General features: G+C 53.5%; 8 protein-coding genes across 16 annotated transcripts in view; 6 read left to right on the top strand and 2 right to left on the bottom strand.

Annotated features, from left to right (window-relative positions):
- Window positions 5,578-8,888, top strand: GPBAR1 (G protein-coupled bile acid receptor 1). Of its 2 annotated transcripts, none has more exons than XM_013984487.2 (2): window positions 5,578-6,063; window positions 7,709-8,888. In XM_013984487.2, exon 2 carries the CDS (start codon window positions 7,753-7,755, stop codon window positions 8,740-8,742), a length of 990 nt encoding a protein of 329 aa, XP_013839941.2. In that variant the 5' UTR covers window positions 5,578-6,063; window positions 7,709-7,752; the 3' UTR covers window positions 8,743-8,888. The 2 variants fall into 2 exon arrangements, with proteins under 2 accessions (XP_013839941.2, XP_020931860.1); XM_021076201.1 differs by lacking the exon at window positions 5,578-6,063 and adding an exon at window positions 6,085-6,617.
- On the bottom strand, window positions 9,147-14,833 carry AAMP (angio associated migratory cell protein). The gene is given in 12 exon segments (XM_021076200.1): window positions 9,147-9,633; window positions 10,053-10,207; window positions 10,385-10,475; window positions 10,602-10,705; window positions 10,860-10,975; window positions 11,342-11,425; window positions 11,688-11,832; window positions 12,087-12,226; window positions 12,668-12,787; window positions 13,797-13,949; window positions 14,408-14,491; window positions 14,494-14,833. Coding segments are annotated over 12 exon segments (1,302 nt in total). The 5' UTR covers window positions 14,528-14,833; the 3' UTR covers window positions 9,147-9,557.
- Window positions 14,923-81,030, top strand: PNKD (paroxysmal nonkinesigenic dyskinesia). 5 transcript variants are annotated; one of them, XM_021076197.1, is made up of 11 exons: window positions 14,952-15,042; window positions 15,474-15,641; window positions 15,798-15,966; window positions 73,622-73,737; window positions 73,874-73,986; window positions 74,891-74,949; window positions 75,620-75,712; window positions 76,339-76,502; window positions 77,482-77,568; window positions 78,764-78,879; window positions 79,117-81,030. In XM_021076197.1, exons 3-11 carry the CDS (start codon window positions 15,944-15,946, stop codon window positions 79,288-79,290), a joined length of 945 nt encoding a protein of 314 aa, XP_020931856.1. In that variant the 5' UTR covers window positions 14,952-15,042; window positions 15,474-15,641; window positions 15,798-15,943; the 3' UTR covers window positions 79,291-81,030. The 5 variants fall into 5 exon arrangements, with proteins under 5 accessions (XP_020931854.1, XP_003361313.3, XP_020931856.1 ...); XM_021076198.1 differs by having other exon boundaries at window positions 14,961-15,042; window positions 15,490-15,641; XM_021076195.1 differs by lacking the exon at window positions 15,474-15,641 and having other exon boundaries at window positions 14,923-15,042.
- Window positions 18,122-34,437, bottom strand: TMBIM1 (transmembrane BAX inhibitor motif containing 1). The gene is made up of 12 exons (XM_021076202.1): window positions 34,317-34,437; window positions 25,334-25,561; window positions 23,828-23,928; window positions 23,055-23,119; window positions 22,803-22,856; window positions 22,302-22,352; window positions 21,795-21,834; window positions 21,500-21,537; window positions 21,234-21,321; window positions 20,862-20,957; window positions 19,827-19,880; window positions 18,122-19,463 (listed from the first exon to the last, which is right to left on the bottom strand). Exons 2-12 carry the CDS (start codon window positions 25,521-25,523, stop codon window positions 19,317-19,319), a joined length of 924 nt encoding a protein of 307 aa, XP_020931861.1. The 5' UTR covers window positions 25,524-25,561; window positions 34,317-34,437; the 3' UTR covers window positions 18,122-19,316.
- CATIP (ciliogenesis associated TTC17 interacting protein) lies at window positions 88,855-94,823 on the top strand. The gene is given in 10 exon segments (NM_001190220.1): window positions 88,855-88,919; window positions 89,104-89,196; window positions 89,555-89,755; window positions 90,020-90,075; window positions 91,034-91,120; window positions 91,311-91,478; window positions 92,713-92,837; window positions 93,682-93,758; window positions 94,094-94,182; window positions 94,412-94,823. Coding segments are annotated over 10 exon segments (1,197 nt in total). The 5' UTR covers window positions 88,855-88,894; the 3' UTR covers window positions 94,688-94,823.
- On the top strand, window positions 103,482-115,778 carry SLC11A1 (solute carrier family 11 member 1). Its single transcript, NM_213821.2, is given in 15 exon segments — window positions 103,482-103,495; window positions 104,019-104,152; window positions 104,997-105,119; window positions 105,423-105,542; window positions 107,758-107,864; window positions 108,217-108,287; window positions 108,621-108,688; window positions 108,880-109,035; window positions 110,187-110,345; window positions 112,895-112,984; window positions 113,100-113,219; window positions 113,619-113,768; window positions 114,489-114,562; window positions 114,954-115,107; window positions 115,249-115,778. Coding segments are annotated over 15 exon segments (1,617 nt in total). The 5' UTR covers window positions 103,482-103,488; the 3' UTR covers window positions 115,333-115,778.
- On the top strand, window positions 120,031-126,256 carry CTDSP1 (CTD small phosphatase 1). 4 transcript variants are annotated; one of them, XM_021076470.1, is made up of 7 exons: window positions 120,036-120,444; window positions 121,801-121,949; window positions 122,280-122,384; window positions 122,510-122,566; window positions 123,419-123,511; window positions 123,631-123,816; window positions 124,565-126,256. In XM_021076470.1, exons 1-7 carry the CDS (start codon window positions 120,378-120,380, stop codon window positions 124,691-124,693), a joined length of 786 nt encoding a protein of 261 aa, XP_020932129.1. In that variant the 5' UTR covers window positions 120,036-120,377; the 3' UTR covers window positions 124,694-126,256. The 4 variants fall into 4 exon arrangements, with proteins under 4 accessions (XP_020932132.1, XP_020932129.1, XP_020932133.1 ...); XM_021076472.1 differs by having other exon boundaries at window positions 120,047-120,444; window positions 122,283-122,384; XM_021076473.1 differs by lacking the exon at window positions 122,510-122,566 and having other exon boundaries at window positions 120,031-120,444.
- The window catches only part of VIL1 (villin 1), a 31,303-nt gene continuing 26,025 nt past the window's right edge, over window positions 132,852-138,129 (top strand). Inside the window, 1 exon segment of the mRNA XM_001925167.6 lies at window positions 132,852-132,992. The gene's annotated coding sequence lies outside the window, so the exon portion shown is untranslated.

A 138,129-nucleotide genomic window follows, 5' to 3' on the forward strand; every position in this document is an offset into this window, starting at 1 on the left:
CTGGCCTCGCTCAGTGGGTTAAGGATCTGGCATTGCTGTGAGCTGTGGTGTAGGTCGCAGAGGAGACCCAGATCTGGTGTGGCTGTGGCGTAGGTCCTCTAAGCCTGGGAACCTCCATGTGCTGTGCGGCCCTAAAAAGGCAAAAAACAGAAAAGAAAATATGAAGTTAGAAAACAAAGAGGCACTATGTATTTTTTGCAGCAGTAACTCGTAAGGAATTGTCTTAATTCCAAGATGACGTAAAAACCCATGCTGGTGAAATGCCCCCTCCAGACATGCTCCTTTGTCCGTGCCTTTTCCCGGGCCCACTTAGCTCTCATCTCAAGGACTCTCCATCCCCTTTCTGGACAAAGACCCACACTAACTTCAGCCAGAGTCCATAGAATTGCAGGAGGAAGTCTCAACATGAGGGTCAGCACCCTGAGGGGCTGAGGGCTGTGGAAAGGGGGATCTGGTCTTAATCGCTGCTAATTGGCTCCCTGCCCTAAGGTTCATGTCTGAGAGGTAGAGGTGTCCTTGGATACACTCTGGAGAGGTTTAATCAGAGCTCCAATGGCCTTGTCTTCATTTGGAGATGCCACCACCTATCTCACAGGGCTCTTAGGATACAGAGCAGATAAGTACGCGCCTGTCATATTGTAGACATTTATAATGCCTATAATTATAATTGATAATGCCATCTAATAAATCTTAGTTACATTCCTACACTCTTGAGGGGATCGGAAGTGGCAGGACTGCTGAGGAAGCCAAGTCCAGCATAAACCAAGGTCATTGTGTCTTGGAGTCTTCTGGGTCCTCCCCCAAAAGAGCTGGTGTTTTTCACTGCTTAATGGCCCGCAAACTGCAGGGGATTGGAGAGGGAAGGCTGGTGTTGAAGGGATTCTCCAAGTTTGGATAAAGCGGGACCTGGGCGAGTTAAGAACGAGGAGCTCAGTGGGAATGCAGACCATAGCAGGAAGTGGGAGTGGGCCCAGGGGGCGGGAAGTTGAAGCTGGGAAATGGAAGTCACATTAGCTGCTCCTCAGCCCTCCTGCCCAGAGTTGATGCTCAGCAACTCCCTTCCGCCTCATTGGGAATGGTGCAGCAGGTTGAGAATCTGGCTGTGGCCATAAAAAAGATAAAAATAAAATCTACTTTAAAAAACAAACAAAGTAGTCCTGATGGACCCTCTTCCCAGCATTTACAGAGGCGCCTGGATTGGCGCCTGGGGCTATTTTGAGTTCAAGCAATGCTGCCCCCTTCTGGGGATGGCTAAAAGCACCACAATTTCTGGGACTCCTGGGGAGACCTGGACAATCTGTGTTTCTTTCTTTATTTATTTATTTATTATCTTTTTGCCTTTTCTCAAGCCGCTCCTGCAGCATATGGAGGTTCCCAGGCTAGGGGTCTAATCGGACATGTAGCCACCGGCCTACCCCAGAGCCACAGCAACGCAGGATCCAAGCTGCATCTGCAACCCACACCACAGCTCATGGCAATGCCAGATCCCCAACCCACTGAGCAAGGCCAGGGATCAAACCCGCAACCTCATGGTTCCTAGTCGGATTCATTAACCACTGCGCCACGACAGGAACTCCGACAATCTGTGGTTTAACAGGAAGGACCAGGGTTTCTTCTGCCCATATAACTGACTTAGGACTTCCTGAAGCCAGGACCCTGGCCAGGATGGTCACAGGATTTTGTCCAGAGCCCTTCAGAGGCTCCCAAAGGCTCATCTGCTGTTGCCTAGGGGGGAACATTGAACAGCTCAAGGAGGCCACCCAGGATTTAGGAAGAGCCATCGCACCTTTGCCTCTGCTCATCCAGTCAGCGAGTGCCCCCAGCCCTCACATACCACCCAGCCCCAGACACCCAGAGTCAGCAGAGAAATTAAATATCCAAGAAGGAGTTCCCTAGTGGTTCAGCAGATTAAGGATCTGGCACTGCCACTGTTGTGGCATGGGTTTGACTTCTGGCCCGGGAGTGCCTGTATGCCACAGGCACATCTTCCCCCCCCCCAAATTAATTTAATTAATAAGTATCCAAGAGAATGGAGTGGACAAAGGAGGTCCAGGTGGATTCCCTGCCACAGTCTGGATTGGGCACCGTGGTGCAGGCTCTACGAATAGGGACTGGAGTGGGGACTCCAGGGTCTGCAGGATCAGCGGGATGGAGCATCTGAAATGGGCAAAGGGGAGAAGGCTGAGTCGGTACCAGGGATCGATGAGACACAGAGGAACTGGATGATCTAGTAAGGAGGAAACAGGGCCAAGCAGCGGACGGAACCAGGCTCCCCGGCTCCTGCTCCCTTAGTTGTCCTCTTTACATGTCATCCCACACGCAGTGTTTAGACAGAGCTGTGAAGAAGAAACACAGACATCCTGGATCCTGCCATGGAGAGGCCAGGGCTGGGAACAAGAGGAGGTCTGTTTATTCCTGGCGATCTGATATCCAAGGAGGCCCACTCCCACTTCTGCCAGACCCCAGGCTGAACTCTCCCAGAGCCTCTGACTTCTGCCCGACCAGATAGCATGGGCCGAGGGCCGTCTGCTGGAACACAGCACCCTCCCGCCCACCAGCTCCCTGGAGGATGGGCTGGAGGCTGGATGCTTTCCTCTTTCCACTGTTTGGCCCAACAGAGGTCCTTGTCTCCAGGAGCCCTGACTGCTGTGCAGGGTTGGCAGAGCTGGGCCTCTCAGGCCTCCAGCCCTCAGGCCTGGGTCTCCCCCAGCGAGCACAGAAGTCCCGTTGCTTTGCCTCTTGGACCAGGAGGTTTTTCTTAATGTCTCACCTCCAGGTTTCTTGCTGCAGTTTGAAACTGTTCCCTCTCTTTTCAGGCCTCAAGGGCGTGTAACTGCTTCTCTCCCTCACCCCAGAGCCAAACTTGATACAAGATGGAATCAGGGGAGTTCCCGTCGTGGCGCAGTGGTTAACGAATCCGACTAGGAACCATGAGGTTGCGGGTTCGGTCCCTGCCCTCGCTCAGTGGGTTAACGATCCGGCGTTGCCGTGAGCTGTGGTGTAGGTTGCAGACGCGGCTCGGATCCTGCGTTGCTGTGGCTCTGGCGTAGGCCGGTGGCTACAGCTCCGATTCAACCCCTAGCCTGGGAACCTCCATATGCCGCGGGAGCGGCCCAAGAAATAGCAACAACAACAACAACAACAATAATGCCGAGGGAGCGGCCCAAGAAATAGCAACAACAACAACAATAACAACAACAATAAAAAAGAAAAAAATATATATAAGAAATAAAACTCATCCATTAAAAAAAAAAAAAAAAAAAAAAAAGATGGAATCAGGGCTTCATAGCCTTGAACTTGCCCTTCCTCTCACTCTATCTGGTTTCCTTCCTTTCCCTGTGCAAAATGTCATTCCCCTCTTGCTTTTCACAGCCTCTCCATCTGCCTTTCTCAATGGAATTCTTAGAGGGGGCAGGTGACTGGAAGGAAGGGACATGCAGAGAAGGCTGGAAACCCCTGTTTCTTACCTGCCAAGCCCTGACCCAAGTCCTCATCATACATTTTCTCATTTAGTCTCACAATAGGTGAGTACAGTACAAGCCCCATTTCACAGATGAGGAAACTAAGGCAAGAGAATTTTAATAGGACTTCCCATCGTGGCTTAGTGGTTAACGAATCCAACTAGCATCCATGAGAACGCAGGTTCCATCCTTGGCCTTGCTCAGCGGGTTAAGGATCCGGCGTTGCTGTGAGCTGTGGTGTAGGTCCCAGACGAGGCTCGGATCCCACGTTGCTGTGGCTGTGGCATAGGCTGGCAGCTGCAGCTCCGATTCAACCCCTAGCCTGGGAACCTCCATGTGCTGCTGATGCGGTCCTAGAAAGACAAAGACAGAAAAAAAAAATAAGAGAGAGAGAACTTTAATAATTGACCTAAGTTTTGGAGTTCCCATCGTGGCGCAATGGTTAACGAATCTGACTAGGAACCATGAGGTTGCGGGTTCAATCCCTGCCCTTGCTCAATGGGTTAAGGATCCGGCGTTGCCGTGAGCTGTGATGTAGGTCGCAGAAGCAGCTCGGATCCCACGTTGCTGTGGCTGTGGTGTAGGCTGGCAGCTACAGCTCCGATTAGACCCCTAGCCTGGGAACCTCCATATGCCATGGGAGCAGCCCAAGAAATGGCAAAAAGACAAAAAATAAAATAAAATAAATAATTGACCTAAGTTTACCCAGCCAAATAAATAGGATCCAACCAGGATTCTGTGATTCAAACCCGGTCCTTCTGACTCCAGTACTGGCTCATGCCTCTTTATCACCATGGAGGAGGAAGGAAAGGAGTCACTTGTTGAGACCCCTCCCCCCACTAGGTGTCAAGCACTGGGATAAATGCAGTTACATATGTTACCCCATGATATCCCCACAACCACCCTGACAGGGTGGTTTTCTTCATTCCCATTTTACAGGTGAGAAAATTGAGGTCCAGAGGTAGCTTGCTCAAAGTCACACCCCCCAGAGCCATTTGTGTCTCATGGCCCAGAAGTTGACTCACAAAATAGTTGAGGAGGAGTCCCCATCGCAGCTCAGTGGTTAACCAATCCGACTAGGAACCATGAGGTTGCGGGTTCCATCCCTGGCCTCCCTCAGTGGGTTAAGGATCCAGCATTGCCGTGAGCTGTGGTGTAGGTCGCAGACAAGGCTCAGATCCCGCGTTGCTGTGGCTGTGGCATAGGCCGGTGGCTACAGCTCTGATTGGACCCCTGGCCTGGGAACCTCCATATGCTGCAGGTTCGGCCCTAAAAAGACCAAAAAAAAAAAAAAGAAAGAGGAGTTCCCGTTGTGGCGCAGTGGTTAACGAATCTGACTAGGAACCATGAGGTTGCGGGTTCGGTCCCTGCCCTCGCTCAGTGGGTTAACGATCCGGCGTTGCCGTGAGCTGTGGTGTAGGTTGCAGACGCGGCTCGGATCCTGCGTTGCTGTGGCTCTGGCGTAGGCCAGTGGCTACAGCTCCGATTCAACCCCTAGCCTGGGAATCTCCATATGCCTCGGGAGTGGCCCAAGAAATAGCAGCAACAACAACAAAAGACAAAAGACAAAAAAAAAAAAAGAAAGAAAAAAAAGAAAATAGTTGAGAAAAGTGTGGGATGACCCCAGATTGTGGAAGGTAAGACTGGCTTTATAAGCCGCAAGTCCCTACCAGGTAATAGGAAGGGCGGGTGTAAAGATGCTCAGCTTTCAGGAGTTCCGCTCGTGGCTCAGCGGTTAGTGAACCTGATTAGCATTCATGAGGATGCGGGTTAGATCCCTGGCCTCACTCAGTGGGTTAAAGATCTGGCGTTTCTGTGAGCTGTGGTGTAGGTCGAAGATGCGGCTTGGATCCCGAGTTGCTGTGGCTCTGGCGTAGGCCGGCAGCTATAGCTCCAATTAGACCCCCAGCCTGGGAACCTCCATATGCAGCCCTAAAAAGACAGAAATACAAAAATAAAATAAAATAAATAAAATAAAAGTATGTTTAGCTTCCAAACACCAACCCCCCCACTGCCATCATCAGACACACATTCCTCCTCAGCAGCCCAGCAGAATTAGCTGGCTGGCCACCCCATGGGTTTAAGGCTCATAAAACATAAATATATTAGCTGGGGCAGGAAGTACGGAGGGTAGAATAAATCATTATAGTGTTCATTAACTGCAAAGCATTTCTCAGATTAGCTGAGCGGTAGCAGGCCAGAGGGCTCCAAGCTGGGTGACCTGCCACCTTGATGGCAAGCCATGGACAGTGGCTGGAGATGGAGACCCTGGTCCGGGAGGACAAGGAGGGGGCCCTGGAGAAAGGGGGAGGAAGCCCTCCCAGGACTGCCGCTCAGGGTGTGCCAGGTCCCACCCCCAGAGGCGGGGCCAGGCTGAGCCCCGCCAGCCTCAGCTCCATCCCTCCAGGAACCCAGGCGAGGGCAGAGCCTGGGCAGCGAAGAATCCCGGCCCTGCTGTCCCCGCAGAGTGGAGGCACCATGCCCTCACCCATCAGGACACCAGACATCATCGCCAGACGACCTGCAGCAATGGCTGTGGCCACCCCCTGACCCCCAGAGGAAAAGCCCAGGCTGGGCGAGCCAGACCTGCCCCCACAGCCATGTGAGTAGCCCTTCCCCTTCCCTTGCCCCACCCAGCCCCGGCCACACCTGGACACCTCCACCCCAGCTCCTGAAGAGGTCGTGCCACCCAACCCGAGCCACCAGAGCCTCTGGGGTGTGCGGGTCCCACAGCCAGTGCACCCATAACACCACGAGGAAGTGGCCCCCGGGGGCCATCCCTGCCTTTTGTGCGGCTCTGATGGAAGTGGGCTGGGAGACTCACTCCAGCGGAGGGCTGCGAGCTCCAGCCCATGGCCCCAGAGTCCAAGTCTGAAGTAACAGACCCTGAGGTCTCCTGGGGTTTAATAAAGTTGACAGTGCGAGGATGAAGGGGAACAGAAACTGAAGGGCTGCTGGAGAGAGCGAGATGAACGAGTGGAGGGCCCTGGGGAGACAGGAAGAGGAAACAGGCCGAGGGAGGGGAAAGGGGTGCAGCGGCTTGGCAACTGGCTTGGGGGGCCTGGGGAAGGCTGGGGATCTCTAGAAGGGGCAGCACCTCCGGTGGACAAGGTGGCCATGGGGCCATCTGATCCTCTGACCTGGATGGGGGTGCAGGTAGGAATCCTTTCCTTGTTGACTTTAATCCTAGCAACAGCAGCTGCTTTCCTGTTGACAGAAGCAGGAGTTCCCACAGGGCCCAGGACCCCTCCCCCGTCCCCATCCCCCATCCCTGTCCCCATAATGCTGGAAGGACTCGGGGAGAGCAGAGCCAGGCCCTGCCCAGCGGCCCCTCCTCCCTCCCTGGGCTCACTTCAGCCCTCCTTGCCACTGGCATCTCCGGTCACTACCAACCCTCCCCCTCTCCCTCCCTGGCAACTCTCCCCCCCCACCACCCGCCGGTTCCCAGGAAAGGCCCTGTTGCTAGTGTGGTGCGGATGTGTCAAGTTTATGGGCTGGAAGTCCTACCCGGAGGCTGCTCACTGAGCTGTAACCAGGGACAAGGCAGATGGAGGGAAGGTGCAGGGCACAGGGCACCCCCTCGCTGCCACCCGTTTCCCTGGCATCAGCACTAACCACTAATGCAAGTGCTCCACGAGCCCTGCCTCAGATGGACGCCAGCTCCCCCCCCCAGTCTTAGCAAACCACCATCTCTTCCCACACTGGTGCCAACTTCTTCATTTATTGCCCATCCCAACCCCTGGTCCAGCCCCGCCAGCCTGAAGGGGGCCGTCAACTATTGGCTGGCCAGAGACCTACACACCAGCCAGACCCTATCCTATCCTTTGAGCTTAAATTTGGAGGCCTTGCCCGGTGTAGGCAGGAAGGCATGGCCAAAATGCTTTGGGGCTGAGTGGATCCACTTTTCAGTCTAAACAAAGACATAAACCCAGCTGCCCAGAACAGGCCAGGCAGATAAGAGAAATGGACCGAGTGGCTGAGGGGGGACTGTGGGGAGCCATCTGAAGGCAGCCACCGCTCAGCTCCAGGTGGTTGCTACCGTACAGGACCTGATCTCTCAAAAACCAAAAATAGGAATGTTTATGTCGCTTTAAATTGGCAATTCACCAGGGGGACGATGTGTATCAGCAAACAAGATACAGCCCCTAGTCCGCTGGTCGGCAACCTCTGGATTAACACGCAGACATGCCAGGAAGACAGTGACCTGTGGCCCCACCCTAACTCTGGCCGCCCCATCTTCCATCCAGGCACCCCTGTTGCTGCTCCAAACCTCCCCTGATCCCAGCCCAAGATGACACCCAACAGCACCAGGGAGGTGGCCAGCCCTGTTCCTTCAGGGACCCTGGGCCTCTCCCTGGCCCTGGCGAGCCTCATCGTTGCTGCCAACCTGCTCCTGGCCCTGGGCATCGCTGGGGACCGCCGCCTGCGCAGCCCGCCTGCCGGCTGCTTCTTCCTGAGTCTGCTCCTGGCTGGACTGCTCACTGGGCTGGCACTGCCCACGCTGCCGGGCCTATGGAACCAGAGCCGCCGGGGCTACTGGTCCTGCCTCTTCCTCTACCTGGGTCCCAACTTCTCCTTCCTCTCCCTGCTCGCCAACCTCCTGCTGGTGCACGGGGAGCGCTACATGGCAGTGCTGCGGCCTCTGCGACCCCGCGGGAGCACTCGGCTGGCCCTCATCCTCACCTGGGCCGGGCCCCTGCTCTTCGCCAGCCTGCCCGCTCTGGGCTGGAACCACTGGGTCCCGGGTGCCAACTGCAGCTCCCGGACTGTCTTCCCAGCCCCCTACCTCTACCTCGAAGTCTATGGCCTCCTGCTGCCCGCCGTGGGCGCTGCCGCCCTCCTCTCGGCCCGTGTGCTGGTCACCGCCCACCGCCAGCTGCAGGACATCCGCCGGCTGGAGCGGGCCGTGTGCCGCGGTGCGCCCTCGGCCCTGGCCCGGGCCCTCACCTGGAGGCAGGCCAGGGCACAGGCCGGAGCCACACTGCTCTTCGGGCTGTGCTGGGGGCCCTACGTGGTCACCCTGCTCCTCTCCGTCCTGGCCTATGAGCAGCGCCCACCGCTGGGGCCGGGAACTCTGCTGTCCCTCATCTCACTGGGCAGCGCCAGTGCGGCGGCCGTGCCCGTGGCCATGGGGCTGGGTGATCATCGCTACACAGCCCCCTGGAGGGCGGCCGCCCGGAGGTGGCTCAGGGTGCTGCGGGTGAGATCCCAGGGCAGTCCTGGCCCTGGCACCTCCTACCACACCAGCTGCCAAAGCAGCGTGGACCTTGACTTGAACTAGAGGAGGGGCTGCTGCTCCACTTACTAGAAGCATCCATCCATCTCAACCGCCAAGCCCACCTCCACTGGTCCCCATGCCTCTGGATCAGAGACCCTACCAAACCTCTCTGACCCCACACTGACTGAATAAAGCTCCCCCCGCCAGTGTATGGGTATCTCATTCCGGATCTCAGCAAGAGCAGGGCAGGTGACCAGCTGCGGTAAGAACCTAGAGCCAGCAGGACCCAGGGAGATTCCGACTCCAGACAGGCAGGCAGCTGTAGGTGAGAATGGCCCTGCCTCAGGGAGGCGAGCTCAGGCTCCTTGAAATCCAGCAGACTGGAGGGGGCGGGAGCCTCAGCCTGACAGGCCCCGCACGGGTTCCTCGTCCCTCGTGTCCAGCACCACAAAATCCACACAGACTTGTCTCTGGGAAGTATATTTTATTTACATTTTTAAAATCTGTGAACTAGTATCTCTTCCTCCTTTCCACCCCCATAGACTTGGGAAGGGAAAGAACGGGAACTTCAAGGACCTACTCCCCACATACAAATACGCACCCCCGTGGCTCACACCAGCAAAGGAAGTGAAAGAGAAAGAGGGCTAAACCTCCCTTCCGAGGGATCCGCCAGGTCTGGGCGAGGGCGGGGGAAGGAAGGGCCCCCGGGGCGGGTCTCTTAAGAGAAGAAAGGGCCAGAGAGCGGGCAAGTCACTTCGAAGGGGTTGGAAAGTTGTCCGAGGCCCCTCCCCTCCTCCTCCCTCCTCCCCTACCGCCTCGGTCGCTGGGGGTCTCCCGGCGCCCCCTCCACACCAGACACAGAGCAGAGGCTGCGGCCACTAGCGGTCAGGTCTCTGGACACAAAATACTTTCGCTTTGTGGTCTCCTGACGTGGTCACCACCAAGGAGGCATCTCTGTGGACAGAAAGCACGGGTGGAAGCGACTGGAGGACAGAAGGTCCACCCCAAGCCCACCACCCCGGGGCCCTCGGGTGGCCTCCTCCAGCATATCCTCAAGCCGAGAGCCCTGGGGCCTGGGGCTGGGCTGACCTACCCGCAGGCAGGGAACATGGGAAGCCAGCAACCCACGAGGGGCTGGATGGGGAAGCAATCCCAGCCCGAGCCCAGGAATGAGACGTGAGGCCACAGAAGTGAACGTCTGCTCCCTCAGGCTTCCCCGTGCTCCGGCCTCCCCGGCAAGCCCAGGCCTTGGGTCCCACCTTCCCTGAGGAATCTCCTCACTCACCCCAAGTGCCCTGTGGCCCATGCCCCATGTGCCAGCCTCACCATCCGAATACGCACAGGGGACCCCGGCCCTTGCCCAACTCACTTACTTGCTGAGGGCAAAGTCTAGGATCTCAGCCGTGTGGCCCCGGTAGTCAGTAAGCAGGCGGCCGGTCCGAGCATCCCAGAGGCGCACGATGCCGTCCAGGCTGCAAGTGTAAACCACGGCGGTGCCTGCCTCCCACAGCAGCTGCACGATGCCCGACTGCAACAGGGTACGAGAGGGAGGCGGGGTCAGGGGCGGGAGAGCTGATGGGCACCTGCTCCCAGCTCTCATGGAAGGAGGGAGGGAGGGAGGGATGATGGGCCTGAGGGAAGGACCAGACGGGAGCCAGGCCTGGCCATCCCCACGGCCATGACCATGGCTCCAGGCTGCCAGTACCTGGTGCTGACACTGGTGCCTGAGGGTCTGCGTAGACAGGTCATAGATGGCCAAGGTCCCATCCAGGTAGCCGACAGCTGCCAGAGGCATCCTGGGCAGAGGAGAGCATCACGACGGCTCACGGAGCGTCCTTGGGTCCTCCCCGGTCCCCTGGCCCAGGCCGCCTCCCCCAAGCCGCCTGCTCTTGCCTCCAGGCCGAGACCCTGCTCACACTCACACACTGCAGAAGCCCAAGGACTCCACGGAGTTGGACTCGCTCTCCTCCCCTTCTCCCAGGTTGGGCTGGGAGGCCACGGTCTCGGGTCTGAAAACACCCACCACCTACAAGCCAGAAGAGGGGATCAGAGAAGGGCCTGGAAACAGTCCTCTACAGAGCAGAAAGGCGGTGGGGCAGGGAGGCGAGTGAAGGAAGAGAGGAAGGGGAGGAAACGTGAGGAACACGAGGCCCTAAAGCCAGGCTCCAGGTCCCGCTTACCTTGCCGGTGGTGGCACTGACCAACTTGGCCTGGCAGTCCACAGAGCCCGTCAGGATCAGGCTGCCATCCTGGTTGGTGGCCACACAGGTCAGAGGGCCCTGGTGACCCTCAGTCCCTAAGATGAAGCAGGGGGACAAGTCAGACTTCACCCTGTCCCAGGTCTCAGCCTCTTCCCCACAAAAGCCTAGGTTAACACTTCCCCCACCAGAGACCCTTATTTATTTATTTTTTGTCTTTTCAGGGCCACACCCATGGCATATGGAAGTTCCCAGGCTAGGGGTCCAATTGCAGCTGTAGCTTCAGGCCTACACCACAGCCATGGCAACAAAGGATCAGAGCTGTGTCCGCGACCTACATCACAGCTCACAGCAATACTGGATCCTTAACCCACTGAACAAGGCCAGGGATCGAATTCGCGTCCTCGTGGATTCTAGCCAGGTTTGTTACTGCTGAGCCACGACAGCAACTCCAAACCCAATACCTTTTAGTACATATATCGCGTTTCCTTGCTTCAGGTCCCAAATCCTGATGGTGCCGTCTTCATAGCCGACCACAGCTCGCTTCCCTAAAGGGCCAGAGATGCAGATGGAGAGAAGGGCAGACAATACACTCAGACCCATCAGGCAAGGCAATAGGGGTGGGGTAACAACAAAGGGGGCAGGGGACAGACATGGCCCCAAGATGGGAAGAGGGGAGCTGTCTGCTCTGGGCCCTGGAAGCCAGGGCTCCTAAGGGCAGCCTGCAGGGTGCCAGAGGTGGCCCAGGAGGGAGCCAGGGAAGCGTGCGGCAGGGACCTTCCCCTCTTCGCTCAGGAGAGCTGCTCTCACCATCAGGGAGGACTCGGCCACAGGTGGCTGGGCAGTTGGGGCCCTGGAAGGTCTTGCAGTCACCATTCGGGACCTTCCACATCCAGGTGTTGCCGTCAGCCGTGCCCGCCAGCAGGACAGGTGCCCGCGGGTGCCACTCCATCCACTGGGCAGAAAGAAGGGTTCAGCAAGGAGGCCCCGCATGCTATCTCACCTACAAGTGGGCCCCCGGAGCCGCACTGAGCTTTCCCTGCTCAGAGTCAGCAAGGATGCCCCAGGGAGCAGGCCTGGCACTCCTGCTGTACATCGGGAGCGCCCTGGCTCAGAGCTGGCCGAGCCGGCTCAAGGCAGCCGGGACTCCCCAAGCTCTCACCCCCGCCCCCGGCCCCACGGAGCGGAATCCCACTCTGAAGATCTCACCTCCAGATCTCCCGCTTCAAAAGACCAGACCTCCTCCTTGGTGTCCACCTGCCATACTTTCAAGAGGCCACTCATGTCCCCTGTGGCCACAAGGGTAGAGTCGTGGCTGAAACCGGCACAAGTCACAGAGTCTTTATGGCCTGCAGGGAAGAGTGAGCAGAGAGAAGAGAACGTCAGGGTCTGGTGCCAGAGACACGGGACCCAGGCATCTGGCCCCCAGAAGGGACCAACTGGGATTTAAAAAAAAAAAAAGGATGGGTCCCAGCTGAACCGGTAACCAAACACACAGCTGCTTTAGGAGCCAGCACTCCCCGGTCTCCCACTCAAACAGGCCTGCGTGTTCCCCATTCTGTCCATTCCACATCTCCACCCGAAACACGCACCCACTCCTTTCTGGCCCAATACGCCTTCACCAGTGTCGCCTCCTCCTAGACTCCCTTGGCCCATCTGTGCCTCCCTCTCCTAGACCCACAGGGCTCTGTTCTTTGGGGCCCTTGGGCCAAATGGAGATCAACAAATGGCTGCTGGATGCACAACGGCAGCGGGCCAGCCCCCTAAGCCCCTCCCCCGAACCCCCGCACCTGCACACTCAAAGAGCAGTTCCCCATCGCTGAGCCGCCACACGAAGGCTTTGTCATCCTCGCCCCCTGTCACTGCCAAGGTGTTGGTCTTGGGGTCCAGGCTCACGCAAAACACAGATGCTGTCCCAAGAGATACTCCATGAGTAAGGGGACTGGACTCCCACCTAGGGTTCTGTCCTCTGGGACCTTTGGGAAGCCACCCCCTTCCACCCAGAGCAACACGTCTTTCCTCCTGGAAAAGAAGGGTGCCTCCAAGTTCTTCTCAGCTTCAGGCCTCAGGTTGTTGGAGAAATCCCTCCCCAAGCTTGCCAAACTTGCCAGTCCTCCAGGGCAGAACCCTCCTCTGCTCCCTTGACCACCCCACACTGAGGCCATGGACAAGAGGAGGGTACGTGTCCTGGGCTTACATTTCTCAGCATGGGATGCCACCAAGCTAGGGACTGCGTGAGGAGGGCACTGTGTCACCAATTCCTCACTGAGAACCCCCTAGTGTTGAGGTTCCCATCGTGGCTCCATGGTTAACAAACCCAATTAGTATCCATGAGGTTGAAGGTTTGATCCTTGGCCTTGCTCAGTGGGTTAAGGATCCAGAGTTGCCATGAGCTGTGATGTAGATCGCAACACAGCTCAGATCCCACGTTGCTGTGGCTGCGGGGTAGGACGGAGGCTACAGCTCCGATTCGACCCCTGGCCTTGGAACTTCCCTATGCCGTGGACAAGGCCCTAAGAAGCAAAAAAAAAAAAAAAAAAAAAAAAAAAAAGAGAGAGCTAATGTTTTAAGAGGACTACCAAAAACATGCTCCAAAAGGTACTATTACCTCTAATTCACACTAAAGTAACTTTCACCAATGACAACTGTCGAAAAAAGAAACTAAAACGCAGCGGTGTTGATAAAGATCATACACAGGCAAGCAACAGGGATAGGATTTGAACCCAAGTGTCTCAACTGACTCCAAGAGCCAAGCTCTCCTCCATGCCATCGCACTGCCCCCCTACCCGTGAGCTCCTCCAGGGCAGGGCCAGCATTTTCCCACCTCTGTGTCCCTCATAACGTGCCCTACACAGGGGACGCCTGATGCTCAAGTGCCCACCTGGACCGAGTTTATGACGGACCTCCTCAGGCACCTACCTGAGTGCAATGCAAAGGTGACCTCGCTATCGTCTGGGCCCTCCATGCTGCCGACCACCCCTTCCTGGGGTTCCAGAACCCAGCCCTCCTCATTGCCCTCTTCTTCTTCCTCTTCCTCAAAGTCCACATCTTCCATCTCCTGAGCCAGGTCGTCTGCTTTGGGGAGAGGGTTAAAAGACGAGGCTCGACAGGCGGTAAGTGGGATGCGAAGCGTGGGGAGGCCCGAGGCTGGGGTGGGTCATGTGGCAAGAGAGCAAGGTGAGGTCAGACAGAAGGGGTGAAGAGGCGGCAGGGAGGAGGGGGGGCGTGTGGGACGGAGGACAGGAGAGGTCTGAGGACCTGGGGTTGGCCAGCGACCGTGTGGGAAGGGAGGACCGAGGGGATGATGGGAAGGGGGTGTGTGAGGGGAAGGGCCAGAGGAGGCGTCAGGGGAACCCCCACCCCGGCCAGGCCTGAGAACTAAGTGTGGGGTTGGGGGAGAGAGGAAGGGCGAAGGAGGTCAGTGGGACTGACCGGTGGGGTGGGGGGAGAAGGGGAGGGAGGGGAAGCAAGGGTCAAAGGCCAGGGGTGAGCGCCTCCTGTCCCATGGCCTGAGGATCAGCAGCTCTCACCCGGGTCCGGCGGACCGGGATCCAGTTCTACCACCTCGATAATCTCTTCATCACCATGGAAGCTTAGGGTCTCCAGTGGGGGGTGTCAGCGGCAGCCCCGCTTTCCGATTCAGACTCCATGCGGCGCAAGCGGCGGATCCACTTCTCTGGGCCCAAACGCCTCCCAGAGTCAGCTCTGCGCGACGACGCGGAACTCGAGCCCCTCCTCCCGGGAGGAAGTAGGAGTAGGCGACCACCCGGCAGAGAGAGCGACGGCCTCTCGACCAATAGCGAAGGGGGTGGACTCGCTGAACCACCAATCACAGGGCAGAGTTGGGAGAAGAGCCCGGGGCGTGGTCGGGGGAACCCAAACTCCGCCCGGCCTGACTCCGCCCCCAACAGGAGAGAAACAAGCGAGCGTGCGCGCCTCCGGGGTCTCCTGGGAAGAGTAGTTCTCCTGGGTCCGCTCCGCAGGCTTCTGGGAAATGTAGTTTCTGATCTGTAGGACAGACGGAAGGAGCGGGGGAGGCCCCTTACGCAAACTACAATTCCCGGCGGGGAGCGCGGTGAAGGGGGGTGGGATCTGAACATGGCGGCGGTGGTAGCTGCTACGGCGCTGAAGGGCCGGGGGGCGAGAAATGCCCGCGTCCTCCGGGGTAAGGAGAGGGACCCTGGGGAGGGTAGGACTGCAGGGGATCCCTTTTTTTTCACATCTCGCTCAGTGATAGCGGAAGGTCAGGGTGTTGTTTGCTGCCTGCACCCCTCTGCAGGATCTTAAAGAGTCAGGGGGCTAAAAGATGCTGTCTAGAGGTCACCCACTCCATCCCCTCAGCCTTCCGGTTACACCGTAACTCTGGAGTCTTGGAGCGAAAGGGAGCCCCGAGGAAGCCTTCTAGACTCCCGCGTTCTAGATGTTTCACACTCACCGCAGTGCAGAGGAAAGAGCCCTGGGCTTCTGAAGGCTTGGGTTCTAGCCACGGATAATTAGCAGTTTGACCTTGGGCGAAGCAGTTCGTCTCTCGGGGCGTCAGTTTCCTCTTCTATAAAATGAGGGGATGGAGTAGACTACCTTTACGCTCCCTTCCAGTACTAACATTCTGCAGTTTGGAAACCTTTTCTCGGATTTCCTTCATACGCCTCTTGTGAGCCCCACTGCAGTCCTTCACATCCTGCCGTCTGAAATGAAGAACAGCGAAGCTCGCTCTCCTGGCACCGGGGTGATGAGCCCGCAGTGACGTGGAAGTGGCTTTCAAAGGTGCCACCTCGATGGCAATTTTCCCATTTCCCTCTGGACTCTCCCTGGCACTTGTTACTCCAGACCGCAGTCACTCCCCTTCCTCAGATCACAACCACTCCTCCCCGGGATTCCTTCTCATCCTCTCTCACTGACTTTCCTTGCCTCCATCCACAGGGATTCTCTCAGGAGCCACAGCTAACAAGGCTTCCCAGAACAGGACCCGGGCACTGCAAAGCCAGAGCTCCCCAGAGTGCAAGGAGGAGCCTGAACCCCTACCCCCTGAGCTGGAATACATTCCCAGAAAGAGGGGCAAGAACCCCATGAAAGCTGTGGGACTAGCCTGGTGAGTTTTAACCCTTTGCCCACCAATGGGGAGTGGCACCAGGGGAGGGTGGGACCCAGAAACTTCTCCAAGTTTCAGGTGGTGAGCTGAATCCAAGGTTGTGGAGACAGAATTGCTGGATGTGAGCATGGGCCTCTCAGAGGACTGGGGCAGGGGAGGTGGGAAAGTATGTGGAATTGGAGAGACAAGTAGGTTTTGTGTGGCGTAAATTGAGCTAATTTGATTGAGATTTGGGTCCCTGGCCTCATCCTCTCTTTGGGGAGCTTGGGGTGAGAGCCAGTTGAGCTCTTTGAGAAAATCGAACTCCCACGAGATTATGTTAGTTGTATAGTAGCAGCACCTACAAGGTGTTCAGTGCATTGTTATTTGGATCTGACGCTGATTTTAGTACGTATTATTGACTAATGTTAAAAGAAAAGGAGGGGGAAATTAACATTTTTTCCAGCACCTGAGGTGTGCCAATACTTTACAGTGTAATGTTTTAGTCTTTCCAAAATAAGTGTGACATCCCCATTTCACAGATGAGGGAACTGAGGCTCAGAGCTGGATTCTCACCAGATCTTGTGACTCCTTGCCTTTAACCTGCACAGAAGTACCTCCCACGTAGCGGTTACTCAGGTTAAAAATGGGAGTCTGGGAGCGGGTGTGGGGCGGTTCAGGCAGAGGGAATCTTTGCCAAGACCTGGAGAGGGGAAGAGGATGGGCTACCTGAGGAACCCTACACAGTCCCGAGGGCAGGGTGGCAGGGCTTATGCTGGGGAGTGTCAGGCTCAAGAGGAGAGAAATGACAAGGTAGACAGAGACCCAGCCACATTAGGCCTTTTGTGCTATGCCTAGGAATGCGAATTTGGCCAGGAAGTGATGGAGAGCTGTTAATAGGGTTTTGAGCAGGGCAGTGGTAGGATCCGAATCAAGCGGGGCCCTCCAGCAGCCAGCACAGAGGCTGAGTAGACACATGTGATATATTGCAGTGTTTGTGCAAGCTGAGGATTCTCCCCAGCTCCTCTGGCTCAGGCTTGGCCCCTCCCCCAATCCCATGCACATCTCCCCACCCCTAGGGCCATCGGCTTCCCCTGTGGTATCCTCCTCTTCATCCTCACCAAGCGGGAAGTGGACAAGGACCGTTTGAAGCAGATGAAGGCTCGGCAGAACATGCGGGCATCCAACACGGGCGAGTATGAGAGTCAGAGGTTCAGGGCCTCCTCCCATCATGCCCCGTCTCCTGAAGCTGTGTCCGGGGTGCAGTCGTGAGGAACACTGCAACCCTCCCCTAGACTGTGGCCTCCCAACTGTCAAGTCCTTTGGCTTTGGCCATGATTCTGGTCCTTGCCTCTGAGGCCCACCAGAGGGCGCATGAAGCCCAGGCTGCTGCCGGCCCTACCCTTCCCCTCCCTAGAAACCAGCCGAAGGCAAATAAAGTTACTGAGTGTTTGAGTGGAAAGGAACCAGGTTTGGGTTTGTGAGTCCCTTGGGATGGGAGGGGCAGAGGGTGGGGTTGGTTACTCACGTGTGCTCCCTCTCACAGAAGCCTCAGTGTTCCCAGCTGACTGGCTGGGGAAACCGCAGAGACTTAAGCACAACAAGCCTAGGCTCAGGCCCTGGGGACCAAGCCCTCCAGTTGCTGGCCAGGAGGGCGGGGTCCCGCTCAACCTTCTCTTTACTGTTTAAAGAGAATCAAAGAGGGTGTTCAGGGTGTGGAGGTAAAAAAAGCACTGACTCCTTTTGGCTGAGTCCAAATGACTCAACCACTCTGGGCCTCAGTTTCCTTGTTTATAAGAGGGATGGGACAGGGATTGCTAAGGCAGGAGTTTTAAACCTGAACCTTGTGGTCCATCCCCGCCCCCACATGCAAAGTTGTGTGTATACACATACAGCTCTGTGAGGAAGAGAGGTCATAGCTCCCCCGCGCATCTGCAAAGGGTCCATGATGCGGAAAGGTCATGCACTATGGCTCTGAGCAGTCCCTGCTCGACCTGGTATTGAGCCACCCATCCCCAGGAAGCACTGGGGCCAAGTGTATTTGGTGATTGTAGAAAAGGTAGAAGATACCAGCCAGAAAGCAAAGGTAGGATGTGGTTGCTTTGGGCAGGGCCAGACTGATTCTGCCAGAGCTGACACCTTAAAGGGAAGAAAACCAGAGCCCAACAGGGTTTTACCTTCTAAACATAAAACTTTATTACATTTCTAGTTATGTCCTTTTGTGGGATATAGGTAGGACCAAGTACTTAATAAAGAAGTCCTAACTATACCCTTGGGCTGATCTGGTTTCCACCCCCACCCCCACAGAGTGGCCCTTGTCCCCCTCCCCCATTCCAGCTTGAGGCACTTGGTGTCAAGAAGAAAACGGTAGTTGGCTGGAGAGATGGGGCCGAAGTCTTACATCCCGCAAGCGAGGGGCATCTCGTTCCTCTCAGGGCCCTCCCCGAGTTCGCAGAACGCAAGAACCATGGGTGCCACCATAGGTTTCCATGGCTCTCAGACAGGGTAGGGGACCCCAGTCTCTCTTCACCCTGGTTACTTCCTGGCCACGCTGTCAGGAAGCAGTGACCCTACACACCACCTGACCTTTGTCCCTCACTTTCTGCTCTGAGCAGCCAGAAGCACCAGGGGGGCCCCAGGCACCTTTGGAGAATGGGGACCAGATGGCTGCAGGCGGGCCTGCTCTCCACCACCACAAGCCAGAGGGACGCCCCGGGCAGATGCTAATCTCGTATTGACCTCCGCACCTGACTTGGCTCACTCTCCTCTCCCTCCCCGACCCTAGCCCAGAAAATCAGTATATATATACACATATATATATATGCTATTGAGAGAAGGGGTGAAGCAGGGGAGACCCATAGGCACAAACCCTGTCTACCTTCCTGAGCGGGAAGGCCAAGGGCTACCAAAGGAGTACAGGGTAGTGGCTGGCTGTGAGTCCAGGGGGCTGGGGACAGCACTGTCTGGCTTTGTTAGGGTTTGAGGGAGGAAACAGCTCCAGCCAGTGGCAGAAGTGGGAGGGGAAACCTCGTCACCACAAAGTCACTTCTGCCTCTCATATTCCATTTTAGCTCTTTTCATCCCTCCCCACTCGAACCCCAGCTGTTAAGGATTTGGTGGGCAGAGGAAGAAGGCACACCTTTGGCCCAGTCCCTGTGAGTCCACCAAGAGCAGGGGTGAGTCCCCAGTTCCTACAACCCCACCAGGTACCTACGCATCCATAGCCAGAGAGGCGACCCATCCCTGGAGAGAAAGGGAAATGGGCTATTACTTGAGAGGAAGGAAAGAAGTCTGAGGGCCAGCCCCAGCCCCAGGTCCAGCTCTCTGTGGCAGGGAAGGCCCGGGGCAGAGGGCAAAACAGGAGGCGCTCCTTAATTCCGGCTCCCCAGGAGCTGCAGCACAAAGGTGAAGATGTAGACGATGTCGGTGTAGATCTGCAGGGCGCCGGTGATGTAGTCCTCGGGGCTGATGGTGTGCTTCCGGTTCCCCAGGACCAGCTGCGTGTCGTAAGCCAGGAACTGCAGGGACAGGGGAGCCACACGTGAGGACCCAGGGGCTCGGGGGTCAGCAGACCTGTCCTGGGAGCCTCCGGGCCATGAGGTGTGCTTAGGGAACACATTAATGAACAGGATAAGGCACGGTCTCTGCCCTCAAGCAGGTCACCTTCTAGAAAAGGGGACAGACACACCGTAATACGGCCTGCTGAGTGTTCTCAAAGCTGGTGGCGTGGACCAGAGATGGCGGGAGTGCCCGGAAAAATCAGTGGACGCTCCGGACAGCAGGAGAAGGGCAGGGCAGCTGGGCCCCACCCCGGCCTCCCAAGTAGCCCACATTCACCATCCCCAGGTCCGCCCCTTCCTCCGGGAGGCGGGGTTACTCACCAAAGTGAAGCAAATGGCACCCAGGGCAGCATAGACCATGTGCAGCCAGTAAATCTGGGGAGAAGGAACAGGGCTGACATTGGAAATCTGGGCAGCGCTTGGACCAAGGCAGAACCTCAGGACCATCTGCCCCCACCGCCACCCCTCCGGGATTCTGGCCAAGTGGGAAGATCCAGAGAGCTAGCTACATGAAAGGAGTGCTTCTGCCTTCTGATAGGGGAAGAAATTAAGAAGGGTAACATATTCGGCAGAAAAAACAGGCCATCGTCCAGTGGCCACATAAAACCAATCGGAGCATCTTTTGGCCAATCCCATCTCCAAAAGTTAGTCAAGGTATGAAGGAGTCCACTGTGCTTCTGGAAGAAAGGTGGCTGGGAGGGGCAGACCCAGGCATGCGCTGCTTGAGGAGCCCATCATCTCCCCTAGTTCTGACCACCCTCCTGCAGCCCAGCCCGGGAGGGATAAACTAAAGAGGGCTGGGAGGGAAGCCCCCCAACCACCCTGATGAAACAGCAGAGGCAGGGAGCACCCCCAGGGCAGCCCAAGGTCAAGTGGGCAGGCAGCCCTCCCGTTCACATCCTTCCCCTTTCAGCCCATCCTCCCCTCCCCACCATGAATCTCTCCTCAGCCTGGAGGCCTGACACTCTCCCCACCCCCACCCCCACCCCCACTGACTGCAATAAAAGAGGGGTCAGATACAGCGATGCCTAAGGTCCCTTCCAGCCAGGCACATCTTCCCGGTCTTCTGGATTTTTCTGCCACCCTGCCTCCCAGAACCTGGTCTCAGCTGTCCGGCAGCCCTAACCCACCACTTCCCATAGGAAGCCCACCATGGTGTCCAGGGCCTCAGCTGCTATGGCTCCCAGGGCCGGCTGTCTCTACCCTAACCCAAAGGGGGTGCCTTTGCTAGCCAGCCCAGAGGTTCTGGAAGCCAGAGCCTGCCCAAGGCCTGTGGGGCCCGCCACACCACACAAGATATGGAAAATCTGTCCTGAGCACTGGGTTCCCTGACCCCAGCTCTCCCGGGACACTCACATATTTGAAGGACAGCACAATGGCAGTGACAATCCCAGTCACCATCATCACAATTCCCAGGACACAGAAGAGACCTGTGCAGGAGGTGAAGTCCACCTGCCCGGAAGAGAGTGTCAGACAGGCCACGACCAGCAGCCGAGTCAGAGGGCCCCTGCCTCCTCCTCCAGGGCGTCCCAGGGCTGCCTCCTGGGAGTGACCGTGACATTCTAGGGACGGACACAGGAAGCAGCTTTGTGGGTGCAGATGCGAGGGGAAGGGGATTGGGGTCTCAGGAAGTCCCTGGCATAGGGGCCTGGGCCCTCCCGGGCCCGCTCAAGTGCCCGGTCCGGAAGGGGGACGGGGCAGCCAGGGGAGGGCCCTCCATGCCCCCACCTTGGTCTGGAAGCAGAAGATGGTGACTGAAATGGACACCACGGCAGTGATGATCATCGCGAGGATGACGGCCTTGGTGTCATACACGCTGCGGGAGGGAGCGAGCGGTGAGGGGAGGTCGGGGGTATAAGCCACGGACGCATGACTTCAAAACCCCTTCTCCAAGGATCCGGCCCAGCGCCACCCATGCAGGTGGCCGCCAGCCCAGGGATGCCCCACTCCCCTATAAAACACCCCCCTGTGTAGTGCTCTGTCCTGGAACGTACCTGGAGATGGTGCCGGTCATGAAGCCCATGGCCAGAGTCTGAGGGAAGGACAGAGACAAGAGTGAGACACTGCAGAAGAGAGGTGGGGCCCTGGAGGCACGGCCAGGGTGGCCAGCCAGGGCTGGGGTATGCGTGACCGAGGTGGAAAGCGGCCACCACAAGGAGACCGAGGGCGGGGCCAGGGTAAGGCCAAGGAGAGAGCCAGGGCCATCTGCCACCGTGGTGTCCCGTCCCTTCCCCAGGTCCTGCCCTCCCTGACCATCTCCAGCCCCTCCCCCGGCCCTTTCAGACTCACAAAGAGGGTCAGCAGGATGATGTTCCATGGGAAGCGGCGTCTGAAGGGAAAGAAACCATGATTAAGTGGCGTGGGGCTGGCCACGTCTCAGAGGCTCCTTTAGCAGAAGGAAGTCCGTGGCTTGTGCGCCTTGAGAACTAGGCCTTGACCTGCAGGTGGGGAGGCTGGCACAGCCCCGGGTACCTACTCAGGGGTTCTGTGCAACAGGGACAGTAGGACAGGCCTGAGCTGTGGAGCCCCAAAGACCTGGATTCGTCTGCAGCTCTGAGACTGACCACCTGCATGAGAGAAGGTTCCCCGGCCTCTCTGAGCCTAGGGCTCTCCCTATGTGTTAAGTGGTTAAGATGCTACGTGCTTGCCGGGGTGCTGTCAGAATAAGAACGAGGTAGCTAAACAGATCCTCCCACACCAGGTGGTTTGTACGCAGCTCAGCAGTAGCCACTGCCATCACCAGCCCCACTCCCACCTCCGGCATCCCTTGTCAGAGTCTCAGTCTCTGGGACTCACCTGGGTCCCTGGCAGCAGATGAGGGTCAGGTAGGTGGCCAGGAAGACAGCACTGGGGAGAAAGAGACAGGGCCGTAGTCTCCAGGCCCACTCCGGCCTGGCAGCACTCGCCAGACTGGCAGCTGGGAGGCGCAGGGGACTGTCTAGAAGTCTGAGGGGAGGCTGCCTGCCCAGTAGGACAAGCCCACCCCAGCCATGGGCACCAAGGTGCTCTGTAAGAGGGGGTCTGGCCAAGCAGGAGGTCACAGGAGGCCCCAAGCAGAGAGGCTGCCAAAACATGGGACCATTCTGCAGTATGCATGTCACCACCAGTTCCACCCCCACCCCCCCCGCGGCACCGCTCCGCTCTCAGGAGCCCTGTGACCCTATACTTGGTGGCACATGCCCATACTGCCCGGCATGGCTGGCAACCGGGAGGGTCCCTCTCCAAAAGGATTTTGACCCCTGGCCAAGTGTCGCCCCTCCTCCCCTTGTCCCCGAGCAGAGGGGAGCACAGACTCACTAGGATGCGTAGTAGACAGCCAGGTTTGCCCTCACGAAATTGCTGACCGGCTTCCTGTGGAGCAGGGGAGGACAAGAGAGGGGTCACAGCACGGCTCGTCTACCTCCCTGCAGAGGCCCTGCCCCATTTTCTCCAATCGCCCCCCTCCAAACTCTTCTTCCAGTCCCTCGGGGTCGAGGGCCCACCCCAAGCCAGGCTCCCAGCAGGTGACTCAGAGCTGGGAAGGGCGGGCCGAGAGGCCTAGAGACTCACACGAAGGTGAAGATAGCGATGATGGCCACCGTGATGAGCAGCTGGACCGAGATGATGGCGTAAACCTGGAACACAGGTGGCGGGGCCAGCTCAGGGCACCACCCTCCACTCCCGCCTCTCCCAGGAGGCAGCCGGCCCCCAGACCAGGGAGCCCGAGGGCCTCACCATCTCCCCCTCCCCCACCTCTCAGAGGCAGCAAGGAGGTTCCTCAACTGTGAAGGATCTCCTCTTACTTGGCTCGCACTCAAGAGCCCCCCGGCTACAGCCCGGCAGAGGCCACCTGCAGGGAGGAGTCTGGCTCAGACACTGCCCCCAGCCTGAGGACTGACTCCCAGCCCCTGCTGCTCCCTGGCACCTCCCCTGCCCTGCCCTACACCTGCCCTCCACTGACCACTCGCTGCCTTCGCCTCGCCACACTGCCAGGTACCTGCAGCAGTTCAGCGTGACACTGGTCAGGTATCTGTCTACTCTGAGCAGGGGCTGAGCTCAGAGATGGGGGGCAAGGGGCTGCGAGCAAGTGCCATGAGTTCTGGCTTCAAGCCACTATGGTCTAGCAGGAGAAAGAAGTTTGCCGAGGGCAAAACACTTCAGCAGAGCCTGCCCAGACTGTATGTGCCCCTCAAAACAAGGTCAAGGCGAGAGAAGGCCAGGACCCCCTTCGAGGAGGTGCAGGGCTAGAGAGGACCTAGCAGCACATGTGTGTGGGAGTGGGTGCCTCCCAAGCCCACAGCTCCAGGGGCCCAGGTCCACCCGCCTCCCAGCCCATATCTCACCTTTCGGATGAAGGCATGTCGGACTTTCCTGTCACTCCACTCTCCAGACCCGAAGTTGTCACTCACCGCTCTCTCCTCCCCACCATAGCCATGGCCTGGGCCTAGGGACAGATCACATATGACCAAGAAGGGCCCCGGGACATGTGGCCTCGATCCCCAGGCCTCCACGACACTCTCCCCAAGTCTCAGGTACCCCAGCCAAAAGACGTGTGATAACCCAAGAGCTCCTTGGCCCAGCCAAGTCCCCACGATGCCCCCCGAGGGACCAGAACTGGCCCGGGGGCTTAGGTGTAAGTACTCCAGCAGCAAGCATTGACCGAGGGAGGGGATACCCACGGTCCCTGCTGCTAAGAGGTCACCATCTCGTGAGGAAGCCAGGCAGGCACAGGACAGGAGCTAGCAGGGTCAGAGCAGGGACTCAGGGATGGAAGGAGGAAAAGGAAGGCAGAAACACTGCACGCCTGTGTGCAGCGTGGGGAACAAAGTGGTGTGACTGACACCAGGCACACGTGAGGGTGAGGACGCAGGGGCTAAGTGCTCAGGACGAGGCATGACCGTAAACGTGGCTGATGTGCCAGTACTCGCACCAGAACACGTATGGCCAGACGAGAGCTGGCCATGCTCCCGGATTCCAGAGATGCTGCAGGGGCTCAAAGCATTCCTTGAATGCCTCCTTGGGAACTGCTCTCAAAATCCACATGTGAACCACAGCACAAGTCTCAGCGCATTCTAATCTCACCTCATTTCTGACCAAACTGACCTGCCACTACGTTCAAACATCCAAATGACTTTTGGATATTTCCAAAAATCAGACGTTTCCTTAAAGGATGAGGCTTGGTCGGCACCAAGAATATTAAAAATGAAGAAGCGGGGGGGGGGGGGAGTCCCCGTCGTTGCACAGCGGAAACAAATCTGACTAGGAACCTTGAGGTTGCGGGTTCGATCCCTGGCCTCGCTCAGTGGGTTAAGGATCGAGCATTGCCCTGAGCTGTGGTGTAGGTTGCAGATGCCGCTCAGATCCCGCGTTGCTATGGCTGTGGTGTAGGCAGGCAGCTGTAGCTCTAGCTGGACCCCTAGCCTGCGAACCTCCATATGCTGCGGGTGTGGCCCTAAAAAAGGAAGGGGCGAGAGGGCTTCGGGTTCCAAAGGCGGTTGCTGAGGAAGAGCAAAGTGTGGGTGAGGTGGCAAGTGCCTAGCTGGGAAACGGAAATGGCTTCTTGAGTCATGGCTCTAAAGTTATCTCCCAGCCACTTTCTCATCCGATGTAAGTTCTGGTGTATATTGTACAGACGCTGTCTCCTTGCTGAATAAAAGGGCTGGCAGGTGGTCAAGGGGGCTAAGAACAGCAAAAAGCAGGGAGGTAACAAAGATGGGGAAACAGAAGGAAGGAGCTAAAGAGAAGACGAAAAAGCGATCGAGGAAGTTGAAAAAGGAGCAAAGGAAGTGGCCTCACATGATACACGTGTCCCCTCCTCCCCCAGCCCCAACTGCCCTTCAGGGACTTACCATAGCTCATGGGCGGGTGGATGGGGGGCATAGGCTGTGGGTAGCCAGCAGGGTGACCATAGCCAGGCTGTGGGTAGGCAGGGTACCCGCCAGGCAGGACAGTAGGCTGCCCATAGCCCCCTGGGGGCGGAGGGCCAGGGTACAGAGGGTTGCGGTCCTCATATGGAGGCGGGGCACTGGGTTGGGACATGGCCACTCGAGGGCTGAGAGGAGACCCAGTTGCTGGACCTGGAATAAAGACAAGAGCAGTTGTGAGTGCCTAGGCCCGGCTCCCTCAGCCCCAGTCCAGCCTGCCTCTGTGAAGAGGAGAGGCTCACCCTTCACGGGCCATTGTCCCCATCCCCAAGGCGCCACCCCGCCCCTCCACCTGCTTCCAGCTTTCTGTCCACAGCCCTCCCTACTGTGTAGCTTCCTGGCAGAGCAGGAGCCCAGAGCAGTCACTGGGCATCAGTGGTGTGAGAGCAGGTGCCTGGGAACCCCCTGTGCCCATTTCAGGAAGCCTTCTGGTGACCAGGCCAAGCCAGCAGTGAGCCACAGGGCCAGCTGGGACCCATTCAAGGGGTCAGCCCAGCCCCCACAGCAGCTGGCAGGAGCTCTAGGCCTGCAAGGCAGAGCTGGGAAGGAGCCAAGGCCCAGAATGGAAGACAACAAGCTAGCCCCAGGCCCGGAGCAGCCAGGCCTGGAGGAGGGGGCCATGGGGCTGGAGACGGTAGCAAGCTGAGTCAGGGGCCGCCTAAGAGGCCTGGGCGAGTGGATGCATGTAGCTGGTCCCTGGAGGCTGGGAGGCTGCAGCCAACAGCAGGTCCGGGACAGGACTTTCTGGTTCTTTCAACTAACAGCCAAGGCACAGTAGGCACGTGGCAGCCTGTGGCTGCCACCACTCTCTTCATGGCCTTGCCAGGCCGGGGATAGCACACGCAGGGCCCTGAAGCTTCCCAGGAGGGGGAGACACACGTTTCGAGTGCCAGCATCCCTGGTGATTCCTGCCTCTCTGCCCCAGGGCTGGTGGCTTGGGGAGACAGCGCTGAGAGGTCAGGCCACTGGATCCACTCCGTACCTTCTCTGAGGCAGGAGAGGGACCCCCCAGCGAGGGGAGGATGGAGGAATGAGGAGGTGGGAAGCCCAGAAATAGAGCCCAAAGGGACTTGTAGATTGTACGACCCCCAGTGATGGTCCTGCTGAGGGAATTCCGGCCAGAACAGGGAAGTGACTCGCCACAATCACAGAACTAGCAAGTTAATGGCAAAACCAAACAGAGGCCTTCAGGGACCTGGGCTTGTGTCCTCTATGTTATGCCCTGTTCTTTCTGCCTCTTATGCCAAATCAACCTCCTCGGGGCCTGGTGTTCCCCTCTGAGCAGACAGAGATGGGGGCTTGGGAAGAGCTAAGGAGGGAGTCCCTGGAAGGGCCCCTGTGTCCTTGACAGAGTGTGAACCCCTTCACAGAGCCCCCACCACCCCTGTGAGCATCTCCTGACCTTCAGGACTCCACAGGGAGGAGGCAGCCCCGGGCCAAGGTCAGCAAACATCCCCAGAGGCTCTGCCAGAAGGGAGGGGGCACCAGCTCCTCGTTGTAGGGCCCTCTGCACAGTTCAGGGAGCACAGAGAGGGTTGTCTCAACTCTTCCCTCTCACCGGGGATGCCACGGAGAGGGAAGGGGGGCAGGGGGCGGGAGGAGGAAGCAAATGGCAGGCCCAGGCTCTCCATGAGTTACTTTGAGGAAAGCTGTTCTCCATCTTCCCAGAGGGAATGGGCCAGCACGGCAAGAACACATCAGGTCAGAAATAAGACCTTCCAGACAGTGAGGGTGGGACACAGGTAACCAGGCACGGGAAGCGGCCTGGTGAAGGCCCTGCGTGCTGGACTGGAGCACTTGGAGGAAACGGGGAGCCCAACACTGAAAAGCGTCAGTTTAACAGACAGAGAGTAACTGTTTTTGAAAATATTTGGGGTTTATGTCAGGGTAAGACAATATTCATAAACAGTTATAATACGTGAACCTTAATAGACTTTTTTTTTTAAAAGGAAGAGAAGGAGTTGTGCCATGGCTCAGAGGTAGCAAACCCGGCTAGGATCCATGAGGATGCGGGTTCAATCCTGGCCTTGCTCAGTGGGTAAAGGATCCTAAGTGCTGTGGCTGTGGTCTAGGCCGGCGGCTACAGCTCCAATTTGACCCCTAGCCTGGGAACCTCCATATGCCGTGGGTGTGGCCATAAAAAGACCAAAAAAAAAAAAAAAAAAGGCAGAGAAACCCGGACGGGGCTCTCCTCCCCTGAAGCAAGAGGGTCCTTCTCCCTTCACCCCCTCCCTGGCCCCTCCAGCTCCACCAGGACAACAGCATCCTGTCTGTGGGACCCTTCACACAGGCCACCTCTGGAGTACGGTGATCTGTCATCATTACTGTCATCTCAGGCTAAACACGGCCCACAAGACACTGGCAGGAACTGCTTTGTGGTCAGAGACCCCAACTAGAGTCCTGCAGGCCCCTCAGGGGGCACCTCTGTGAACTGAGCTGAGTGGACCAGATGACCTCTGAGCTCACTTCCGGCTCTAACAGACTGCGGTCCTGGGGCATATCTGAGGAGCCCAGTGATGCAGGGCCTGCCCTTTGTCCGGCCAGCCAGCTCCCCACCCCTTCACTGAAGCCAAGCCGGGCAAACAGGTCCCTCCCCAAACTAAAGGGTGAATCAGGGAGCACAAGGCCAGCCTTGGAGAGGCCACCAGGACTCTGGGCTTCCGCCTGATGCGGTGGCAGCTGACTCACAAAGATGCCCTCTGCTCTCCCTCTCCCCTCCCTGTGACACTTCTGCTTTCAGAGGAATTCACCAGGAGACAGCAGGGCACATGGCAGCTCACGGTCCAGTTCCCTGGGGAGTCAGCCACCAGGCCATGCTCATCAGAGACTGGCAGTGACCACTTCACCTCACTCTGCCTCAGTTTCTCCACCTGGAAAATGGGTTTAACACTACACCAGTACCCTCCACGTAGCTGTTGTCAAAATCAAATGAGAAAACACACATAGAGCACTTAAAGGGGCAGCTGACCCCTATCTCTGGTTATTGTTTCATTAAATCCCGTCTATTGCCCATAGGGTGGCTATTTGGTATCCTATTTACAAATAAAGAATTAGAGGCTTAAATAAAGTCACCATCACAAGGGTGTGATGACATCAAGAGTGCTCCCTGACTGACTCCAGAGCACTAAGCCCTCTTCTGTCACCCTCACTTGGGCACCCTCTCTAAGCCCACTTCTCATCCCTCCCCAGAGCTTCCCACCCCAGACCCTCTAATGACAAAGGAAGCCTCACACAGCAAGTGGACACTGAGTCATTCAGCCCCTCCCATCACCCCCCTGAGTCCCAAACCCTGTGCAACTACCAGAAGAGGGTGGTCAGAGCTAAAAGAAACCTTGCTCATCTAAGGCAAGCCCACCCCTGCTTCACCAGCCGGCCAGCCACAGTACTAGCAGGGTAAGTGACCTGTCCTTGGCCACAAAGCGGGGCTGGGACTACATCCTAGGTCTCTCGTGTAGAGCTGTGTGCAGGAGCGGGAGAGAGTGTTTAGGGCGATCAGGGGGAGGGGCTGAGCTCAGTCACACTCGCCTCCAAGGAGGGCCAGATGGACAGGAGCCTCGGGCCCAGGCCTGCCAGCACGGGCAGCTTCTGAGCCTGTTCCCTGGCTGCAGCCCAACCTACAGGAGCCCCAGCCACTTCCGCGTTATGGAGGCTTCAGCTAGCTGTGAGGTTTGGGGCTGGCATCTGACAAGGTAGGAGGAAATGGAGTAGTGGGCAGCGTTTACTTTCATGACCATGACTCCAGGTGGGAGGTGCAGGGGATGTGGAGTCCAAAGGGAGAAGGTACAGAGACAGAGTGGGGACGAGTGACACAGGGACTAGAAAGCAGGAATCAGGTCAGCTGGGTTCCTCTGGGAGCTGCTGGAGGGGCTCGCAGTCCCTAGGGACTAAACAGGTTCAGGAACTTTAGCGTTCCCCTCTGGAAGCCTGAATCTTCCTAAAACACAGGAGGCATCCAGCTTCTACCGCTCCAGCCACAGGAAGCAAGGCTGCTCCACTGCAGGCCACACTCTTCTTCGCGATGCCTGTTATCAAGCCCCCTCCTTGCCAGGTTATAGATCTAAGCCTGCTCCCCATTTTCCTGACCCCATTCTCACAGCCCATCAGGAAAGAGCCAGAACCTCTCCTTTCTCCTACACCCCCACCCCAGGCCCAGGCAGCAGAAGTGGGTGGGCTCAAACATAATACTTGTTGGCTGTCAAGGTTTTCAGAGGCGGCCTAGGGGAAGCCAGCTCCTTCCCCTGGCACCACCTCAGTGTGGCCAGCATGCTCCTGGCCAGCAGGGGCTCAAGTTCAGGCTCCCTGCGGGACATCTAAAGGGTTAAGGCTTTGGAATCTGCAGGGGGAGGCTGGTGCTACTGGGGTTACAGCAAGAGGGTGTGTGTGTGTGTGTGTTTGTGTGTGTGTGTGTGTTGGAGGGAGGGGCAGAAGGGAGCAGCTGACTGGTCCAGGCAGCCTGCCCTCCTCCCTGCCAGGAACTGGGGTGCTGAGAGCCAGAATGGAAAGAATAGCTCAGAGTGCGCATCTCAGGAGACCCCACCCAGCAGGCACAGCAGTGCGGGCCCTGGCCCACCACGACCATGTTTCCTGTGACAGGCTCCTTCCTGTCCTCTTCCTTTACCTCCCCCAACTCCCCCAGCTCTCCCCTCCCCTCCAAGAAAACACTTCGCCCTCCTAACCCAGCACGGAGCCAGGAGGGCAGAGGAGTAAAAGGATCCACCCAGGAGTGTCTGGGCATGCCACCAGGCCTGACGCACACAGACCCAGGGGCCCAGAATCAACTCATCCTGTCCGCCTGGCCTCTGGGTTTAACCAGATGACGCTGAGAGGATCTAAAAACTGAAACATCAGAGCTGGAATGGACTTTAGAAATCATCTGGTCAGTTGACACACCAGGAAACCCCAGAACCATGAAAGTTCCTGCCCAGCCTACGACAGGCCCTCTTGGTCATGGGTTTGGAACTTTCATTCTCAGCTCTGCCCACTATCTGAGAACTCGGGGTAACAGACGCCAGCACACACACCACTGACGTGGAGCCAGATCAAGCCCCCTTCCCCCTGGTTCCCTGCGCCCATCTGTCTGAAACAGATAAGGCTGCCCACCCAGGACCTCCCTCCCGGCCCTGCTCTCTAACCAGGGCGGCCTCTCTCCAGTCGGAAACTCAGACAATGGCTCCAGTATCCTGGAAAGACGAAGCTGCCCTTGAGGGTATGGGAAGACCCAGGCACCCAGAGCCCGTCCTTCACCCTTGGGGGACATTACTGTGTCATTGCACAGGTGATCTAGGACACCCCCACCAAGCCAGTGGTCAGAGCAGCGGGGAGTGCAGATAAGGAAAGCAGAAGGCATTAAGCAGGGCTGGGCACAGCTTCAGGAACACGGCCCCATCCACCTCCTTTGCATGTCATCTTCTGCCTTTTCAGTTGAACTTGAAGATGAGCAGAAGGAGAGGCAGACAGATAATTAACAGTCCACAGTGGGGAAGCGAGACAAACCTTTCCCTGAGCTGGGCAGGGAAGGAAGAGAACTGCTTAGACTCGCCAGGACTGTGTCCTTACTACCAGGTACCAAGGACATCTGCTCCCCACGAGGGCCCTATGAGACGCATACCCTTATGCCCACTCTACAGATGAGAAAAGTAAAATTCAGAGACAGCTCGATCCGAGGTCCCACAGCAGGTGAACGGCAGAGACAGGCTTGAACCCCAATCTGACATCTGACTTTAAAGTGCCCTCTGCTTTCACACCTGCCTGGAACAGGAGCCCCAGAACCCACCAGTCGCCAGTGTGACTAGGCCAACACCTGAGGCGGGCTAAGGTAGTAAAGACCTTTTCTCGTTGATACCAATTCCTCTTTCCTTGAGCATGTCAGTCCTTGCCAGAGCCCTAGGTTAGAAGAAAGATCAAAAGATCAAAGCCCATGCCAGCTCTGTCTCTGCTTCTGAATGAACAGCCTAACAGACCAGGGCAGAAGGCTTCAGGGCAGAATGACTTGCTTCCTAAAGAATCTCTGCAAGGGGGAGTTCCCATGGTGGTGCAGCGGAAACGAATCCGACTAGGAACCATGAGGTTGCAGGTTCGATCCCTGGCCTTGCTCAGTAGGTTAAGGATCCGGTGTTGCTTGTGAGCTGTGGCGTAGGTCGCAGGCGTGGCTTGGATCTGGCATTGCTGTGGCTGTAGTGTAGGCCGGTGGCTACAGCTCTGATTCGACCCCTAGCCTGGGAACCTCCATAGCTCCGATTCCACCCCTAGTCTGGGAACCTCCATGTGCCGCGGGTGCGGCCCTAAAAGACAAAAAGACAAAAACAAAAAAACAAAAAAAAGAATCTCTGCCAAAGTCACCACTGATGTGACACTGGTCTGGAGGATGGATGGCTACAGAGGCACAGGCACAGGGCAGGATCTGGGTGTGGGACTGGTCATGACTTCCTCTCCTTCTACACTGCCCCCCTATTGTCCCACACTGCCCCCCTATTGCCCTGGGTCTCACTCATCCCCCCGAGCCTTCAGAGAAACAGCGGCACACGGCAGACAAGAAAGACTAAGCGGGAGGAAGTCAAGAGATTGGGGTTCAGGTTCTAATACTGCCACTAACTAGTTGTGGGAATCCAGGCAAATGACCTCCCATGGCCTCCTTTTCCCTCAAATCAGCCTCATTCAGGGAGAGGAAGGGAGACTCGATACTAGAAACAGAGTGGGAAGCTCGAATCATTCAGCCAGGCATTTCCTGGACTGCGGTAAAGAACACTGCCCCGGGAGATGGCAATGGATGAGCTCAGAAACAGATAAGTCTGAAATACAATCCATAGCGCCTTTTGGAAATGTACAAGGCACAATGGCAGGGGAAGGCTCTGAGAAGTTCTGCTGGGAGCAAACCTGTTCAGCTTTATTCCCTCAAACTTCCTTAAGCCTGAAACATCTGCATCAGGACACACCTAACTACCATCCTGTGGGTGGCTGACCAGGCCACCTTTGTTTTACAGGTAGACCTGCAATGATTCACGACCCAACTCTTCATAGGGTAAAACCCCTGCCCTAATACCCAGCCCCTCACACCCAGCCACTCTCTCTTCAGGGGTTCTCCCCATCCCACCCCCAGACAGCTGCTGTGATAACCTCCAACGTGGGACTCACTGCCAAGGGCTGGGGGACATCTCCAAGCAGCATAGAACCAGGAGGCTGCCATCCCCTGACATCACCTTTATGTAAGAGGGAAGAATACCAATCATTATCTACAAGAATAAGGACTCATTCTCTTCCTCCCTGACCAATGCACTGAGTACCCTTGAGGTACCCAGCACTGTGGACTTCTGGGTATCATTCCTACTTCAAAATAAGACCCAGGTTTTGGCCTAGAACCCCAGAATCTTCGTGTTGGAAGATGTGGTCAAGGCCATCCTCTCTATAGGGTTCCCAACAGAATACTCCAGAAAGGCCGCATCAGGGTTAGCAGAGGCCTTCCTCTCAGGGAGCTGTATGAGCTTCCACACTCTGGCCCTTCCTGGGCAGCCCCCTCTGAAAACACACAGCGTGTGTCCCTTCCCTGGGGCTTCTGCTTGGTCTGAAGAGATGACAAGTTTGGGGGATGGAAGCGCTCTTCCATGGGCAGAGGCTGAGCTAAGGTGGCTATTACCCAGCTCAGGATATGAGGTTCTCTCCAGACTTAAGGTGCACCCCTGTCATTACCTCTCTGACGTGCTGTTTTTACAGGTGAGGCCCTGAGGTCATAGCACAAGAAGGCAGGAAGTCAGGGCCCTTGACCCTGTGTGGTCCCACTACTTCTTTCTAAGTTATAAACCGGGTCTCTGGGTCCTCATGGTTGGAGAGACCAAGAGAGCAGGCAGGTGAGGAGGAAGTATGGCTGCCCCCTTGCCTCAGACATATTAGCCTCAAGGAAGGGCCTGGCTCTCCTGCCACCACTGGCCAAGCCAAAGGCGCCAGCACTGAAACCAAAGCTCACCAGTGAGATGAATATTTCAGAGCCCCGAGAACTGGACACCCCAGGGACCTTCCATGACATCTGGCTCTGACCCTGGTTCCCAGGCTACCCATCCCTCCCCATCCCATGTCCAGGTTTCTCAGGAGGAACTCCAATCCCTGGATACCACACAGAGGCCACCCTGGCCGGAGAGGGGATGGTGCCCCAGAGAACAGAAGCTGGTGCAGAACCCACAAGATTGGGGCCCAGCTTCCCAGCAGCCCTCCTCTACTTTTCCTGCCACTGTCCCCTGGCTCCACCGTTTTCCCCTCTCTTTTCCTGTTTGTTTTGCTCCAACCCAAAGAGGCCACGAGGAAGATAGTACTTTGTGAACCCAGCTTGGGGGCGGAGGTTAGAAGTGGGCCGGCTGAGGCAAAGTCGTCCTGACAGAGGTGGCGTCTTCCTCACGCCAAGGATGTGGGCTGCTCACGGCTTTCACTTCCACCCGGTTCCCCACGCACTCAAATACTCGGTCACCAGTGGACACCACAGCTGGCACCGGGGGCGGGCAGAGCCAAGCAGAGGCCGGGGCAGGGGCCCTGGGCGGCCTCCCCTCCCCCTCTCACCAGCCCAGGGCCCAGAGAGCCTTTATCCCGCGCACAGCTGGCCACCCTGGGGCTGGCGCGGTGGCCACGCCCTGCGATAGACACGCGCCAAGAAGCGGGGGACAGGACACCCTCAGACCCCGGCCACGATCACCTGTGCGCACAACCCGCAGCTCGGCTCCCCAAGCTAAGCAGGCGTCACTCGCCCGCCCGGGACGCACAGGGAAATCGAAACGCCAAAGGTGAGGGCGACAGAGCCCCACTCCCGCCCTCCACGCACTCCGAGAAAGTTTGGGGCCCCGTCCCAGGGCCGCCTCAGCCCCGGCCCGCTCCCCGCCGGCCCGCGGTGCCCCATTCCCGCCGGTCCCGAGCCCCCTGGCTTGCCTACCGCTCTCGACTGTGCGTTCCCGACCTCCCGGCGTCGCGAGTCCGGCACCACCCGCGCAGGCCTGGGCTGGGCTGGGTCTCCGCGCCCCGCCCCGACGCGCCGGCCCCTGGGGCGTGGCCTCGGGGTGCCGCCAGGGGGCGCTGGGGTCCGCCCCGGGTCCCGCCTGCGTCCTCCCGGGTCGTGCTCCTCCCCGCAAGAACTTTAGAGGTTTCGCATTTTAAGGCAGCATATGATCCTTGTTGGAAATTCAAAACACAAAAATGCATTTTCTTAAAGTATAGTTGATTTTGTTCCACTCCTCCTGAATGCCAGCGGCAAGCGCTTGCATTTTAGTGTTTCTTTGCTTATATAGCTCTGTGTATCACTTGTTTTTCTGGAGTGGGGTCCTATTGCACAATCTTTGTTGCTTATCTTTTATTTCACATTTTATCATGAACATTTTTCTTGTCACTAAGTATTCTTCAGAAGCATAGTTTTAACGCCTCAAAGTATTCTATCACATAGTTATGCCCATTTATAAAATCGGTTTCCTACTTTTAAGGACATTTAAGTTGTTTCCCATTTTCTCATTATTAGACATAAATCATGATGAACATTGTTGACAATTTCATGTTTTTAAGCCAAATGTGCTTTTCAAGTATAAAAACTTCAAATGTCCAAATGTAGAGATGGACGGAACTTAGATTCTCTGGCCCTGGGAACCATGGCATTGCCTGCCTGAAGTTTCTTCAACCAGGAAAGCAGGTGATTTAGGGTCAGAAATCCTGGGATGTGGATAACTTCTCTCAGTGCACAACGTTGGGTTGGGAGCTTTCTCCACCCTCCCAGCCACTAATGGCAGGATGTACTTGGTCGTTCCATGTTGCCGATAAGGAAGTAAGTTCTGGGAAGTTTTGAAACATTGCCGAGTTTACATAGTTCCAAAGTCCATGTTTTTTTTCCATTACGCCAAGGCTTCCAGTAGATGAACAGCTTTATTTAAGGTGCTTTTCTCAGGCTGGTAGCTACAGATCACACTGTCACTAAATGTCATTCACAGCCTGTTGACACTTTTTCTTTTTGAATGGCAGTCGGTGGTGACCTGACAAAACATAGCTAGACAACCAGGACCACCTGAGCATTTCCTGATTCCAAACCCATCAGTAAGCACTTTTCCTTTCTTTCTTTCTCTTTTTCTTTTTTCTTCTTTTTTTTTTTTTTTTTTTTTTGTCTTTTGCCTTTTTAGGGCTGCTCCTGCAGCATATGGAGGTTCCCAGTCTAGGGGTCTAATTGAAGCCAGATCTGAGCTGTTGTCTGTGACCTACACCACAGCTAATGGCAACACGGGATCCTTAACCCACTGAGTGAAGCCAGGGATCAAACCCACAACCTCATGGTTCCTAGTCAGATTCCTTTCCGCTGCACCACGATGGGAACTCCAATAAGCACTTTTCTTTACATTATTATATCCAGGGGCCAGTCCAGTTCTTTTCCAGACCAAGACAAGAAGGAGGAGCCTGTGCACTTATCTGGAAGCTCTGACATTAGTGGACCTTATAGCAGGCTCACTCTCCCAGCCACCCCATTCCTAGGGATCAAAGACCTCGATTTAGGAAGTCCCCTCCCAAAGCGTGATCTCTCAAGCAAGGGCACAGGGCAAGTACAATTCTGCTCAATGTCAGTTTCCCCCTGGAGCTCAGAACATGAACTGTGTGTTCATGAAGGGAGCCCTGGTGAACTGTGAAGCCCTGCAGCATCTGGCCGGGTCTCCTAACAGCCCCTGATGCTCTCTGCACTTGGGCCCCTTCTCCCAAAAGCACCCTCCACTTTCTAGAACTGTCAGAATGGTTCCAAGGGGAACCAGCTAGCAATCACACCCGCCCCCTGAGAAAGTGAATGTGAGGCGGTAGACAGACAAGCCCCACACAAGCCTTACTGCTCATTCTTTCTCCTGAGCCCATTTTTCTGATCCTGGGATCAAGACTATGTCGACTGAAAGAAAAGTGCACAACATAAAAGTGAGTTAAGTTTTTTGGGGGGACTTTCCCGAGGACTGTAGCCTCTCAGATAACACTGAGGAACTGCTCCGAAGAGGTACAGGAGGAACTAGAATATACACCATCTTTTTTTGCTGGAAAAAAATACGTGGTCAAGCATAAAAACATATACTCCTAATCATAAAGAACCGACTTCTCAAGCTGATGATTTCAGTATTCTATGAATAGGAAGATGCGAGAATCTGGGGTCACTGAAATTTTTCCTTAGATGTGCTTTTTTTTTGGCTCTTTAGGACCACACCCACGGTATACGGAGGTTCCTAGGCTAGGGGTCAAATCAGAGCTACAGCCACGGGCCTACACCCCAGCTCACCGCAATGCCAGGTCTTTAACCCCCTGAGCAAAGCCAGGGATTGAACCCATGACCTCATGATTCCTAGTCAGATTTGTTTCTGCTGCAACACGACAAGAATTCCTAGATGTGCACCTTAACTGTCTAGAGACCGTTATAACCAAAACACAGAATGCTTCCTGTTTGGGGTTTTTTTTCCCCCCCTCCACCTTGAATTCCCCTCAGGGTGCACAGTTGAAGGCCAACTGCCCTGGCCAGTGGCTGGATCCTGTAGAACTAGAACGGCAGGTAGCATTTTTTTTTCTTCTTCTTCTTCTTTTTTTTTTTTTTTTTTTTTTAGCATTTTTTTCTTTACAATTTCAATCCTGAAAGAACACCCAGAGCACCAAGCCCAGAGTAACCATTCACAACAGGCAACCCATGAATGATGTCTCCTTCTCTGGACCCTGCCTTTTTATGTCTGAATAAAAGGAAAGGGGCTTGGAATTCCCTTGTGGCACAGCAGGTTAAGGATCTGGCCTTGTTACTGCAGTGGCTCAGGTCACTGCTGTCGAGGATTTGATCTCTGTTCCAAGAACTTCTACATGCCATAGGCATGGCCAAAAAAAAAAAAAAAAAAAAAAAAAGGAATAGGTCCTTATCTTTAGGGCCCTTAGCAGATTATTAATTAAGCCCCTACTGTCTATAGACAGGAATTTCTGGTTCTGGAGAAAACAAAACTGAAGGACACAGCCCCTGTCCGCAAGAAACTCACAGTGTAAGGGAGATAATAATAGAGCAGGTAATTACAACTTCATCAGTTTGCCAGCACTGGGATAGAGGAATGGTCACTTGGTTCTGTTGGGATCCCAGAAAAAGGAGCATGGGATGGGAGTGAGGGATGTTTCAGGAAAGGATCTTAAGAGACAATAACACTTGATCCCAGTGTTAGTGGATGCTTAGGAATCAGCCAGCCAGTGCAGGGGTGGGAAGCATGTTCTCCAGGCACTGGGAATAGTAGCTGAAGCAAGGGGCTTAGGGCCCCTTGTACCTGCAGTCCAGGATGGAGCAGGCGGCTTGGGGTGAGAGTGGTAAGAAATAGGGCTAGGGGAGCAGGCAGGGGCCCAGGAACTGAGATTTTACCCGAGGGCAACAGCCATCTAGAGGGAGGTGGGGAGGATGGGGGAGGCTTGGTGGTACCCCTGGGGTAGAGTCACCAGCTTCAGCAAAGGAAGATGCTGGATGACCAATTCAATTGAACTTCAGACAAGCGACAATGTTTTTTTGTTTTGTTTTGTTTTGTTTGCATAAGTATGTCCCATTGCCCCATACAATGTTGGGGAATACTTACACTAAAAAGTATCTGTTGCTCATCTGAAGTTCAAATTTAACTGGGTGCCATATATTTTTCTGGCAACCCTGCCCTGGGAAAAAAGTCAAGTGCGCTCAGCAGCAGCAGAAAGGGGTGGGGGCTGGAGAAATGAAAGGGATCAGGCTGATGCTTATTTTAGGGATGGAGTAGCCTAAGTTTAGTGATGGGTGACAGGGGGTGGAAGGGTGGGCCCCTGGAGTGGCTCCCTGGTGCCCAGATGGGGAAACTTGACCGGGGTGCGGGTGAAACCGAGCAAAGTTTCAGAAAGCCAAACTCAGAGAGCCGGAGTTTGCAGCAAAGTAAGGATTGTTGGCAGGGCGCCTAGTAAGGGAGTGGGAGACAAGCCTCAGATTCACTCTAACTTGATCTTTGAGCTAGCATCTTTTTTAAAAGGGGAAGAACAAAGAGGCTGAGATTAATCATCATTTTATGATATTTCTGCGACATGTCTTAGACTTTGTAGTTTCACAGTTTCAAAGTCAGGATGCCTCTGGTTTATGATTTTCTGGCCAGGTGGTCCATGGCTCCAGGGTCCGTTAGCTCATCTTGCCCTGGAGAAATAACCTGAATCTGTACGTTAGTGATGAGATGGGTAATAGCATTTTAGTACATTAATTATGCTACTGACAACAACTTCAGTCATCTGACTGCTTGATCAGTGTTCAGTTAGCACAGGATTGAGGTCAGAGGGAACAAGAAAGGGAATGAGTTGGAGTTTCCTCATGGAGCAGTGAGGAAATGAACCTCCATATGTCACGGGAGCAGCCCTAGAAAAGGCAAAAGAAATAAAAAAGAAAGAAAGAAAGAAAAAGGGAAGGAGGAAAAAAGGAAGAAAGATAACGGCACATGGTGACATCGTTAATGCTTTACTAGACCAGATAGAACTGGAATCAGGTCAGATAAGAGCTTCTCCTTTCCAGGAGGAAACGTTGCCCCATGGAGAAGGCTGGGCTGCAGATCCAGCTCGGCAACCACCACGCCTGCAGCCAGGGTGCAGGGCACAACGCTTTCCGGTCTCCCCTGACCATCAGATGCTCCCAAGGGGCTGGTGAAAATATCCTTAGATTCCTTGAGGATACCTCTTTCTAGACCTCCAAACCAGAATCTTCAGGGAATGTAGAAACAAATGCCTAAAGGTGGATTCAATTATCAGCCAGTGTTGGCGCTAGACAGACCTGGTGACATAGGGCATATTACTTAGCTTCTCTGAGACTTGGTTTCCTTCTCCCTAAAAATAGAGGTAATAACATAGGATGGTAGCGATTAAAAAGAGCAGCTTTCAGGAGTTCCCTCATGGCTCAGTGGGTTAAGGGTCCAGGGCTGTCACCACTGTGACTGTGGTTACAGCTGTGGTGCAAATATCAGTCCTCAGCCCAGGAACTCCTGCATGCAAATGGGTGCAGCCAAAAATGTGTGTACATATATATGTGTGTGTATATATATATTTGTATATATATAATTGTATTTATTTATTTATCCATAAAGTACATATAACTATATATTTATATTATATATAATTATATATTCATATTTATATTTATTCATTTATTTCAATCCCCACCCCGGGAACACCTGCATGCAAATGGGTGCAGTCAAAAAATGGGTGTATCTATATCTATGTCTCAGTTTTCAAGTGCTTGGAAATAGCAAAAGTTTCCATTGTTACTTTTGTTTCTGAGATAGAAGCCCAGTGATGCAGTGATTAGTGCAACGTCAGTTTGGCCAGCTATGTGATTTCATTTGGAAGCCTAAACAGGACCCGGATAGAAGAATAAGTGGCAGTCAGGCAGCCCAGGTTCTTCGCAGCTGTGTGCTCTACACCTTGCTCAGGGCCTCATGGACCTTGGCCTTCTGACTCATCCCCAACTGTTGGGGGATTCCCAGCTTCTGCAGCCCCCTCCTGGTCAGGTCAGGAAGCCTGTCCTCCTATTTCATTCCCATTTGCCTAAACAACCCCTCTCTCCAAAATAATCCAGCAGCCATTTCCTCTTATTTCCAGCCCAAGATAATAGCTGCCCTAGAATCTCTCATTACCATTCACTGCATGGCCCCCCTTTATCTCAATTTCAAGCACCCTACCTTCTCACCACCATCTCTCTCCAGCTCAAGGACCCTCCTGCCAACCAATCCGTGACCACACTGGGACTGACTGTCTATGCCTTGCCTTCCCTTTGTCTCCCAGCCTCACTTCCATCCTTAATCCATCATGAAAATCACTCCGCTCAGAGTCATCTCTGCCTTGGGTACTCAGCAGGCCAAACCACAGCACTGCGCCCACACACTGAAAGGGAGGAGAACATGCAAGGCGCTGACTGATCTTCCTCTGAGTTCAGAAGACTTAGGTTGTTCTTATCCATTCATATTAACATTTCCATCCTAGGTCATTACTCCACGCTTTTTCCAGTCAATACTCCAGCGCCTTCTCCACAGCCTCACTCTCAGCCTTGACCTTGCTGCCTATGTCCCCGAGCAAAGAAAAGCAGAAAACTGCCACCTGTATCTCTACTTGGCTGTTTAATAGGTGACTGCTTCTCAACCTTTTATGTGCAAACAGAGCACGTGGGGATTCTGGGAGGTCCTGCTGTGGTGCAGTGGGTTAAGGATCTGGCTTTGTCACAACTGTGGCTTAGATCCGATCCCTGGCCTGGGAACTCCATGTGCTGTTGGGGCAGCCAAAAAAAAAGGGAAAAAAGAGTAAGAAGAAACAGGTGAATTTAATTTTAGTAATATATTTATTTAACTTAACATATCTAAAATATTATTTCAGGAGTTCTCTGGTGGCTCAGGGGATTAAGGATCCATCATTGTCACTGCTATGGCTCAGGTTTGGTCCCTGGCCCAGGAACTTCCACATGATGTGGATGCAGCCAATGCACATATATATTTTTTTCAACATTTAATCAGTATAAAAATTATTGAGGAGTTCCCGTCATGGCGCAGTGGTTAACGAATCCGACTGGGAACCATAAGGTTGCGGGTTCGGTCCCTGCCCTTGCTCAGTGGGTTGATGATCCAGCGTTGCCGTGAGCTGTGGTGTAGGTTGCAGACGCGGCTCGGATCCCGCGTTGCTGTGGCTCTGGCGTAGGCCAGTGGCTACAGCTCCGATTCGACCCCTAGCCTGGGAACGTCCATATGCCGCGGGAGCGGCCCAAGAAATAGCAAAAAGACAAAAAAAAAAAAAAAAAATTATTGAGTTTTTTTAATGCTAAGTTTTCATTATAGCCTATCTTGATTTGGATGATAAACTTTCATCAGAAATACTGAATCTTTGGAGTTCCTGTTGTGGTGCAGCAGAAATGAATCTGACTAGGAACCATGAGGTTGCGGGTTCGATCCCTGGCCTTGCTCATTGGGTTAAGGATCTGGCGTTGCCGTGAGCAGTGGGGTAGGTCACAGACGCGGCTCAGATCTGGTATTGCTGTGGCTGTGGTGTAGGCTGGTGGCTACAGCTCCAATTAGACCCCTAGCCTGTGAACCTCCATATGCCACAGGTGCAGCTCTAAAAAGGCAAAAAAAAAAGACAAAAAAGAAAGGTTGAATCTTGGAGTTCCCGTTGTGGCACTGTGGAAACAAATCCAACTAGTATCCATGAGGATAAATGTTCTATCCCTGGCCTCACTCAGTGGGTTAAGGATCTAGTATTGCTGTGAGGTGTGGTGTAGGTCGCAGATGTGGCTCGGATCCCGCATTACTGTGACTGTGGCGTAGGCTGGCGGCTACAGCCGCAATTTGACCCCTGGCCTGGGAACCTACATATGCTGAGGGTATGGCCCTAAAAAGCAAAAAAAAAGAAAGAAAGAAATATTGGATCTTTATTTAGATTTTACAGAATGTACAGCTGAAAAAGTAAAGTCAACATAGGTTGTTCCAAACATATTTGATCATTTTCCAGTAACTGAAACAAGTGTTGATTTTTATATTTAAATTTGAATGAACTAAAATTAAATAAAATTAATAATAAATTTTTCAGTTGTGCTAGTCATATTTTAAGTGTTCAATAGCCACATGTGCTGGTGGTTACCACATTGGACAGCTCAGACCTAGAGCAATTGCACTTCGTCATCAATTGGGGGAAGACCCTTGGGGTCAGGATCTATGCTATAATTCATCTCAGACCCCACCTCCTCAGATGTAAGGCCTAGGGCCTGCACTGAGTACTTTTTACTGAAAAGAATTTATTCCCCGTTCAAAAATTGACCTTTAGAAAGACACTGTCCGTTTCCAGACATGACCACTAGGAGGCAGGTTGTGGCTATCATCCCTTGGCAAGGAAAGCAGGAACCTCAATTTTCCATGTGGAGGAGAACTCAGTGCAGCGATTCTCATATTCCTGGTCATGACCCACTAGTAAAATCAATTAATTGAGTCATACAAACACTCGGGAAAAAAAGACTAGGGAAAATGAAAATATAAGCGTTGCTATTGTTTTGTGTAATTTTGTTTTCAGTTTTATTCATATATGCCTTGTGTACCAGTCTTTTTTTTTTTTGCTTTTTAGGGCCACACCCGGGGCATATGGAGGTTCCCAGGCTAGGGGTGGAATCAGAGCTGTAGCTGCCAGCCCTCACCACAGCCCCAGAAACAGAATCCAAGCCGCTTCTGCGACCTACCCCACAGCTCATGGCAATGCTGGATCCTTAACCCACTGAGCAAGGCCAGGGATCGAACCTGAGTCCCCATGGATGCTAATCAGATTCATTAACCACTGAGCCACGACCAGAACTTCTTGTGTACCAGTCTTAATGTAAAATGTATTTCTTTCAGTCAAAAGTCTAAAATGGAGTTCCCTGTTGGCCTAGCAGTTAAGGATCTGGCATTGCTACTGCTGTGGAGCAGGTCTGATCCCTGGCCCAGGAACTTCCATATACCCTGGGTGAGGCAAAAAAAAAAAGCCTTTTTTTTTTCCTTGTCTTTTTAGGGCCGAACCTTTGGCATATGGAAGTTCCCAGGCTAGGAGTCAAATCGGAGCTATAGATGCTGGCCTACACCACAGCCACAGCCACAGCCACAGCCACAGCAACATGAGATCTGAGCTGTGTCTATGACCTACACCAGCGCTCACGGCAATGCTAGATCCTAACCCACTGATCGAGGCCAGGGATTGAACCAGCATCCTTATGGATACTAGTCTGATTCATTTCTGCCGCACCATTAATAGGAACGCCCCTCCAAAAATTCTTAAAATCCCTTGATTCTCCCTTGCCTCCAGATAAAGAAACCAAACCCGGAAGTTGACCAGTGTTGAAGCTAGGAAGTGGGGCCATGAGGGCTCCTTTGCTGTTCTCTGCTCTTTGTTTAGATGTTTTTAATTCTCTGTGATATAAAGTTAATTTAAGAAGAAGCTGAGCTCCCTGCAGAAAAACGGCATGCTCATGGGCTCCCGGTTAGGAACGGCAGAGCCAGGACTCAACCTAACCCTTTAATACTAATCCAGCAAGTATTTCTGAGGGACTCTGTGCTGAGCGCTGCATTGAGTCAGCAGTGGGGAGACAGAAGTGAATAAAATAAACACCGCCCTGCCCTCTGGGAGCTTGCAGTCCTGTCGAGAAGATAGACATTAGCCAGTAACCTCACAAGTAAATATATGTTACAAAGAGCAATTCCTGCGCTGGAGGACAGTGGCCTTAATGTCCAAGAGGACCTTGTTTAGACTGGAAGCCAAGGCAGCTGCTCTAAGGTGGCACTGAAGAGCAGCTTGAGTCACACAGGCTGTGTGTGTGTGTGTGTTATGGGTGTTTATATAGTGTGTGTATAGTGTGTGTATGTATCTATAATGTGTATGGATGTGCGAATAGTGTGTGTGTGTGTGTGTGTGGTTGTGTGCATTGGTGGTATGGATGTGGTATGTGTGTATATGTGTGTATGGATGTGTGTATGGTGTGTGTGTGTTTGGGTATGTGCATCAGTGGTATGTATTGGTATGTGTGTGTATATGTGTTTGTGTGCATGATGTGTGGGTGTAGGCATGTTTCCTGTGTGTGTGCATGCACACTTGCGCAGTGGCAGGCACAGTGCTGTTATTCTCTGAGTGAACAAGCTCTGAAAGCCATGGAGGCTGCAGGGAAGCTGAAAGAGCTTGGGTTGTTGCAGAAACTTCAAGGAGAGCTGTGTGCCTGGAGAGAGTTGACCACTGGGCATGGCCTGAGAGGAGACTGAGAAGGTGCGCAGAGCCAGATCTGCAGGACCTCTTGGGTCTCTTTAAAGATTGAGGGTTTTGGGAGTTCCCGTTGTGGCTCAGTGGTTAACAAATCCGACTAGGAACCATGAGGTTGCAGGTTTGATCCCTGGCCTCGCTCAGTGGATTAAGGATCCGGCATTGCTGTGAGCTGTGGTATGGGTCGCAGATGCGGCTCGGATCCTGCATTGCTGTGGCCCTGGCATAGGCTGGTGGCTATAGCTCTGATTAGACCCCTAGCCTGGGAACTTCCATATGCCGTGGGTGCAGCCCTAGAAAAGACAAAAAAAAAAAAAAAAAAAAAAAAAAGATTGAGGGTTTTACCCTATATAGAAGACACTGAATGGTTTTGAGTAGGGGAGGGACTGATTTGGCCTCTCTATTTTTTTTTTAAGGCCGAATCTGTGCCATATAGAAGTTCCCAGGCTAGGGGTCAAATGGGAGCTGCAGCTGGGACCTATGCCACAGCCACCACAACGCCAGATCCAAGCCACATCTGCGATCTATGCCACAGCTTGCAGCAACACAGGATCCTTAACCCACTGAGAGAGGCCATGGATTGAACCCACATCCTCATGGATACTAGTCAGGTTCTTAACCTGCTGAGCCACAACGGAAACGCCTGTCTGCTATTTTGAGAAAATCTTCTGGTTCTGAGTGGAGAATGGGTTGAGGGGTGGAACATAGGAGCAGGGAGGCCAGTTAGGAGCCGTCTCAGTCGTTGGATGAAAGGTGTATCTGGCCTTCACTTCTGAAGGGTCAGTGTGTCCCACCCACAGTCACCCCAGACTCACATATCTTCTCCGGCCTCATTTGGCTGGCTACCTGCCCTTTGCACCCCATGCCCATCTCCACCGTGTGCTCAGAGCTGGCCTGGGTCGACACAGCCGCGGGCTCCTTGTCCTGAAGCTTCCGGTGGGTTTGGCCAATGGAGAATCCAGCCGGAGAGGGGCGGCAAGGAGCCAGTGGGGTTGGGGGATTCCTTCTCCCTCCCCAAGAGTCATCACAGAGGGGTCCATCTCACAACCAAAGGCCACAACGGCAGTTAGGTGGCCCTGTCCACACAGCTCTGTCCCTCCAAGTTCCATGACTGCTCCCTCCCCTCCCCTGTCAGGCCTAGTGGTAATGACAGAGCCCCACTGTCACTAGCCCCAGAGAACTGCACTGTCCTTTGCGTGTCCTGTGCTCTGCCCATCGCTGGTACGGTAGTCCTTCCATAAAGCTCTCCACACTAGTTTGAGTGTGTCATCTGTTTCCTGGCAGACTCTCACTGAACCACTCCCTATGCCACTTCCTGCTCCGATTGGCATCACAGTATCGATGGGGTCAGATAAAACCAAGATCCAATCTGGCTCTGTCAACTTGTTAGCTCTGTGATGGGGTATGTCGCTTAGCCTCTCTGAGCCAGTGTGTTCATCTCTACATGAGGACACCATTACCTTCCATACAGAGGTGTTAGGATGTTGAAAAAAACATTCGAGGAGTTCCCGTCGTGGCCCAGCAGATGAAGAACCCGACTAGTATCCACGACGATGTGGGTTCGATCCTGGCCTTGCTCGTTGGGTTAAAGAATCTGGCATCGCTACAAGCTGCAGTGTAGGTCGAAGGCATGGCTTGGATCTGGCACTGCTGCCTCTGTGATGTAGGAGGGCAGCTGCAGCTCCAATTTCACCCCTAGCCTGGGAACTTCCATATGCAGCAGGTGCAGCCCTAAAAATAATTTTTTAAAAAAGAAAAAACACATTTGAGGGCTTGGCACATGTCTGGTGCATAATAGACAATCGTGCACGTTAGTTCTGTTCTTCTTCCTTGCCTCACACTCAAGCAAACACTTCTGCTCCTGCAATGGGTTGGCACAAGGCTAGGTGCTGCATGAGGGGCAGACCAGGAAGCACAGGGCATCATTTGTGCCTGCGGGGAAGCCAGAGTCCTGTAAAGGAGACACAGTAGTTCCCACAGCTGGACTCCCCCAAAATTTAAAGTGGAGAGTAGTGAGGGTTACATTTCAAACTTTTCATTTCTTTTTGACTACTAGGTGGCTGGCATTTCTCCAGAGTCTGGAGGTAGGCATTGCATAGAGTTGTGGTGATTAGCAGAGCTTCACGGAGGACGATGGATAGACGTATTCTTAGCTTTAAGGAGCTGTTTCTCAAAGGTAGGGGCATATCAGTCTCCCTGGACCTGAATTCACCCTCCTCCCTTCCTCCCCCTGGGAGAGCCTACAAAACTCCCCAGACAGAGACTCTCAGCCTTAATTAGTTACAGTCACTCCTGGAGTGTCTTAGATCGTCTCAGCTTGCTAGGGCCAAAGATACCTTAAGCAGTGAGTCTTAGAGAATTTCTCCAGGTGTAATAGGGCAGATGTAAGGGGGCAAAAGCCCAGGACAGTGACCAGTGTAGGACAGTGACTGAAAGTGGGGGATGAGGAAGGGAACAGTGGGAGCACAAAACACTAGAAAACAGGGTTGAGACCATATTGCTAAAGCAAGCCATGTGAATTCAATGGTGCCAACACGGGCTTTGAGCTCTGACCTGATTCAGAGCTGGGCTTCCAAAGACTTTGGATGATAACGTGTCAGGTAGATCGGGGCTGGAGGTGTCCACAATGGACCACATGTTAGGACTCAAGGGCTCAAATTTGAGTGATGGCTGAGCACCTGCAAGGACCAGACCTCGATGTTGCAAGAATGATACAAGGTATAATAACATCAATTAACATTTAGTGAGTACCTGTGATGAACTTGGCACTATATCCCTTACTTGTGTAATTATAGTTAATCCTCAAAGTTGCTACATGAAGGGAGTTCCCATCATGGCTCAGTGGTTAATGAATCTGACTAGGAACCATGAGGTTTTGGGTTTGATCCCTGGCCTCACTCAGTGGGTTAAGGATCCAGCATTGCCGCGAGCTGTAGTGTAGGTCGCAGACGCAGTTCAGATCCTGTGTTGCTGTGGCTCTAGTATAGGCCAGTGGCTACAGCTCCGATTAGACCCCCTAGCCTGGGAACCTCCATATGCTGCAGGTTCGGCCCTAGAAAAGACCAAAAAAAAAAAAAATGCTATATGAAGACTATCAGTCTTTTTGCAGAGGAAGAGATGGAGACCCTCCCCCCAAGACATACACCTGCCCCACCACCCCTGAAGGTGACCAGAGAGGATGGGCATTTAGGTTGTTTTATTGTTTGGGCTGCACCCAAGGCATGTGGAAATTCCCAGGCCAGTGGTCAAACCCAAGCCACAGCAGCCACCCAAGCCACTGCAGAGAGGATGGGTATTTAGGTTTGGAACTTGAGAGGGAAGCTGGGGACATTTCTCTTTGGGAGGAATGAGTTCTGTCAAGTGATAGCTCAAGTCAGGAGAAGCCATGAACTTGAGGGACGGCAGCAGAAGTGAAAGCTGTAAGAGATGTGAAAAGAGAGCCAGATGAAACTCTGGCAGGGAAGGCGAATGAGAAAGAAGTCTCTGCCCAGAGGTTAAGTGACAAGGACTGAATGGTGACAAATGGATTTGAGGTTTGGGAGGTCAGAGTAAAATTAACATGGAATGATGAGGTCAGAGGCTCAGCAGAGTGGCCTGAGAATGGATGGGAGGCAACGAGAAGGACATTTTTTGTTTTAATAAAATAACTCTTTAAAAATTAAAATAGTAATACAATCTCATCAGAGAAGGTCAGAAAATATTTTTAAAGTATAAAAAAAGAAAACAAGTGAGACCTACATGAGCCTATCAAAAATCATCACAGATAGCATTTTAAATATTTTTCTATGCATTTTTGGTCTTGGCAATCATATCAATTAAACAAAGTTCATACAATTTTGTATCCTTTTTTTCCTCCCACTAGATGAAAACATAAAATTTACTCTTGACTGCAAGTATCAGGTAACCCAATAAAGTGGCTTAAACTGGAGTTCCCGTCTTGGCTCAAACAATAAGGACAATTTTAATCTCCTATAACAAGAAGTCCAGAGGCTAATCCAGCCTGGGTAATTCAAGGGCTCGGTTATGTTTTCAAGGTCACTAGTTCCATCCTCACTTTTGCTCTGCCTTTAGGATGCTCCCTCATAGTCCTAAAATGGCATCACAGACAGATGACAGCATCCTAGAGCGAGAAAAGAGCACAGCCCTATTATATCCAGTTTTGACAACTAGGAAAACCTTTCTAGGACTCCAGGAGTTCGTGTTATGTATGGCTCAGTGGGTTACGAGCCCACCTGGTATCCATGAGGATGCCAGTTCGATCTCTGGCATCACTCAGTGGGTTAAGGATCTGGTGTTGCTTCCAACTGTGGTGTAAGGCCGCGGATCCTGCATCACTGTGGGTGTGGTGTAGGCCGGCAGCTCCAATTTGAACCCTAGCCTGGGAACCTCCATATGCCACAAGTGCGGCCCTAAAAAGCAAAAAAAATAAAAAATTAAATTAAATTAAATTAAAATTAAATAAAAAATAAAATAAAATAAAATAAAAAAGTACTGAGCAAATCACTGTGTGACCTGGAGCAACTGACTTGATCTCTCAGTGCCTTGGTGTTCTTATTTGTGCAATGGATTTTATAACCATATTGATTGATAGGATTGTTATGAGAACTGAGAGTTAATCTGTGTAAAGCACTTAGAACGGTGCCTGACACATGAGTTGTGTTATGTAAATATTTGCTTGCTGTTATTATCTAATGGCAAGAATTGCATCATATTCCTGGGTCTCACCAATCACTTTTGGCTGGGCAATCAGAGCACCAATGGCTTGGACCAATCAGGATCACCCCACCAGGCTGGGGGCGGGGCTCACTTGGGAGCTTTAGCTGATCACAGGCAAAACAGGAGTTAACAAGGAAAAAAGGGAGAGTAGAGAATGGATATTAATCAAACAGCAAGATCTGCCATACCTGGAGTTCCCGTCGTGGCGCAGTGGTTAACGAATCCGACTAGGAACCATGAGGTTGCGGGTTCGGTCGCTGCCCTTGCTCAGTGGGTTAACCATCCGGCGTTGCCGTGAGCTGTGGTGTAGGTTGCAGACGCGGCTCGGATCCCGCGTTGCTGTGGCTGTGGCGTAGGCTGGTGGCTACAGCTCCGATTCAACCCCTAGCCTGGGAACCTCCATATGCGCGGGAGCGGCCCAAGAAATAGCAACAACAACAACAACAACAACAAAACAACAACAAAAAAGACAAAAGACAAAAAAAAAAAAAAAAAAAAAAAAAAGATCTGCCATACCTGTATTATTTTTTGAAAACAATGTTTATTGCCACATGAACACTATTCTATTTGTAGGTATTCTGGGGTTTTTTTGTTTTGTTTTGTTTTGTTTTACTTTTTATTTTGAAGATATGACTAGGAGGTCCCATCACCTGCCATCGAGCTTCTCCAAAGGTTCACGTCTTACTTAACTATAGTGTTAGTATCAAAACCAGGAAATTAACATTGCTACAGTTCTAAAAAGATTTCAACAGTCTTTATTCAAATTTTGCCCATTGTCTCCTGAATGTCCTTTTTCCTGGTCAATCCAGGATCATGCATTGCATTGGGTTCTAATCATAAACACCATTGTAGGAGTTCCCGTTGTGGCACACCAGGATGGGCAGCCCCTTGGAAGCTCTGGGTCTCAGGTTCAATCCTTGGCCCAGCACAGTGGGTTAAGGATCTGGCATTGTTGCAGCTGTGGCTCAGATCTGATCCCTGGCCTGGGAACCCCATATACCAAGGGGCGGCCAAAAATGAAATAAATAAATAAATAAACACCATCTTAAAGCCATACAGAGGTTCATAGAACCTAACTCTTCCCTTTTTACCAGACCCGTCAACTGTTTATAGTCTCACCATTGCATACATGTCAAATGATATTTTTGGGCAGATCTTTTGGGCAGATCTCTAAAACCGAATTCCTGAGTCAGAGAATATGATATTTTAAAATCATTGATGCATATTGAGAATTGCTTTTTAGAAAATTGTGCTGGAGCTCCCTGGTGGCTCAGCAGGTTAACGATCCTTGATTCTTTTGAGGTTGAACATTTTTCATGTATATATTAGCCATTAATCCCTTTAGTAATTGATGTGTCTTTGTGTTTTCTCATTTACTAAAAGTATTCAGTAGTTTAAGTCTTTGACAAAGGAGACAAATATTTTCCACAATTTTTTCTGGCTCTTTCTTTTGTTCATGTTGTTTCTTTCATTTATTTATTTGTCTTTTTAGGGCCATACTCTCGGCATATGGAAGTTCCCAGGCAAAGGGTTAAATCAGAGCTGCAGCTGCTGGCCTACACCACAACAGCCAGAGCAACGCCAGATCCAAGCTGCGTCTGTGACCTCTGCCGCAGCGCATGGCAACACCAGATCCTTAACCCACTGAGTGAGGCCAGGGATGGAACCTGTATCTTCATGGATACTAGTCAGATTCATTACTGCTGAGCCACAATCGGAGCCCCCATGTTGTTTCTTAACACAGAGGCTTAAATTTTTTTAAGGAGCCAGAAGAGTAATTATTTCCCATGTTACACCTTCATTTGCTTTTAGTCTGAGTTTAAGAGTAACTTACGCCTATTAAGGAAAATTAGAAAAACACTGCTATTGCTTTAAGCCCTAGAAAGCCTTCCACTATTCACAGATTGAACATGCATTTAATTTTCTTCTAGTTTTGTATGATTTAACTGTCTGTCCTTAACACTTTAATTCACCTGGAATTTATTTTGGCGTATGCTGTGCCGACACGAGTCTAAATTGCTCTTTTCAGTTAGCTAATGAGTTATCCAAGCCCCTTGCTTTCCAGGACCATTAATAATTAATCTCTCTGCTTCCCACTGTCTCCATTAGCTATTGTGTCAATAATGCTGCATAACAAGCAAATCCAAAACTGAGAGGCATACAACAAGCAGTGTGTATTTCTCTCACTTGTGCACCGGTGGGCAGGCTGAGTTTCAGCTCGTCTAGGCTGGGCTCTGCTGGACTGGGCTGGCTTCTGAGCTGTGAGTGGGGTCAGGTCACCTCCACTTGTCTTCATTCTCCTTAAGCCAGCAACTAACTACCAGAGGGATTGTTTTCATGGCAAAAGGCATGGATACAGAGACCAAGTCCGACCACAGTAGCACATTTAAGGCCTCTGCTTTACCATGTCTGCTAACATTTCACTGACCAAACCAAGTCACCAGACCAAGCCCAACGTCAGTGGTGCAGGGGAAATACATTGCACCTCCACGGAAATGGTACACAGCCACATGGTAAAGGGTGAGATTCCAGAGAGAGATGAGGAACGGGCAACCGAAATGCAATCCACCACACCCACAGAGACAGACATTCAGGAAACCAAGTTATGTTGAGATAAAGGCAGAATCTCAATAGGGAGTCAAGGTCAAGGGAAGCTTTTAAGGCAGGGAGATACTCAAGTTTGCTCATAGGGTAAGGAAAAATGGTGGCCAGGAGAAACACCGCTTGAAGACATGAGCAAGACGGGCCAAGAGCATTTCCTCTAAAAATTCATATGGGGAGTTCCTGTCGTGGCTCAGTGGTTAACCAATCCGACTAGGAACCATGAGGTTGTGGGGTTGATCCCTGGTCTCCCTCAGTGGGTTAAAGAGCCGGCATTGTAGTTCCCATTGTAGCTTAGTGGTTAATGAATCTGACTAGGAACCATGAGGTTGCAGGTTTGATCCCTGGCCTCACTCAGTGGGTTAAGGATCCTGCGTTGCTGTGAGCTGTGGTGTAGGTCTCAGACTTGGCTTGGATCCTGCCTTGCTGTGGCTGTGGTGTAGGCCGGCGGCTACAGCTCTGATTGGACCCCTAGCCTGGGAATCTCCATATGCCGTGGGTGCAGCCCTAGAAAAGGCAAAAAGACCAAAATAAAAATTAAAAAAACATAAAAATAATTTATAAATAAATAAATAAATAAATGAAAATTCGTATGTGAGCAGCAAGTTTTGCCAGGGACTGAATGGACATAGAAATTATTCCCTCTAAGAAGGCTATTGGCTGAAAGGAAAGGAATTGGAGCTAAGCCTGAGGTTGCTAATAAGAGATCTCAGCAAAGTAAACGCTCTGCCAAGGAGTTGCCACCATGGCACAGTGGATTAAGAATCCAACTATAGCAGCTCAGGTCACTGTGGAGGTGCAGGTTCCACCCCTGGCCTGGCACAGAGGGTTAAAGTGTTGCCACAGCTGTGGCTTGGATTCAGTACCTGGCCTGGGAACTTCTGTACCAGTGACCATAAGATAAAAAATTAAATAAAAGTTTTTTTTAAATAAAATAAAAATGCTCTGTCAAGCATTGGTGTTGGGGAGCCCAGTAAAGTATAACTTTTTTTCCCTCCTTTTTAGGGCCGCACCAGTGGTTGTTTCCAATGAGCCACAATGGGAACTCCAAGGTCTGACTTGTAGAGACCCTGATTCACAAGGGATGGCCATTTTCTCTGGCCCTGTGCCCAAGGCTGGAGCAGAAAATGTGGACTGTCAGGTTGGAACAGGCTGGTCTGGAGGTTGATAGGCTAAGGCTGGAGGGACAAGGGGGGTGAAGAAGCCGACGACCAGTGAGTAAGTGGTTCAAGGGACTGAACCCAAATTCTCCCTTGGAGGGAAGAAATGTGGGCAGGAGGGGCTGAAGGGCTGAAAGAAAACAAACCTTTGAGGGCCTAGAGATGGAGGAGATGTAGTGGAAATAATAAGGTCAGAGAGAAGTGCATTGGAGTTGAGATTTTCAAAGGTAGAGAAGTTCCAGGAGTTCCCTTTGTGGCTCAGTGGTTCTCAAACCCAACTAGTATCTATGAGGATGCGGGTTCGATCCCTGGCTTCGCTCAGTGGGTTAAGGATCCAGCTTTGCAATGAGCCGTGGTGTAGGTCACAGATGTGGCTCAGATCTGGTGCTGCTGTGGCTATGGCTGTGGCGTAGCCTGGCAGCTATAGCTCCAATTCAGCCCCCAGCCTGGGAACTTCCGTATGCCCTAAAAGCAAAAAAAAAAAAAAAAAAAAAAAAAAAAAAATGTTCAAGGAAATCCAGGGTATGACCATGTGAGCAGTTTGCTGGATTACACTGAAGGCCTTGGAATTGAGGTCAGGGACTGAGGCCAAAGCAGAGGTCAGAATCCTCTATGCAAAATGCAGATTCCCTGGGCCGAGGCCAGACCTACTGAGTCTGAATCTCTTGGGGGAGGAGCTCAGGATTCTGTATTTTAAAGCTCTCTGAGTGGTTCCTAGATTTCCTAAATGTGAGACCTGCTGAGCTAAATGTTGAATAAGCCACGCTTGTTGGAATTACCTGACGGCAGGAACCAGGCAGGTATCTAACTCCTCTGAGTCTGGGCTGGGTCAGTGGCTGGGTTACTGAGGAGTGGAGAGAGATTTTTAAATGAGGCGGGAGGAACAATGATCTTGACCTGGACTAGCAAAGGCAGGAGACTGAAGGTTCCCCCTGAGAAGGCAGGACAGCAGGAGGGAGGAAGGAGATGGAAGATGGAGATCATACTCAGTCAGGACAGGGCAGGATGTGAGAAGGCAGAGGATGTGGGTTTCCAATTAATCCAGGGGTCCAAAGTGTACAGCACAGTGGCTCGGAGGGCAGTCAGGCACCCAATGACGACTCCTGCGAAGGGCGATGGGCTGAGTCGGGGCCAGATTATCTTAGTCACCACTTCTGCCTTTGGCTCACTTTTCTAAACTGAACTAAAGTCTCTGGTCCGATGACCTGCCTCTTTTCTCTAACATCCAAAGAGCTCCCCCCGTCTCAGCTCCATGACTGTGTCATCCATCATCGTCATTGTCATCGTCATCATCACCATCAATATGATGGTTTCCTAAATGCCAGCCAAGCACCGGGTATCAAGCTTGAGCTAAGGTATCAAGCTTTCTCTTTATGTAAAGATAAAGGCAGGCTCCCCACCCTCAGGGAAGATCTCAGACCAAATGGCAAGGCAGGACAGACACCTAGGACAGACAGACTGAGTTGGCTGGTGGATAAAGGGCCGACTTGAGAACTCCCCAGCCCAGGAACCAGGGTGGAGGCTTGCTCTTTGTGAGGTAAGCTCTAAAACCACCACATCACAGGCCAGAACTGCATGATTGCCCCTCACATGACCCAGGTTATTAATGAGTCTTTCCTAGGAGAGCTGCAGAGATTGACTTTAGCCTCAGCAGTGCCCACCCCCCCAAGCCAAGTGTCTGCAAGCAGTGAGGTATGAACTGTGGGAGTTGGGTGAATAATGAAGCATCAGTCTGGCTGGGACAGAGATTCTCATGGGAGAGGAGGTGAAAGCAAAGCAGATTTGGGGCAGATGTTGGAAGTTTTCCAGAAGAGTCCAGGGGAGCAGAGGATGGCTTCCTAGGCCTACATGGGTCTCCCCAAACACCCGCTCTCACTCCTTATCCCCAGCCCTGTCCAGCTCTATAATAATTCATAAAATGGACCTTGGATGACTGAAATCTTGTAAATGTGTGTGTGTAGCATGAGATTAGATTTAGGATTCAGCCATCTCTGTATCTCAGCAAGTTCATGCTTGATCCTGCATTTCCTGTTTGAGATGGCAGGGACCATGCCTTAATTTCTCAATATGATGCCTGGCACAGCCTTACCTGCAGAAAGGTATATTCACAGTAACTTTCGATGAGGCTCCATACTTCTTCACTTTGCATATATAGACACGGACTCAGAGACATATAAGCTCCCCTGTCCTGGAAGGGCCTTCTGCAAACCAGCTTGCCCATCTTCTCATCCCTGTGCCTCCTCTACAGCACACACAGAGGTTTAATTCAATTCTGCCTAATTCTTGTTTATGGACAGCCCTATATGTACCAGGCACTGAGAAGAAATTGAATTATGGATAAGGAGACGGAGGGAGCAGGCCATGGTTCTGGCCCTTAAGATGTGTCCACATAAGAGAAACTCCATATCTGGAGTTCCTGATATGCTGAATGCAACCCAGGATTAGGTGTTGGGATTACAATTCGGTTTGGGGATAATTTAACCCATCTCTTGGCTTTTTGGGGGTGGGGGGCAGAGGGTTCCAAATCATTGTGCATGATGATCCTGTATCTGTATGGTTTCCACACTGGGGACTCGGTCTTTAGATCCAACAATCTAATCAAAGTACATCAGTGGGAGAGAGAAAATGGGTGGCTTGGGGTCAGATTCTATAGCCTCTCTCAGGCCACAGCACAGCCCGAAGCAAAGAAAATAAGAGCACTGCCTCACTTGCTTCCCTCCCAACCATCTCCAGTGGGAGACACAGCTCCCTTCACTGTTTGCAGGTTTCCTTCCCTCCCTGTGCTGGGCCAGGCCTGGGGATGGAGCCAGAAGGAGCCCAGCCCTAGCTCTGGTTTGCCCGAATTTGTAGATGTCACCACGCCTGTCTTTACATTTACTTCCAACCTGCTGACATTAACAACGTCTGGAACACATTCAGAAAGCGGCATGGTGGGGGTGGGGGTGGGTGCTGTGGAAATCCCATTTTTTGGAGTTGGGATCCCTTGGGGTCCTAGTCCTGCCTCTGCCACCCACTGCTGCTTAATCTTGGTGGAGTCACTCCTTCTCAGATTTTGCAACCTCTTCTTATCCTTCCAGGCATAGCTTCCATGGCACAGCTTCCATGGCACCTACTCAGAGAGGCCCTCCCCTGCCTAAACTGGCCCTATGTTGTCCATATCATTGCCCCTCTGTTTGCTTCCTTTAAAGCACCACAATTTATAATCACAGACAGGTAGGTATGTGTGGGTATATAAACACGTGTGTATATACAGATAAATACATACATAATTATAGTCTTTGTGTATCCAGTTTGTTTCTCTGCTAGATTCTAGAGTGTAGGCTCCAGGAATGCAGAGACTGTGACCCTTGCATCCTCCGAGCCTGGCACAGTGCCTGGCACAAAGGAGGACACAGAAAAGTAATTGGGTGAATGAATAAATGAATGAACGGCAGCTGACCCACGTGATCGCCCAGGTTCCTTCCAGCTGAAAAAGTTTATGAGGCTCTGGTTTCCCGCCAAGAGGACTATTCCAGGGCGTCCCAGAGCTCCCCGTTGGGCGAAGGTGGGAGGGTGTGGGGCCTAGCTTAGGACTCCCGGCCTTTGTACACGGGGATTAGCGCAGGTCAGAAGCCCGCTCCGGCCCCGCCTCCCTGCCAGCCAGCCGGGGGCGTGGCTATGCCGCCTCCTGCCCGGTGGCATTCGGGGCTTGCCAGACCAAGGGTGGCGAGTGGGTGGATTCGAACGAGAGTCAATGGCCGGGCGGGGCCAGAACGCCCCCAAGTCCCCAAGCCCGCCAGCGCAACGGGCGAGGCTCCAACCCCGCAGGTTCCCCGCTTGGGGGCCTGGGCTGAGCCGTCGCCTAGCAACGCTCCGCCCCGCCCCCCGGCCCGCCGCGGGCGCCTACCCCCGGCATGGCCTGGCTGTGGGTCACCAGCTGCGGGCTACTGCTGTTCGTCGTTGTCCTGCTCTTGAGCCCCCGCAGCTGCCGAGCGCGGCGGACCCTCCGCGGCCTGTTCATGGCGCGTAGCAGGCGGCTGCTCTTCCGAATCGGGTTCGTGCGGGGCTCCGGCGGAATGCGGGTCTCGGAAAGGCGGGCGCGCTGGGAAGGGGGACTGAGGCGGCGTGCGGGGGTAGGGCTAAGGGGGCTGGGGGATCGAGGGTCAGGGAAGAGCGATCGGAGAGACGGGCTGGAGAAGTCACTGATATGGGGGTGCTGAGACAGAGAAGAAGTTGGCGGGTGGAAAATTGGGCTGAGGAAGGAGGTTTGGAGGGGCACGCCAGGGCAGCCAGGGGAAAGGGGGCGTTGAGACGACCACGGGAGAAAAGAGCCCGATGAGGGGCTGGAGACAAGGGCTCTGGAAAAAGAGAGCAGGTGCAGGAGCCCGGGCTCCCCCACCCTCTAATTTCCTCCGGTGGACAGGTGCGGGAGAGAGCGAAGGAATGTTTCAGATCGTCTGTGTCACTTGAAACCGCCAACTCCTTCCGTGTGTCCTGTCCCTCTCCCCATCTCTCAGCTCCCCACCGCTCCATGTAAGCTCTTCTTTCCCAATTTTGTCCATCAGTCTGCCCCTTTCTTCAGAGCCCCCCCCCCCCGCCCTCGCCCCCCGCGAACCCGGCCAGTGTCAGAAGCCCCAGGCTGTGAAATCCGAGCCTAGTTCCTCAGCCTGACTGGTTGATGGTTCACTGACCTCCAATGACTTTCTCCTTTATGACCAACCCCACCCCACCCCCACCCCAATCCTCACTCCTCCTCTCCCCCTACTTCTCCTGCTCCTTGAGCCAGGCCAAGGTGGTAACTAGGTCCCTTCTGCCACGGAGACACGAAGAGGCAGGGAGGGAGCCACAAGAAGTCTCCCTATGGCCTCTAGCCTCTTCTTGCTAACCAGCAGGGCCAGGGGCCAGGACTTCAAGCCCCAGTTTAAGGACAGTGATTCTGGGCTTGAAACTGGGAGCCCTGGCTGCAGGCCAGGTTTGTGGGACGACCTAAGCCGGGAATTTCCTGAGTTTCAGAGAAGACATTATACAGCTCGCCCCTCCTCCCTCCCCACCACCCCAGATTTCCCAGAAGCTTCACCCCTAGGATACTACTCACCCTCGGTCTAAGAAATAGAGATATATGGGCCCAGTGGGGGATAAAACTGGAAAGACACTGGGGGGGGGGGTCCTTACATGCCTTTGGGAGCATTCACATCTCTAATAGCCCAAACATCAGTCGCATGCTCGATAATGCTCTAAGTCACCAGTGCTCTGCCAATAGCATTAAAATAATGAGATTAGCACGTTTGAATATCTTCACATTTGAATTTTTTTTTTTAAAGTTTCTCTTCTCAAAATTTCTGGGAATTTTATAGCTCTATTTGGGGAGGAATTTCAAAAATCTCCTTCTAACTTTCCACTTTGGTAATAATGAAGTCATACAAATGACCTGGGGAAGTGGAAAATAGAAGTTTCTGGAGTTCCCATCGTGGCTCAGTGGTTAGCGACTCCACCTAGGAGCCATGAGATTGCGGGGTCGATCCCTGGCCTTGCTCAGTGGGTTAAGGATCCAGCATTGCTGTGAGCTGTGGTGTAAATCGCAGATGTGGCTCGGATCCCGAGTTGCTGTGGCTGTGGTGTAGGCTGGTGGCTATAGCTCCGATTAGACCCTTAGCCTGGGAACCTCCATATGCTGCGGGAGTGGCCCTAGAAAAGGCAAAAAAAGACCAAAAAAAAAAAAAAAAAAAAAAAAGAAGAAGAAGAAAAGAAAAAAGAAAAATAGAAGTTTCCAAAAGGGACTGGAATCAGAAGTCCTGAGATCAAAATTCCCAAGAACGCCACCTCAGAATCCACAGGGTATTCCTAGAACTTGGGATCTGAGTGTTCCCTAATGCTCAAACTTGGAATTCTCAGAGAATAGTCTTTGGAATTCAGTATTCCTGTAGGCTTTCCTGTGGCTGGATTTCAAGGTTGCTTTGGAATCAACCCCCTAAATCTGCAGAGCAGAAGGGCGTGCCTGGCAGAATCCCAGATCCTGCCCCTCCAGGGTGTGGGAAACAATCGGTCCAGTCCCTTGGGGAGAGGCGGCTGGCTGCAGGGAGGGACTTGGCGGGGTGGAGGGGAGAGAAAGAGGGGGAAATGGGGGTGTTAAAGGAAACAGTCTGCGGGAAATGGGCAGGTGTTGCTGCTGTGAGGGTGCCTACAGGAAGGATGGAGAGGGAGGGGGACGGGATAGGGCAGGGCATGACAGGGAGGGGCCGCCTGCCTGGGCACCCTCCACCCTAGACACGGCTGAGAGGACCACAGTATCGGATTCTATGAGGTCTGGAAAGCGGACAATGGAGAGAGGATGCAGTGGCTGGGAGAGCAGTGTTTGTTGATGTTACCGCTAATAACAGTAATCACTGGTGTTTGACAATGTTCAAGAGGGCTTTCTTTTTTCAAACATAAGCACCACTGTCTCGGATGACGCTAACTGGGCACGATGGAGTCTTGAGCTGGGCTCATCGGAGGTAGACACACACACACATTTGGGACTCTGCAGGGCTTGGGAGGCCGTGTGTGTAATAGTTAAGCACATAGGAGTTCCCGTCGTGGCGCAGTGGTTAACGAATCCGACTAGGAACCATGAGGTCGCGGGTTCGGTCCCTGCCCTTGCTCAGTGGGTTAACGATCTGGCCTTGCCGTGAGCTGTGGTGTAGGTTGCAGACGCGGCTCGGATCCTGCGTTGCTGTGCCTCTGGCGTAGGCCGGTGGCTACAGCTCTGATTGGACCCCTAGCCTGGGAACCTCCATATGCCGCGAGAGCGGCCCAAGAAATAGCAACAACAACAACAACAAAAGACAAAAAGACAAAAAAAAAAAAAAAAATAGTTAAGCACATAAAATGTGGGATCAGACAAATCTGGGTTTTTTGGGTTTGTTTTTTTTTTTTAAGGCCACAATTGTGGCATATGGAAATTCCCAGGCCAGGGGTTGAATCAGATTTGCAGGTGCCAACCTATGCCACAGCCACAACAATGCCAGATCTGAGCTGCATTTGTGACCTACACCACAGCTCACGGCAATGCCCGATCCTTAACCCACTGAGCGAGGCCCCGGATCAAACCTGCACCCTCAGGGATACTAGTTGGGTTCGTTACTGCTGAGCCACAACAGGAACTCCAGACAAATCTAGCTTTGTTGCTTGGTAGCCATGTGACCTTGAACAAATAACTCAGCCTCTCTGGGCCTCAGCTGTTTGCACCTGTAGAATGGGCATGGTGATAGTGCCTACATCACAGGGCTTCTGTGTGGGTCCAGTGAAATTGTGTATATAGGTACACGGGGCCTGGCTTGCAGTAAGTGCTCAAGAAATGTCAGTCATTGCTCATTCTGTAGTGTGGGGCATGGGGAGGAGAGAGGGTACCTGGCTCTGGGCCATGGCTCCTTCTGGAGCTTTCTTACATATTTCTACTCCTGTCTTCCAAGCCTATCCTGCCCACTCACCCAGCAGAAAATCCCACATCCCTTCATTCATTCGGTGAACCCCTATCTGCCCTGGGTCGGGATTGTGGCAACAGTAATATGAGCAGAGTCTGGTGGCTGTTCTCAAGGAATGGAGGAGACGAGCAGATGAACAGGGACCCTAACTGGCTGGAGACAGGGTGTAACAGGTTCCCCAGGAGTGACAGGGGGTGCCCGAGGAGACTGAGATCTAGATCATGTGCCTCCAGCCTCATGCCTCGGTTTCCCTTTTGCCCCTTTGCCTTCGCAGCAGTAGTTGGGGAGGTTGAGCAGAAACAGGGCCCTGAGCAGAGCCTCTGTTTGCAGAGTGGGAGGATGGGTGTATGGGGAACTAGGCTGGCTCCTGCATGTGTGTGCACACGTGTGTGTGCATGCCTGCGGTGTGGGATTGTCTTGCAGAGCTGAGAAGGTGGATGGCAGCCAGCCTCTGTGGATGGACAGTCCTCGCTGACAAACCCTCCCACCCTTCTGGACAAGCCCCCTCTTCATTCCTAGGCACAGAGGATCTTTCTGGAACCTCCCGACCCAAGTAAAACCAACTATCCCAGGGCAAACCTTGCTTGGGAGTTCCTGTCGTGGTGCAGTGGAAACCAATCGGACTAGGAACCATGAGGTTGTGGGTTCCATCCCTGGTCTAGCTCAGTGGGTTAGGGATCTGGTGTTGTAGTGAGCTGTGGTGTAGGTCGCAGATGCAGCTTGGATCCCGTGTTGCTGCGGATGTGGTGTAGGCCAGCAGCTGTAGCTCCTATTCAACTTATAGCCTGGGAACCTCCATATGCCGTGGGTGTGGCCCTAAAAAGCAAAAACAAACACCTTGGTTGCTCTACTGCAGGAGGAAACCCCTTCTCCAGGGCCAGTGAGGACCGCTGGCTTGATTTCAAAGGGTGGCAAGAGTCCTGAGCTGAGGGCCCTCGAGTGAATGACCCACCTGCTCATGGCAGAATAAAGGCCACAGAGAGGCAGTGGGCTGGGCTGTGCGCAGCACAGCAGGAGGGGGGCAGGGAGGGTCCTTTTCCTTTTTGCAGGCCTTAGGACCTTGGAAAGCTGCAGCGCCAGCATCCACAGCGGCCCGCGGCTGCCTGGCTCCCAGTAGGTGCCCCTATCCCCTGGCAGGCCTTGGCCCCTCCCACACCCCCTCCAGACCTGGTGGTCCCATCTTCCCCAGGCCCTCTGCTCTTGCTCTACCCTTGTCTGGCGTCTGCTAGACCTTCCTACCTCCCTACCTTAAATGTATCTTCAATGTAGTTGCATCAGAGCTCCCCTTCAAGATACATCCAAAATCTGAGCGCTTCCTCCACCTCAACGGCTACAATCCTGGGCCAACCCATGGTCACCTTTCACCTGACCACTCCCCACAAAGTGATAGCTCCCTTTGGCCTTGGTGCCCCCAGCTACTCTCAGCACAGCAACCAGAATGCCACTGTTAAGATTTAAGTCAGAAATGTGTCACTTCTCAGAGTTCCTGTCCTGGCGCAGTAGAAACGAGTCTGACTAGCAACCATGAGGTTGTGGGTTTGATCCCTGGCCTTGCTCAGTGGATTAAGGATCTGGCGTTGCCTTGAGCTGTGGTGTAGGTCTCAGATGATGCTCAGATCCCCCGTTACTGTGGCTGTGGTGTAGGCCAGTAGCTGTAGCTCCACTTTGACCCCTAGCCTGGGAACTTCCATGTGCCGCAAGTGCCACCCTGAACAGCAAAAAAAAGGGGGAGGGGAGGATTTCGCCTTATGGGAGGCCTTCCCTACACTTTATGTAAAAACAGCAGGGCCCCTACCTTGCACTCCGTTATCCCACCCTGCTCTATTACTCTCCACAGTACCTGTCACCAGATGACATCCTGTATGTCACCTTGTCTGTTAGTTTTGGGTCTTTTCCCCCAGCCAAAATATGAGCCACATGAAGGAAGAAACTTCTTTCACTCCTGTATCCCAGCTTCCAAAACAATGCCTGGCACAGAACTGGCCCTCGTTAAATGAATGAATAAAAAGCTTGGCTCAAGTGCCATCCTCCTCGAAGCTTGCCCAGCCTCCCCAGTCAAAGTTCATCTCTGCCTCCAGGGTGACCTGGGGCTATAGCGACCTAGAGCTTTCATTGCATATTCTTTTTTTTTTTTTTTTTTTTTTTTTTGCCTTTTAGGGCTGCATTCACTGCATATGGAGGTTCCCAACCTAGGGGTCGAATCAGCGCTACAGCTGCCGGCCTATACCCCAGCCACTGCAATTCGGGATCTGAGCCTCATCTGTGACCTGCACCACAGCTCACAGCAATGCCAGATCCTTAACCCACTGAGCGAGGCCAGGGATGGAACCCACAACCTCATGGTTCCTAGCGGGATTCGTTTCCGCTGTGCCATAAAGGGAACTCCTCATTGCGTATTCTTGGTTGGTTCCTGCATTAGGTGTTCACAGGTGTGGTTCCCCCCATTGGAGTCCCAGAGACCTCACCCAGGGAATAGGACTAAATCCAGAGGGCCCAACTAGGATCCATGAGGATCCCCAGGACCCCTTGGGATTGGGGTGAGTGACAGCAGAGTGGGGGAGCCAGAAGAAACAGACCCAAACTAAAACCAAACGAAACCCAGGGGCCTCGACTGGGCAGGTGGTGTGGGATTTCAGGCAAGGCGATTGAAATAGTCCAGGCCTCCTGCCCAGGACTGAGACGGGGCAAAGACGCCGCCAGCCATGACTGTGCCTCTGGTCGTCCCGGAGAGACCCCAGCGGCAACTCCTCCCTCTGGGAAGATGGGTGAAGGGCACAGAGGACCACACCCATGCGGCTAGGTATGGAGACAGGCCCCTGGTCTCCCAGTCAGGCCTATGTTGCGCCCTGGTGCAGGCACTGCCCCTCTCCTGGGCATGGGGAAGTTGTCCCCTACCCCCAGGCCTGCTGGCAGCTTCAGGAAACTCTCACCCTCTACGGCCTTGTTCGCTGTCTCATTATCCTCTTTAGTTTCCTCAGTTTTGAGACAGCGCAAAACATGAAGCAGCTCAGTTTGTTCCTGAAAGGCCTCAGAGCAGGCCCCGTTCCAGAAGGACTCTGTGTCCCGCTGGCCATCCAGGGCCCTGGGCCCTCAGACAGCCATGTCTGGTTTGGTTTTATACAGATTGCCTGTTGCTGGTCAGATGCAAAGCCTGGCCAAGCTGGGTCCCGGGGGGCATGAGAGGAGAAGCCAAAAACACCCCCCCCGACCAGAGGCCTCCCAGCCTGGGCTTGCTGTCCAGCGGGTAGAGTCTGGGGTCAGGGCCTAGCTGGGACAGCCAGCCCTCAGGCCTCTCTCAGGGCCACCGATGTTGGTGAGACGGCCCGGGGGAGGAGGGGAGAAGAAGAGCTTCATTGTGTGTTCACTACCTCGTGCCAAGAGGAGGGGGTGGGGGAGGCATGTGTCTCACTGTCCCCAGCTGTCCCATGGGGCCTCCCATGGGGCTGGAGGTTTAGATTCAGACGCCAGAGAAGCCACACACGGGTTCAGTGAGGCGAGGAGGGAAAGGCATGCCTGTGGGGTGGCGGGTGCTCTGTGTCACAGACCCCATAGGGAGGGACCAGCAGGCACCTTCAAGGCTGCCCCAGGCCAGCTGCCCCCACCCCAGCCCCGCCCTGCAGAGCGGTTTTTCTGTCTCCCACCTGGGTCCCAGAGGGCCAATCAGGAAACTTTCTTTTCTTTTTGGTGAGGTGACAGTGGGTAGTTCCGGGCCCCAGAACTGCTGAATCAGAATCCGGGAGAGGGGGTAAGCCGAAGAGGACAGGGTCAAAATCATTGCGTTTCCCCACACCCCCAGGTCCTTCGGAGGCATTCTGGTACATTCTCACCCTGCCTGGGAACCCCGTGGCAGGAAGTTTGAATCCCACATTAGCCCTGAAGGGTCAATGTCATTTTGTAAGTCACATGAACTTTCGGGGCTAAGTGGTTCTTTCAGAGAGAAGGAACTCGGTCTTACAGAGGGAAACTGAGGCTTGGCGAGTGAGTTCCTGCTTCTGGCCTGAGGCAACAGAAGAAAGGAAGCTGTGGAGGCCCCATTACCGGGGCTGGTGACATCCCAGTGACATGGGAGGCTAGAAGACAGAAGGGCCAAGGTTCTTCCCCGGGACACATGCACTTTTGCATTTTCCCATCTTTTATCTTAAATTCTCTTCTTATCTGACTCACGATGCTCCCCATGGAATCATCCACTCGGTCATGAGTCCAGGATGGAGAATCTCAGAGCCTAGATTAAAAGGGGGCTTCAGGATTCTCCTGTTGAGGGCATCTTCTCCTGACAGCCCCGGGGGTCTCTGGCCCTCTGGGGTCCTCGGCAAAACGCCATGAATGTCAAAGAGAGAATTCACAGCATTCACCAGATTCTCAAAGGGGTCTGTGTCTCAAAGGGACTAAAACTAGTGCTCCAGGAGGTCCCAGAGGCCAGACACTGGGCTGTGTATCTGGGACACTGTAACCACCCTGACACATCAGTTCTCCCAGCAAAGGCCCTCAAAGGAGTTGGGACTGTCCCCAAGTAGTTCAGCCCTCCTCAGCTCATCCCACCCCCTTATTTGGGGCTTAGGGAGGATTTTATCCATTAAGAGTGTGGATTCCAGGGTCAGGCTGCTGGGGGTGATTCTCTGCCTGACCACTCACTGCTCCGAGATCCTGAGCAAATCCCTTCCCACCTCTCTCGCCTTCATTGTCATTGTCATTGTCCCTGCCTATTGCTTAGAGGATCATAGGAGACTACTGAGGGAGGCACTTTGTTCGCAGGTGGGCCCTAGGAAAGCCGTGGGAAAGGTTATTATTATTAAAGACAAGGCCCGTGAGCTCCCGAGCGATGCTCTAATCTGTGTGGGCAGAGCCAGGACTATGGATCTGTCTTCAGCCCCCTGTCTGGTGCTCCCCCAATTTCCTCCATCTGGGGAGCCCTGAGTCCAGATCCCGGGGCGGGGGAAGTTGGGATTTTGTGCCCCAGTGACATAGCCCCAGCCGTGCCCTTGGGTCTAGGTGATCTGCTTAGCAGAGCACCCTGCTCTGCCATGTGTGTGGGTGTAGCCAGGAGAGGAGCAGGACTTGAAAGCAGGCGGGTGAGGTGGGGAGGGGAGAGCAGGGGCAGGATGGCTGTAATTTGGGCCCCAGATGCTCCCACTGGGTCTGCCAGCCTGGCGTGGGGTCACATGGGTGGGGCAGCAGAGTGGACAGTCTGTGCCCTGTCACTTTCATACCTGCATGCTTGGCCTTTCCTCGTGCCACTTCTGTGCTGGGCTGGTGCTGGGGGCAGAAGAGCCCCAAGGAGCAGGCTGGTGACCGTCTGCCGGCTTCGTGGCGCTGATTAGGGGGCCAGGTAGGGTTGATAAGGCCCAGCCACTGAAGGGCTCAGCCCCTCCTGGAGGCGTGGGGACCGGCTGAGTGCTCCTGATGGAGCAGGGGAAGGCAGCCTTCTGCTGAGATAATCAGGAGCCAGATTTGAATCCTAAGCCCTGGAGGATGCTTAGGATTCCAATAAGAAGAAAGGCCTGGGGGGTATTTCAGTCTGAGACCTGTAGGAGCCAGGCAGGACTGTAGTTCTGAAATTTTAATGAGTTATTTCAGGCATTCAAAAGAAGATAGCTGCTATGACATTCCCCTCACCTCCCAGTTTAGAGAGAAAAGAATGGAGTTCCCATCGTGACTCAGCGTAACAAACCGGACTAGCTTCCATGAGGATATGGGTTCGATCCTGGCCTCACTCAGTGGGTGAAGGATCCGGCGATGCTGTGAGCTGTGGTGTAGGTCACAGACGCGGCTCGGATCCTGAGTTGCCATGGCTGTGGTGTAGGCTGGCAGCTACAGCTCCAATTTGACCCCTAGCCTGGAAACCTCCATATGAAGAGGGTGCGGCCCTAAAAAATAAAGGAAAGAAAGAAAATATTACAGACCCTGTAAAGCCCAGCGACCGTCTCCCCAGCCCACCTCCTCCCTGCCCCTGAGGAAAGCCAGCTGATATGCATGTTGACCCTGCCGTTAGCTGCCTGGATTCTTTCACTACATACATCTGTCTCCCTAAACAATGCAAATGATGGCTTTGTGTGCTTCGGCTTTTTTTTTCTTTCTTTTTTTCTTTTTTTGGCCACCCCATGGTATATGGAGTTCTCTGGAGCAGGAATGAGATCCGAGCCACAGTTTCAACCTACATCAAAGCTGTGGCAACGCCGAATCCTTAACCCACTGTGCTGGGCCAGGCACCAAACCTGCGTCCTGACACTGCACAGACACCGCCAGGAACTCCTGCTTTGGCATTTTAAATAAATACTACTGTCAGGCTGCTTTCTCTGTGGTACATTATGTGTTTGAACTTGGTGCAGGCTGAGAGCTGGCGTTCTAGATCATTTGCTTTCCTGGCTGTGTGGTTTTCCGTGGTCTGAATATGTCACTGCTTATTTACCCATAGTGCTATTGACAGACATTTAGAGGGGTCTGTTTATTCACCCTTGGGACACGGGGTTTTCACTGGGGGAGGGGCAGAGACTTGCCCGACTGGGGGTTGGACAAGTCCCATCAGCAGGGAGGAGCCACTTGAAGACATTTGAGCAAAAGCAGGACACAAAGGCGGTGCTTTAGGAAATGAAATGTTTGCCCATGGTTTGCCAGTTTGGGTCAGAGGCAGAGAGCTGGATAATAGAAGTTTTCCTAAAGGCCTAGTTAAGAGCTTCAGGGGCCTGTCCCCACGGGTGAGCCCGTGTTGGGGGGAGGGTGTTTAGAAAGAGAAATTGAGAGGTATTCTCTTTGGGCTGCATGTGCCAGGCAATGGATTAAAGGCATGTGAGTTGTGTAACTAGGAGGCTTACAGGGCTTTTCCCAGAAAGAGAGGCAGTAGGAGGAAGAGCTGACAAGCACGATTAGGGACCCGTGATTGTGACATGGCCAACCAGCAGATGGAGGAGGAGCTGGAGCCCAGGGACTTGAGAGAGTCATGAAGTCATTATCAGGAAAGGACCAGGCCTGGGGAGAGTGGCCCGGTGTCACTAGGTCCTCAGGCCCCACCCCCTTGCTCTGCACAGTGATCCAGACCTCAGGCCCACAAGGGTCACCCCCGCCAGCACAGGTCTCGGGTCTGGCAGCCACCCGCCTTTCTCCATCTCCAACACCCCTCTAACCCAGGCCTCTAACTTCCCCCAGTGAGTGACTGGGTTCCCTCTGCCACCCTCCACTCCGCTCCCTTTCTCGGTACCTTCTGCACAGCAGCTGAGCGAGCTCTGAAAAAGGGAAGTCTGAGCATACGCTTCCCCACTTTAAAACACGCCAGCGTTTTTTTTTTTTTTTTCCACCCCCCTGGCCCCCCTGATTGCCTTGCTGACCCCTTTCTTCTCTGGCACTTTCCACCCCCTCTGTCCCAGCCTGGAGACTTTGAGGCCTGCTGGTAACTTCTAGAACTCATGCCTGCCCCGGGGCGTCGGTGCTCTGCCCCTGCCTGTGTAGGTAATCTGCGCTGCTGGCTCCCCCACCTGTCTGCTCCCAGCCTGAGCACCGGCCTCAGAGAGTGGGCCTCCCTGAGCCCTTCTGCAGTGAGACCATCTTCTCTTCCCACGATCGTTAAATTAACTGCTCACTTGTTGATTGTTTTGTTTTCCGGTTTGGTGTCTGTTGGCCGCTCCTCTCACGAGGCTGGCAGGGAGCCATCTGCCTTGTGCCCTGTCCAGCACATGCAGTAAATACTGTCTGGGTAGGAGTTCCTGTTGTGACTCAGCAGTAACGAACCCGGCTAGTAGCCAGGAAGAGGCAGGTTTGATCCCTGGCCTCGCTCAGTGGGTTAAGGATCCAGAGTTGCCATGGGCTGCAGCGTAGTTTGCAGACGTGGCTCAGATCCCTCGTTGCTGTGGCTGTGGTGTAGGCTGGCAGCTGCAGCTCTGATTCAACTCCTAGCCTGGGAACCTCCATATGCTGCAGGTGCAGCCCTAAAAAGCAGAAAAGAAAAATTTATATATTGGCTGGGTAGAGGCAATGAAAGAGCAGAGCCTTGTTTCCTGCAGCTTCTTAGGGCAGAGTCCCTGCCCTCATGCATGTTGACCTGTTGGGAAGTCAGGGAACATTTGCCAGAGCCTCCCACATGTGGACAGCTATGTTCTTGCAGCTGTGAGGGGTGCTCGGCTGGATTTGGGAAGGAAACAGCAGTTGCTAAACACCTTCCACCCATCAGGCTCCAGAGAATTTGTCATTTAAGTCGCTTAATCTTCACACAGCCCTGCAGGGGTAAGTCGTGGCATCACCATTTTATAGATAAGGAGCCTGACCTGAGACCATTGACATGCCCGATGTCTCCGAGCAAGAATGAGCCAAGATTGGAACCCAGGAATTTCTACTGTGGCGCAATGGGATTGGCGGTGTCTTGGAAGCTCTGGGACATGGGTTCGATCCCTGGGTCGGCACAGTGGGTTAAGGATCCAGTGTCACTGCAGCTGAGGATTAGGTGGCAACTACAGCTCAGATCTAATCCCTGGCCGGGGAACGCCATGTACCTCGGGGCAGGCAAAAAAGAAAAAAAGAAAACAAAACTGGAATCCAGAACTTGCTGATACCAGAGCGCTTGCACTTTCCGTAAGCCTCCCTAGGAAGAGAAAAAAATCAGGAATAGGACTCTGGGCGTGGAAGCAAGGTGTGTCAGGGCACAGAGGAAAGGGTGATTTTATTTACTTATTTACTGTTTTTATTTTATTTATTTATTTATCTTTTGTCTTTTGGGGGCCACACCCATGTCACATGGAGGTTCCCAGGCCAGGGGTGGAATCAGAGTTGCAGCTGCCAGCCTACACCACAGCTCATGGCAACATCGGATCCTTAACCCACTGAGTGAGGCCCGGGATCAAACCTGTGCCCTCATGGATACTAATCAGATTCACTTCCGCTGAGCCATGACAGGAACTCCTATTTATCACGTAAAAGTTTTTCTTTTTGAAAGCATTTCAGACTTGCACAGTTTGTACAAAAATTTCCATGCGCCCCTCACCCAGCTCCTCCAAATGTTAATAACATCTTTCATAACCATAGTACACTTATCAACACAAAGAAATTAAGGTCCATGCGAATGATGAACTATGCTCCAGGCTTTACGGAAATTTTGCCGATCATCCTAGATTTCTGGTCTAGAACCCAATCCAGGATATTTAGTTTGTTCCAACGGCATCTCTGTTGTGCCAAATCTTTTTTTTTTTTTTTTTTTTTGAGGGCCAAACCCGCAGCATATGGAGGTTCCCAGGCCAGGGGTCGAATTAGACCTGTAGCTGCCCGCCTACCCCGCAGCCAGAGCAATGCTGGCGAGCTGCAAGCTGCATCTACAACCTACACCACAGCTCACGGCAATGCCGGATCCTTAACCCGCTGAGTGAGGCCAGGGATTGAACCTGCATCCTCATGGATACGAGTCGGGTTTGGATTCGGATTCATTACCGCTTACCACAGAGCCACGACTGATGGGAACTCCCTGTTGTGCCCAATCTTTGTTATTCCAACAGCCAGACAGGGAGAAGAGGATCAGCAGTTCCCACCAGTTCTCACCCTCCCTCTGGGGGCGGGGGTCATATCTCTCACTCTTGGTTTCGCCCAATCTCGATCCTTCCCGGATTTTCACTCGCCCTGTCCCCTTACTTCTTGGAAATGTCACTTCCTCAAAGAGGCCTTTGGTGACTACCAGATCTAGAATAGCAGCTCCTGTTCTCCTTTCCTGTCCTTTTGCCCTGTTTATTTTGCCATCTTCACTTGCCAGTAAGTTTACTGTCCTTTCTGTCCCCCTAGAATATAAGAGGGCAGGCACTCTGCCTACGCATTGTGTGCCCAGAGTGGACTAACCTCAAGGCCCCAGTGAACATTGTGGGAGGAGTGAAAGTACGAAGTGGCCGAAATGGATTTAAAAATAAAATAGAAGTTCCCATTGTGGTTCAGTGGTTTACAAACCCGACTAGCATCCATGAGGATGCAGGTTCCATCTCTGGCCTTGCTCAGTGGGTTAAGGATCCAGTGTTGCTCTGAGCTGTGGTGTAGGCAGCTGGGATCCTACATTGCTGTGACTAGGCCAGCGGCAGCAGCTCCAATTCAACCTCTAGCCTGGGAGCTTTCATATGCCACAGGAACAGCTCTAAATAATAATGACGATGACGATGATAAATAAAAACAGGAGTTCCTGTTGTGGCTCAGCTGATTAAGAATCAGACTAGTATCCATTAGGATATGGATTTGATCCCTGGCCTTGCCTAGCTCAGTGGATTAAAGGATCCGGTGTTGCCAGGAGCTGCAGTGTAGGTCACAGATGGGTGTGGCTCGGATCTGGCTTGCTGTGGCTGTGGTTTAGGCGGGCAGCTGCAGCTCAGATTTGACCCCTGGCATGGGAACTTCCGTATGCTTTGGGTGAGGCCCTAAAAAGACAAAATAATAATAATAGTAATAATAATAATAAAAATAAAAGAAAAAGAAGGCCTGTGAAAAACGAGCAAAAAGACATAAAGGATGGCAGAATGTGCCCAGATTCCCAACTGCCACGAGGACGTGGGCATGCAGATCAGGGACCAAAATGGTTCACCTTTAGCTAAAGTGTTTCTGCCAAACTGTCATGGAAACGTGCCTAGTTTGGTTTTTTTGTTTGTTTGTTTTGCTTTTTAGGGCCACACCCGCGGTGGCATATGGAGATTCCCAGGCTAGGGGTCAAATCGGAGCTACAGCTGCCGGCCTACACCCCAGGCACAGCAATGTAGCATCTGAGCTGCGTGTACAACCTACACCACAGCTCATGGCAATGCCAGATCGTTAACCCACTGAGCGAGGCCAGGGATCAAACCCACAACCTCATGGTTCCTAGTTAGATTCATTTCGCTGCGCCATGGTGGGAACTCCGAAACGTGCCTAGTTTTGATGAAGTTGTTTGCAGACAAATCAATCTCAAGGGGCCTGAAGAGCATCCGCCCCTCCCCTCCCCCCAACACGGACACAGCAAACCCTCATAGGGATTTGGGGCCCGTCCTCACCTGGACTTTTCTGTCTCAGACTTAATCAGCCAGAATCCCACCCCCTTTTCCAGCTGCCTTGCGGTATAACCCTAGGCACCGACTGACCCAGCTCCTCCCAGCCTCAGTCGCCCTCCTGAGAGGCCAAGGCCTGAGACAGCTCCTGCCGTACTTCTCAGGGCACAGCATAAAGTGGAATTTGGAATCTCTTGCTCAGAAAGAAAGAAAGAGATGCCATGTAAGGTGCTAAAATATAAAACCCTTCCTCTCTTCTCCAGCCTCTCTCTCGACTTGCCGTGATGTTTTTAATTTCTACTTAATGTCACTCTGAGCAGAGAAAAATGAAAATCTAAATTATTAACGTGCAGTGGGTTAAGGATCCGGCATTGCCGTGAGCTATGTGGTCGCAGATGTGGCTCGGATCCCAAGTTGCTGTGTGTGGCTCTGGCATAGGCTGGTGGCTACAGCTCCGATTAGACCATTAGCCTGGGAACCTCCATATGCCGCAGGAAGCGGCCCTGGAAAAGGCAAAAAGACAAAAAAAATAAAAAATAAAAAATAAATAAATTATTAGTGAGAATGATGCCACTCATTATATACCATGCAATGTCAGTTTTTTGGCTTTCTTTTTTCCGCTGCCCCCAAAGCATATGGAAGTTCCTGGGCCAGGGACTGTATTTGAGCTGGAGCCGCGACCTTTGCCACAGCTGCAGTGATGCCAGTCCTTAAGCCACTGCGCTGGGCTGGGGCTGGAGATCTAACCGGCACGTCCAAAGAGATAAGCTGAATCATTAACCTACTATGCCCCAGCAGGAACTCTGCAATGCCAGTTTTTAATGCAAACACAGGAACATTTAACTTGGAGTTCCCATTTTGGCTCAGCAAAAATGAATCCGACTAGTATTCTTGAGGACGCAGGTTTGATCCCTGTCCTTGCTCAGTGGGGTAAAGATTCGGTGTTGCCGTGAGCTGTGGCATGGGTTGCAGACTTGGCTCAGATCTGGCGTGGCTGTGGCTGTGGCGTAGCCGGCAGCTGTAGCTCCAATTCAACCCCTAGCTAGGGAACTTCCATATGCCACAAGAACGGCCCTAAAAAGCAAAAAAAAAAAAAAAAAAAAAAAAAAACATTTATCTCATATGCAGAATACTTAAACTCCAGAATTCACATTTCCTAGCTTGTACACAGATATGTGCTATGTTCTTACCAGAACAGTGGAAATACGGCACAGAACTAACTCAGCTGTTTTTATTTCTCTTCTTGATACATGCACGTTCTGCCAACTCTCTCTGCCTTCAGCTTACTGATGAGCGAGGAAAGTTGGAAGGAAAAGGACAGATCAGTTGCTTCTTTTTCTTTCTGTAGGAGCTTCATTTGCAGCCTCAAAGGTGGGATCATACAGGGACGTAGCATGATAAGAAAGGACGAGGTGGCATTCCTTGGTCATTTGTTTCTTAGAACACCATTGCCTTCTGAAGCAAAGTCCGATTTGAACCCACAGAGTGGCCTCTCGGGCCAGTCTGTGTCTGTCCTCCCCACCCCCATCCTCAGTCATAGATGTATGCTCACTGTGAGCCTTGAATTCCCACATATAACGGTTCCACGAGAATTCCATTCTCATGGCCATTGCAAATGCAGTGTGTCGGGGCAAGGGCAGCAGAGGATGGAGCAGTCACGTGTTGTGTGGACCACTTCTGCTTAGTGCACATCCCATCAGACTTCACTCACAAGACACAAATTCGAAAAGAAAAGTCATTAAGAAGTTCAAAATGGTGACAGCAGAGCATCAGGCCAAGTATGGGGCCCTCTGTGACTGCCAGGTCGCTCCCCTGTGAAGCCAGCCCTGCTTGCTGGCATCCTGTATTTGGAGGACTCTGTCACTTGCAAGTCCCCTCTGTTCCTTGTGTCCACTTCACTGTGTAGCCTCGGATGGCCTGGAATAGTGACAGGTGGAAGGAGGAAGGAGTGCGTTCTGCCCACCCAGCTTCACCTCTGCTGATTCCTCCACTAAACAGCCAAACAGAACTTTCTACTGTTTCCAAACAAACCCTGCTGTCTGCTGCCTCTGAGCCTTGGCCTGTTGTTTTTTTCTGCCCCAGTGGTTCTCAGAGTTAAGGTTCCTGGGCCAGTAGCACGGGCATCGGGCATCGGGCATCGCCTGGAGCTCGTTAGAATTGCAAATTCCCGGGCTTTGCCTCAGACCAGCTGAGTCTCAAACGCTGGGATAGGGCTGTGGAATTGGGCCCCCACAACTTCTGCCTATGACTATGATGCACCACTGCTCCTTCTGAAATACTGTTCCCACCTCACTTCAGCTTCCTAACTCCCACGACTCCCTAAACCGAAGAAACCCCTCCCCCTTGGGTCTCTTCTGTGAATGCCTCAGTTCCCATCTTCCCTGGTGAGCCGTGAACTTGGGGGGGGGTGTCTGTCTCATCTTCCACCTTGTCCTGAGTGCTGAGCAGGGCAAATAGTGGGCACAGGATAAGTGATGGTGGAATTGCAGTGACTCAGCGGGTCACCCAGGGAGTGGAGACGTGGGGCCTGGGCATCACAGAGGGCCCAGGCTTGGGGGCAGGGCTGAGCGCACACATCCCACCCCACAGGTACAGCCTGTACACCCGCACCTGGCTTGGGTACCTCTTCTACCGCCAGCAGCTGCGAAGGGCTCGGAATCGCTACCCCAAAGGCCACTCCAGAACCCAGCCCCGCCTCTTCAATGGTGAGCTCTGGCTGCCCTGTGCCAGCATCGCCCCTGGCTGTGCCCACCCACCCTCCCTGTCTATTCTGCTTCTCATGCTCCTGAGTGCCGGGCTCCATACCCCATCAACCTGCCCACAGCCCATCTCTGTCCCCAGGAGTGAAGGTGCTTCCCATCCCCGTCCTCTCGGACAACTACAGCTACCTCATCATCGACACCCAGGCCCGACTGGCTGTGGCTGTGGACCCTTCAGACCCTCAGGCCGTCCAGGTGAGGGGAGGATGGGGGCAGGGGGACGTGGAGTCACCTCGGGGCCTGGCAGCTGCTCCTTGCTGGAGAGAGAGGCTGCCCTGCCCTCAGCCAGTGGGAGGAGCCCCCTCCATGTGCATCCCCCACAGAGACCCACAGAGACGGCAGTTGGCATTCAGGAGGGCTCGGGCGGGGTGTCGGGTTGGGCAGCAATGAGGGAATCAGAGCCAGAGGGAAAGCAGTGCTGACCCAGGGCTGGGGATCCAAAGAGTTTCCTTCTGCCTCTCACTCTCTGGCCCCCTTCCGGAGCCTCACTCTTCCCTCCTTGTCTCTGTCTATCTTGTCTGGGTCTCCCCATCACTCCCTCCCATTTATTTTCTTTCTTTCTTTCTTTCTTTTTTTTTTTTTTCTTTTTGCTTGCTTTTTTAAGGCCGCACCTGAGGCATACGGAGGTTCCCAGGCTAGAGTTCAATTCGGAGCTACAGCTACCAGCCCATGCCACAGCCACATCCATGCCAGATCCAAGCCACATCTATGATATACACCACTGCTCCCGGCAGTGCCGGATCCTTAACCCACTGAGCGAGGCCAGGGATCGAACCTGCATCCTCGTGGTTCCTAGTCGGATTCGTTTCCGCTGCACCACGACGGGAACTCCTCCCTCCCATTTCTTATCTCCGTGTGTGTCTGTCTGTGTGTTTGTGAGTCTACCCCCTCCCTGAGTCTCCCTCTCCCAAGTGCCCAACCCGGGCTCGGCTGCCCTTCTTTCCCCAGCCCTCGCCTCCCCACCCACTTCTCCTCCTCTGGCTCTAGCGCCCCACTCTCCCTCATCTCTGCCCGCGCTGCTCTCCTCTCCGATCAGCACCCACGCCCCATCTCCCTCTGCCTCCCGCTCCTCAGTCTCACCACCTCCTCTCTCTCCCAGGCTTCCATTGAGAAGGAGGGCGTTACCTTGGTGGCCATTCTTTGCACCCACAAGCACTGGTAAGGGGCTGAAGTGGGAGATCTGGATGCAGATCCTCTTCCCTGGCCAGCCCTTGCCTGGCGGGGCTTGCCAGGACTGGGCTGGGGCTCAGGAAGTCAGGGTGGGTGGGCACCATCCTCATGACGTCACTGGAAGAGGGGGAGGGGCGGGTCTCCCACCCCACCACTTAACAGGCTCCCGAAGCTCCCGGGGAGGGCAGGGCAGGCACTTATCTTCCATTACTGGGCATGTGCACCAGGCATGCGCAAACCTCTGATCTCTTCCATCAAGGAGGTTCTAGTCCAAGAGGAGATATAGCCCTGCGTGAAAGCATACAGTGATAATAAACAATAACAACTGTGGCCATTGGCACGGTGTGTGCAGGCAGGGGCACCAGGTGGGGTAAGATCAGATCCACTTGGAGGAATTAGAGGCTGATGATCCTGGAGCTGAGAGTCCAGATGATCAGTGGGCATCAGTCGATGATGAGGGGAGGGGTGGCAAGTTGTTGAAACACTCTGGGCAGGGGGATGCATTGAACAAAGCCTAAAGAGCTCTGGGCAGCTTCGTTCAGTCCCGAAGCCAGGAGTCCCAGGGCTCAAAGGCCTGGAATTGCTTGGGGAAGAAGGAGGCCGGGAAGCCCAGTACGGTTGCCCCTCAAACCCTCCGTCCCTCTCTGCCATCCTACAGGGACCACAGTGGAGGGAACCGTGACCTCAGCCGGCGGCACCAGGACTGTCGGGTATACGGGAGCCCTCAGGATGGCATCCCCTACCTCACCCAGTAAGTCCCTGACCCAGGGATGGGTTGCCCACCCCCCACCCCCAATCCCGTGGGTCCTTTCCCTCACCCCCATCCTTCAGTTGTGTGTTGCAGGGGTATCAGCAGTTGGATCTTCGCTGATGCCTTTCCTGGCCTTAAAGAGCAGATCTGAAGACTGCTACTGCCCCTCTCCCAAATGATCCAGCCATAGTCCCCAAAAGGGGAAGGGGAGAAGTTCCCATTGTGGCTCAGAGAACCGACTAGTATCCATAAGGATGCGGGTTTGATCCCTGGCCTTGCTCAGTGGGTTAAGGATTCAGCATTGCTGAGAGCTGTGGTGTAGATCACAGATGGGGATTGGATCCTGTGTTGCTGTGGCTGTGCCGTAGGCTGGCAGCTGCAGCTCTGATTTAGCTCCTAGCCTGGGAACTTCCACATGACGCAGGTGTGGCCCTAAAAAGGGGAAAACAAAAACAGAGGAAGGGGAGGGCTTGGATCTGAAGCCCTGGGCACAGGGGGCACCTTCTCTCTCTGGTAGAGGAGCCCCCTCTTCACAACACCCATCCCCTTGGGCCTGAGTGGGCCAGGGGAGGGGGATGACATAGCACAAGGTCTAGTGCCTTCTCCACTATTGCCTTGCTCCTCAGTCCCCTGTGTCATCAAGATGTGGTTAGTGTGGGACGGCTTCAGATCCGGGCTCTGGCCACCCCCGGCCACACTCAAGGCCATCTGGTCTACCTGCTGGATGGGGAGCCCTACAAGGGTCCCTCCTGCCTCTTCTCAGGGGACCTGCTCTTCCTTTCTGGCTGTGGTGAGTCCCCCCAAAAGGGAAGAGGGAGGAGGGGGGACCGGAAGGAGGGAGAGAGACCAGGGCAGGGGCCCAAGGACCCCACGGTCCCCTGCAATGCGTGAAAACATTGGTTTCAGCACACGTGTTGCCTTGGCAGTTACTCCCACCTTTGCTACCTCGGTATTTTTTTTTAATATCCTCACAACTTCCCGCAGGGGATGGACAGAGTGAGATGATGCCTGTAACTGAGGACAGACCTCCAAGGGTGTTTGTTTCCACTGGGTGGAGCCTGGTTCTCTGATACAGTGACTGGCAAGGCTAGTTACAAAAACCTGAGAACCCCTACATGAGAGGGTGAACCTGTGGGTGGGGGGATCCCAGGTTTCAGGCTACACGGAGTCCCCAAGGCAGCAAACAGGCAGAGAAAGAAGTGGCCCATGGAAAAGAGCACCCCTACACCGACCAGGCTTGGGGCCATTAGAACTCAGCCTGAAGGTTCTGCACCCACTCTGCATCCGCACATTAATATGTGCAATGGGGAGTTCCATCATGGCTCAGCGGTTAACGAATCTGACTAGCATCCATGAGGATGCAGGTTCGATCCCTGGCCTTGCTCAGTGGGTTAAGGATCCAGTGTTGCCATGAGCTGCAGTGTAGGTCGCAGACGCAGCTTGGATCCTGTGTTGCTGTGGCTGTGGTGGCTGTGGCATAGGCCTGCAGCTACAGCTCCGATTTGACCCCTAGCCTGGGAACCTCCATATGCCGCAGGTACAGCCCTAAAAAGCAAATAATAATAATATGTGCAATGGAGGCCTTCGAATGGGCTCAACTGGGGGTGAATATTTGGGCCCAGTTCCCAGTGTGGGGGAGATGCCTGGAGAGTGGGCATGACGGGCACGGTTTGAGTTCTTGTGGGTAGCTCCAGCCATACAAGCTGGTCCCTCTCCATGTACTTTGTGTGTTATCCTTGTACCTTATACATACCTTCTGACCCTGCCAGGACGGACCTTTGAGGGCACGGCAGAGACCATGCTGAGTTCACTGGACACCGTGCTAGGCCTAGGGGATGACACTCTGCTGTGGCCTGGTAAGGTGTCCCTCCCTCTTCTCCCAGCCCCATATTTCCCTAGAGTCTTGGCCAACCCAGCTCCTGGCCCAAAGGTGACACAGCTCCACCTCTAGTGGCTTCGGGGAGCCAACTTTAGCAGTGGGGACAGAACTCCCTTCTCTTTGGACTTCTGGCTCTTCTCACAACAACTGCCCCTGACAGCCAGCCCAAGGCCTCTTGGGAGGCATGTAGGCCTCAGAGAGCATCCCCAGGGAATGGCTGATTTTTCATAGCTAGAGCCTAGAACAGAAAATAGCCTTTGCTTGGAGTTCCCGTCGTGGCTCAGCAGAAACCAATCTGACTAGCATCCATGAGGACGCAGGTTCAATCTCTGGCCTTGCTCAGTGGGTTAAGGATCTGGCGTTGCCGTGAGCTGTGGTGTAGGTTGCAGGCGTGGCTCGGATCTGGTGTTGCTGTGGCTGTGGTGTCAGCCAGCAGCTACAGCTCCAATTGGAACCCTAGCCCGGGAACCTCCGTATGCTGTGGGTGCGGCCTTAGAAAGACAAAAAAAAGAAAAGGAAAAAAAAGAAAAGGAAAAAGAAACAACGTAACCTTTGCTTAATGAGCAAAGAAGAGAAGTTTTTAACTCCACTCTGCATGGATCATTGCCTGCATCCATAGCCACACAGGGCACGTCCATCACCCATGTGCCCATACACCGACTAGCCATCCATACATATATGGACATGGCATCTCCATAGTTTCTAAAACACTTGGACTAACATCTCATTGAATCCTCAGAACATATATTCATTGGACACATGCTTCACTGAGCACCCAACCTGCACCAGGCCTGGTCCAGGCACTGAGAACACATAACATTCTAAAGGCATTAGTATTTTCTCCACTTGCCAAAGGAGAAAATGATGGCTCAGAGAGGTGCCATGACTTGACTGAGGCCACACAGCTGGGCGGAGGCAGACTCAGGGCTCGAATGCAGCTCTCCTGGCTTCAGGTTTGGTGGTTTTCCCCCCCAACCGCCTCTTCACTTGTGGCTGACTTGTGCCCACATTTGGAGAAGCAGCTCTGCGTGGTTGGGGCTTTCCTGGAAGCACTGTCCCTCCTCCGCCCGGTGGTTGGGTGTCCCCGCAGGCCTGGGGATGGGGAGGTCTTTTTCTGGCCCCACCACCAAGCTCTCTTTGTCCTGCGTCTTGGCCTCCATGGCCATCCCTAGGTCACGAGTACGCGGAGGAGAACCTGGGCTTTGCAGGCGTGGTGGAACCTGAGAACCTGGCCCGGGAGAGGAAGATGCAGTGGGTGCAGAGGCAGCGGATGGAGCGCAGGAGCACGGTGCGGGGCGGGGCGGGGCGGGGGGGGGTCCGGGAGGGGTTCCCCTCTCTGCGGAGCTGGCACCTGCGGGCCCCTCAGGCTCCTCAGGCCCCTCCCCAGAGCTCTGGCATGATTGGCACCCGTGCCTTCCAGTGGGAACTCCAGGACCCCGGGATGGGGCTGGGGTGGGGAGGCTTCTCTTGCTGGGTCTGTTTTCCAGATCCTCCCAGCCAACCCGGGGTGCCTCTGCTCCCACAGTGCCCGTCCACCCTGGGGGAGGAGAGATCCTATAACCCGTTCCTGAGGACCCACTGCCTGGTGCTGCAGGAGGCTCTGGGGCCAGGGCCAGGCCCCACGGGCGACGATGGCTACTCCCGGGCCCAGCTCCTGGAGAAGCTCCGCCAGCTGAAGGACCTACACAAGAGCAAGTGACCCCAGCCCAGCCCAGCGCAGCCCACCCCCAACAGCGGGAGGCTGCCCATCCCCCACACCACAGCCTCCCTCTCATCACCACCACCACCACCACCACCTCCATCGGCCTGTCAGTGGGCACCACTCCCCGACGCTGGTCGGGGTGGGGGGAAGAGGAGGCACAAGGCGGTGAGACCTTGAGACGGAGAGGAAGGGGGCTGAGCGAAGACTCGGAGCCTCCACCGGGTGAGGCTGAGTCCTGGAGGGCAGAGCTAACTGGGAGGGTCCCCTCCTCCCTTCCCCTGTTCCTGCCATGGCAGGGAGGACGTGGAAGCCTCACTCTCCCTGTAGCCCCTTCACTCAGGGCAGCCAGAGCCATGAAGAGGTTGAGTCCATCGTCCCTCCCTTCCCCTCCCCTGCCCCAGAGCTGGGAAAAAAACTCACTCGCCTAGAGTGGCCCTGAGGTGAGGTGCCCTGGGAAAGCCGCCACTCAGAGGGGCACCTGGGCTCTGGTCTACTGAGACACTGCCCCTCCCCCCAGCCTCCCTGCCCTGCCCCCATCCAGCGCCCACGAAGGCATTTTTCCAACAGAGCCATCTCTGAGAGAGAGGAAAGGCTGGAAGCCTGGCTGTGGACAATCTCTGCCTCAGTGACTCCTCTACAGCCTGGAAGGGGGAGGGTCCTGGTTGCCAAGGAAATCTGAGTTCAGGCTGTAGAGACACCAGGAGGCTGGGATTGCAGCCCCTGTCTTGTAGGGCACACACACGCTCCCTGCACAGCTGGCCTAGGCCTGCCCACTGGCCCCGGCTCTGCCCTGGGCCAGTGGGGCCCCTCCTTCCCGGGGGACAGAGAGCCATTGTCCGCCAGGGTCACTGTGCTTTTCTCATTATGACCCGTATTCTTAGCAACTCCTGCTCTAATCTCAACCCTTTCCTCTTTTAGTTGGAAGACTTTCATCTGGTCCTTTGCAGTTAGCCAAGGACACTCCCATGTCCTTTCTCATTGGGCCCTTGGCCCCATTCTGGGGGAGTGGGGGGGGGGGGGTCTGCACCGCAGAGAAAGGAAATCAGAGTTCCAGGAGCAGACAGCTCTCAAGTGAGTGGCAGCTTCTAGGACCCCAGGCCTGGGCCCCCCCTCAGCTCAGCCCTCCCTCAGCTCAGCTCCTCTGGCCTCAGATGTTCCTTGGGCAGGTGTACCGCGGGTCAGCCAGGAGCCTTTTCTTTCTGGGTCAGAGCCTTCCCTTGGCCCCTGCTCACCTCTAGAGAGTCTCCGAGATGCCCCCCTCCCTCAGTTTCCCCTCATCATCCTGCCTCTGCCTCCCTATCCAGCCACAGCCTCTGGTACCAACTCTAGCAATACCGCCAGAATAGAGTTCCCTGCCCCTTGACACCTGCAGGTTCATGCCTCTGTGCCTTTGCTCATGCTCTTTCTTCAGACTGGAATGCCTTTCTCACTGCTCCTCCTGCCTTGTCTGCCTGGCAAACACCTATTCATCTCTCACAATCCCCCTCAAAGACCGCCTCCTCCAGGAAGACTGCCTCCATGCCCCTCTCCCTCCAGGCTACCTCTGCTCCTTGTAAATGCTTCTCTTGCAGCACTTATCACACTGTATTTTACTTGTTTACACGTTTGTCGCCCCTTCGAGACTGTGAACCCTTCAGGGCATGGACTGTATCTTATGCATCTCTGTATTTCTGCGCCTAGCACGGTGCCTGGCACGCAGTAGGCGCTCAATAAATGTTGAATGAATGAATGATTTGACGGAGGTCTGATCCCTCAGGGGGCTTGTCTTTATTGCTGGCTCCATTTTCTTGTCTGGGTGACAGCCCTTGCTGACTGGAGGGACTGCACTTTGGGCAGAGCTTTGGGCAGAAACAGCACTATAAATATATCCTCTACCATCCAGGGTTTACGATTTGCTTACCTTGGTGTTTGCCAAAGCTTGAGATGCACAGGTGTGCTGCTGGCCGCAGGGAGATGGTTTACGTGGGCACAGGACCATGGTGAATACACTTCAAGGGCAAGGCCTTGGCACTGGTCTCTCTTTGGCACCTCTCTAGGCAACAAAGAGCCAGACTCAAGGTAGGCAGATTAGTTGGGCAATTATCTTGAGTTAAACATTGATAGCATCATTTCAGTTGCCTTGTGTTACCTTTGCGGGGTCAATGTTTTTGACAAGTGACACCAGTTTGTGTGTTTTGTTTTAATTTTTTTTATTACTCAATGAATTTAGTACATTTATAGCTGTACAATGATCATCACAATCCACTTTTATAGGATTTCCATCCCACAACCCCAGCGCACCCCCCTCCCCAGAACTGTCTCCTTTGGAAACCATAAGTTTTTCAAAGTCTGTGAGTCAGTATCTGTTCTGCAAAGAAGTTCATTCTGTCCTTTTTTTCAGATTCCACATGTCAGTGAACGCATTTGATGTTGGTGTCTCAATTGTCTGACTGACTTCACTTAGCATGATAATTTCTGGGTCCATCCGTGTTGCTAAAAATGCTGATATTTCATTCATGACACAAGTTTTTAATTCATGAAAGTAATTGAAGGGAGTTCCCTGGTGGTCTGGTGGTTAGGACTCAGCACTTTCACTGCCACTGCCTGGGCTTCAATCCCTGTTGGCCTGACCCGTGTTCAATCTCTGGTCTGGGAACTGAGACTCCACATCAAGCTGCTGAATGCCATAGCCACCAAAACAAAACAAAAAAAGTGATTAGAGGTACAGGCATATCTCATTTTACTGTACTTCACTCTAATGTGCTTCAAAGATGTGGTTGGTTTGTTTGTTTGTTTGTTTATCTTTGTAGGGCCACACCCAAGGCATATGGAGGTTCCCAGGCTAAGGGTCGAATCGGAGCTGTATCTGCTGGCCTACACCACAGCCACAGCAACAGGAGATCCAGTCTGCATCTGTGACCTACATCACAGCTCACAGCAATGCTGGGTCCTTAACACACTGAGTGAGACCAGGGATCAAACCTGCATCCTCATGGACACTAGTCATATTCGTTTCCACTGAGGCATGATGGGAACTCTGAAGATGTGGTATTTTTTAGGAATTGAAGGTCTGTGGCAGCCCTACATTGTCAGATGATGGTTAGCCATTTTTAGCAATAACGGGTTTTTTGGGGGAGTTTTTGTTTGTTTTTTTCTTCTTTGGCTGCCCTGCAGCATTTGGAGTTTCCCCACCAGGGATCAGATCCAAGCCACTATTGCAACCTATACTGCAGCTGCAGCAACGCTGGATGTTTTAACCCACTATGCTGGCCAGGGATCAGCACCCATGTCCTGGTGCTGCAGAGACACCATCGATCCCTTTGCACCACAGCAGGAACCCCAGCAATAAAGTATTTTTAATTAAGTTATATACATTTTATCTTTAGCCATAATGCTGTTGCACACTAAATAGACTACAGTGTAGTGTAACCTAACTTTTATATGCACTGTGAAACCAAAAAATAAAATAGAATGATGACTTGCTTTATCGAAGCATTGACTTTATTTCAGTGGTTTGAAACTTGAACCTGCAATATCTCTGATGTATGCCTATATTTACTGAAATAGGAAAATACGAAGTGAAGGTGACACTAGGCTATGGCAGAATTCTTGAAGGTGGCCTTGGAGTGGCTGAAGACTGGGAAGCAATGACTTAGCTCCACATTCCCCGGAGCCAGCAAAAGGCAGAATTTTCCCACCCCTGGCTACAGCTCAGTCTCCCCTCTTGGCACCCCGCACCCTGAGCCAAGAACCTTGGCACTGGCCTCCACTGTCCTGAGTCGAGGCTGCACCTGGGGTGGAGGTGGGGGAAGGAGCCATGGGCCTCACCTTCCTGATAAAGGGTGGTTCTCTGTGCTCTGTGATTGTCCCTGGACTCGGCAAGCCCCAAGGCCTGGTCACTCTGGGTGTGCCCAGCTTTGAGGGGCAATTACCAACAGTTCTCTAGGGTTGGTAAACCATTTCCCAGGGACTAGGCTGATCCTCCCACTGGGGCCTCTGTCCTAAATGATGGCACATGCTTCTCCTGGAGCCAGCTCCAACCAGGCCACCTGCTCTTTGCAGGACAGCAGAAGTGACAAGTGGTCTTCGAGACCTGGGTTCCAGTCCCAACTCTGTCACTCAACATCCAAGGACCTTGGGCAAGTCATTTCCCTGACTTCAATTTCTTCACCTTCAGGGGCAATGACAACCTTGAAGGACATAGAAGCCTTTCAAGTGCAAGTGACAATCAACTGAAAGGGGCTGAAATCAAAAGAAACATTTATCAGCTCATGAAATTGAGAAGTATGGGATTATGTCATGGTGACTTCAGGCATGGCTGGATCCAGGGATTCAAAGGCATCTTCATCATTAGCTCTGCTTTCTTCTTCTATATTGTTATTTTTCTGTCAGTCTTTCTCCTTGCAAGGGAAAGATTGTCTCTAGAAGTTCCAGGTTTACAGACTATTAGTTCATCAAACCTAGTCAAACCTCCAATAGTCCCAGGGATTGAGTTTCATTGGTCCAGCTTTGATCATGTGCCTAACCCTGAACCAATCATAGACGTTAGGGGAATGGCTTCTCTGACTGGCCAGGTTAGGTCACATGACCATACGTGGACAAGCAGTGTCAGACCCAACTTAAATCCAGTGTATTGAGAGTGGAGAAAGGGTCGCCAGAGGAATAAGGGGTCTGACACCAGAAATGATTCAAGGTAGCAAAATCATAAACCTCCACCAAATCCATTTATTTGGAGGTTATTAGGAGAGGTAGTTGAGAAAGGCATATGAAGTCACTTTAAAATGTTACATCCGGGGAGTTCCCGTGGTGGCGCAGTGGTTGACAAATCCGACTAGGAACCATGAGGTCGCGGGTTCAATCCCTGGCCTCGCTTAGTGGGTTAAGGATCCGACATTGCTGTGAGCTGTGGTGTAGGTTGCAGACGAGGCTCCGATCCCTCTTGCTGTGGCTCTGGCGAATGCCGGCGGCTACAGCTCTGATTGGACGCCTAGCCTGGGAACCTCCATATGCCACAGGAGCAGCCCTAGAAAGAGTAAAAAGACAAAAAAAATAAATACATAAAAAATTAAAATTAAATGTTACCTCCGGGAATTCCCTTTGTGTCGCCGCAGAAACACATCCGACTAGTAACCAGGAGGCTGTGGGTTTGATCCCTAGCATCGCTCAGTGGGTCAGGGATCTGGCATCGCTGTGACCTATGGTGTAGGTCGCAGACACGGCTCGGATCCAGTGTTGCTATTGCTGTGGTGTAGGTCCGCGGCTACAGCTCCAATTAGACCCTTAGCCTGGGAAACTCCATATGCTGTAGGTGCAGCCCTAAAAACCAAAAAAAGAAAAAAAAAAAAAAAGAAAATATCTAGGAAGCTAACACTGATAGTCAGTAAACCCTAGGCTTGGGCCAAGGGCAGGACAGGGTTGTAAAAAGTGAGAGGACTTGAAGTTGGACTGATCTGGATTTGAATGCAGACTCTGACTGACCATGGGTAATGCCAGACAGGGGACTCCTTCTGGAGTGGCTGGGAGACTCAAAGGAGATGCACCATGGTGTTCAGTGAAGGGCAGCCTCTCTTTCCTCTTACTGCTATTAATAAACTTAGGGTTAGTCTGTCAGGGACAATAGGACAAAATGATTAAGAATATGGACTCGGGAGTTCCCGTCGTGGCGCAGTGGTTAACGAATCCGACTAGAAACCATGAGGTTGCGGGTTCGGTCCCTGACCTTGCTCAGTGGGTTAACCATCTGACGTTGCCGTGAGCTGTGGTGTAGGTTGCAGACGCGGCTCGGATCCCGCGTTGCTGTGGCTCTGGCGCAGGCCAGGGGCTACAGCTCCGATTCGACCCCTAGCCTGGGAACCTCCATATGCCGCGGGAGCGGCCCAAAGAAATAGCAAAAAGACCAAAAAAAAAAAAAAAAAAAAAAAGAATATGGACTCGGAGTTCCTGTTGTGGCACAGCGGAAACGAATCTGACTAGGAACCATGAGGTTTCGGGTTTGATTCCCAGCCTCGCTCAGTGGGTTAAGGATCCGGCATTGCTGTGAGCCGTGGTGTAGGTCACAGACGTGGCTTGGATCCCGTGTTGCTGTGGCTGTGGTGTAGGCCGGCAGCTACAGCGTTGGTGGAACCCCTAGACTGAGAACCTCCATATGCCGTGGATACGACCCTAAAAAGATAAAAAGACAAAAAAATATATATATATATAGACTCCATCCAGTCCTCTGGGTTGACGTCCATACTTTTCATTTGTTAACTGGGTGACCTCAGGCAAGTTACTGAATATTTCTGTGTCTCCATTTTTTTTTTTTTGACCATACCCGCAGCTTGTGGAAGTTCCCTGGGATTGAAGGGCACCACAGCAGTGATCCGAGTCACTGCAGTGGGTCGCTGCTGTGGCACAGGTTCGATCCGAGGAACTTCTGCTTGCAGTGGACACAGCCACAAAAGAAAAAATATATAAGATAACAAACTGGGGAGTTCCTGCTGTGGTGCAGTGGCAATGAATCCAACTAGTATCCATGAAGATGCGGGTTTGATCCCCGGCCTCACTCAGTGGGTTAAGGATCTGGCTGTGGCATAGGCTGGCACCTGAGGCTCCAATTTGACCCCTAGTCTAGGAATTTCATATGCCCTGGGTGCAGTCCTAAAAAGGAAAAAAAAAAAAAGGAACACTTGTTGGCTTTTAAAAGACAATACTCAGGTTTTTTTTTTTTAATTTTATTTATTTATTTTTTTGTCTTTTTGCTATTTCTTGGGCCGTTCCCGCGGCATATGGAGGTTCCCAGGCTAGGGGTCTAATTGGAGCTGTAGCCACCAGCCTACACCACAGCCACAGCAATACCAGATCCGAGCCGTGTCTGTGACCTACACCACAGCTCACGGCAACGCCAGATCCTTAACCCACTGAGCAAGGGCAGGGATCAAACCCGCAACCTCATGGTTCCTAGTCAGATTCATTTCTGCTGCACCACAACAGGAACTCCGAAGATTCAATATTTCTGATGAAAGTTTATCATCCAAATCAAGATAGGCTATAATGAAAACTTAGCATTAAAAAAACTCAATAATTTTTTTTTTTTTTTTGTCTTTTTGCTATTTCTTGGGCCGCTCCCGCGGCATATGGAGGTTCTCAGGCTAGGGGTCCAACTGGAGCTGTAGCCACCGGCCTACGCCGGAGCCACAGCAACGTGGGATCCGAGCCGCGTCTGCAACCTACACCACAGCTCACGGCAACACCGGATCGTTAACCACTGAGCAAGGGCAAGGACCGAACCCGCAACCTCATGGTTCCTAGTCGGATTCGTTAACCACTGCGCCACTACGGGAACTCCTTTTTTTTTTTTTTTTTTTTTTTTTAAATTTTATTTATTTATTTATTTTTTGTCTTTTTGCTCAGTTTCTTAAAACTCAAATTTTAAAGCAGAAAATTTTTAAAACTTTTCAGCTCAACTTATTCTAATTATAAATCTAATGAATGTTAATAGATTTTAAGGTGGCTTTGATTAATAATTCATCCCCTTCAAAATTAAAACTGCTTTAAGCAGTTTATGCCATATTTATTCATTCCATATATTCTACTTCCTTTTTGTTATTTATTTATTTATTTTGCTTTTTAGGGCCGCAGTTGCAGCATATGGAGGTTCCCAGGCTAGGAGTCCAATCAGAGTTACAGCTGAAAACCTAGCCAGAGCTACAGCAACGCTGGATCCTTAACCCCCTGAGTGAGGCCAGGGATCAAACCCACATCCTCATGGGTACTAGTCAGATTCGTTTCCCCCGCACCGCAATGGGAAATCCCCTTTACTTCCTTTTTAAAAGCAATTTTGTTATACTGCAATTATATCTCAGTAACGTTAGAAAAAACATAGGTTCCTTGATAGCCTAGTGCTTAAAGGATCCAGTGTTGTCACTGCTGTGGCTCTAGTTCGAACCCTGGCCCAGGAACTTCCACATTCTGTGGGTATGGCCAAAATTTAAAAATCAGAATCTCAGCTTAACTCTCTCTCTCTCTCTCTCTCTCTCTCTCTCTCTCTCTCTCTCTCTCCCTCTCTCTGTCTTTTTTGGTCTTTTTAGGGCTGCACTCGCTGAATATGGAGGTTCCCAGGCTCAGAGTTGAATTGGAGCTGGCCTACACCACAGCAGCGTCAGATCCGAGCCGGACTGCACCCTACGCCAAAACTCATGGCAACACCGGATCCTTAACCCACTGAGTGAGGCCAGGGATCAAACCTGTGTCCTCATGGATGCCAGTCAGATTCACTTCCTCTGAGCCATGACAGGAATTCCTCAGCTTATCTTTTAAGCATCCTGTTATGCCAAATTATTTTAAACATTTCAAGAACTTGAAATGCCAAATACACACAATGTAATACAAAACAATATTAATCCTGTTAGTTTGATTCTCTTAAGCCCTTCTACATATAATTCTAAATCTCCCCAAAGTTGGTGGATATTTACCATATAAGAAGATGTTTAAAGATTACCTTCCCAAGTGATAAGGGAGATGGGGGTGAGGGAAAGAATAATTCCTTAGGTGACTGAGGATTCAGGGTAAGGTTTTTTCTTTTTTTGTGACCCTATCAGGCTGAACTGCCTCTTTTTTTTTTTTTTTTTTTGCTTTTTAGGGCCACATCCATGGCATTTGGAGGCTCTCAGGCTAGTGGTCCAATCAGAGCTATAGCTGCCAGCCTACACCCACAGTCACAGCAACTCAGGACCTGAGCCATGTCTATGACCTACACCGCAGCTCACGACAACACTGAATCCTTAACCCACTGAGCAAGGCCAGGGATCAAACCTGCGTCTTCACGGATGCTAGTCTGATTTGTTAACCACTGAGCCACGCTGGGAACTCCTGAACGCCTTTGTTTTTGTTGTTGTTGTTTGTGGTGGTGATAGTTTTTTTGGTTTGTTTGTTTGTTTTTGCCATTCCCATGGCATGTGGAAGTTCCCAGGCCAGGGACTGAACCCGAGACACCACAGTGACCTAGGCTACTGCAGTGACAATGCCAGATACTTAATCCACTGAGCCACAATGGGAACTCCCTGAGCTGCTTTTTATAGCCACTATGTTGTAGCTTGGGTCCTGGCTCTGCCAGTTATTAGCTGTGACCTTGGGAAGACATTTAACCTCTTGGTTCCTCAATTTTCTTAGCCATAAAGTGGAGGGGGGAAAAAAGCACCTGTTCACAGGTTTAGCCTGAAGATTAAATGAGATAATGTACATGAAGTCCTTTAGAAGAGCGCCTGGCCGAAGGTAAGGCCTGGCCAAAGGTAAGGCAGAGTTTAAGTGTTTGCTGTGACTGTCGTTATTAGAACCACAGCGTGTGGGCGAATCACAAGGCTTCTAATTGGTAGTATGCATGGGAGGCCATGTCTGATTCAGAGCTACAACTTCTAAGGTCATTCTACTGACCCATGTCATTCCCCTGCCTCCTAAGAACGGCAAATGCTCCCTCTGCTGGACAATACTTGAGGCTTGGGCTGAGCCCCAGAAGCCACCGTGCCTACCAATTCCTTCAAGGTTTGGATGTTTGGTGAATGGGTTGAGGGCCCTTTAAGAGGCAGTAGCTAGCTCCCAGTTGCCATGGAGACAGCTGGCTACAAACCCAGAAGCAACAGGCAGCATGTCCTCTAAAGTTCAATCCAAAGGTGAGAGAAGGGCTGAGGGGTTGGGGGGGGTTGGGGGGGGCGCTGGAAGGGGGAGGGGCATCTTCTCCCTCTCCATCCACCCTGGGGTGGCCTTGGAGAATTCTGCCCTTGAGACCCCTGTCCCACATCTGTCCCTCTCCCCAGGGTCCTTCATCTGCAATCTCAGCCTCTCTTCCCTCCATAGGCTCCAAAGCCAAGGACCACCAGCCTTCCGCCCAAGCGGGTCTGCCACCCCCTGAGGCCAATGCGGAAGCCATCCACTTCCTTGATTCCCTCCGTGAGCCTGGGCAGTGGGGATGGAGGGGATGGGCACCAGGGTGGACAGGAGAGAAGAGAGAGAAAAGGCCCAGAACTGCCTGGCCCCCATCTCTCTTGATTCTCCTGGGACTCAGAAAGGGCGAGAGGCCTAGTAGTAGATATTCTTCAAGGGAAGACCCCCCGGGGAGGCCATGGGGGTGGGGGTGGGGGTGTGTCTTCCCGGCTGGCTGCTGTAGAGGGGAGGCAGGGGCTCCCTGGGGGACCTGGAATGAGGAGAAGGTGAGCGGAGACTGTGGGGCACTGATGATCAGGGGGTCAGAGAGTTGAGGCCTAGGAATGGGGGCTTCAACGGTCTCCACGGGACCCTCACCTCCCAGGGCAGGAGGAGCTGCTGATGCTGCTCTTCTCGGAGACCCTGGTCATGGTGTCAGACACAGGGGAGCCTCAGGGAGAGCTGACCATTGATGTGCAGAGAGGGAAATACAAGGATGAATTTGGTATCATGTCCTACTGCCCCTTCGTGCACGCCTCCAGCCGCGGCTACGTGGACGGAGTCCTCTGCGGAACCTCGCTTCTGGGTAGAGCTCCTGCTGCCCCATATCCTCCTCCCCCTCCCTTCCTCCACTGCTCCCCCCTCCCCTCAACCTCCACCCAGGACCACACCATTGACTTCACCTTGGGACCAGAATGAGGCAAAGAGAGTGCCTGACACAGAGGGGTGGCAGGGAGGTCTTTCCTGTGGCCACCCTCGCCTGAGTCCTCCAGCCTGGGCCCCCACCCTCCCTTCCTGCAATCTCCGGCCCCACCTCCCGTGATGGCAGCGTTCACCTGCCTCCCCCCAGGCTACCTTTCCTGGAAACTGGAGATCGTGGAACAACATAATCAGGAGTTCATCAAGGTATCTCCTGGGGCTCCCCAGCCTTGACTCCAAACCAGGATGAGAAAATAGAGACCCGAGGAGGGAGGAAGGGGGTTCAGAGGACTGTCACCTCAATTCTCTTCCCAGTTACCCTGCACCCCCCACCACACACAACTTGGAAACCAGTCCATCTAGGGTCCTGGAGGTCCACAGAGGGTTGCTTCTGAAGACCTTCTCCTAATACACAAATCCTGGGTCCAGCCCACCCTCAGCCTCCTCCGGCCCAAGCGTCTAGCATCTCCCTTGGGGCCAAGTGGGATGGCCTTTCCCAAAGGCTTGTCACTACCTCTCCTCTAAATTCTGCTCTGTGCCCTCTATATGCTGTGGCCCTAAAAAAAAAAAGTAAATAAAAAAGAAAATGGGCATGATTTCTGTGGGACAATTCTTCAGTAGGTGTGGTTTCCTTCCAGAAGTTCCAGAAGTGGTCATGTTCCAGAAGTTAGCTAAGTGGCTGGCGTGAACTCCAGAATACAGATTTTTAGAAGATGGGCATGGAGTTCCCGTCGTGGCGCAGTGGAAACAAATCCTACTAGGAACCATGAGGTTGCAGGTTCAATCCCTGGCCTCACTGAGTGGGTTAAGGATCCGGCATTGCCATGAGCTGTGGTGTAGATCGCAGACGTGGCTCGGATCTGGCATTTCTGTGACTCTGGCGTAGGCCGGCAGCGACAGCTCCAATTAGACCCCTAGCCTGGGAACCTCCATATGCCGCGGGTATGCCCCTAAAAAGACAAGCCAAAAAAAAAAAATCTGTATTCTGAAGTTCCTTTGCCTTTCAACTCGAGGTTGCCCCATAATATGACTCCCATTCTTGAACGTGACCACACATGGAAGGTTTTCTATCCAAACCGCCCCTCAGTTTTCTCACTTATGAAGGAGAACAGGGCAATCTCATCCGTGTACAGTCTGATGAGTCCCTCCATGCTCTGGCCCTCAGTTCCACACCCTTCCCATGGAACGGAAGATGAAGTTGCTGAAGCAGGATGATCAGCTGGCCGTGACCAGAACTGTCAAGGAGGGTGAGGTAAGGACGGGGCCAGATGGGAGCCATGCTCTGCATCTTCTTTGGAACCAGGAGCAGGGGACAGATGGTGTCAGGCCAGGAGCCTGGACGGGGGACCATATGGACTGGACCATATGCTCATCACCTGGCTGGCCCAACCCTCTCCCCACTTTCCGGCTCAAGGTCCCTGACCCAGATTTGTCCTGAACAGGAAGTGAAGACTAAAGTGATCGTGTTCCCCTGGCACTCCATTGCGGGCTTCATCTCCGAGGCTGCCAACCTAGTGCTGCTGAGGGTGATGGGCTGGCGGCGGACAGTGCCCAGCAATGCCCGTTTCCTGGCCTTGGACACCGAGGGCAAACTCTGCTATTCCACTTATGTGAGGGGTCTCCCTGGGCGGGGGACTTGGCCTGGGGCAATGAGAAGGGGCACAGAGGACACTGAGGCGGGAGAAAAGACCGCTGTGGCGTGGAAGACGAGGTGGGGGCAGGGATAAACCCAGGGCACGGGGGTGAGACCTCCAAAGGCAGGAGAAAGCAAGACCACTGTTGCTAGAGAAGATCAGTGTGAGGCAGGTGGAGTGAATGAGAGGGACAAAAAGTGGAAGCAGCAGAGGAAAGTAACACTTTTTCACAAAAGTCAGTCCAGGAAAAAGAAACACAGTGGGGGACTGCTTTTTTATTTTGTCTTTTTAGGGCCGAACCCACAGCACATGGAAGTTCCCCGGGCTGGGGGTCAAATCGGAGCTGCATCTGAGGTCTACACCACAGCCACAGCATCTGTGACCTATGCCACAGCTTATGACAAGCTTAACCCACTGAGGCAGACCAGGGTCAAACCTGCAGCCCCGTGGATCCTAGTCGGATACTCGTGGATTGTTAGCCTACTGAGCCACACCTGGAACTCCAACAGTGCTTCAAGTTTTAATTACAAATGGGCAGCCTGGGAGTTCCCGTCGTGGTGCAGTGGTTAACGAATCCGACTAGGAATCATGAGGTTGAGGGTTCGATCCCTGCCCTTGCTCAATGGGTTAAGGATCCAGCGTTGCCGTGAGCTGTGGTGTAGTTTGCAGACGCGGCTCAGATTCCACATTGCTGTGGCTCTGGCATAGGCTGGCAGCTATAGCTCCAATTAGACCCCTAGCCTGGGACCCTCCATATGCCGTGGGAGCGGCCCAAGAAATGGAAAAACAAAACAAAACAAAACAAAAAAACCCCAAAAAACAAATGGGCAGCCAGCACAGGCCTGAGGCAGCCACAAATCTCAGTCTAGTCCATCCTCAGTGCGTCACTGCCTCTCCCCGCAAATAGCCCCCTTCCAGATGGTCATCTCTGTTACAGAATCTGTCAGCTAGAAGTTCTTGGTTATTGAGCTGCATGGGAGGCACTGGGGCAGGAGCAGGGTGGAGCTGACTCTCTATGAGAGGACCCCAACTTAACTTAGGGGTGCCATTCAAATCTTGTGGTGCCTAAGGGTCTAGAGAGCCAAGGGTTGCTTATCACTGGAGACAAGCAATGAAGCTACAAGACGGAGGAAGAGGCCAGGGTGAGATGTTGGGGGGACCCTGGTGGGTGCCCACCTCACCTCCCTCCCTCCACTTTGGTTGCCACCAGCAAGCCCTGGGCTCGCAGACCATCCAGGTGGGCCGGCAGCAGGTGGAAGTGTTCATTGTGGAGCAGACTGTACACTCAGAGGAGGGCATCCCCATGTCCTACCAGTTTTACCTGCTCTCTGATGGGTGAGCTACTGACAGTGGGGCCAAGGGGACCATACTGAGCCCAAGCCTGGGAGTTCAACCACGGGAGGTGGGGATGGGGCAAAGGGAGAGTCCCGTTTCTGGGAACACCACCCAGAAGAGTTGAGATCTTAGCACCCCTGTTTTATCCACATCATTCACCCTTTCTTCATATATTCGCTCATTCGCCTGATCCTTGCAATGCCTCCCAAACCTCACCAAAGAGCCCTGAATGGCTGAGGAAGCCAATGCCAACTCCGCAGGGGCTAAGGCAGAGCTAAAGTAGCTGCCGCAGGTGTGGGTATAATCCTGAAAATTACCCACGTTTTAACAACTCAGCAACTCAATAAAATCAAAGGGCTGGGAGAAGCATCCCCGCACGCTGCTGAGCTGTCACCAGCAAAACTCAGGCACCAAATCCTGAGAAAATTCAGGAGGGGGAGAAGTATTTGTTTCTTGAAATTTCCAAAGAGGTATTCACTACACAGGGAGGGAAAAAAAAAAAAAAGTAATCAGAACATTACTGATTTTCCTTATTTCATAACTTAGCTCACTCTATTTTGAGTGCCACATAGCAGCAGGCTCGTGATTTTTTTAGCGCTCACACCTCTAAAGGTCTCAGTCCAGCCCTGGCCCATGGGCACACATCTCCAAGTGGGTAGGGACAATACCCAGTCTGAAAAGCAGGGGCCATTATCAGGGGATCTAGAAATGAACAGGACCTTGGAACCCAAAGACAAACCGGGGAGCTGGGGGAAGACAGCAGTAATGGACGGTCCCCAGAACATCCTTCAAGGGTGTGGGCTGGTCTAGGAAGACTCACACTTTCTTTCCTGTTGCACTCCAGGCACCTGGCCAAGAGGATCCAGGTGGGCTCCCCAGGGTGCTGCACCATCACCAAGGTGCCCATCTTGAGGGAAGAAGGTGAGTGAAGCCTCGGGCAGATGGAAGAGTGACAGGCAGGTGGGGAAATCTGGATCCGCCCAGAGTGCAGGGGCTGGATTGAGTGTGCTATGGCAGGAATCCAAGCCTGGGATCAGATGGAGAAGCTTGGCTTTCCAGCCCCTGTCCCCAAGGCAATTAGGGGAGGATCATTTTGCCCGGAACCCCTTCCAGCAACTCTGTCCACACGGGCAGAACCCTGAGGCTTTAGCTGAGCCTGCGGCTTGGGTGTTCTTGGGCATCTCTCTGTATCCGAGGAAGGTTCTGGGATCGGAGTATGCAGCCTTCCTCCCTCCCCCACCCCCACCCCCACCCAGACGCTATTGAGCCTCGCCCAGTGTTTGAGAAGAAGCCCCTGATGTGGGAGGAGGACATGGAGCTCTTCTCAAAGTTCATAGACCGGAAGGTGAGGCGAGGCTGCAGTCAGCCCGTAGCCCCCACCTTCCCCGTCCCTCTGTCCAGGGCATAAATTCCACCTTTACTGATCTCTGTTTCTGCCTGGTTGAAATGCATCACCCCCGGGGGCTGGGAGGCCCCAGCGTGCCTACGCCCTCCACGGAGTGAAGGAGGGGGCTCTCCTGGGGCGCGGGGTCCGGGGTGCGGCTCAGGCTCGGCTCCCCCCCGCCCCGCCCCAGGAGGAGCTCCGTCTCAGCCACAACAGCTATCTGCGGCAGCACCCGGAGGCCCACGCGCTCATCTCCGACTTCCTGCTCTTCCTGCTGCTGCGCCAGCCGGCCGACGTGGTCACCTTCGCCGCCGAGTACTTTGGCCCCTTTGCGATGAGACGCGCCTCCACCCCGGCCTTGCGCTCCTCCAACCGGCCCAGCCCCTTCCGCGCGCTGCAGCCCGAGGGCGGCGAGGCCGAGGAGCGCGAGGCGGGGAGCAAGGCGGGCGAGGGCCCCGCGGGCTAGGACTGGACGGGGCGGGAAGCCGGGGCGACCGGGCTGAGCTGGGACGCCCGCGGGACACACCCGAGAGGCGCTCTTTCCGGCCTGCGGTTTTGATGACAATAAACGGGGCCCTCCCCAGGCTCGCCTACAGCCGGAACCTTCTCTGCTCAGCGCCTCGTGTCTCGGGCTAAACGTAGGAAACGTGAAGAGGAATCGAGCGATTTCTTCCTAGATGCTATTATGCTCGGTATCCCTATTTTACAGATAAGAAAATAGAGCCCTCCCCCGCCCCCCGGAATTCCCGTCGTGGCTCAGTGGTTAACAAATCCGACTAGGAGCCATGAGGTTGCAGGTTCGATCCCTGGCCTCGCTCAGTGGCTTAAGGATCTGGCATTGCTGTGAGCTGTGGTGTAGGTCACAGACACAGCTCAGATCTGGCGTTGCTGTGGCTCTTGCGTTAGGCTGCAGCTCCGATTAGACCGCTAGTCTGGGAACCTCCATATGCCACGGGTGTGGTCCTATAAAGACAAAAAAAAAAAAAAAAAAAAAAAAGAGGGTCCCAAAAGTTAAGGAACAACATGCGGGAAACAGGATTCAAGCCAGGACGTTGGATTCCAAAAACCCACACTTTTAGTCACTAGGGTATCCAGGAGGGGCCGGGCTTTGGGGGATCATCATTCTGGATTCCACCCAGCATAACTGGCTGCTCCAGCCAAAGAAAAAGAGCTGGGACTATGAGGAGGGCCCCGTGAGGTGGGGGGTTGATTCACCTTGCTCATCACCTCTGAAGCTTTCCAGTCCCCAGCCACCAGCCCTCACACTCCACCTCCTTCTTCCCCATTCCCTCTACACACAGGAACCCCCAAACTGTGTGGGAATCCCCACTTACAAAAGGATGCGCAAGTGTCCACCTCCTCTAGGCTCCTTGCTTAATGTCAGTTCTGGCCAGTGACCTATTTCTGTCCAATACTGGCTGCAGCTTGGTGACAAAGAGGAAGCTAGCTCTCCTTCAGCTCTTGCTAACAGGCATGCCGTCTTCATCCCTCCATCCTTTCATCTATTATTCTGACCAATTAGAGATGCTTTGTACTCTAGAGAGCAATATGGAGCAATATCTACAAAGCTAATGACTTTTTTTTTTTTTTTTTAATGACCACACCATTGGCATATAGAAGTTCCTGAGCCAGGGACTGAATCCGAGAGGCAGCTGCAACCTATGTTGCAACAACGCCAGATCCTTTAACCCACTGTGCCACAGCAGGAACTCCTACAAGGCTGTAATGATGGAAATGACTCTGCAGTGTTCAATATGGTAGCCACTAGTCATATGTGGCCACTGAGCACTAGACATGTGGCTAATATGACTGAAGAAATGAAGTTCTACTTTGATTTTTTTTTTTACAGAATAAAATACATACATTTACACACAATTACATTCACACAGATTATTATAACATGGATCTTAAGAAACAGATTAAGTGACTCCCACTGGAGAAGTGGAATGGAAAATATGCTGAGACAAATAGGAAATTTATTCTATACTTTATCCCAATTTTATGGCTTTCATCTTTACTACTTAGTTTTATCTATTACATTTCAATTTTTCTTTAACAATTAGCATTATATTAAATTGTTATATTATGCAACTAAAATTTATAAAGAAGAAAGCCTTATATACCATTAAATATTTTATATAGCATAGTAAAAAGAATAACAACTGGTAAGCATAACAAAAATAATACATCCTCTGAAAATAAGTAAAATATAAAATGCATAAGTTGGTTAAAAAACAGTGTAACTATATAAATATGTCCTCACAATTTGTTCCATCTCATTGATTCTTCAATAAAGGCATTACACCATTCTAGATGATGTGATAAACAAGACATTATAGACTTTACATTGTACCATGGAAAGAAATGGTTATTAATAATACAATTGTAGAACTGTATTATTTAATTGTACAGTGGCATTATTTAATTATAATTATCATAAGTTCTTTGATGGAGAGGAAATCAGAATCAGATCTAAGGAGACTTCAGCATTCCAAGAATGATGTCAAATGACCCCCTTCATGGTGGATTATGCACTTATTTACTATGAGATATATTTCTTCTCCAGAGATTCCTTGTTTGTGTATCAATTGTAGATTTTTGGTTTGCGGTTATTCTGAAGTTTGTTTGTTTTTTTTTTTTTTTTTTGTCTTTTGTCTTTTTGTTGTTGTTGTTGTTGCTATTTCTTGGGCCGCTCCCGCGGCATATGGAGGTTCCCAGGCTAGGGGTCGAATCGGAGCTGTAGCCACCGGCCTACGCCAGAGCCACAGCAACGCGGGATCCCAGCCGCGTCTGCAACCTACACCACAGCTCACGGCAACGCTGGATCCTTAACCCACTGAGCAAGGGCAGGGACCAAACCCGCAACCTCGTGGTTCCTAGTCGGATTCATTAACCACTGCGCCACGACGGGAACTCCAATTCTGAAGTTTTGATGTAAGAGTCTATATGTGTATGAGATTATTTTAAGTTGTTGTTCTCTTAATTGCAAGTTCATCTCCAGTGTCCCGCATTTGTACCCACCTCTTCTCATGATTTCTGATTTTGATGGTATAATTGTGCATGGATGATTTCGTATCTTTACTGTATATACATCTTTACTGGTGAGCCTTGTCATTTGTGGAATTACTTTGATTTTAATTTCTTTCCATTTAAATAGCCACATGTGGCTAGTGGCTGCCAGATTGGACAGCAACAGCACTAGAGAGTAAGGTCTTTTCATTCAATCGGGCAGTCAGCTCAACAAATATTGGGCCCTTTCCATGTGCCAGGATTATTCTGAGTCCTGGGAGATCATCAGGAACACGACCAAGTGCCTGTCCTCATGGCACTTGCAGATAGCATAAGGAGGTAGACAATAAACACACAAAAATAATTTATGTGAAATGTCAGCCATTTATGGAAAAAAAAAGGGGGGGGCCAAGTCATGGGTTAGAAAGTGACTCAGCTTTGGAAGATTGAGGGTGGAGACAGGAAAAGCATTTTAGGCAGAAGGAACAGTAAGTGCAAAGGTTCTAAGCATGGAGTATTGGGGACCAAAGGCCCGTGAGGCTGATGCACTGTGAGGAGGTGGGGGGTGGGCGGTGAGGGAGAAGCTGGAGATGAGGGCGCTTGGTCACAGTGATGTGGGGGGGGCTAGATCTTGGAGTGCCTCATCCATGGAGAACTGAAACCAAGGGTGGCCCAGCCCCGTGAACCCAGAACATCATAGAGATCTTGAGAGCTTCCTCCTGTCCCTGATACTCGGTGGCAGTGCAGAAGATGGGTAGGCAATGGGGAAGAGGGGACAGAGGGTAACCCACCCACATCCTTTTTCTGCTGAGCGCTCTTGCATCAGGTGACTTGGGAAGGAGTCTGTCACTTCCCTGCCTGCTCTGTGACACCCATTTCTAAACCAGTTTGTATTTTATTTTATCTTATCATTTTATTTTGCCAACCCATGGCAGGCAGAAGTTTCCGGGCCAGGAATCAAACCCGAGCCACAGCAGTGACCAGAGCCACAGCAGTAACAACGCCAGATCCTTAGCCTGTGAGGTCACCAGGGAACCTCAGAACCAGTTTGTCTTTAGATTGTATCATTTGTCCCCAGAACTTCTGTGACCTCTTCCTTTTTTTTTCCCTCTCTCCTTTTTTAGGGCTGCACCCATGGCATATGGAATTTCCCAGGACAGGGGTCAAACTGGAGCTGCAGCTGGCAGCCTAGGCCACAGCCATAGCAACACAGGATCCACGCTGCATCTGCAACCTACACCACAGCTCACAGCAACGCCGGATCCTTAACCTACTGAGCAAGGCCAGGGATGGAACCCGTGTCCTCATTGATACTAGTTGGGTTTGTTTCCACTGAGCCATGATGGGAAGTCCTGACCTCTTCTTCGTGCTCCATAATACTAAGCTATATGTGTCTCTCAACAAAGAAAAACAAACACTCCTGATATGCCAGGCATTGGGCTAGGATGTGGGAATGGGTGCGAGTATCAGGACCAGGTCTCACCTGCATGGCCCACAATCAGTTTAGAAAGAAAGAGACATCGGTCAAAGCTCCTATGGATGAATGTGTACGTATAGACTCTGGAAAGTACTGTCTGCAGTATTAGAGTGTTTAATGCAGATCTGACCTAGTGTTGAGACCCCAGGGAGGCAGAAGGAAGGGAAGAGTAATAAGACGAGCCCTATGCAGCACTTACTATTCTAATTCCTCCATACATGATCATCATGTGATTCTCACAACACCCCTATGAGATGAAGTGTGTTATTATACCCATTTTACAGATGAAGGAAAGGTTAAAGTCAAGGCCACACCACTGGTTAGTAGCAGAACCAGGAGCTAGACCCAAGACGTCTGGCTTGAGTCTATATGTATATGTGAATCCACTCTGATAAATAGATCATATGTGGGGAGTTCCCTGGTGGCATAGTAGATTAAGGATCCAGTGCTGTCACTGCTGTGGCATGGGTTCGATCCCTGAGCTAGGAACTTACACATGCTTCCCCCCAAAAAAAAAAAAACTAGAATAGATCAGATATGGCTTTCTGGAGACAGATCCCAGAACCTTCCTGCTTCAGATACATCCTTAGCAGTCTCAACTGTATACTGATTTTCCCCTTCCCCAGGTTCCCAGAAACTTTCCCCTTCCCCACTACAGTGTCACTAACTTCAGGGCTTTGAGTTGCATGGGTAGACAGGGAGGGTGTTGTGCAGAGGGAGCATTCAGGGGAGCCCTGGAGAAATCAAGGAAGGCTTCCTGGAAGAGGTCACACCAGAGTTGAATCCTGAATCCTGTATGCTGTTTGCCAGACAGAAGGTGTGGAGGATGATTGAGGAGGAAACAGCATATGAAAGGCCTGGAGGAGAGAGGGAAGGAGCACGGAATATCTGAGCAACTTTAAGGGGTTCAGAACGAGATGGTGAAGAGTCTGGGAACCCAACTGAAGTGTTGCCCTCTGGGAGGCTGAGTGACCCTGAAGGTGGGTTAGGCAAAAGCCTGAATGCCTGCCTGTTTCTGCGAGGTTTTTTTCCTCCCACCAGATGCCATAAGGAGAACAGATAAACAGAGCAGTGCTATATACGTAGATTGATGGAGCCCTACAAGAAGAGTGATACATACCTGACAAGAAAATCAAAAACCAGGGCTGATAATGCCCTGGGAAGGTGCAGATATGACCTTCTAAATCTCCATCGTGCTTCTCCCATCCTTTGGTTAAATATGCTGTTCCCCCAACATGAGCATCCCTGATAAAACCCGTTCTTGTTTAGGTTGATGGTTTCCCCATTTTATTTGATGGTATATTGCATCAGAATTGTCCTCTGTTACTTAATCATCATGAATGGCCCCTGTTTGAGCTACGCTGTATCCAAAGCCTTTGGTGGGTAAGACTGAGAATGAAACCACCACCAGCATCGATGTTTGTAACAGAAAATGCACTTGGAAGAACTGACAGTGACCAGCATTTTTTTTTTTTTTTTTTTTTTTTTTTTTTTGCCATTTCTTGGGCCACTCCCGCAGCATATGGAGGTTCCCAGGCTAGGGGTCAAATCGAAGCTCTAGCCGCCGGGCTACACCAGAGCCACAGCAACGCAGGATCTGAGCCGCGTCTGGAACCTGCACCACAGCTCACGGCAATGTTGGATCCTTAACCCACTGAGCAAGGCCAGGGATTGAGCCTGCAACCTCACGGTTCCTAGTCGGATTCGTTTAACCACTGAGTCACAACAGGAACTCCTGTGACCAGCATTTTGGAACCCCATTTACAAATGCAACTATGCAGATTTCTGGAGCTCCAGCTCATGGACACTCTGCTCTTAGTCATTATACCTACTGTCTCTTCTGTAAGTTAGAGGTTGTGTAGGGTACTGAGTAATTATTAATCCATTACACTCACCATGTTCCTAACTACAGCAAAGGCCCCCCAAAGGTGCAAAGAGGAAGACCCTGTCTCAGAGCCCTCCAGCGAAACAGAACCAATAGAAAAGATAGATAGGAGCTCCCGTTGTGGCTCAGCAGAAACAAACTTGACTAGTATCCGTGAGAATGCAGGTTTGATCCCTGGCCTCGTTCAATGGGTTAAGGATCTGGCGTTGCGGTGAGCTGTGGGGTAGGTCCCGGACATGGCTTGGATCTTGCGTTGCTGTGACTGTGGTACAGGCTGGCAGCTGCAGCTCCGATTCAACCCCTAACCTGGGAACTTACACATGCTGTGGGCGTGGCCCTAAAAAGACAAAAAAAAAAAAAAAAAAAAGAGAGAGAGAGAGAAAGAAAAAGAAAAAAGAAAAGATAGATAATAAATAGATAGATGATAAAAGGATAGCTGGATAGGAATTGACTCATGCAAGTATAGAAACCCCAAGACTTTGAGAAGTCCCAAGATTTGCAAGCTGGAGCCCCAGAAGAGCTAATGATATAAATTCCAGTCCAAGCCAAGTGTGAAGACAGAAGACCTATGTCCAGTTCAAAGACAATCAGCAGGGAGAGATTCTCCCTTCCTCAGCATTTTCCTGTCTTGAGATCTTCAGTGGGTTGGATGAAGTTCACTCACATTAAGGAGAAAAATCTGCTTTACTGTTGTTCCATTCAAATATTAACCTCCTCCTAAAAGCACCCTCACAGACACACTCAGAATAACCAGGAACCCCATGGCCCAGTCAAGTAGATACAATCAATCTGACTAGTATCCATGAGGATGAGGGTTCGATCCCTGGCCTCACTCAGTGAGTTAAGGATCCAGCATTACTGTGAACTCTGGTGTAGTCACAGATGCAGCTCGGATCCTGTGGCTGTGGTGTAGGCTGGCAACTGCAGCCCTAGCCTGGGAACTTCCAAATGCTGGGGATGTGACCCTAAAAAGACCAAAAAAAAAAAAAATCAAACCATCACAACTCCCCCCACCCCGTGCCCCCCCCACCTTCAGCCACCCCCACATGAGCCCAAGGTAGTGATTGCAAAGGTGCAGAAACCCTAGAGGTCAGGGATGGTGACAGTACCTTGAGCCACAGACTCGCACAGTGACAAATGCTGCTGCTGCTCTCTGCTCACTCACCCACGTTCACCCCTCTTCCCACATTTCTGCCTCTCCAGTCCCTCCAACCGCCCCCATCAATGAGGAGATGGGAGATGAGCTGCACCCCACCCCCGACCCAACATCCTGGGTCCTCAAAACTTTGGTTCAGGTTTTTGACTCAACAGGGGGCACAGCCTGGCTCAGATCTAGTCTGGGCATGAGAACCTGCCCCTGTTTTCTCTGGGTTCTAAGGTCCCAGACTTTGGAGTTGGAAACTCCGTGACAATGTGAGCTGTAAATCTTCGTGGCAGAAAAGAAAGGCTACAGGATAGAGGACAAGAGTGGGCATGGCAGAGAGATGGCTGTGAAGGAGGGGGGTGTGGGGAGCACAGGAGCTGGCAGCTGGTGAGCAGAAGAAATTGGGAGCTGAAAGGTCTAGAGGTTACAGACAGATGGATTCCTCAAGTGGAATCCAGCCCATAGGAACGTTTGTTTAGATTATACAATATTTTTATTTATTTATTTAGTCTTTTTAGGGCCACACCCATGGCATAGGGAGGTTCCCAGGCTAGGGGTCGAATTGAAGCTATAGCTGCTGGCCTGCACCATAACCACAGCAACACCAGATCCAAGCCACGTCTGTGACCTACACCACAGCTCACGGCAACACTGGATCCTTAACCCACTGAGCAAGGCCAGGGATCAAACCCGCATCCTCATGGATACTAGTCAGGTTTGTTAACCACTGAGCCACCATGGGAACTCCATAGATTATACAATATTGTTGAAACACTTGAGCCTGGTGTTCAAAAAGCATGTGTTGTATCGAATTCCAAGATTTCCAGCATCCTTGGCAAATCAGAAGATGTGGTGACAGTGGACCCCCATTCCCCACATGACAGCTGGCTGCAATTCTGTGAGCACTGCCCTCTCTAGAAGGTATGACCTTTATTTCGCTAGAGTCTCCACCACTCCCTATTGCCCTCCACCACCAAGGCTCAGCATCATTATCATTCCGCACTGAGCTAGCACTGTTTTTCCTGTTCCCAACCTGTCTCATGGTTTATCTTCCCTGCCTGGCCTCCTTGGACGCCTAAACTTGTGACCTCTTAACTAGTCTGAGCCCTTCATTTAACAGAAGAAATAAGCTCAGAGGCAGGACAGGATCTGGTGACAACGTCAAATGGATCCATGGTAGAAGCAAGACCAGAATTCCAGGACCCTCTTCTTCAGAGGACCTCCTTAGCCTGGAACTTCAATGCATGTCCCCGTGGCCGGGCTTGGAAGGTCTTTTCCTTTGTGGCACTCCTAGGTGGTCATGGGGACTCCCTCCCACCCATTAGGCCAACCTGCTGCCATAGGACCCAAGGTCAAAAAGGAAAAGGGCCTGTTTGTGTGGCGCTGGAGGGTTAGTCGTGTGATCTAGACGTGAATGCTCAAGTGGCAGGAAGCGTCTGAAATCAGAGCTAACTTGGGAGGCAGAAAACTCGGGGTTCCCGGAAGGGAGCCAGAGGGTGGTGCGAGGCTCACGCCAGGAGGGGAATGAAAGCCTGTTCTGTGGCCACCCAGACCCTTCCGTCAGAGCTGGCCACTTCTGCCTTTGGAAAGTGTTTCACAATGCCCCGGGCATGTGTGAGGACAGCCAAGTTGAGCTGAAGATGCGTAAAAGGCTATAGACCCACACACTCACCGGTTCCCAGAGAGGACGGGTGGACCAGAGAGCCACCCAGCACACCACTCACACAGAGAGCATCTGAGTCTGTGGTCCTCATGACAGGTGAGTAGCCCCCTCTGTCCAGGGACAGAGCCTGGATTGGAGCAGGAGGAGAGCATCAGGAGGGGCAAGGGAAGCCCCAGGTCCCCTGTGGGAGTCCTGGTCTTGACCACAATTCTGGACAGGAGCCTGGGGTCAGGCGCTTCACGTTGCCAAGGGCAGAGCCTCCCCCTGCCTCATCTCTGTGGGTTTGGAACCTCTGGGGTTTCCCTGGAAGCTGGAGGCAGGGATGAGACCAAAGGACACACACGTTGGCGTCAGTCTTCCCTGCTCAGAGCCCATGCCCTCTCCACATCCTCTGTGGCAAGAGGCCATCAGGATCTGGGGACCTCTGCATTCACATGGAAGGAGAGGAATCCAGAAGGCTCTGCTTCTCACACATCTTCTGGAAGGTCTGGTCGAGGGATGGATGTGATGGACTGAAGAAAGAAATCAAGGGCTCCTATTCAGCTGGGGCTTCATTTGCTTTCGCCCTGCCACCAGAAACAGGCAGGTCACTCACCAAGGCTCTTGGGGCCCCTGGCAGGTGACACAGGCCCCCCAAAGCAGAGCAGAACCCAATATGGCTCCATCTCCAGCTCACCGAGTCCAGGGCCACCACAAGTACCTCCCGGAGGGACCTACCTGAGTGAGAAGATCCCCATCCCGAATGCAGAACCGGTGAGAATGCTGGAAACTTCCTGGGGTCTTTTAGGATGGATAGGATCCCATGGGATCTCTCTGGCCAAGGGAGGGAGGTCCCCCGAAGACCAGGGCAAGTCCCTTCCAGATGGAGAGTGGTAACTGCCGTCTTCCTGTTTCTGTCCCCAGTGTTTGGCTGGGGTGCTGACAATTTGTCTAAAAATCACCAGGCAGCTTTTTGAACAAATCTGAACTTTCCTGGGAAGGGAAAGGGACCTGGGGTGCATTGAGATTGGAGCCTTGAGGATTTGTTGTAACTTTGAAGGAAAGGAGGCAGACTAAGGCATCAGGAGATGTGGAACTTGCGGGCTGGCTTCTAGGGCAGTGTTCCCTTGCATTGCCAGAATCTTTAGCAGATGCCCAGGCTGCCAGACCTAGCCCTGGAATGGGGGTGGGAAGACCCTAAGCTCAGGGGACTTCAGAGAGAAGAACCTGTGGTCTGAGAAGGGGCTGGGGAAGGAGGAGCTGGGCCACAAAAGCCTGACCCAGGGAAGCTCCCCTTCGGGCTCTGAGGATCTCCTGAGTCAGGGCTGGCGTGGGGTCAGATGTAGGCCACAGACACTGAAGCATCCAGAAAGCTGATCTGCCGTGACTCAGCAAACCCTGAGGTTTTCCCACCTGCATGCTCCACTCACCCGCAGGCCTGGCAGCTCCAGGAATGGGGAATGGAGGACAGGACTGGCCAACCTGGGCCAGTGAGCCCAGGGTGGGGTGGGGGTGGGGCGTGGTGGGGGGACTCAGCTGGGGGAGCTGGTCCAGGCCAACTGCCCCCACCCTTTTGCCCAGGACCTCTCACACTCCGTCCTCCCCACCCCGACCACAGGGCACATTCAGCCTCCGCAAGCTGTGGGCCTTCACCGGGCCCGGCTTCCTCATGAGCATTGCTTACCTGGACCCGGGAAACATCCAGTCGGATCTTCAGGCTGGCGCTGTGGCTGGATTCAAAGTGATCAAGTCGGGGCACCGTGGGCGGCGGGGGGGGGGACCAGATGGGTGGAGACCGCCAGTTTGCCACATTTCCCCAAGGTGGCGTACATGGCTCGTGTTCCTGGGAGCAGGTGTTGTTCAAATGGGCCAGAAAGGGGTCCCCAGGGAAGCCCTACCAGAGTGTGTGTGTGTGGGGGGGTCTTCTCGCTCCATCTTCCCCACTCTCTCCTCAGGGAGTGTCCTTACTTAGTGGGTACCAATAGCTCGGGGCTTCTTGGGGACTGGTCCCTCTGGCTGACGGCCTCTCCCCGACTTCTCACAGCTGCTCTGGGTGCTGCTGTGGGCCACGGTGTTGGGTTTGCTCTGCCAGCGACTTGCTGCCCGGCTGGGCGTGGTGACAGGCAAGGACTTGGGTGAGATCTGCCATCTCTACTACCCTAAGGTGAGCTTGCTGCACATGGACAGGAAGCATCCGTAGGCTCAAAACCCCAAGAGCCAGGAGTTCCTGTCAGGGTGCAGTGGTGAACGAATCCGACTAGGAACCATGAGGTTGCGGGTTTGATCCCTGGCCTTGCTCAGTGGGTTAAGGATCCGGCATTGCCATGAGCTGTGGTGTAGTTTTCAGACGGGGCTCGGATCCCGCATCGCTGTGGCTCTGGTGTAGGCTGGCGGCTACAGCTCCAATTTGACCCCTAGCCTGGGAACCTCCATATGCCACGGGAGCAGCCCAAGAAATGGCAAAAAGACAAAAACAAAAAACAAAAAAACCCAAGAGCCATTTAAAGCTTCTAGGATCAAAATAAATACATCATCTCGGGTAGAGCATCTCAAGTCCATGAAAGATAAGACGATGGGGTTCCCGTTGTGGCGCAGTGAAAACAAATCTGACTAGTATCCACAAGGATGCGTGTTTGATCCCTGGCCTCGCTCAGTGGGTGGGGAATCCAGCGTTGCCATGAGCTGTGGTGTAGATCGTAGATATGGCTCAGATCCTGCATTGCTGTGGCTGTGGTGCAGGCTGGCAGCTGTAGCTCTGATTCGACCTCTAGCCTGGAAATCTCCATGTACCTCTGGTGTGGCCCTAAAATGCAAAAAAAAAAAAAAAGTAAGACTGGGCTCAAACTAATAGAACACAGGAGTTCCTGTTGTGACTCAGTGGGTTAAGAATCCAACTAGCTTCCATGGGGATGCAGGTTCAATCCCTGGCCTCGCTCAGTGGGTTAAGGATCCAGCATTGCCACAAGCTGCAGGGTCAGTCGCAGATGCAGCTCGGATCTGGTGCTGCTGTGGCTGTGGTGTAGGCTGGCAGCTGCAGTTCTGATTAAACCCCTAAACTGGGAACGTGCATATGCTGCAGGTGCAGCGCTAAAAAACAAAAAAACAAACAAACAAACAAAAAACTGGTAGCACACAGATTGAGAAAGACAGTGGAGATAACCCTGCTCGTTTTACAGAAGGGAAATTGAAAGGTGGGGAATTGACTTGGCCAAGGTCAAAACTTGCTGGGCATTGGCTCAGGATAACCAATGGAATGGACACTGTAGATATGGCTGTTATCAGCATCCAAGCAGGCAGACAGAAATTATTAGATATTTCAGAGGCATCTAATGGAAGGATGGAGCCGCAAATATGTTGAGAGAGCTGAAGCGCCAAGGGAAGGAGGTATTACCCAGAGATCAGGAAGCTGCTGGAGGAGTTCCCGTTGTGGCTCAGTAGTCAACGAACTTGACTAGCATCCAAGAGGACGTGGGTTTGACCCCTGGCCTCGCTGAGTGCGTTGAGGATCTGGCATTGTAATGAGCTGTGGTGTAGGTCACAGATGCTGCTCAGATCCCGTGTTGCTGTGGCTGTGGCGAGGCCAGCAGCTATAGCTCTGATTCGACCCCTACCCTGGGACCCTCCATGTGCACAGGTGGAGCCCTACAAAGACAAAAAAAAGAGAGAGAAAGCTGCTGGACAGGAGTCCAGGGACCATCATTTGCAGTCAGGCTTCTAGAATCATTGCTGTCATGGCTGAAATAGCTACCAGTGCTGCTGGAGCCCAGATCTCCTAGTGCCCCTGCTGGTGCCACTGCCAGAAACACCTCCAGAAGAAGGGGGAGAAAATGATCTCTTCCTGCCTTTCAATTTCCCTTAATTATTTTCTGCTGTTGATCCAAAACAAACAGACCAACAGCTATTTCTCCAGCAAAGATGAATTTATTCAGGGTCAGCAGGGAATCACAATTTGGGGTCTAACTACGGCGAGCCGCTTGCAAGACTGCACAGCAAAGGGAAGGACACTTTTATGTAGGGGAAAGGGAAGCTGGTAGGGTGATAGAAAACTGAGTTCACGGCCTTTCAGTGGCTGACTCCTTGCCAGGAAAAAAAAAGAGGGAGAGAGAGAGAGGTCTTTCTTCTTCCTGTTGGGCTCTGCTATCTTCACAGGGCGTGGGATCGTCTCCCCTTCCTGTCTCCCGACTCTATTTAATTGAGATTTCTGTTGCTTAATTTTATACCATGGAACCTAACTGGAAGCCAGCTGGCAAGGCCGTCTTGCAAATGTAGTTTGCAGGCTTCCAGCCCAACAGTGTAGGGGTGGGTCCAGAAAGGTGAGTACAGGACTGAGCAGGCAAATAACTGGCCCAGCCTCACTGAAGGGTTACCTCCTCTCCCAGGTACCCCGCACCCTCCTCTGGCTGACCATGGAGCTAGCCATCGTGGGCTCGGACATGCAGGAAGTCATCGGCACGGCTATTGCCTTCAATCTGCTCTCAGCTGGAGGGTACTCTGGACACCTTCTATTTCCCCACATCTACTGCATCCTGCAGTTTCCTCTGACTCAGAGCTATTGCCCAACTGGCCAGATGGGGCAATGGAGACCCAGATGTGTAAATTGGCCTGTCTCAAATCACACAGATGTCAGTCACCATGCAGGCCTCAGACTGCCACCCCAAGCTCCCTGCCGTGCTGATCCCCTACCAGCTTGGCCTTTCCTGGCGTCTATGTGCCATTTTCCCATCTCCCTTAGCTGTCCGAGGCCACTTGAGTGCCCAGCTTCCACAGTCTCCAGCCCTGGAGTGGGAGTTCCAGGCTCACGGACTGGGCTGGGCTGACCCAAGCCACTCTGGTTTCAGAATCCCACTCTGGGGTGGTGTCCTCATCACCGTCGTGGACACTTTCTTCTTCCTCTACCTAGATAACTACGGTAGGTGCGTTCCTCCTCCAAGAGGGGACTTGGCAAGGAGGGGACCTGGCAATGAAAGTAGGAGCCCACCGAAGCTCTGCTGTACTGAGAGAAGGGCTCGGAGCACCCTCCTCTGGATGGCCTTGAGCAAGTTATTAAGACATCTGTTTCTTCATCTGTAATACGGGGATAATAACAGCACAGATGTCGCAGGGCTGTGTAAGGCTTCGCGGACATATGTTAAGCACTTGGCACAGTGCCTGGAAAAAAAGTGCTCACAAGTCCACTAATAATTGCTTACGTTACAATTTTTTTTGTTGTTTTCTTCTTCCCCTTTGTACCCCCGCCCCCCAGGGCTGCGGAAGCTGGAAGCCTTTTTTGCATTCCTTATTGCCATTATGGCCTTCACCTTCGGATATGAGGTGGGCAGCCTGAAGCCCACCTTGTCACCAATGCCACCCTACCCTGTCCCTCTGTCACTGCAGAGCCGGAAGGGAGGTGGGTGGCAGACCTTAGCCACGCCCCTTAGCGGCCTGGGTCCGAGAGGATGACCAGAATGGCGGCTCAGGGGCGGGGCGGGGTGGGCGTGGCCTGATGAGGCTCCTCCCCGCAGTACGTGGTGGCGAGGCCTGCTCAGGGAGCACTTCTTAGGGGCCTGTTCCTGCCCTCCTGTTCTGGCTGCGGCCAGCCCGAGCTGCTCCAGGCCGTGGGCATCGTTGGCGCCATCATCATGCCCCACAACATCTACCTGCACTCGGCCCTGGTCAAGGTGAGCAGAGGAGAGGGGGTCAGAGATGCCCTCTCCATTAGGCCCCACTGGCCCCGCCTCCAAGGCCGGAGCCCCGCCCCTTTGGCTCCTGCCTTGGGAATTTTAGGCAAGGAAAGGAAGTCACTCTTTATTCCGTATGTAATAAGAGAGCATCTACTGTGTTTTGGGAGCTGGGGGGTCAGTGGTGAGAAGATAGACAGGTCCTCTTCTCTCTTAGAGCTTGCATTCTAGTAGGGGAGACGGACTATGAGCAAGTAAACAAATAAAGGAGAGAATCCAGGACTGTGAAGTGTGCTCTGAAGGAAACAAAACCGAAGTATAATGGAGAATGGCTGGGAAGGAGGTTCCTTTAGAAAACGTAGGGAGTTCCTGTCGTGACTCAATGGTTAACGAATCTCACTAGGAACCATGAGGTTGCGGGTTCGATCCCTGGCCTCGCTCAGTGGGTTAAGGATCTGGCATTGCCATGAGCTGTGGTGTAGGTCTCAGATGCGGCTGGGATCTGGCATTGCTGTGGCTCTGGCATAGGCGGGTAGCTACAGCTCCGATTGGACCCCTAGCCTGGGAACCTCCATATGCCGCGGGTGTGGCCCTAAAAAGATAAACAAACAAACAAAAAACCTTTAGAAAATGTAGTCAGGAAGTTCCCATTGCCGCTTAGTGGATTAAGAACCCAGCATCGTCTCTGTGATGATGAGGGCTCAGATCCCTGGCCTCAGTGGGTTAAGGATCTGGCTGCAAGCTGCAGTGTAGGTTGCAGAGGCATCTTGGATCTGCTGTCGCTGTGGCTGTGGTCCAGGCTGGTAGGTGCGGCTCTGATTCAGCCCTAGCCTGGGAACTTCGGTATGCCACAGGTGAGATGGTAAAAAGGGGGAAAAAAGGAAGCAGGGAGGCAAGGAAGGTAGAAAGGGAAGGAGAAGGTAGTGACCTTTGAAACGTGAAGGATGGGAAGGAAGCTCAGGGGAGACGATATCTTAGGCAAAGCGACTGGCACGTGCAAAGGCCCTGAGGCAGAGAAAAGGCCTGTTCCAGACTGCCATGTAGGGAGCTTTAGAGAACTGGGGTTGGGGGAACACAGGTAGAGGTGTGAGGGTGCAGGATGCCAAGGTGACTGGGGATTTTGGTACTTCCCTCCCTTTTGACCTCCATAGTCTCGAGAGGTAGACCGGACCCGCCGGGAGGACATCCGAGAAGCCAACATGTACTTCCTGATTGAATCCACCATCGCCCTGTTTGTCTCCTTCTTCATCAACCTCTTTGTCATGGCTGTCTTTGGGCAAGCCTTCTACCAGCAAACCAACCAGGCTGCGGTGAGACACACCCCATACACACATGCCCTGCAGGCTTTGCTGGGGACCCCAGGCAATGCAGCTAAGCCCTTGAGTCTCTGTCCTGCACTCCAGGCACTGGTAGGGGAGGGAGTCCGTGACTCTGGCCTCTGACTGGGAGCCCCTTCCCCACCCCGCTGGGAGACACAGCTCCCCCCATGCAGGCTTGCAGAGGGTCAGCCCCCACACCAGGGGCTGCAAGGTACAGACATCCAGGGGAGGGGATGGAGGGAGGAGTCGAGTCTTGAAGGGCCTGGCATTCCAGCTGCACCTTGAAGGATGGGCAGGATTTGCCCAAGAAGCTGCAGGGAGGGAATCCTGGGAGGAGATGCCTTCCCAATGAGCATGGGGTTGTGAATATGCGGGTGGTCATTTTCTGCTCTGGAGCCTCCACTGATAATCTTCATTATTAGCAGATAAACCACCACTCATTCAGCAAATATTTACTGAGCATGTTTCTTTATCAGCCAGTGTCTTAGACCCTGAAAATACAGCAGTCAGTGATACAAAGACCTGGGGGTTCCTGCTGTGGCTCAGCGGAAACAAATCCATATAGTATCCACGAGGACGAGGGTTTGATCCCTGGTCTTGCTCAGGAGGTCCAGCGTTGCTGTGAGCTGTGTGTAGGTCTCAGACTTGGCTCTGATCCCAACCCGAGTTGCTGTGGCTGAGGCATAGGCCAGCAGCTGTAGCTCCTATTTGACCCCTAGCCTGGGAACTTCCATACGCTTCGGGTGCCGCCCTAAAAAAAAGAAGAAGAAAAAAAGAGATACAAAGACTTTGCCCTCTTGCAGATTAAATTTGGAGGCAGTTGGATTTCCTTGGTGGCTTAGACAGGGAACTTTGGCATGCTGTGGATGTGGCAAAAAATAAAAAAATAAAAATAAAATAGATGCAGTCAGCAAAGAGAAAACAGATCAACTAATCAGTACACAAAGGAAAATATGGACAATGTTGTAAAGGAAATTAGGAGGGTGGTGAGGGATTTCCCGCCATGGCTCAGTGGTTTATGAACCTGACTAGTGTCCATGAGGACACAGGTTCGATCCCAGCCTCGCTAAGTGGGTTGAGGATCTGGTGTTGCTGTGAGCCACTGTGGTGTAGGTCGCAGATGTGGCTCGGATCCCTAGTTGCTGTGGCTCTGGCGTAGGCCGGCAGCTACAGCTCCAATTGACCCCTAGCCTGGGAACCTCCATATGCCATGGGTGCAGCTCTAAAAAGACAAAAAAAAAAAAAAAAAAGAGAGAGAGAGAGCGATGAAACATAACTGAGGGTATGATGAAGGAAGGGCTCCTATATTAGGCCAGGTGGTCAGAAGAGGCCTCTTGGAGGAGGTGACATTTGAGCTGACTCTGAGAGAGAAGGAGCTGGCCAGCTTCGCCCTGGCTCTCTGGGACTTGGGACCCATGCCTGTCTCAATTTTTGAGTGAGTCTCTATCCCAAGGCTGTAACAACTGCTAGGCAGTGTTGGGTGCTTACCAAATGCCAGGAAGGTGGGGGTGAGGAAGGTGATGGATCAGACGGGTCAGGCCTCTGGAGACATGGGCACTGCCATTACCTTGCTATGCGACCTTGTGAGGTCATACCCCTCCTTGGGTCTCTCTGGCACAAGGAGAGAGGCCTAAATAGGGTGGCAAAGCATAGTCACACATTGTCCTCAAGACCAGCCTAGTCACAGAGCTGTGGGAATTGGGTCCCATGCAAGGGATAAGGGCCTATGGGACAGCTTGAATCACTGTCAGCCAATTCTCTCTCTGTGGACATGCCAGCTCTTACAAATCCAACAGAAACTGGAAACCGGCTTCTCCTCTTAATTCTTCTCAGTTATAAATGTTGTCAACAAATGCACATCAAGGGAAAACAGTTATCTTTTATTTTTATGGCCACACTGTGGCCTATGGAAGTTCCTGGGCCGGGGATGGAATCTGAGCCTCAGCTGTGAGCTATGCTGCCGTTGTGGCAATGCTGGATCTTTATTCCACTCACTGGGCAGGGGATCAAGCCCACACCTCTGCAGACTCCAGTCGGATTTTTAACCCACTGTGCCACAGCAGGAAGTCTGAAAAAAAAAAAAAAACCTTTTTTCTGGAGTTCCCATCGTGGCTCAGTGGCAATGAACCCAACTGAGGACATGGGTTCAATCCCTGGCCCCGCTCAGTGGGTTAAAAGATCTGGTATGGCCGTGGTGCCGGCTGGCAGCCCCTAGCCTGGGAACTTCCCTATGCCACAGCTGTGGCCCTAAAAAAAAGATTTTTAAAAAGTTTTTTTGTCTGCCCCACCCCCCCGCCCCCATTGCACGTTAAAATTTGAGGCACAGCAGCCACCCAAGCTGCTGCAGTGACAATGCTGGATTTTTAACCCTCTGTGCCATGACAGAACTACTAAAGAAAAAAAAAAAATTGTTAGTCGAACAAAATATGTCCAACCGGGTACACGCCGCAGGCCATCAGTTTTCCATGCCTGGTCGAGGCCGCTTTTCCAATACTGAATGTTGGGGCTCACTTCTCTCTCCCACTGCCCGGTGCCCGCAGTTCAACATCTGTGCCAACAGCAGCCTCCACGACTACGCCAAGATCTTCCCCAGGAACAACCTCACGGTGGCTGTGGACTTTTACCAAGGCGTAAGCGCGGGGCAGGGGTGGGCCTGGAAGGGACCCGAGGCCGCCTCGGGGGCGGAGCCTGCACGAGAAGGGGCGTGTCTGCGCCTCTGACCACACCCCCTCCCTCCCCTGTCAGGGCGTGATCCTGGGCTGCCTCTTTGGCCCCGCCGCCCTCTACATTTGGGCGGTGGGTCTTCTGGCTGCGGGACAAAGTTCCACCATGACCGGCACCTACGCGGGACAATTTGTGATGGAGGTGGGGCTGGGGCGGGCTGGGGCGGGCAGGGGTCCGAGGACCACAGGCACCCTCCTTGGCGTGGACACCGGCCGGCCACGTGGACCCTTAAGGCGGCCTGGCTTTACAGATGAGAAAACAGATTCTCGGAGCTGCGGCGACTGGCCCGAGGCTGTAGACGCAGGACTAATAGGTCTTTTGTTCAAAGCTGATTAGTCGTCAGCAATTGGCTGTGGGAGATGCACTTCTCCCCTCATTTCTTCCCATCAACCCCTCACCGCCAACTGTGGACAGCGCTGCCCCCATTTCAAAGACAGAAGGTTCCCCAGGCGTGAGAGGGGCTGAGGGAGGACAGAGGGTCCCTCCCCTGGAGCCCCCAAGCCTACACCCCACCACCAAGGTGCCCACCCCACACCCCAGGGCTTCCTGAAGCTGCGGTGGTCACGCTTTGCCCGCCTCCTGCTCACTCGCTCCTGCGCCATCCTGCCCGCCCTGCTGGTGGCTGTCTTCAAGGAGCTGCAGGACCTGTCAAGCCTCAATGATCTGCTCAACGTGCTGCAGAGCCTGCTGGTGAGCCCACGGGCCTACCACCCTTTCCCCCAGTGGAGCTGACCAGGAACCAGAACAATCCCCCTACTGAGCCTCCCCATGTCCCAGGCACTATTCTTTTTGGTTGGTTTGGTTTTGTTTTTAGGGCTGCACCCGTGGCATATGGAAGTTCTCAGGCTAGGGGTGGAAAGCTACAGCTGCCAGCCTATGCCACAGCCATGGCAATGCTGGATCTGAGCAGTGTCTGCAACCTACACCACAGCTCACAGCACCACTGGATCCTCAACCCACTGAGCGAGGCCATGGATGGAACCTGCATCCTCATGGCTCCTAGTTGGGTTCATTAACCACTGAGCCACGAAGGGAACTCCCTCCCAGGCACTGTTCTAAACATCCCCTACCTGCAAGGCTCAGGTACTCCCCACAGCCACCCCAGGGGATAGCAACCACCATTATCCCCATTTTGCAGATGGGAAAACTGATGCAGGTAAGTGACCAGTGGTGGAGCTGGGATACACGCTCAGGCAGCCTAAGGCCGGAGCCCCCAGACACTTCCTCCTGCTTTGGAGCCTCCACAACCTTGGAAGGCATAGAGGTGGAGAAACAGAAGCTCAGAGTGGTTAGGGGACTTTCCCAAGGGTGCACAGCAAGGCAGAGGGTGACTGGGGCCCCAGCCTGCTCCTCCCCTCCTGGCTGTATTCTGAGGGTGGGGTCCCTCAGCACCCCCCGTCTTCTCCCCAGCTTCCCTTTGCGGTGCTGCCCATCCTCACCTTCACCAGCATGCCCGCCCTCATGCAGGAGTTTGCCAGTGGCCGGTGAGTCCTCCCAACCTCAGCACTGGACTTATATTACCACCCTTCATCCTCAGCCACCCAGAGGGAGGAATTGCCATTATTCCCACTAACCAGATCAGGTCAGAGAGGTTAAGAAACTTGCCCAGGGTCACACCGTCAGCAAGTGGAGGAGCCAGGACTGGAATCCCGGAGTGGGGGCTGTGTCTAGAGCTAGAACGCCTCACTCTCACTTCAGGCTCGGCTCTTGCCAAATCCTGCCAACATGGTGCCTGGACATCAGCCAGGGGTCTGCTCCAGGTCCCCCAGCCTGGAGAAGCCGGCCTTGTGTGTCCGCCCCTCCCCTTAGCTCCAAGCCGGCTGTGGGTCCTGGACGAGATGCAGCCACTCCCTGAGCCTCCCTCTTGTCCCCAAGGGTGAACAAGGTCATCACTTCCTCCATCATGCTGCTGGTCTGTGCCATCAACTTTTACTTTCTGGTCAGCTACCTGCCCAGCCTCCCCCACCCCGCCTACTTCGGCCTTGTAGCACTACTGGCTGTCATCTACCTGGGCCTCACCACCTACCTGGTACCGTAGTGTCAGCGGGTGCCTTGGGGATGGGGGCAGCAAGGAGGGGAGACCATAGATGGAGGGCTGGGGAGGGGGGATACACTGGGGCTTCCCCAAAGGTCTTGTCCTCTCCCCTTCTCATGGCCGCCTCTCCCCCAGGTCTGGACCTGTCTTATCGCCCATGGAGCTACCCTTCTGGTCCACAGTTCCCATCAACACTTTCTGTATGGGCTTCTGGAATAGGAGCAGGAGAAGGAAAAGACCTCGGGATGAGCTCCCCGGCAGGGCTTGGCTGAGGGTGGAATGCGTGGGGCAGATTGGCCTGCTGGACAGGTGGGCATGGCGGGGGACCCACTGTGTGGAAGCAGCAAGATGGAGCGCAGGTTTTTGGAAGCAGGCCAACCTGAGTTCCTTAGGGACCTGCAGTTTCCTAGCTTGGACAAGTTACTCAACCTCTGGATCTCAGTGTCTTCATCTATAAAATGGGACAACACCAATCTTGCAATGGATGTAAAGCAATTTAACACAGAGACTGGCACCTGAGACAAAAAAAAAAAATCGAAAAGTATTTATTGAGCACCTATAGGACTGAGCTGACAGGACCAGTTAGGAGTGGAACACAGGCTCCAAACAGGTATTTAAAATAGAGTCTGAAGACTGCTAAATAAATGCTTATTAATTTTTTATCCAAAAAGAGCACAGAACAGAAATCGTCAAAGCACAAAATCCCTGAACCATCAAGAAGAGTCCCCCTCATGGAATGTCTGACTCGCTTCTACTCTAGCTGGAGTGACCTTAGGCTTTTTGGTCCACCCGAATCCCATTTTCCAGGCAGTAAAATGGAGGCGCAGTTGTCCCCAACTTCCGGCGCCAGGTCATAAGGAACCCAGGAGTCCGTGCCTCCAAGGCCCAATTCTTTGGCCATCTCTCCAGGGGACCAGAACTCCCACACCTTACTGTTAAAGCTCCCCGGACGCTGACTCCCAGCTCCCCCTAGGGGCGGGGACGGTCCCGAGCGCCGGTACTCCCCGCCTTTAAAGAGGAGGAGGCTGTCGCTCGGGCCCTGCGCCCCAGGGCCTCGGAATCCGCCCAAGCAGGAAGGTGGGGGAGAGCTCTGTGGGCGGGGAACCCCCTCCGCGCTGGGAGCCGTCCGGCGCCCCTTCGCCCTGCGAAGGGACTGCTATTTACAGACGCTCCCTGGGCTGTTTCTAGGCTCCCCCAAGTCCCTCCTCCAGCTTCTTCCAGTCCCTCAGACCCCAGCCAGAGAGCTGTGGCGAGCGGCGGCGAGTAGGGGCCACCAGCCCTTTGCCTTGGTTGAGCCTGGAGTGGGCGCTGAACCTGGAAGCACCCCCGATTTCCCGGGGATGCAGCGGGGCAGGCAGCCCGGCTGCGCGCTCAGGCTGAAGCGCTTGTTTATGAGAAGAATGTCCTCTTTCTTAAAAGGGCAACGAAGCTAGTGGGGCCCTCAAGGAAGGACGGGATGGGACAGGTCTGGCTCACCGAGCAACGGTGGAGAGGCACCTGGGCTAGCAGGCCGCCCACTCCCCTTCTCCTGGCTTGGCCCTGGAGAAGATAGGGCCCGCGCGAACTGAAAGAGAGGAATGAATGGGGGCCAGGGACCGAAGAAAGGGATCGCCTGGCTTCCCAGAGGTGCCCCCAACTGTACCCCTGCCCATCCCTCTGGTCAAGTCTCTAGGTATTAGTTGGGTGACAGCCCAGTTTTAGACTCTGGGGGAGGGAGGCAAAGTCCCGAATTAAAGATGTCTTTTCTTTAGGAGCTCACTCTATAGAGGGGCGGGTGGGAGGGGCGTAAGTAAAAGCCAACAAATTGCTAACCTTGGGATGGACAAGGGGAGGGGGGGCACAAACCTGCAAAAGACTGAGGCAAGGCCAGGAGAAGGTAACGCCTGGACAAGATTTTCAAAACTGACTAAGAAGAGGGCAAGCAATCCAGGGGGAGATGAGCATGCCAGGAGCTGGGAGTGTCCGTATGTGCAAAAGAGAGACATGCAATCTTCTTGGGGGTTCTTAGAGCTCCAGAGAGGGGAACCCCAGAGGAGTGGGCAGGCAGGTCATATGAACAGTCAAACCTGGAACTTAAAATTGGAGAGGAAGATGAGGAGGGGAGGAGACCAAAGAGCCAGCTAAGGGGCTGCCTGGGCCTGGGCAAGAGGTTAGTGATGAAGTCAGGCCATGGTCAGTCATTTCCGCACAGGCCGCAGCCCCCACCACACCCCATCCCCTATTTCTGGTCCCCACAGTCCTCAGGCTCAGAGCTAACTAGATGCTCCATCAGCCCTTCAGGCTGGCAGTGGCTTGATACCTGTGTCTCCCCAAAATTTTCCTCAACATCTCTGTCCCCACACACCCTGCACTGGTCTCAGTCTGCATCCACTCCGCCCTGGTGGAAGGTGCACCTCGGCTTGCCTTGGGACCTGGGTGGAGGGCGATCTACCTTTCTGCTCTGCATCCCCCCTACCCACTTGCCTGGGGTGGACCTTCACCAACCCTCTTCGGCAGGCAGACGGGGAAACTGAGGTGTCAGATTGAGAAGATACTGGTGCATAGCTGCCAGACAGAACCCGGCTGGGTCCTGGTGTTTCTCAGCTGACACCCCTCATAACCATTCCTCCTGGGGTGCAAGCAGATGAATCGGATAAAGATAAACTGTTTGAGTATGGCACCCCCAGCTGCATCAGTTAGGGAGGGTAGTGGGATGGCAGCTGGGTGTAGGTAGACTCCTCCTCCTCTCAAGGAAACCCAAAGGACCCGCCCCACCCTACAGAACGCTTCCAACCTGCCACTGTCCCCGCCCCCTCCCGCGACTTCACGCGCACGGGTGTCCAGACTCGCTCCGCCTCCACCCCACCCTAGCGGAAGATGCACCCGACGAGCCTCCGAGTCTGGAGGAGGGACGGTCTCTTGGGAAAGAAGCCTGCACCAGGGGACGACTAGGGGGCGTGTTAGGGGCGGGAGTGGTGAAGGGAACAGCGAGAGAAGGGCAGCGGTCCTGCCCAGTGCCCTATCTCCGCCTCGGCTCTTCTGAACCTCGAGGGGACGGTTGGCCAGGTTCCAGCCGTCACAGAGAAAGAAACAGAGGGGGAAGAAGAAGAGCCGCCCTCCTCGGGCCAGGGGTTCACTCAGTCCTGGGCCGCACATTTCCTTTTGGGGTCAGCGCCGGCCGAGCATCCGCAGATACAGCCGAGGCCCCGCCCCGGGGCTGGACCGAAGTGGAGGGGGCTCCGCTCGGCGCCCGGAATCCCTCCTCTGCCTTCGCTGGAGAGCGGGTCAAACCGCTCACCTGTCGGAGCTCAGTTTCTTTATCTGTAAAATGGGTTAAGAAGGAGGTTGTTCTGAGGAGTAAAGGAGACTAGGGGGCCCGGCCAGAGCAGGACCCAGACTGAGCGCTCGCCGCACATTGGCCGTTGTTGCCATTAAATAAATGCAATGATGACAGCGGTGCAGGCGGCGTAAGAGCAGAACGGGGAGTCGTGGAGTCCAGCTGCGGCGGGGCTCACAGCCCGTGACCACGTCTTCTTCGCCCTGGTCCCCAAGCCCGAAGCTGGCACGTCTCCGGGCGAGCGCCGCTCCCCTCGTGTCCTGCCCCTCGCGCGGGGCCTCTGCCCCCTCCGCACCCCCCTTCTCCGGGCCTGGAGGACGTGCGCCGCGCTCGCACCCCGCGGCCGGACGGGACAGGACGCGCCCGCCCTGCCCCGCCCCGCCCCGCGGCCCGCGGGGGAAGGAAGTGCTGAGGCGTGTTTGTCAAGGCTTGGCGATATTAGTATTTTTAAAATGTGAACAAAAAGTAATAACGACAAATGCAAGGATCTTAATAAACAAGAAAAGAAAGAAAGAAAGAAAAAGAAAGAAAGAAAGAAAGAAAGAAAGAAAGAAAGAAAGAAAGAAAGAAAGAAAGAAAGAAAGAAAGAAAGAAAGAAAGAAAGAAGATAGACCACCCTCAGACCTAACCACGCACCACACGGGAGTTTCCTTTGTAAAGAATCTGCGTGGAAACGCTGGCCCCGCGCCTGCCGGTCTGTCTGCACAGACCCAGGCGGAACGTGTGTTCAAGGTCCTCCAAACAATTGATGACTGTGATGCCCATAGTCAGGCATTGAGCCTGCAGGGCTTGAGTCCACGGTTGACCAATGCGTGGGGGCCGCCGTCCGATTTTCCCCTTCCTCAATAGTCACAGAGTGGCCGGCTGGGGAGTAGAGGACCTAGGAAGGCCTCTTGGAGAGAGTGTCATTTCCTCTTCGAGGTCCGTGGGATTTGGCTATGCGGAGAGGGAGGAAGTGCATTTCACGTAGAGGGAACAGCACGCACAAAGGCCCTGAAGCGCGTGGAGGCGCTTGGCTCCGGGCGGGAAAGTCAGGTAGCTGGAGTGCGCACGGGGAGTGGACGTGGCGGGGCGGCTGAGGGAATCCCGGGGCAGGCAGTTGGCATTTTCACGCCCTACAGCTCTGGGTTTAGGGGAAGGAGCCAGAGACTGCGGTGAGTCGCGGTCACAGCCCAGTTAAGAGCTTAACTGTGTGGATCTGCACAGCCGTCTGAAGGTAGCAAAGAGCCTTTACACGCTCACGACATCCCTGCGAAATAAGCCTTACGACCGTCGGAGAGAAGACCCACTTTATAGACCAGATGGTGTAATTCCCATTTCCCAGAAGAGGAAACCGAGAAGCTGTCAGCCCGCGACCCTCGGAGAGTGCAGGGGAGGAGCCGCACCGCCCTAGGGCACTCCTGGGCGTGGGCGATTGGGTAGGCTAGGGTAGGGTAGGGCAGGGCGGGGGCGGGGCCTGGCCCCCGGCAGCCAAGAGTCGGGGAACTGTGGGCCGGCTGCCGGTCCTGCCACGCAGCCGCAGAGGCTTGGCCCCGCGGGCGGGCGGGAGGCAGGAAGGGAGGCGACGCCCCCTGGAGCGCGGCAGGAACCCGGCCGGGCCCGCCTCCCAGCCCGCGGAGCCGCGCCGGCCCCTGAAGTGTTGAAAGCCCGAGCAGAGTCCAGGTCACGCCGAAGCCGTTGCCCTTTTAAGGGGGAGCCTTGAAACGGCGCCCGGGTTCCATGTTTGCATCCGCCTCGCGGGGAGGAAACTCCATGTTGTAACAAAGTTTCCTCCGCGCCCCCTCCCTCCCCCTCCCCCTTAGAACCTGGCTCCCCTCCCCTCCGAAGCTCGCGGGGATCCCTCCCTCCCACCCCTCCCCTCCCCCCCGCGCCCCGATTCCGGCCCGAGCCGGGGGGGAGGCCGGGCGCCCGGGCCAGAGTCCGGCCGGAGCGGAGCGCGCCCGGCCCCATGGACAGCTCGGCCGTCATTACTCAGATCACCAAGGAGGAAGCGCGGAGTCCGCTACGGGGCAAAGGTACTGGGGCGCGCGGAGGGGGCTGCAGCCCGGGCACCGCAGGAAGGAGGGGCCCGGGACCTTCCCGGGCAGCCGCCACCGCCACCCCGGCCGCCCGCCTCGGCGGGGGCCGAAGCTTCCAACCCGAGGGGGAGCGGGATGAGTGTTTGAACTTGCGGAGGCTCTGAGGCGCGGGGCGGGGCCTGGCGCCTTTGGGGCACTCCTGTCTGTTCTAGTCGGGGAAACTGAGGAAGGGGTAGAGAAGGGGAGCCCTCCGGGTCTCCTAGACTGGCTGTGCACCGTGCCGGAGAGTCGCCCCCCCCCCACCCCCGCGTTGGCGCCAATGGGACTGGGAGATGGGGGGGGTAAAAGAGGGCGCCTTCAGGCCACCAGCTGAGACTCCGCCCCCTCTGGGCCGCGGTCTAGTCGGGTGGCGGGAGGGGGCGCGGAGGTGACAGCGGACTGGGGTGGGTTGCATCTCCCGCCAACACACAGCCACGTTCCCCACAAACTTGCGCGCCCCGCGTGGAGGCGCCGAGCCTCTCAGAGGCTCCAGAGAGGGGTAACCACTTCTAAGGGTCCCCAGCGCGCCCGCCGGGAGACCCGAGCGTCGTGACAGTGCACGCGGTGCCCCGGCTTCAGGCCGGTGGGCGCCAGGCCTATGCCCACACTACCGACCCGGGAAGCCGCCCATCTCGGCCGGGCTTCCCAGGGCTGACGGGTCTGAGCTGAGGGGTCTGCTCCTCCCTGTCCGGGTGATGACTTCAGAGGCTAGGAAGATCCTGCCACCTCTGGGGGGCCTCGCACCCCTCAGGGGCAGGGGGCCCGGGTGGAGGGGCGCTTGGAGGGTGGGCGGATCATGGTTGGAGGTCCGTGCGGGGGTGGAGGAGGCGGGGCCAGCAGATGACCGCAGGACACTGGCCCAGGCCCCTGCTCCCTGCCTCTGGGCCCAGCCTCAGAGAGGACTTTGGACCTCCAGAGGCGGAGAAGGGGACGGAGGGCTGTTGTGGGCCGCAGGGCCCCAGACCCCAGCCCTCTTTGGCAGGGGCCCAACAGAGCAGTGGGTGTCAAGAGGTGTCCCCAGTGGGCTGATCCCTCATCAGTGATGGAGCCTTAGGAAGAGAAAGTGCCCTCAGCGCCCGCCTCCAGCCAGCCCCCTGTCTAATGTGGGTGACTTCGTACCCACACTAGAAGAACTTGTGGGGAGCCGAGGGGTGGCCCCGAGCCAAGACTGTCAGGATGCCACCTTAGCGTGTCTCCCTGAATGAAGGGGGCACGGCCAGAACCCCTCAGCCCAGAGCCCCACATCTGGGCACAGACGCACACCTCTGCAGGCCAGTCAGTGTGCACACCCCCTCTTGGGCCTCCCTGCTTCAGGTGACCAGAAGTCTACAGCTTCCCAGAAGCCCCGGAGTCGGGGCATCCTCCACTCACTTTTCTGCTGCGTCTGCCGGGACGATGGGGAGGCCCTGCCTGCCCACAGCGGGGCGCCTCTGCTGGTGGAGGAGAATGGTGCCGTCCCCAAGGTGCGTGGTGGCCGGGTGGGGGTTACAGGGGCACCTGGGCTCAGCCATCAGGGGGTTTAGGGGAAGGGGATGCTTTGGGACCCACTCTTAGGCCGGGAAGCAGGGGGGAGCCCCTCCCTGCCTCAAGCGCTCCAGCTTCCCAGGCCTTCCCAGCCCTGAATGCCCAGAGAAGGGAATAGTTGGCAGGGGCCAAGCTGGGGAGGGGGTGGTCTCTTCCTCTCTGTCCTGGAAGGTTCACCAGGTACAGGGCTGGGGGAGGGAAGAGCTGTGTAGGAAAAATGACCAGGGCTTGAGAGAGGTGCCCGCAGCCAGCCCCGCCCATCCCCACAGCAGAGCCCCGTCCAGTACCTGCTCCCCGAGGCCAAGGCCCAGGACTCGGACAAGATCTGCGTGGTCATCGACCTGGATGAGACGCTGGTGCACAGCTCCTTCAAGGTGGGCCCTGCCTAGCAGCCCTCAGCCCCGGGTCTCTGAGGGTGCCAGCTCTGGCCTGGGAGGGCGGTCTCCGCGGGCCATGCCTCAGCTCCAGCAGCTCTTCCTCCCCACCCCCCCTCCCACAGCCAGTGAACAATGCCGACTTCATCATCCCTGTGGAGATCGATGGGGTGGTCCACCAGGTGAGGGGCTGGGCATGGGGGGGGGTGATAGACTTGGCATCTGTCTTCAGACCCCAGGCTCCTCCCACCAGTCCCGAGAGCCCCACATGGGACTTGGATAGATGTGGAATGTCAGAGGCCCAGAGAGGGTGTGAGACTTGCTCAAGGAGACTTGGCGGCCCGACTCAAGGCCTGCAGGGAGTGGGGAATCCTCCTCGGCGCCCCCTCGCCCCACCCTGCCCTGCCCGGGACCCAGTTCAAGTAATTCAGGATAGGTTGTGTGCTGTCCAGCCTGTTCTCCATTACTTGGCTCGGGGGCCGGTGCCCTGCTGCCTTGGGGTGAGGGAGTGGCCCCCGGCCCCCACATCTGGCTGAGGTCACGGTGGAGGAAGGGACTGGAAATTAGGTATTCCCTTTGAGGAGTTGCCATCCTGGCTCAGCGGTTAGCGAATCTGACTAGCATTCCTGAGGACACGGGTTCGATCCTCCCTGGCATCGCTCAGTGGGTTAAGGATCTGGTGTTGCTGTGAGCTGTGGTGCAGGTTGCAGACAGACCCCTAGCCTGGGAACCTCCATGTGCCGCTGGGTGTGTCCCTAAAATGAAAAAAAAAAAAAAAAAAGAAAGAAAGGAGTTGTTCCCTTTGAGGTCGGGCCGAAGCCAGGAGTCAGAGGTTCAGCTTGACCCTCTTCTGGGGTGGTGGGTGGTCTCCTCAGTGGTGGTTGGGGTGGCTGGCCAAGTGGAGCCTACAGGCCCTGGGACCAGCCTCCCTCCTGTGCGCCTCTGCCTCCTCCACCCACTCCCTGCCAGCCCCCAGCCGCCCTGCCCCACCCTGGCCCATGGGCCAGCAGTCCCCTCACCGGCCCACCCCCCAGGTCTATGTGCTGAAGCGGCCCCACGTTGACGAGTTCCTGCAGCGGATGGGTGAGCTCTTCGAATGTGTGCTGTTCACCGCCAGCCTTGCCAAGGTGAGCCACTGCCCCTGCCCCGCCCCCGCCAGGGGTTCCTGGGGCACCTCTGCTTCTTATCTGCCTCCAGCGTGCATGCGACCTCTGGGTCCCTGGATAACCCACCTCCCACCCCCCAGTACGCAGACCCAGTAGCTGACCTGCTGGACAAGTGGGGGGCCTTCCGGGCGCGGCTGTTTCGAGAGTCATGCGTCTTCCACCGGGGGAACTACGTGAAGGACCTGAGCCGGCTGGGCCGAGACCTTCGGCGGGTGCTCATCCTGGACAACTCGCCCGCCTCCTATGTCTTCCATCCAGATAACGCCGTGAGTGCGCCGGGCAGAACGGGGAGAGGGGCCCCTGCTGGGTCTGCTGCCGTCCCAGTTCTCCCTCTTTCCTCTTCTCAGCGACCCCTACCTGCTGCCTGCTCGCCTTGTCCGCCTGCTGCTGCCCCTCATCCTTTATCAATCACTCAGCTCACTTTGCCTGCGTATCCAGGGCACCTGCCATGGGCTCGGGTCCATTTTTCTTCCTGCCAGTTGTGAACTGTTGGTGGGTGACAGAAATAACTTAGTGGGTCCTGGATGGGATTTTTTTTTTTTTTTCTTTTTTCTCTTTATTGGCCGTCCTGCGGCACACGGAGGTCCTGGGCCAGAGATCAGATCCGGGCCGCAGTCTCAACCTAAGCCGAAGCTATGGCAATGCCAGATCCTTAACCCACTGTGCCGGGCTGGGGCTGGAAGCGGAGTCCCAGCGCTCCCGAGACACTGCCGATCCTGTTGCGGCACAGCAGGAACTCTGGAATTTTTTTTTTTTTTTTTTAAATGAATGAAACAGAACAGGAGATATCTGAGTGCTTTGCACCTAGGAAGACAAAGAAGGGCTCTCGAAAACTTTTGCTTTGACCTATGGGTAAATGCAACTTCCTGGGGGCTGCTGTCAGAATGTCTGAAAACTGTGGGTAAGGGGCTTCCAGGAGGTGGCCCACTGAGCACTGGTTGCTCAGGGCTCATCTGGGCATTCCGTGTCCAGGGAATGGATGCCCCCCTCACCACCCTGCACCCATCTGCCCAGGTACCAGTAGCCTCGTGGTTTGACAACATGAGTGACACGGAGCTCCACGACCTCCTGCCCTTCTTCGAGCAGCTCAGCCGCGTGGATGACGTGTACTCAGTGCTCAGGCAGCCTCGGCCCGGCAGCTAGTGAGGCGCCACGGGGCCAGGACCTGCCCCTGACTATACCCGCACCCCTCATACGTGGACTCTTCCTTAAGAACACTCAGCGCCATGGGGAAGTGGGCATCGCCCCCGCCAGCCTGGCCAGGCTGTGGAGGGGGCCCCAGGCTGCACCAAGGGTGACAAGTCCCTGGGTCCCTGTGTCAGTGCCTTAGAACCTCCTCCTCCTTCTTGGGGGACCTCTGGGGCCCTGTGTGCCACGCTCCCTCTCTTCTCTCCCTCTCTCTGACCACCGTGTTTCTTTGCTGCCAAACTGGGCCCCTCGGCCCCTTCTGATCCTGCCTGGGGGAGGAGCAAGGTTTTGCTGCCCCACGCCTTGGGCCCCCAGCCTGGGAACTGTGGATACCAAGTGCCTTTCCGAGAGCCCTCTTCCCTGCCTGGTTTTCCCAGGGCCACAATCCGGGTCAGTTCATGCCTGGTAAAGCCTTCAGGTTGCTGCAATCGAGGCTGGTGGGGGTCGGACCGTGTCTCCCCACCTCCTCCCTCCCTTGAGATGGCCACGCCCCCACCAGTCTGCCCAAGAGAGATCCCTCACCCCTTGTGAAGGGAGCAGGGTTCTAGTCTGTTAGGACCCCGGGAATCAGCTTCTCTGGGCTCATCAGCACCTGAGGGGCTACTTCCTACATGGCCGAGCTCCAGCCTCTCCTGTCTGCCCTGACCCCGCTGAAGCCCTGGGGCTTGACACCCCTGGCTCCAAGTGTGGGGGCATACGAAGGAAAGGACCCCTTTGTGGTGCCATATAAATATGTATATGTGTATATAGATTTTTAGGGGAAGGGGAGAGGGAAGGGTTGGGGTAGAGACCCCCCTCCCTCACCCCTTTCCTGGGCCCATAAATTGGGGGGAGGAGGGAAAGGATTTTTACCTTTTTTAAACTGCTATTCTCTGAATGCAACAGGCTGGGCCAAGGGGCCCCAGGCCCTGACCTTTGTCCCTCACACTCTCTTCGCTGTGTTCATTCATTCAAAAAGCATTTATTGAGCACCTTCTCTGTGCCCAGTGCTGTGCCAGGCCCACCAGCCAAGTGTGGGGGGAAGACTGAGCACCACCTAAACGATGCCTACCCCACCCACCCTGTACTTCACTGGTGCCTTTCGGGGATCTGTAGGAGGTGGGACCCTTCTTATGGGGTTTGGGGGTCTCCAGGAAGCCTGGCCAAGCTGTCCCCCTCCCCTGTGCCAACCCACCCCTGCAGCCCTCTGCCTCCCCCCCCCCCCCCCCCCCCCCCCCCCCCGGCTGGCTGGGGGCAGTTCCCAGGACGTCCTGCCTTCCAGCCCTGACTCCTTTATCTGGAATGCCTACCCCGAATGCTGAGTCTGAGGGTCAAGGCCTTGGGCTCTCCCCAGGGCATAACGGTTAAGGGGACCCACTACGAGTGCCAAGGGGGATGTCAAGTGGAGTCCCCCACTCCCCCTCTGGGAGGGAGGACATGGTTGGTGTGAATCAGGTAACCCTACGATTTAAGTGCCTTCTCTGTATTGGACAACCCCACAGTGCGATGAGAACTAAAGAGACTGCCAGACCCCCCCCCATCCTGACTCTGTGGTTATTGCGGGGTGGGGTGCGGCCGTTTAAGGGCAGGGAGTCCCATGAGGCCACGCCCTGCTTCAGCAAACCTTTTCGGGGGACCGGGATAGGAGTGGCTGAGGGGAGGCCCTAACCCCACCTGGGGCTTCAAGTGTGAAGATGCAAGCTTGGAATGGATCTGAGCGCATTGGGCTGTACTGTTAATTCTTCTACCTCGCTTAGCCTCAGTTACCTAATTTATCTGATTTGCAAAATGGACACAGGCCCTTTTTGCAGAATTGATTAAATGCCTGCACAAGGAGGACTCGATAATATTAGCCCTAAGCCAAGCAGAAAGGCGTCCCTAGGAGAGGCCCCTGGAAGGTATTTGGAGACAGGAGGGGTGTGGTCTCCGCCCCGAGCCGAGGGGAGCGGCTCCAGAGGCCCCAGAGGGTGGAGCGGGGCGGGGGGGGGGCGAGTTAGAGGGAAGTTCAGCTCCAAGCGGAAGAACTTTGAAAGCGGCCGACCCCGAGCCCGCGGAGGCGTCGCGGGCTGCGGCGTCGGGGCTCCGGCGAGGATGGGTGGGGACGCGGTCTCGATCTCGGTCTCGTTCACCTCCGCACCCCTCCCCCCACGCGCCCCGGCCGCGGCCTCTCACTACCCGCGGGCCGCACCCTTGCTCGAGCCTCCGGCCCACTTCCTGCTCCCGCCCCTCCGGCCCTGGCAGCACTTCCTTTACAAAACTGGGCAGCCCCAGGCCCTGGCAGGAAGTGCCCTCGCGGCCCGCCCTCTCCCGCTTCCCACGGTGACCACTAGAGGGCGCTCTGTCCTCGCGGACGCCCAAGCTCTCCCACGCCCGGCCTCCCTCTCCGGCCCGCCTCCAACAGCCCACGGCTCACATACCCGGCCCTCTCCCCCGCTCCCGGGGTCTGGAAAGAGGAGGGCGGGTTATTCACCCTCCTCTTTGGGGTGGGTAGCTTCTGGCTCCCCTTCAACAAACGTAGCGGGGAGAGAGATCTGCCCTCCCCCGGTCCGGAGATGGACCCCTATTCACCTTACTCCCCTCCCACCGCCCCAGCTCCACCCCTCCAACACCCTCATCCCCTTACCTTGTGAACCCAGCCTCAAGGCTGCCTCCTGGTGTCCCAGATGCTGATCTGCCCCCCAAGTCTCTAAGGGGATCTGCAGAACGGGTGACCGCCGCCCGCTCCCGCCCCCTCCCCTCTACTTCTCACTGGTAGAAAAGTGCCGGAAAGCATCCACCAGGGAAGGGAACCCGCAGCACCCACCCTCCGCGCCATCAGCTCCAGTCCCAGTAAGAGCTGAAGCCCGAGAGCCTGTGGCAGGGTACCTATCCAGCCCTCCCTGCCTCTGCCCAGGCCCTCCGCGGGGTGCTGCTGTATTTCCTGCTCTCCATGCAAACACGAGTCCCCCCAGATTTGCATCCCAGAGGGCCGGACACAAAGAGTCACTACAGCTCCCAACTTTGAATGAGATCGCAGCCAGCTCCACCTATCCCGCCCACACCCTTCACCCGCAGAGTTTAAGGCAGCCACATGTATCTGTGTTTACTGTGTGCCAGGCGCGGTGCCAGGACCGGGGACACACCATGACTAGGCTGTGCCTCTGCTCGCAAGGAACTCACACCTTAGTGCCGAGAAAGACATCTGAAGAGACTGTTTAAACCTGAACCGCTGCAAATGCAGTGCAACGAAACAGCAGGAGGATGGGGAGCAACAGGCGGACACCTAATACCCCAGGGTCGCCGTGGGAGGGACTGGAAGTGCTTTCCGAGGGAGGAGTTGGGGAGGGAGGCATCGTTCTGGTGAAGGTGGTCTGTGCACCGGTAAAGGAAGCTGGGGGGTGGGGCAGGCGCCTTACGGAGAGGGGAAGGATGGGAAATGATGGGAAATGACGCTGCCCAAAAGTGAGGGTGAGATAAGAAAGCTCTGTAACCAGACCAAGGGCGTGGCCTTTTTCTTGGAAGCACCGGGTGCCATTAAGGGACCTCAGGGAACACTGAACTGGAGAGGGGCAGCCCCAAAACTGGTAGCCCCATATTGGAGGCTAAATCTGAGATATGGAGACATAAGACTCTCCCTCTGGGGAACCCACAGCTGTGGTTCCAAAGAGAGAGGATGAAGACTTGAACTGGGGCAGAGGCAGAGTGAAGAATGAAGGGAAGGATGTGAATAGGAGGTGAACTTGGCAGGAAGCTGTGGCTGGTTGACTCTGGGGGCACAGGTGGGCGGGGAGGGGAGGAGAGAGGAGAGGGGAGGGGAGGGGAGGGAGAGGGAAGGGGAGAGGAGGGAGGGGGAGGGGAGGGGGGGACCTGAATTCTGGCTTTGGAGATATACTCTGTGAAAGTGTCTCTAAGGGACCCTGGTGTGGTTCTTTTTTTTTTTTTTTTTCCCTGGTGTGGTTCTTAGTTGTGCATTATTTGCTTGTTATACACAGAACAGAAGGAGCAGGCACCTGGTCCAGCACTGCTGGCAGGAGTGTAAGCTGGTGAGACCTCTTTGGAGAATGATTTGACTATATCTATCGACAATATTTTGGGAGGTTCCTGTTGTGGCTCAGTGGGTTAAGAACCAGACATAATGTCCATGAGGATGTGGGTTTGATCTCTGGCCTTGCTCAGTGGGGTAAGGATCTGGCTGGCATTGCCACGAGCTGTGACCTGGATCTGACATTGCTGTGGCTATGGTGTAGGCTGGCAGCTGCAACTCTGATTTGACCCCTAGCCCAGGAACTTCCATATGCTGTGGGTGTGGCCTTAAAAAGAAAATAAAAATGAAAAATATTTTTTAAGAGTTCCCTCTGTGGTGCAATGGGATCGGCAACGTCTTGGGAGCACTGGGACACGGGTTCAATCCCCAGCCCTGCCCAGTGGGTTAAGGATCCAGTGTTGCCATAACTGTGGCTTAGTTTGTAGCTGTGGCTCGGATCCGATGTCTGGCCCTGGAGCTCTGTGGGGAGGTGAAAATATGTGTGTGTGTGTGTGTGTGTATCCACACACACATGTGTATATGTATATATGCATATACATATGTTTTTTTGAACGCAGATACGTTTTGATCTAGCAATTACACTTTTAGGAATTTATGTGGTAGATTAAATGTACATATACATATATATATATATAAAACCTTGTATGTATAGGTATTTTTGGTTTTTGTCTTTTTAGGGCCACACTTGCGGCACATGGAGGTTCCCAGGCTAAGGGTTGAATTGAATCGGAACTGCAGCCACCAGCTTACACCACAGCCCACAGCAGTGCCGGATCCTTAACCCAGAAGCAAGGTCAAGGATCGAACCTGAGTCTCATGGATACTAGTCAGGTCTGTCACCACTGAGCCACGATGGGAACTCCAAAACCTTGTATGTATAAGTATTAATTGCATCCTTGTTGGTAATAGCAAAACACCTGATATAGCCTCAGTATCCATCAGTAAGGGACTGGTTAAATAAATGTTGCTCTGTCTATACCAGAGAATACTATATAGTGATTTAAAAAAAAAAAAAATGAGGCATCCTCTAGTGACTCAGTGGGTTAAGCATCCAGCGTTATCACTGCTGTGGCTTGGGTCACAGCTGTGGTACAGGTTTGCTCTCTGCCCTGGGAACTTCCCCATGCCGCAGGCGTGGCCAAATAAAACCCCACAGAAAGCTGAAACAGTCAGTTTTCTAAATATATTACCAAAGATAGAAATCACAAATTCCATTTCTTTCCTTCAAAGAATCATTGCATGCCTACTCTGTCCCAGGCACTAGGGTATGTAGTGAGCAAAACAAACACTGGAAAAAGCAGACATTCGCAAAGGAATTACACAATCAATATTACAAAAGGAGAAGTAGAAAGTGATAGATAATTTAAAAAATTCTTTTCTGCCAGTGCCCTAAGATCACTTCTAATTGCAAAGGGGGAAAAGTGCCTTTATAGGGGCAATAGCTAGCAACCACCCTCTTAATTAAGGGATCAAACTTCACATCATTCATGATGAGATAACTTGACATTATATACCTGATGCCAGGCAGTGTGAAGTACACAGCAACACCTTTGACCATGCTGCTCAAAGTGTGATCTCCGGGGGAGTTCCTGTTGTGGCTCAGCAGCTTAAAAACCCGACTAGTATCCATGAGGATGCAGGTTCAATCCCTGGCCTCTCTCAGTGGGTTAAGAATCTGGTGTTGCCGCGAGCTGTGGTGTAGGTTGCAGATGTGGCTCAGATCTGGTGTGGATGTGGCTGTGGCTGTGGTGTAGCCTGGCAGCTGCAGCTCATATTCGACCCATAGCCTGAGAACTTCCATATGCCACAGGTACTGCCTAAAAAAAAGCAAAAAAAAAAAAAAAAATGTGGTTCCTGGGCTGGCATATTAGTACCACATGGGAACTCTAATGATGTAGAGTCTCAGGCCCCACCCCAGATCCATGGAATCAGAGTCTGCATTTCAGATAGATTCCCCCAGTGATTCTTTTTCTTTTTTTTTTTTCTTCTTCTTCTTCTCTTTTTAGGGCTGTACTCCCCCAGCATATGGAAGTTCCCAGGCTAGGGGTCAAATCGGATCTGCAGCCACAGCATCTCAGGATCTGAGCCACATCTTGGACTTACACCACAGCTCACAGCAACACCAGGTCCTTAACCCACTGAGTGAAGCTAGAGATCAAATCCACATCCTCATGGATACTAGTCTGGTTCATTACCACTGAGCCACAATAGGAGCTCCTCCCCAGTGATTCTTAAGCTATTACAGTTGGAGAAACACTGGCCTTTGTCAAATATTTTTGAAAAAAAATTGTTTAACCAGAACTTAACCAAGGGTTTAAAGGTATTTTCAGTTTGTGGGAAATAGAAGAGGAAGAGGAACAGTTGTCATACACAAACAAAGAGACAAATTCTTGACTCAGGTAAGTAAGTGTTTTAGAAAAAATTGGGGCAAGTATATTAAATGTAAAAGATACTGCAGAGGGACTTCCACTGCGGGGTTCTCCAGGTTAAGGATCCAGTGGCCTTACCCCAGTGGTGGCTCAGATTTGATCCCTAGCCTGAGGGTGGGGCAAACAAACAAACAAAAACACTGAAGAGACATAGCAGGCAAATGAAATGCATGATCTTAATTTGATCAAGAATCAATGAAACCAGCTGTTACAGTCCTCCTGGGAAGAACTGGAGAAATTTGACTGTGGATTGGATAGAAGATGATATTAAAAATAATTGTTGGTTTGTTTGTCTTTTCTAGGGCTACACCCGCGGCACATGGAGGTTCCCAGGCTAGGGGTTGAATCAGAGCTGTTGTTGCCGGCCTACACCACAGCCACAGCAACGTGGGATCTGAGCCACATCTGCAACCTACCCAACAGCTCACAGTAACAGCAGACCCTTAACCCCCTGAGCGAGGCCAGGGATCAAACCCGCAACCTCGTAGTTCCTAGTCAGATTCATTAACCACTGAGCCATGACAGGAACTCCCCAAAAATAATTGTTAATTTTCTCAGTTGTGACACTCGTGTTACAGTTGTGAAGGAGATTGTCCTCGTTCTTAGGAGATATGCAACAAATATTTTGAGCTGAAGTAACGTCCTACTTCTTATATGTAATATGTAAGCAAGTGTTATACATACATAATACTTGCCTATATGTATATGGCAAGTGTCAATTCTTGAGTCCATGTATATTTATCATTAAACTATTATACTACTATTTATACTTTATTTCTTTGGCCATGTCTGCAGCACGTGGAAGTTCCTGGGCTAGGAGTCGAACCCACACCTCAGCAGTGACCTGAGCCGCTTCCGTGACAATGCCAGATTCTGGCTCAGGTTTGATCCCTGGCCCTGGGAACTTCCACATGTCACAGGTGAGGCCTAAATAAATAAATGTTTAAAAATTTTTTTAAAGTAGCACCTGCAGTGTGTTTACTCTTCTTACCAGACAGTGCGTGAGCTCCCACATACGTGGCTGCACACACATGTGCACACCTAAGTACCCGGGGTCTCTAGAGCTCTCAGGAAGAAGTGGTCAGGAGAAGCAGCAGTCAGGAGAAGATGTGCCCCTTTCCCGTCCTGAGTGAGAAGCCCCCTGGGATCAGGGTTCAGAAATGAAGCCGTGGCTTCTGAGAGCGAGCAGCGGAGCAGAGTCCAAACGCACCGGTTTATGGCAGCTCATAAAAACTCCAGGTGGAGCCAATGCCCCTGAAGGAGGGACAAGAAAAGCATTGCGCCCCCTCTGAGCGAGTGACCGCCAGGGGCGCTAGGGTCCCATCTGTTTGGAGGGGCCCTAAGTCTGAACCCCTGGCCCTGCACCCCTGGGTCCAGGGCTTCCCCACCCCAGGGCCACTCCCCCAAGGAAGGAGGGAGGACTCTGGAGCCCGCTCCTCTGGGTTGGGAGGAGAAAGGGTCCAGGCGCCCCGCCTTTCCTGGCAGGTGCCGTTCACCTGCAGCGGGGGGCCTGGGTCCTGGGCAGAAACACATCGCACCCTCCGGGGCTCTCTCGGGTGCCATGGGTGGGGCGCATGGGCTCTGGGCGTCAGGCAGTCGCTGGGCTCCTGGCTCCCAGGGACCAGGCTGGCACCTGCCTCCCCACCCCCTCACCCATTCTCTCTCTCTCTCTCTCTCTCTCTCTCTCTCTGGGGCCCTATCTTCCCTTATATGGTGAAGGCAGTTCCTAGAGGAGGGGGGGTGGGGACAAAGGTCGCTGTCCTCCAGCCAGCTTGCCACAACTCCTGAGATCTCCCAGGTGGCAGCTGCCTCCCCTAGACAGGTAAGACACCCGTGGGGACACATGGGAACCATAGGTGGTGGGAGAGGACAGGACAGGGTCCCCTGCTTCCGGTGGGCAGCCAGGGACCTCCTACTGCTCCTTGGCCCTGGTGCGAGGGAGAGGCTCGGTGCCCTGGAGTGTCTGGTAAGGGCAGGGAGCCCAGTGCGTCTTCCTGGGCCTCCAGGGAAGGACTGTGCAGGTTCCACCTCAGACAACTGTCCTTTCAGACCCGCACCTGCCACCAGCCCCCACCCCACCTTGGGTGTCAACCATCCCTGATTGCCTTGGCCTTGGGAGAATCTGGAGACGCAGGACTTCTAGATTCAAAACCCTCCAGTCCTGGGCCATCCAGGCTACCTACTTACCCTGGCCTCACTCTCCCCTTCCTCCCCCGCCCCCACCTTCTCTTTGCCCCTTTCTTCATCATCTGAAACGGTGTCTTTCTCTGGGTCCCCACTCCCTCGACACTCCTGGGACCTCAAGCCTCTCGTCTCCTGGAGACGAGGCTGCGAGCAACAGCCAACTGGGATTGAATGGACAAGTGCAGAGGGGGGCTGGTGGCAGCAGGGCGCACGGCCCCGGTCCACACTGGGCCACCTTAGCAGGCACCTCCGCCCCATCTCTCCTCCACCAGGACCCGTCCCCTTGCCTCACCAGGCACTGTGGCCCCATTCAGCTGAAATGGGGGAGTGGCTGGAGAGGTAGAAGCCAAGTTTCCATCAGGATCTTGGGACGTACTGACCACCCTTTTCCCAGAAGGGCAGTGCAGGCCGTGTCAGGTCAGGAAGAGACGGAGGCTGCAGGCTGAGGGCTAGGATGTGTCTGCTCCCTCTGCTCTCATGGGCCTGACAAAACGGGGGGTGTCCTTGTCCGGGGACCGCCATAGCGCTGTCCCATTCAGACCGCGTGGCTAGGGACTTCGAGCAGCGACGGTTTTCCAGGGCTCTCTGGAGCCCGAACTCCGAGGACAATAGAGCAATGAAAGGAAAGATGCGATCTGGGGCAGCAAGGACCCTAACTCCCTTCAGGGCCCCCAAGAAGTTCCATCCCTTTTATTCTGCAGTTGAATTTTTAAGCTTTAAAAATATTTATTGAGGGAGTTCCCGTAGAGGCTCAGCAGAAACAAACCTGACTAGTATCCATGAGGATGCAGGTTCGATCCCTGGTCTCGCTCAGTGGGTTAAGGATCCGGCATTGCCACAAGCCGTGGTATAGGTCACAGATGCAGCTCGGAGCTGGTGTTGCTGTGGCTGTGGTGTAGGCTGGCAGCTGCAGCTCTGATTTGACCCATAGCCTGGGAGCCTCCATATGCTGTGGGTGAGGCCCGAAGACCCCGTCCCCAAAATGTATTTTTATTGAGCACCTACTATGTGCCAGGGGCTGGGAGCTACAAACACATCTAGGTTTGACCTCAGGGACCTCCCCAACTGATAAACAGATGCACAGACTGATAAACGAATCCATTCATGGCCACATGGTCCGGGGACCAAGGGAAGTATCCATCCAGAACGCCTTGGGGTCCCTGAGGAGGGAGGGGTCCCTGGTCTACCTCTAGCTGTAGGATTCTGGGAAAGTATCTCGTTGTGCTTTTTTTTTTTTGGCCGCCCTGTGGCATATGGAGTTCCTAGGCCTGGGATCAGATCCCAGGCACAGTTGCAACCTAAGCTGTGGCTGCGGCGATTTTGGATCTTTAACCCACTGGTCTGGGCCAGGGATCAAACCTGTGTTCCAGCGCTCCAGAGAGACCACCTGTCCCGCTGCGCCATGGCGGGAACTCCCTGGGAAGGCATTTTGGAAGAAATGAGATCCAAACTGAGTCCAGAAGACCAAGTGAAGAAAGTTGGAGAGGGCACTGGAAAGGAAAATGAGAGGGGAAAGACGGGACACAAGGGGACGGTGAGAGGCGGAGTGGAACAGCAGGCAGCTGGCTGTCACTAGAGGCAGAGGAGCTGCCGGCGGTGCTAGAGGCAGACTGGAGAGGCGCGAAGGTGGACAGAAGGGCAGGAGAGGGAGGGGTCCAGGATGCCACGCTGATGGCTGACTTTGGGGTCAGGGAGTGATGGTGTCCTTCCTCAAGGTGGGGACAGGGAAGAGAGGGGACCAGGAGTCAGGGGGGAGCCAGTGACCTCAGGTGGAGAGAAGATATCACACAGCCAAACCCAGGGCTGTGTGGTCGGTGGTGGGACCCCTATTCCTCCCAGTAGAGATGAGAAGCTGGGAAGGCCCCACGGGGCGGGGGGGCAGTGGGGGGAGAGGCGCACAGAGGCCTGTGCTCCGACCAGCATGGATGGGGTGGGAGCAGCTGGCAGGTACCCAAGGGGGCACTGTTGCAGTATGAGTCCACCTCTCAAGGCTGCCCTCCCAGAATCCCCTCGCCCAGGCCCGTCCCTGTCCAGGCTGCCGGGAGGTCCCCAATCCCCATTTCTCGCTAGGGAGGGAGAGCACCAGCTTTTTCAAGCCCCTGCTTGCCTGAGTTTCTGATGCTCTGATGGGCAAGAAGGGCTTCATCTGGTCTACCCTCTATCCCTCCTGCTGCTCCCTCCTGGATTCAGAGCACATTCTTGAGGAGGGGTGGGCTGTGGCAACCACCTAGTCAACCTCCCACCTCATAGATGAGGAATCATGGCCCCTGATCCTACAGCTAGTGAGCATCAATCTGTTTTGGTGGAAAGGGGGATGTGGGCGAAGGTGGTGATTGAGATAAAATAGAAAATATTTTCCTCCTTTGTATCCAAATTGGTTCTACAGAACCCAGAGTCCTGGGAGCCTCAGGGTCTCTGCTGGTTAAGAAATACCTCATGAGAGTTCCCCTTGTGGCTCAGAGCTAATGAACCTGACTAGTATCCATGAGAACACAGGTTCGATCCCTGGCCTCGCTCCGTGGGTTAAGGATCCAGTGTTGCCATAAGCTGTGGTGTAGGTCAAAGACGTGGCTCAGATCTGGCATTGCTATGAGCTTCCATATGCCGCAGGTGCAGCCCTAAAAAAAGAAGAAAGAAAGAAAGAAAGAAAGAAAGAAAGAAAGAAAGAAAGAAAGAAAGAAAGAAAGAAAGAAAGAAAGAAAGAAAGAAAGGAAGGAAGGAAAGAAATACCCCATAGAGGAGGCCTTGACCGGCAGGGGCAACAGACAGGGCCCAGGCACATGGGGCTCCTACAAGCGCAGCTCTGGCGATTGACAGGTGGCCCTGACCTGCTGGTGGGGTTGCTAATCAGAGGCTGGGCAGGGAGACCTTGCCCCCAAGTTCCAGAAAGCCAGGGAGAGGGGTCACCCCTCTGGACTCAGAAGAGGGAGTTTACCAGCAGTAAAAGGCCAGATCATTGTTCCAAGAGGTGACTCAGAGTCAAGGTGCAAGGAGAGATTAGATAGATTCCAGCTGTCAGTGCACTGAGGTGGGGGCCGCATGACCTTTCATTCATTATTCATCAGTTCAAGGAGTTTACAGAGCGTGACTCTGTGCTGGCCAAAGTGGTAGATTCCGTGGGGAGTAGGGTGGCCTCCAGCCTGGTGGGGAGGGCCAGGAAACCAGGGACACGAAGAACTGCGGACAAGTGGCTCTTTGCCCTGGCTCAGTGGAATCACTGGGGAGTTTTAAAAGTACCTATGCCCCACCTCCCAAAAGGCAGAAAATAAAGGCCCAAACCTGGGCCCCACCCTGGCCTAATTAAATCAGAATCCCCAGAGATATGGATACAGCTGAGCATCAGAGCATCAGTGTTGTTTAAAAGCTCCCAAGGTGACTCTGATGAGTAGCTGGAATGAAGAACACAGCTACAGGTCAAAGGAGAAGAACCATAAAAGATACCATAAAAGAAGCTTGAGAGATTAGTGATTAGAGGGTGGTTCACGGTAGAAGGATTTATTCATTCATTCATCCATCCATCCATCCATTCCTCCACTCAATCACTTTCACCCACATGCCACCCAATCACCCACCCACCCATCCATCTACCCATCCATCCATCAGCCCATCCTCCCACTCAGCAAAGGGCCCGCAGTGCTAGATGCTGGGGATTCGGTCCTAAACAAACAAACATGGCCCACCTGGTAGGTCCACCTCTTGTGGGCCACCAGAACTGTAACTGAAGGGTGTTTAGGGGTAGCAAGAAACAGGAAAATGTTTCATGCACTTTTTTTTTTTTTTTTGGTCTTTTTGCCATTTCTGGGGCCGCTCCCTCTGCATATGGAGGTTCCCAGGCTAGGAATCAGAGCTGTAGCCACCAGCCCACGCCAGAGCCGCAGCAACGCCAGATCCTCAACCCACTGAGCGAGGTGAGGGATCGAACTCGAAACCTCATGGTTCCTAGTTAGATTCCCGAACCACTGAGCCACAACGAAAACGCCTCATGCCCTTTTTTATTGTGGTAAAATACACATAAGATTTATCATTTTAACCACTTTAAAGCATACAATTCAGCGGCATTCAAAACATTCACAATGTTGGGCAACCATCTCCACTCTCTGGTTCCAGAAATTTTTCCTCATCCCAGATGGAAACTCCATAACCACTAGGGTCACTCCCCATTCCCCCCTCCCACCTAGACGCTGACAACCACTAATTGCTGGCTATCTCTATTTTGCCTATTTTGGATATTTCACATAAACGCATTTATACAATATGTAGCCTTTGTGTCTGGCTTCTTTTACTTGGCATCATGTACTCAGGGTTCATCCACGTTGTAGCGTGTATCATGCTTCTTTTCTTTTAATGGCTGAATCTATTCCATTGTGTGAATGGACCACTTTTGTTATCCATTCATCTGTTGGTGGACATTTGGGTTGGTTGTTCCACCTTTTGGTTATTGTGAATAGAGCTGCTATGAACTTCATGTACAAGTTTTTGTTTGAACACCTGTTTTTGGTTTGTTTTGTTTTTTTTTTTCAATTCTTTTGGGTGGGTGCATACATTTTGCAACTCTTATTATTCTTGTTTTCTTTCTCTGTTTTTCTTTCTTTCTTTCCTTCTTCCTTCCTCCCTCCCTCCCTTCCTTCCTTTCTTTTTTAATTTATTTTTTTTGGCTGCAGCCACAGCATGTGAAAGTTCCCTGGCCAGGGATCTAACCCATGCTAATAGAATCCCAAGCCACTGCAGTGACAATGCCAATCCTTAACCCACTATGCCAAAAGGGAACTCCCTCT

Source organism: Sus scrofa, chromosome 15, assembly GCF_000003025.6.
Source record: "Sus scrofa isolate TJ Tabasco breed Duroc chromosome 15, Sscrofa11.1, whole genome shotgun sequence".
Classification (NCBI taxonomy): domain Eukaryota; kingdom Metazoa; phylum Chordata; class Mammalia; order Artiodactyla; family Suidae; genus Sus; species Sus scrofa.

What these genes read in the sequence shown, in the direction of transcription:
- GPBAR1 (XM_013984487.2), top strand. Translation starts at nt 7,753, where the DNA reads ATGACACCCAACAGCACCAGGGAGGTGGCCAGCCCTGTTCCTTCAGGG.
- PNKD (XM_021076195.1), top strand. Translation starts at nt 14,976, where the DNA reads ATGGCGGCGGTGGTAGCTGCTACGGCGCTGAAGGGCCGGGGGGCGAGA. An exon ending in CAGACCCTCAGGCCGTCCAG is followed by an intron (nt 73,987 to 74,890) that starts GTGAGGGGAGGA and finishes TCTCTCTCCCAG; the next exon opens with GCTTCCATTGAGAAGGAGGG. An exon ending in GGCATCCCCTACCTCACCCA is followed by an intron (nt 75,713 to 76,338) that starts GTAAGTCCCTGA and finishes CTTGCTCCTCAG; the next exon opens with TCCCCTGTGTCATCAAGATG.
- TMBIM1 (XM_021076202.1), bottom strand. Translation starts at nt 25,523, where the DNA reads ATGTCCCAACCCAGTGCCCCGCCTCCATATGAGGACCGCAACCCTCTG. An exon ending in ATCGCTATCTTCACCTTCGT is followed by an intron (nt 22,857 to 23,054) that starts GTGAGTCTCTAG and finishes CCTGCTCCACAG; the next exon opens with GAAGCCGGTCAGCAATTTCG. An exon ending in TTGTGCTGTCCTTCAAATAT is followed by an intron (nt 19,881 to 20,861) that starts GTGAGTGTCCCG and finishes CCTTCTCCCCAG; the next exon opens with ATTTACTGGCTGCACATGGT.
- CTDSP1 (XM_021076470.1), top strand. Translation starts at nt 120,378, where the DNA reads ATGGACAGCTCGGCCGTCATTACTCAGATCACCAAGGAGGAAGCGCGG. An exon ending in GAGTCCGCTACGGGGCAAAG is followed by an intron (nt 120,445 to 121,800) that starts GTACTGGGGCGC and finishes TCCCTGCTTCAG; the next exon opens with GTGACCAGAAGTCTACAGCT. An exon ending in TCTTCCATCCAGATAACGCC is followed by an intron (nt 123,817 to 124,564) that starts GTGAGTGCGCCG and finishes CCATCTGCCCAG; the next exon opens with GTACCAGTAGCCTCGTGGTT.